The sequence below is a fragment of the Poecile atricapillus genome, chromosome 5, assembly GCF_030490865.1.
Source record: "Poecile atricapillus isolate bPoeAtr1 chromosome 5, bPoeAtr1.hap1, whole genome shotgun sequence".
NCBI lineage: Eukaryota > Metazoa > Chordata > Aves > Passeriformes > Paridae > Poecile > Poecile atricapillus.
Window position 1 is genome coordinate 14,156,346 of NC_081253.1, and position 144,179 is coordinate 14,300,524.

At 38.7% G+C, this 144,179-nt stretch overlaps 5 protein-coding genes across 10 annotated transcripts; 1 reads left to right on the top strand and 4 right to left on the bottom strand.

Moving 5' to 3' along the window:
* Nucleotides 1-571: 571 nt before the first annotated feature.
* LOC131579770 (cytochrome P450 27C1) lies at nucleotides 572-17,713 on the bottom strand. The gene is made up of 9 exons (XM_058840161.1): nucleotides 17,390-17,713; nucleotides 12,622-12,812; nucleotides 10,761-10,960; nucleotides 8,858-9,067; nucleotides 7,428-7,591; nucleotides 4,726-4,892; nucleotides 3,872-3,950; nucleotides 2,991-3,194; nucleotides 572-688 (listed from the first exon to the last, which is right to left on the bottom strand). The coding sequence occupies exons 1-9, from the start codon at nucleotides 17,711-17,713 to the stop codon at nucleotides 572-574; spliced, it is 1,656 nt and encodes a 551-aa protein (XP_058696144.1).
* A 7,038-nt stretch (nucleotides 17,714-24,751) lies between these two features.
* ERCC3 (ERCC excision repair 3, TFIIH core complex helicase subunit) lies at nucleotides 24,752-44,681 on the bottom strand. The gene is made up of 15 exons (XM_058840084.1): nucleotides 44,580-44,681; nucleotides 44,286-44,491; nucleotides 43,018-43,254; nucleotides 42,345-42,394; nucleotides 41,299-41,434; nucleotides 40,957-41,124; nucleotides 39,757-39,961; nucleotides 38,626-38,940; nucleotides 37,287-37,471; nucleotides 34,452-34,654; nucleotides 30,976-31,072; nucleotides 30,675-30,792; nucleotides 29,386-29,504; nucleotides 26,033-26,185; nucleotides 24,752-25,678 (listed from the first exon to the last, which is right to left on the bottom strand). The coding sequence occupies exons 1-15, from the start codon at nucleotides 44,596-44,598 to the stop codon at nucleotides 25,544-25,546; spliced, it is 2,346 nt and encodes a 781-aa protein (XP_058696067.1). The 5' UTR covers nucleotides 44,599-44,681; the 3' UTR covers nucleotides 24,752-25,543.
* A 201-nt stretch (nucleotides 44,682-44,882) lies between these two features.
* Nucleotides 44,883-96,979, bottom strand: MAP3K2 (mitogen-activated protein kinase kinase kinase 2). 3 transcript variants are annotated; one of them, XM_058839787.1, is made up of 17 exons: nucleotides 96,852-96,979; nucleotides 78,949-79,018; nucleotides 76,528-76,646; nucleotides 74,897-74,937; nucleotides 72,335-72,434; nucleotides 70,407-70,520; nucleotides 69,697-69,796; nucleotides 68,639-68,769; nucleotides 66,508-66,587; nucleotides 64,549-64,616; nucleotides 61,373-61,465; nucleotides 58,658-58,864; nucleotides 57,799-57,947; nucleotides 55,856-55,987; nucleotides 54,589-54,718; nucleotides 53,487-53,664; nucleotides 44,883-51,742 (listed from the first exon to the last, which is right to left on the bottom strand). In XM_058839787.1, the coding sequence occupies exons 2-17, from the start codon at nucleotides 78,950-78,952 to the stop codon at nucleotides 51,517-51,519; spliced, it is 1,872 nt and encodes a 623-aa protein (XP_058695770.1). In that variant the 5' UTR covers nucleotides 78,953-79,018; nucleotides 96,852-96,979; the 3' UTR covers nucleotides 44,883-51,516. The 3 variants fall into 3 exon arrangements, with proteins under 3 accessions (XP_058695770.1, XP_058695769.1, XP_058695772.1); XM_058839786.1 differs by having other exon boundaries at nucleotides 61,373-61,468; XM_058839789.1 differs by lacking the exons at nucleotides 74,897-74,937; nucleotides 76,528-76,646; nucleotides 78,949-79,018; nucleotides 96,852-96,979 and adding an exon at nucleotides 72,829-72,923 and having other exon boundaries at nucleotides 61,373-61,468.
* A 2,574-nt stretch (nucleotides 96,980-99,553) lies between these two features.
* Nucleotides 99,554-120,137, bottom strand: PECR (peroxisomal trans-2-enoyl-CoA reductase). The gene is made up of 8 exons (XM_058839574.1): nucleotides 119,983-120,137; nucleotides 116,828-116,961; nucleotides 109,247-109,412; nucleotides 108,492-108,573; nucleotides 106,863-106,959; nucleotides 104,606-104,716; nucleotides 103,913-104,024; nucleotides 99,554-103,790 (listed from the first exon to the last, which is right to left on the bottom strand). Exons 1-8 carry the CDS (start codon nucleotides 120,098-120,100, stop codon nucleotides 103,702-103,704), a joined length of 909 nt encoding a protein of 302 aa, XP_058695557.1. The 5' UTR covers nucleotides 120,101-120,137; the 3' UTR covers nucleotides 99,554-103,701.
* Nucleotides 120,138-120,158: 21 nt separating this feature from the next.
* On the top strand, nucleotides 120,159-137,146 carry TMEM169 (transmembrane protein 169). Of its 4 annotated transcripts, XM_058839572.1 has the most exons (4): nucleotides 120,168-120,260; nucleotides 131,310-131,748; nucleotides 133,220-133,508; nucleotides 133,625-137,146. In XM_058839572.1, the coding sequence occupies exons 2-4, from the start codon at nucleotides 131,445-131,447 to the stop codon at nucleotides 133,770-133,772; spliced, it is 741 nt and encodes a 246-aa protein (XP_058695555.1). In that variant the 5' UTR covers nucleotides 120,168-120,260; nucleotides 131,310-131,444; the 3' UTR covers nucleotides 133,773-137,146. The 4 variants fall into 4 exon arrangements, 2 of the variants coding, with proteins under 2 accessions (XP_058695555.1, XP_058695554.1); XR_009277722.1 differs by lacking the exons at nucleotides 131,310-131,748; nucleotides 133,220-133,508; nucleotides 133,625-137,146 and adding exons at nucleotides 120,494-120,633; nucleotides 120,824-122,415 and having other exon boundaries at nucleotides 120,159-120,260; XR_009277721.1 differs by lacking the exons at nucleotides 131,310-131,748; nucleotides 133,220-133,508; nucleotides 133,625-137,146 and adding exons at nucleotides 120,412-120,633; nucleotides 120,824-122,415 and having other exon boundaries at nucleotides 120,165-120,260.
* Nucleotides 137,147-144,179: the final 7,033 nt, after the last annotated feature.

Genomic DNA, 144,179 nt, shown 5'->3' on the forward strand with positions numbered 1-144,179 from the left:
CATGACATAAGTTGTATTTTTTCTATCTTTACTTTTTATATTACTGGATTTTTTTTTCATACATGCAGAGTAAATGTTTTTACATATAAAAAATGATCTCATAATTTCATTGTTACATGGAAACTTCTAAAAAAACCCACTGGAGGACAAGAAACAGGAAAATACAAACTTACAGATGCAGCTAATTTCCACATATTATATAATAATCCCCTTGTTCTCAAATACACTCACTGAATAGCAGCGTGACAAAACTACTGAATGATATTGACATGTCCAAATTTACTTTGGGTTGATTTTTTTCAATGCATGTCTTGTTATTACTAGGAATTCTTCTAAATAAAAGGAGATTCCCAGTGCAAGAAGGAATTTTTTGGTATATATTTTCATATGTGTAATTAACTGTTACAGGAGAGGTAATTGCTCTTATGTACTGCTAGAACTAAGGCAGAACATAATACTTCATTATATTGTCAAATACCTACAAACCAGAGAACAAGCGTGATTTAAACTTCCACAAAATGCAAACCTGTTTCCATGAAAATTGTACAAGTATTTCCGAAACATTTGAGTTTCACTTCCTGTCAGAAAATCTGACATTGATGGAGTTTGCAGGAGTCAAAAGTCCATGAGTTTTGGCATGAACTGGTTCAGTTTTGGGAGAAATTTTGATTTCAAAATTCTGAAGTAACTGTGAACGTAAACAGGACAAGTATTAGAAAAACTGCAGAATTACCAGTGAAGAGTAGCCTTTAAACAAGAGAGCATAACAGACTGTCACAAGCAAAATATGTGTTGCCAGTTGGGCAGCGTTTAAGTACTATGATTCCCATCCAGGAAAAAAAAAAGAAGGTGTTATAAGATAAAGATTATAGTTCAAAATCTTCCTCCACTGAAGGAGGGAGGACCGAGCAAGTCCTTCCTGAAGAACTTCTACATAACCAGATTAAACAGTCTGAAGTATCAGAGAAACTGTTCAAAATCTCAAAGGTCTCTTAAAAACTTTGTGAGGTTCCTCTCTATGTGTTTTTTATTTCACTTCCTTTAGTAGCAATCAATGTGTGAAATTATTAAGAAAGCTATAGGAATCCCAATCCCATCAGACACATTTTTCTGAAAGAAGAATACCTCAGCTATCTACTTTTACACTTTCAGGCAGAAAATACTGCAACATCCTCAACTTTTCCTAATAATAAATCTCAAACACTTTTTTCTATAAATTAAGTAATGATCTCTTATCCTTGTTATTATCTTTGTCTTCCAAATATTGTTGAATTTGGCTATATTGTCTTTAAAATGCAGTGTATGGGGATAGCAGTTTATAGTTGCCTAGTGAGAATTCATCAGTTTGGTGAGACTGAGTAATTTAGCTTCTCTTTCTGACATACAAAATGCCTGCTAATGCTGCTGATATTATCTAGAATCACATAGCCTTGTCAGAATTGACCAACTTTTTACTATATCCCTCCAGTCTGTTCCTATGATACTAATATTATCCAGACAGTTGGTTATAAATTTGTATTTATGCATTTATTTCTTCTCACGGGCACTAACTTGTAACTCTTACTAGTGAATAATTTTGTGTTGCTTCTGGAACATTTCTCCTTTTTTGTCAAAATTCTATATTCACATCCCCTGATTATAACTTAATTCACAACAGCTTGGTATCCCATGAAAACTGTAAAAGTATTCTCTAATCCATCACTTGCTCTGTTAATGGAAATAACAGCCTAAATCAAATGCAGGACAGACTTTTATAGAATTTTAATTAAATGCTTTCACAGTTCAACAGCAAATATTTGATAGCCACTGCCTCCAGCTATTTCCTTTTTCCAACCAGCTGTGCATGTATTTTATGGGCACTTCCATCTGGAACAAATTTTATTAATTTAATTGAGAGAAAAACATACAGGACATGTGAACATACTTCCTGAAGTCAGAATACAAGACTTACTTTATACCCCCACATGAGGTGATCAAGTCAAAGAAAGAAATCAGACTGGTCTGAAACAATTTCTTTTTGATGAGCTCCATGTGTTTCTAATTTTAACTCACTTAAATATCATCTCTATGTTTGTAAATAGCTTGTGTGCTATTTTATTCTAGTTTCTTTCCAGAAAACAAAGCAGGTTCTCCATTTCTTCCTTGAGTGTCTTTTTCAGAAAGATGGAAGCATGTTTGTTTTACCAAGCCCCCTGGGAGAGCTCTCACTCGCAGTTCCAAAAGACAGGCACTAATTGTTCAGAGATTGCTCTAGAAGTTTACTGAAGGAAATTCAAAGAAAAATTCAATCAAACTTTCCTTTGACTACCTAAAATGGATCTAAATATTTTTATAGTTAAGTAACTATAGTTACCAAATCTTCATTATTTGATTGCACAGTCTGGACTCATTATTTGAGCTATAGGCTGTCTTGTAAATGACAAAAAATGTAGCAGCTGTTGGGAACATTTTCTTTATGATATGAACCAATCAAAAACAATGTATCTCAATATGTACTATTTATATGACTATAAATTATGTATATCTAAAATGATAATGAGTTTGAAGAAAGAACAAGAGACAGAAAAGCCCAGAACACAGAAAAATTACACTGTTTGTCGTGACATTGTGATCAATATAAGGATATAAAATCTATTTTATGTCTTTGTAAGTTCTGAATTCTTTTAACTAAAACACAGAAACTGAGCAGGTAACCATTCTAATATACATTAAGAAAGATTTCTGATTTGCTTAAAAAAACCTTCTATGTAAGCCTACTACCAAATCTATGTATTTCCTTAACAAACTTACCTTTAGTTTTACATCATGTGTACCATACCATTTTAGATAGATGTAGTTTAGATAGTATGCTACATTTCAAGCATGATTATTTTCAATTTTTAAGTCCTTGCCCCATAAGTACATTAGATACTAGATACCCAGAAATGGCATACATAAAAAAATAATACCAATTCCCTTTTCTTCTTGTAATGCTGTCACATAGTTCTAACCTGAATCAGTGCAAGATGGATTTCCAGCTCTGCAATTCTTTTTCCTATACAACTTCGAATGCCATAACCAAAGGGGATGGAGCCAAAGTTGTCCACTCTGTCCAAATTATCTTTCCTCAGCCAGCGCTCTGGTCGGAACTCATTTGCCACTGAGAAATTTTCTTCACTGTATGAAGTAGCATAATGACAAAGTGCCAGCTGTGTCTGAGGAAAAAAATTATATTTATATTTAGCTAGTTCCAATGCACATAACAAAATTTAAAAGAATTTGCAATTACTGTAATTCTGCAATAAGGGGTGATAAAAATTAGGCAACTCTGAGTAATTCTAAAGACAAAGGGATACTTCAAAAATCAAATCCCTTTCTCAATTGGTCAAAGGAAATAGTCTTCAAATTGTTTTCAGTGTTGCTGGATATATTAGAGAAGATGCAGTGGGGAAGGAAATGGCAACAAATCACAAGTACTGGGAATTGTTTCATGAAGCTGCTATGAGAAAAAGAGAGAAACTTTCTACAAAGGGAGTTAACAGACAAAGAATTAGAAAACTGCAAGAATAATGGAATTCATGCTTTTTTTATTGAATTATACCATTACACAAGTATGTTATTAATAGACCTCACCCTCAAAAATATTAAGAAGAAGTCACGATGATAAATTTCATTTGCCTGTGAGGACCCAAATAAAAAATCTCAAAACAACAACAACAAGTCATAAAATCTGTTTGTGGCATATAAATGGGTATTACTGAAATACTTTCCTCTTAATGTTCTAGCATGGTGAAATCTTTTAAAATCAATGAAGTGTATATATATTGTAGCAGATCATATTTGATTAGCAAAAATTAAACTGTTCTCTGCAGTGGACTGCAACATAACCTACCCCTTTTGGTATCAAGTATCCTCCAATGATCAAGTCTTTTTGGGTTACTCTTCCATTTCCCGGCAGTACTGGATATAACCTAGTGAGAAATATTTATTTGGAGTTCAACAGTAATAACTAATACAATTTAAAAATTTAGATTCCAATTTGCATTCGTAAATATGCTGGATGAATGCTACATTCATTTACACCAAAAATGTTTTTCAGGAGTACAGAACACCTTGGAGCTTCGAAGACTATGAATCATCTGTGAGAATATGACCATCATCTGAGAAAAGTTATTTATTAGTAACTGAAGATTGAGCTATTTGGTCTATGTATTTATTTGCTTTACACATGTGCAAGCATGAAGGTAAGTGGTCAAGCTGGCGACATTTTAGCACTGCTGCTAAAGCTGAAAAAGCTTTATTGATGCCTTCTTTAAAATCCTCTTACTCCCCTCCCCTCATCTCATGATGGACATTTAGTATAAACATATTAAAGGAAAGTATGTCACATGCCTTTAATTTAAATCAAAAAGCTTAAAATCATTGAAGTGGCACTGAAAAGTACCAGTGTGGGGAAGGAAGTTCCTACATTTTGTCACAGACTAAAGGGAAAAATCAAGCTTTTGATTCCTTACCTTAACAGACACGTCCTACATATGTGATACCACTTCTACCATACTTAGAAACATTAAATATTACATAATCTATCTTATTCATTGCTTAAGCATGCTTGGACACAATACTGCTGAAATAAATAAAAGTAGAAGAAGCAAATTGCAATAGCAACAATAAACTAAAAATGCTAAAATGGACTCAAAATCCATTAGAATAACATGGAATTAAATATTTTAATTGTCTGCTACTTACCTCAAGGTTTCTTTCAGGACAGCTCTAATCAGAGGCAATTTTGGGACATCATGGGCAACTGGAACTTGATCTTTCCTCAGCTTATTGACTATTTCCTCATAAACACGTTGCTGCACCTCTGGGTGCTTTGCCAGCAAGTATATTGCCCAGGACAAAGTAAAAGAAGTCTAAGGAAAAAAACCACAATCATCAAGCCCAACAAGATTACATTAAAAATAATCTCAAGCCAAGAAAAACAATCAGCTTTCAACTATGTGTTTTATATGTTTAAAGTTATGAAACAGGCTGGCAATGATTCACATATGGATTCAGTGGGAGTTGCCAGACTTTGCCATCTCCTCCTTCATCCCTTTTCCAGCTAAAAGTCCACCGCATATCAAAACAATCCATGTTGATATTTTCCCAGTGAAATATAAAAAGCAACAGACAAACCAAATGCAAACCCAACTATGTAAACAATATTGAAACATAAACACTCTAAACAGCAATGGATTAAGTTAGCCCTTAGTTTTCAATACACATTTCACCTTTCCTTCCAACAAAAACACTTCACAGGAAACAAAATAAGAAAATACTACTCAGAACACTTCCAACCCTTTTTAAGCATATGTGGTCCCCTCATAGCATCCATATGACAGAATAGATATCATCACTGCTATTATACTTTATCCTTTTTGGTAAGAAATGCTACACCACTACCATTTAGAATATTTTTATTTTGTGTGAAAAAGAAACAGAACACTAGGCAAGAGACAATCCAACTTAGAACACAAGAGTATTTAAAGAAACCCATCATCTAATATTTTTTCACCACAGCTGGAAAAAAAAAATAAAATATCAGCTTGTGGAAATGTCTTATTTTGGTCTTAAGATCAATTTAGAATGCAAATTCATCATAGTGATGACCTTTTACGTCATGTCTTCAAACTGGGGTATAGTGCTAGAAGTACCATTCTCATAGGCTTGTCTTGTTTTTCTTGCAATATTGAATGGCTGTGCCTTCTACAATGCAACCCAGTTCTATTCTACAGAGCTCTGTACACAGCTTCTCTGATATAAACAGTGTTCCTTCCCAGCTTCCCAGTTTCTTCATAACTTCTTATAAATTAGGACTGTTCCAGCAACAGACAAAATGCTTTGTAGCCAATAACTGCCTCACAATTCTGTTGAAAGCTTTTATAAACTAAACCTCTTTCAGTTTCTATGATAAAATGAGACCTGAATTGACAGCAGTAGGGAAAAAAAAAAAAAAGATTCCTTCAATTTTTGTTTTGTACTTGAAAATGAAGAGATCAGAAGTATTGTCCTCTCAGAAAAAGACTGCTGCCAGCTGAGAAAGCTGAGTCAAATGGAAAGGGAAATTCTTGTTGGCATGAGCATTGTCCTTTTATTTTAATGAAAAATGTCACACACTAAAAATGGAAAATTCATGCTCTGAAAGATTAGAAAATGAATGGGATTAATAACTGCGTTTTATTCAAGAACAAAACATCAAAAATGTCTGCAAACTCATAAGCCCTTGGGACATTTAACTAATGGAGTCATATTCAGCACATAAAGAAGTTTTACATATGCTCCTTATTTTGGAATTCAAAAGTGATTGCTGTTGGGGTTTTTTTGTTTTCTTTAGAAACCTTACAAACTTTCTTAAGAAAAAAAAATCTGAATTCAATTATCCAGAGAGTTTTTATTTTCTTTAAGACCATTTTACTCTTTTACTTATTTCAAACTTTTCTACTCTAAGACTATTCAAGTCCTACATACCACTTCTTTATCAAATTAATAAAATTTCTTTTAAAAATTTGTTCAGTAACAATCATCTATAGTAATAGAGTTCATTGATATTCTAAATAACTCTGTATACATTGTACATACAATATCTCATCTTTCTTTTTTGTTATTCTTCCAATTGTCATGCTGCAGTCAGTACTGAGCCACACTGATTTCATATGACAGGAATGAGCAGGGAAGATACATGCACAGCATTAATGTTACTTCAAATGGTCTGTATGGCAAATCAGAAGAATGAAGAATGAGAGACACTTGAAACACATTCCTAGGCGTTCACATACTGAATACACCAGCCCCATTAGTCCTGAGCCTTTACACAGCTCTTTGCCTCAGCCTGACTCTGTGTTGCCACCACAAGCAGGGGTAGAGTGAACTTATGCCTTATCCACATCATTGCTGGCCTAACTTCTCCCTCTTAATGCATGCCAGCAGAAAGCAGGTATCTGATCCATAATGTGTGTTCCAGTTGGTTTAACTAGCCATACATGAAAATCCTTTACCAAACTCCTCACATGAGTTTATTGATCTATTTTTTTCACATTAACTTTCAGCTGACTTTTCTACTGTGGTTTATCTCAAGTAGCACCAACACCAACCTGATAAGTAAACTATGAAAAGAAAATGCTTGAAATACAAGCTGAATGCAAAGACAATTGCTATTTTATCTGTTCAATAAACTGTGGAACAGACTCTCAAGTGGTGGATTCCTGTAAAACACAGCTAGAGCAGTGATTTCATTGCAGTGGAGAGATTACACAGTACAGGAAGTATTTTGTATCACTTTAAAGGTGTCATGGCTTCAATGTGTTAAAATTACATCCTTACAAACAACGTAACCCCTGTGAAGAGATCTGCCAGTGATACTGGTTTACAAAAATACCTATGCACGAGAAAAAAGGTTACAAGCTTACTGTGTCCACTCCTGCCAGCAGCATTTCAGTCATGTTGGCATAGATCTCTTCCAAAGTAAGTTCCTTACTCACTAGGAGGTGTGTAAGTAGCCCACCATTCACTACTTCTCCTTGGTCCAGCTGAGACTGAATAGCCTTCAATTTGTTGTCAACATGGATTTGACCTTTGGGATTCAAAAAAATTGTTAAGCCTCCATTTTTATTTTTCTGCTGGTTCCATTCAGTAACCACATTTCTCACACTATACTGCACATCCAGGGGGAAAAAAAAAAAACCCTTAAGTAAAAATCTTAGAGTGGTGGTGGAGGTCCTTGGGTACTCATGGAAAGGGAAGACTGAGCTGTCAGGAGCCTTGGTAGCTCACAGCATGAGAATGCTGAGAATAAAGAAATGACACAAGAGACTTCAGTTCCCTTCCTCTAGAGAAGCTCGAGGACAAGTTTTTATGCCCACCTGGCTTGTCTCCTGATGACTCTGCAAGAAGATGCTAGCAAGCATCTCTACAAGATGCTAGCAGCAACCAGAAGGTCAAAGCCACAGAACTTAATTACTCTGAAGACAAAGATGAGGAGCATCTTTTGTTTTGAAAAACAAAAAGTCAAAAACTTCAGTGAATGACACACTGAGCAATTTCACCTACAGTTCCATGTATACTCTAGTGACTGCAAACAGCATCTTTAGTCAAGCAAGGGATTTAAGAAGATAAAAACTCCTCAGAAAGTTAATGGTTCACAGAATGAACTTAGAAAAAAATGAAAATCCAGCTCTCAATATCTGAGAGAGAAAAGGGTTCAAATTTTTTTAACACTCAAGAACATTAAAAAAATAAAATTGCAAAGACAACTCCTTCTTCCTCCTTCCTTCTTACATGAACTTATATGAAAACTGATTCACAAAGTAGCCTGGAATGTTTTATTTACCAAAGAAACACATAATGGAGTACATCAATGTATTTCAATGTCACCTTATACACTTATGTATATATATAAATCAACTTTATGAAGTATTTAATTAATTTCCAGAGCCCAGTTTATTAACTTTCTAGTTAGATTTACTGGTGATTATTTGTCAGGGTGCTTAATTAAAATTTTGCTGAAGTCAACAAAACTGCCCTCATTAAAATTGAAGTGGTTTAAGATAAAACCTTGGCAAAGCACTTGGATCTGGAGTGGCAAATGGGTGCTGAAACAGATGAAGATACATAAAGAAAGAACAGTATAAAATAGGAGAGTTTTGAAATTTACTGGTAAAGTTGGTTTTCAGCAGAATATTTTTAAAAATAATTCCCCTGGCCAGTCTGTATTTAATATGAAACTTACTTCTGCCACAAAGTCTTCTTAAAATTTTAGAAGAGAAATGCAGCTTGTCCCGTTCAAACACACACAGAACCTGCAGAAATACAGCTGAACTTTTCTACTACTAAATCTTACTAAATTTGAAGAGTCCATCCCAGGATCTGCAGAACTCTCTCCAGGGTTTTGGAATAAGTGGGCGAAGCCATTTGGGAATAGCACCTGCATACATAGTGGTCTTAAACATGCTAAACATCAATTCCAGAGCCTCAATATATTCAACAGTCTGCTGTGGAATGTTGTTTTCCAGGCAGCCCAACCGGCATTCATACAGAATAGTTGCCACACCTGCACATAAAAAAATGAAAGAATTGTCTATACACATGCATTAATACATATTAATAATTTAAGGAATTAAATAACATAAAATGAAATTCAAAACACAGTAAAACAGCCCAGCTAAACACTGCAGCAAGAGAGTAGTTGCTATGTCAATAATGCTCAGCATGAGAAGAGACAGGAATTCCACCAGAAGTAGAGCAGCCTCCAGCCTGTTCACTGTGTTTTACACTGCACTACAAATCCTGAGCCTGCCCTGTTGGCCTCTGAACACACAGGGACACACAAGTCCAAAGACATTTCTGATAACTGGTGACAACGCAGGAGTTTCTACCAGTGGCTGTGTCTGTCATCAGCAAATGGATATTGAGTCTGTGCAAATGGATAAAAAGCTTGCACTCCAGAGTGCTTTACTGCACACACCATTCTCCACACAGCCCTAAAAAACAGAAAGTGTGACACTGTTGCAAGTGACAATGTTGACTGTCTCTTGTTCTGACTTGTAATTTTCACAGATCTTTTTCTGCAGTACTGTGGGCATCCCCACTAGAAATTATCTTTGCTTACAAAAATAATTTTAAAATTTGATTATTTTCAACTTGCTCTTCCTTTCCTAATTTTCCTCCATGGGAAGATTTTTTCTGTGCCTTTTCTTTCTTGTGTGCCTCTTTCAGAAACTGCTAGTTCTTCTACAGCCTCTTGCTGCTTACTAGGTCCTTTCAAAGAAATCTTATGTATTGGTTCCCTGAACAGTTACGGGGTAAGTTAAATAAACAGCAAGTCATGTGGAAAATAAGTGTGTGCCAAGCACAATTATAAAAGAAAAAATAAAAGAATGCTAAGAATTTAAACTAACCCATCAGTTATAGTGAATCTGTAAGCTCATAGTTTGAAATTCCATAAACTGGTAGTTAAATGCCATTTTTAGACACTATTAATGTGAAACAGACCAAGCAGGCAGCCAGCAATTTGACACATCTTCATAAGTGAGCAATTTGGAAATTCTTCAAATCCCAAATTACTCAGCTGCCTGTCAGAAAAGAGTACCAATGATTTTAAAAGACATTACATTCAACAAGATTAGAAAAGAAAGTTAAAGAAATACATGAAGTATGTATCACTGAGATTTCTGTAAGAACAAAGGAAATGCCATACAGGCTCAGTCCAGGGCTTCATTCAGCATTCCTCTCATTAATGGTAGCCAGTGGCACATGATCTTAAGGCAAGCATAACAATCCCACACTTGGCATCTGTAGGCAGGGAAAGGCAGTGTCTTTTCCCACATTAAGCTACGAACTCAATTTAGATGCATCACATGGGGATTCCTCATTGGAATTTGGCTGGTGTACTGTGAAATTAACATGTCTTAGAAGCCATCTGTTAGAAGGTCAGCACCCTTATTCTTGAGAAATAAATAGAGAAATATGGAATACTGAGACTGTTCAAGTCCCTGATTGAACATTTTACCTATACATCAGCATTTCCATAGGAATTGCTCCTTCATACAATGTATCAGGTCTTTGAACTTTGCAAAGAAATTCTACTGATACCCACTGCACTAACTAGAAGGACACATGAATACAGACTATCAAACTTCCCTTTTCAGATTAATCACAACAGGGCACAGTCATTTGACAGACATGCCTAACCACAACCACACTGCTTTACATCCATTTTCTTTACAGATCCAGCCTGGGCTTACCTTCCATTGAATACTTGAAGAAAAGGTTGTTAACATTGGTCACTGTTTCCCCATCCTCCTCTTGACTTCTGAGGGTGTGGATTCTTTTAATTAAGTCTGTGATAACTTCATTGACTCCTTCAGAGTAAATAGCCACGTCTTTGGGTTTCAGAATTTTTTGCCTTAGTACACTTCTCATTTTTAGCCATTGCTCCCCCTCCCTAGAAGAAATTATTAATAATGTCCGTATGTAGTTTTCCTTAACAATCATCAGCCGGGTAAGAGCTCTGCAACCATACTGTTTGTGATTTTTCATGTCAAATGAAAACAAATGGTAAAATGAAAATTATGATAATGTATGTTTTGTATTATGCTCCTACAACTTTATTCTGCATTTATTGCATGTCCACATTAAATTTCAGTGTCACAACATGTATGTTAAGGTGTAAATCAATCTCTGGGGTGAGTGACAGAACTTGCCCACTCAGTATTCTGAATTTGACAAGTGTCCCTAGTCGCTACTAGTCTGCTAGTAGCGGCTAATGCAAGAAATTAGTAAAATAGTCTATTAAAATTACTTTTAAATAAATATCTGAATAGATAGTCTGCAAAATTGCTTTTACACAGAACCAGTACTTAATTACCAAGCAAAAATATCACATTCATATCTGACAAATCAACAGCTTGAGCTGGTACCACAATTTCCATTACTGATAAATCACTTTCAGCTACCCCAGTTCTAAACCTACAAAGTAATGAGAACAGACCTACCTGTAGAGAAACAGCTTTCAGCTACAGATTCTGCTTTAGCTGATCCATGCATGGAAACCTTTTTGCTGAAGACTAAAAATCTGGAATTTAGTATCTACATGCTCCATATCAACGGAGTACTTGGGAAAAGTGGTTCCAGGAATACCTTTCCATTCCTTATGAAAATGGGCAATTATGTTTTATGTGTTTATTTTAAATTGTTGTATTTCCCATTACTTTTTTTTTTTTTTTTTTTACCAGGAGCAATGCCATTGCAAGGCACAGAAACTTATTGGCCAGCAGAAGAATTTGATGTCTTTAACAAATATTTCCTGAGTCTTCTGATTTAAGATCTCTTTTCACTAAGTATCAAGAAACTGTTAGTTAGAGTCTCAACTGCAGCTTAAGATTTGAGTCTGCAGTGCAATACATAAAGCCTTTTGCTACCATGAAAAAACAGACTGCCCATGACTCAGGAAATTAATTTCCCTCTAAATAAACATCCTATGTCAGTGGGGACTGTGAGTAGTTCCCAGTGGCAATTAACCACACCCACATGCGCTGCCAGGTTATGCAAGCTGTACAGACAGATAACTCCTCTGGAATCAGCCAGATTCAAAAATATCTGTGTGGGGATGCACTACAGTGTGAACTGACCATTCTCTATGTTAGTCTATGGAGGGGGCATTTCAGTGAACCGTAAAGCTAAAACAAAAATTTGAGCCAACAATTCCACACACACACTGCCAACCAGATGGAAGAGTCTAGAACTGATGCAATAAAGCCACATTCATGCAGTGCAATGCCAAAGCTAGTAAGCTCTATTCTGTAAAACTGTTTGCAGGTAAGTGAGTCAGCTCAGACAACTCCAGTTGATACACATTCCCAAAGAATGTCTTCACGTAAAGTAGCTCACTGCACATTCAACTACACATCATTACCATCCCTTTGAAACTTCACAGCAGAACAAATGCACAGCATTCACCACAGATACCTGCTCTCTTCCCCCCACTAGACGCACAAATTTCCCCACACAGAAAAGCCTGCTTTCCCAGATGACTTGTACAGTCTTTCAGAAAACCACTAAACTTGCACAAGAAAACAAGGAAAGTGAAGGACTAACAACACTTACGCAGAAATGAGCCCTGTGGCTCTCCCCCGTAAATCTCTGTACTCTTGCCAGGATTCCATGTTGGCTCTTTGTGGTGCTCTGCCTTCTGCTCGGAGGACTTGAGCAACCATATCTCGATCTGCAATGGATACAACAAACTGGGGACCAAAGTGGGACTTGAAGATCTTTCCATATTCCTGAGTGTGTTTTTGCTACAGCATCACCAACAAAGAGAAACAGAAGCCAAGTATTACTAAGGAAAACTACCACAAAAGGAAACTGACAATTTGTCATACACAATCTCTCACATCTAAAATTTGATCCCCAGCATTCTAGTCAAGGAACAGTTTGAAATGTCAGGAGAAGCATCTAAGCATTACTGTGAAATATTCACAAAGAAAACAGAGAGGTCACAGGGTTCAGGACCCTGACTGAAAAGACCCAAAGCTCTAAGGCAGAGCGTAAGTGAAACCAAACACTGAGAAGATGAAAGGACCTGGTGCACTTTAAAACACATCCCTTCAGATCAAACAGGTTAGAAAGAATGTCTGCAAAAATGAAAAACGTGGAAGCATATAGGGTTAAATTACAAGCATAATACAAAGATATAATTTAATATCGTGTGTAATAGCTACTTATTCTATTTAATTGCTTATTAAAAACTTTGTATGAGTTTATCACACCTAACCAAGAATAATGACAGCACAACAGCCTAGTGAAAAGCTGCATTTTGGAACAGATTTGTCAGCAGTGAACTTGAGAGAGACATATGCTAATTCTGCAAAAGAAAGGAAGAAATGGGGTCTTATTCTTGCAGTAGAGTTTATTGGGTGGTTGATCCACAAATCATGTGATTCAGGCTGGAGGCAAACAAGAAGATTGGAAATTAATAAAGAGGATGGGAAAACATTGAACTGTGTATATATATTAAACCAAACAAACAAAACCAACCCAAAAAGTTTACCAGTAAGATTGCACTATCCCTGTCCCATGAAATGTTACTGATTATTTAAATTAATTTTCATTCTGACATGGTCATGAAGTGAAACTCTCAATTTTTACTAATTCACTTGGAGTTGAGGTACATTCTCATTTCAGAGGGAAAAAACCCCAGCAAAACTGCAAAGCAGTTATTAAAAAGATAATCAATTTTAAAGCCTTTATTTCTGGTTAAACTATTAAGACAAGTTAAACTGACCAAAGTTTAACTTTGACACACTACCTACATTCTAATCTAAAGACATCTGCACAGAGAATTATGCTGATTGTAAACCAAAGATGGTTGACACCAACTACACTTGTGAAAGTCTAGTATTGACCCAAGATTAACTTAGGTGAAATATATTTTATTCAATCTTAGTTACAGAAATGAATTGTTTAATTGCCAACAATAAGTTTAAGACACATGAATCACTCTTCAGAATATGATACCAAGTGCACATAAAATTGTAATTCTTTTTGTCTAGTTTCCAAATAAAACATGAGTTGTGCAATTGTGGTCTCTGCCAGTCACCTCTTAACTACTTTTGGAACACAATGGCCAACTTCAGTCTAAGTTCTAAAGGTCTCCCAAAATTATATACTTACCATTTTCAAAAATCAGCTTCTGGATTCATATGAGACACATGTATTAGTCATCCTGATGCGTGAAATGCTACAGCAGAAAGTCAGTTGTCATTTCTGCTTGGTCTGCTCCTAACCAGCACCACAGATGGAGCAATGTATGAACAAGCACTCCCAAAACCCAATTTCTTGCCTCAAAAATAGTTCAGGGATACTGAATTTGGAGGTCGTAACTTCAAGAGTATGTGTGTCGAAAGGAAAGCATGTGTTGGGAAAGGAGTACAGCAAGGAAAAATCAGTGGAGTGAGTGGGATACAGGCCACCAGTCACAGAAAAATGGTTCAACAAATTTTTGGTATTTATGGAGCAGTTTATGATTTTCACTGATGGTGAGGTTTAAATGGGACAACAAATTTCAAAAGAAAATAAATCAAGTGACAAGCTATCCAATCAAATAAATTAAATACTAGTCTTAAACCAGAAATGAACAAGGACAAAGTATTTGGACATCCCTTTCTTTCAATAGATGGAACATCATTCTATCAACTTGATGTATAAAACAATGCCCAGGATTTCTATTTCCGTGTTTTCTATCACATTGTAGGTTTTTCTTTCCCTTGTTCCAAACCTTGAAAATGTTCTGCTCTAATGCCTCACATACCACTCTCACATCAGTCATTCTTTCACACATCATAAATTCAAACTGCCAGCATCCTAAGCCCTCCCTCCTCACCTTTCTTTTCTTTAGCCTTGCATAGCACTGATGAGACAAAGGAGATCCAACCCCATCAAATTTAGAATACTTTCCCTTTGTCATAATTGCTGTAGGCATTACTACTTTGGCCAGGACTAACTGGAATCATGTTACTGAGAACAGAACCTCCTTTGTGAAAAAGCACTCAGCTTCCCCACCCCTTCTGCATATAGCGCGCAAATATTTGTGTGCACCAAAGGACATCGTTTAAGTAGCTGTGCTGGTTCCCAAAGCGTTTGGGATTAATTCATTCCTCATGTTCACTGTATTGTTAAATTTAACAGACTTAAATTTAATGCCTACTTGCATTCTACATGTAGGCAAACAGGGCATCCTGTGATTCTTGAGACTCTAAGCAGAATGAAAACTAATATTATATTGCGACTTCTTCTTATCCTTCCTCACACTTTCCTTTCTAGGAATAGTATTCACTAAAGAAGAAAACACCCATATCAGTTAATGGCAGTGAAAAGGATATACTATTTAGTATGTCTTATATTCTTTTTAATATTTTGAATAATTTTCACCGTTCTGACAGTGAAAGAACTTGAATCCAGTGGTAGCATCTTTTTTAGTGTTAGGAAACTATGATGAGTACCTCTCAAATTCTGTACACCACCACAGAGTCAGAGGAAAAAAAGAAACGGAATGAAACAAAAAGCTTTAGTTTTCTTCAGGTTTCATCTGCTTGTGTCTCGGTTAGCAAGCAATCAAGCTGAGCAATTCATCATTAGCAATCTGATCTGGCTGCCATGGAATCTAGCATAGATCCTAACATTTCTTCTTAAAAATCTAAATCGTAAATATAAGAAAGCTGGACAAAACTAAGCAACTTATGTGATTCTCTTTTTTTCTGTCACCTGCCTCTTTCTGGTGTTTTTAGGCCCTTTGTAAATCTTAACTTTCAGGTTTTGGTTCTCAAATAATTTAAAATTCTATTTTCTTTCGTTTCCCTTTTCTACTATTATTTCCCTTTCTCGCTCTTCTTCCTGAAATTTCAGTAATTTTCAGGCAGCAAACCTCTTGGGGCTGACTGTGAATTTATTCCTAGCGATTTGGGAAAGGTCACTAAGAAAAACAAAATAACAAAATAACCCCATTTGAGGTATTCCCAACGGTGTACTGCCGATGGAAAGCTTATGGATCCACAGCTGCAAAAGAGTGGAAAACACAGCTTTCCTCCCTTCTACACAAAGTGCTTCCTTTAGAATCGCTTGGACTACACGGGGAAAGGGCCCCAGGAGATGCACTGTGACTTTTCAGGAATGAAACCCACATGTTTGGCCAAGCAACCAGAAGAATTTATCTCTGGATAGCGACAGCCTTACGGTAAGAGCGCTGCCCGTGCCAGCATCCCCGAGACGCTGCGCAGAGGAGGAGGATCCTGGTCCACGCAGCTCCCGCAGGAGTAACGCGCCTCACCCGCCCTCACCAGGTGCGACCGACCGAGGGGACCCGCCGCGGTCCGCGGGACGCCACAGCACTGCAGGTGCCCAGGCCAGAGGACGCTTCTCAAGCCCCACCCGGTCTCTGGTTGGCTTGACCGCCTCCCCCCGCTCCAGCTCCGCCACACGCCAGGTGACAGGAGCGGCTCTCGCCCGCCTCCCTCCGTCCCTCCCCTCAGGCCGCCATCCGGCCCCGCTTCCCGCCACCCTCTCCCCTCCCCCGCTCCAATGTGGCGGCCGGGGAGGGGGTGGCAGGGCCGCGGGGCCTGTGGCCGCTCCCGGGCCGGAGCCTCGCCCCCCCGGCAGGGTTCAAACCGCCCGCCTCCCGCCGAAGGGACGGGGGCGGCCGCCGGGGGCCGGCCAGCGCTGACGGCAGCGGGGCCAGGCGCATCTACCGCCCCCTCAGGGCACCGATATAGGCAAAGTGTATTTACGTAAGGGGAGGCCGGGGTAGGAGAGACAAAATGGTCCCTGAACGCGGCGGAGCAGCGCCGGGCCGGGCTGAGGGAAGGGCAGCGGCCGAGGCGCCTCAGCCGCGGCAGGGCTGGGCGGCCCCGGCTGCCGGCACAACCTCGCCGCACGGGTGGGTGCTGCGCTCTAAGAGTCCGGGTAAACTTCCCAGCCCTGCCCGCCAAAAATAAGCCATCTGCAAGCTTGTGAAACAGCCCAGTTAAAAAAAAAAAAAAAAAAAAAAAAAAAAAGGTACTTTTTTTTCAGCTTGAGGCGCCTCCCCGGTGGTTCAGAACGCGCACAAAGATGCGCGGGGAGCGCTGGCAGCGCTGGCAGGGGCCGGAGCACGGGGAACCGGGATCCCCTGGGAAACAAAACTGCCGGAGCCTCCGGTGCTGCGGGAATTGGAGTGGGGAATCCCCCGAAAGCCGGCTGTCCCCAGCGGGGAGGCGGCGCCGCGATGCCCAGCTGCGGTGCTGCTGACCCGGCGATTCACCAGCGCTTTATGAGGGGAGGAAAGGAAAGGTTTAAGTAATCGTGGCGTGATTAAAGCATTATATACCCGAGGGAGCTGTACCTGGATTTCATGAATGCGGCCGAAGCCGTCCTTCCAGAAGAACTCGTAGAGGTTGTAGAGGGTGTTGGGTCCGGGCATTTCGTGCAGGCTCTTCACCCTGCCCAGGCGGCGCGGGGGGGGCTCCAGCAGCTCCGCTCCGCGCCCCTCGCCTTTGTTCCCCGCCGCCGCCCGCGGGCTGCTCCGCACCTCCAGGGACTGGCTGCTGCACAGCCGGGGCTGCCCGGGAAACCTGCAGCTGGCAAAAAGCGCCTGGTAAAAGTAAGTCCTCTCACATTCAAGTGTCTGCTTGCATTTCATCGTCAAAACTCTGGTGAAGAAAGACATGTCTTTTAATTTCAGAAGGGTCCACTTTGCTCCTGCAGCTGCTTTTTATTTGGTTGCTCTTTCTTCAGTGCCTGCTTTAACTTGTACAAGCAGCACTTCTCCAAACTCTTACTGCATGAGCATCAGTTTACACAGACCATTATTTAACGCTCCCTCCCCTAGGGCTGGAAAAGGGGGGTGGGTCTGGGATGAGACTTGAATAGAACGAACCTATTATTTTGTATAATTCAAATCAGATAAATTTACCCATTATACATGCAGCCAAATTTCATTTTTTGCCTGTTTCACCCATTAGTTTGGTGAAAAGCTTACCCCATCTTTCTCCTATTTTAAAAAGGCAGGATTAGGCCTATTTTTTCCTGTGGCATTAATTCATTCCCTTGTGTTAGAAAATAGTGTATTTTTTGTAAAAAATTCTCCTAGAGCCGTTCATTATGCTGTAACATATATGCAAATCATTTCTGCATCCACATGTAAGTAGCACAGTAACCTTACAAAAAATTCCTGTAAATTACAATATTCAGAGATGTTATTTGTATTTCAGAATGATTTATCTTTTGGTCAGGATATACTCCATAAGCAGCTTGTGTCAACTTTTGTAGAAATCTACACCATTTAGAAAGTATTTGTGTTATTTTCATATGTATTTCTGTATAATTCCAAAGGTGTTAATGATTATTTGTAAAATGTTGATTAATTTCAGAAATTTTGTGGAAGAGACTATCTTGGTGTTTAAGTGAATCAGACACTCAGATAAAATTTGAGGACAGAGGAAAGTCTCAAGGAAGATCCACATTTCTAGAACAGAATTATGAATAAACTGCTGGAAAAGTAAATCTACTAAGCGTCAAAATTACTAGCTTTTGTTTTCCTTATTTACATTCACTTTGAATTTGAGGCTGTTAAGCTCTGTGCTGCTTAAGCTCTGTGTACATGCTTACTCTGAGCACTGATAACTCCACTGAAACAAATTACTCTGAGGTTAGACAAGCCCATCAGTCTTTATGGATACAGCTGTAAATATTAAAGGAATAAAATCTATCAAAGTATTTGCTGGTTTAAGCTAAAATAATGTCTTTGAAATGGACTTCATCATACTTGAAAGGGTCCAGAGAAGAGCAACAGGAAAAAGAAATGAAAAGGTTTTTAAAAACTACATAAGAAGGTTGAGAGACATTTCATCTGGGAAAGATGACTACTACAACCATAACAACAGCCTACAGATGTGTACATCATTTGTTTAAAAAAAAAGGTGTGCATCAGAGAGAGAAGAAAGAAAATAATTGGCTTAGTTTGCAGCTACAGATTTCTTGATTACTTTTTCAGGTAGCCTTGGTACATCACATTTCAGGTAGCCAAGGCATCACAGGACATTATGTACTTGCTATCACTGAGCTTTGCAAGAACATCACCAGGGAACCTCTGAAGTTTTCCTTTATACATTTCTATGTAGTGTAGCTACATTATTTCTTTGATACTTATCTAAAGATAGAGAATTCTCCCTCTGGAGAGAAACAGTTACACAGATTTTTAAATTATGTTAACATTGTAATTTCTAGATTGATGGAAGGAATATGTGAACCCTTCCTAGAAAATCCTGCTCACAGCTATCAGTGTGGTTGTTTTTGTTTTTTTTTTTAATTTGGAGTCATACATGATTAAGGTAAAGCATCTGCTGCTATTAATGTGCTAATGAGATAAACTTAGATACATTATGCTGTAAAGGTTACAGTTTTTCAACTGGGTAGTAGCTTTCTCTGTATCTTTTTCTGGTTTCCCTACCTGGAATAGTCCACTATTTTCCCCTGCTACCCCTTTTCCATGAACATCATTGTAGGACATTGTTTCTAGCCAGGATACTTGAAAAAGCTTCTGAAGCTTTATCCTTTAAGTACTTCGTCAGAACAGTACCTGATTTCCTTCTGATGAATTTCTGGAGGTGGCAGTAGTCCCAGCATAGGAACTATATTGTATAACCCTATCTGCACTCAGTTTACTTATTGTTAGATTTCTGTTTGTTTGCAGTAAAAATGGTCTGAAACACAGACCCCATTTAAAAAACTCAACATGCAAACACTCAGACAATCTGTGATTTCAGTGGAACAGGGAGCTCACCTGGCACAGCCCGTAAAGCAGCTCCAGACATACAGATCTCATTACTGGAAAACCTCAGCAAATTTTCAATACCAGTCACACATTTTGTGATTACCAACTATTAAGTTTATATGTGCAGCTTATACAATTACAGTAGAGCGAAATTAATGAAAATATTCTAGCAATCCATTGTGCTACATCTCCTGAGGAATTGGATGCATTCTCTGCTGTCTATATAGACTGCTGTTGGGTTTTAAAACGACACTCAGAAGTATGAGGTCTGAAACAGTTTATTTCATTAGTCACGTGCAGATGTTTATTACAGTAAAAAAAAAAATCACCTAAAATTACAGAAAACCTGAAAGAAAAATCCCAACCCCCACCAAAATACAAGCCCAATGTATAAAATTAATGTTGAATAGGCTTTTATACTTGCTCTAGTTTTAAAGAAGGAGTAGAATGTGCCATTTGAGAAGAGTCCTGACCCAGGAACTTTCTGTGAGACACCTCCATTACTGCTTACCATCTTGTAATTTTGTTACAAGGAGACATCAGTGTTTGATAAACAAAGCCAAAACCACACCATCCCGAAGAATTTCCAGAGTACATTATTGGCAATGGCAGAGTGTAACAAAGAACAAAATTAGAGTAGAAAGTGGCAATGCATTAATGATTAAAATTGCCAGATTTCTTTGATATAACAGAAGGATTTAAAGGGGTGTAAAGGTGCCATTATGCAAATCTGTATAGAGCACCTTCCTTGCACAAAAGGAGATGAATGGATTGACATCCACAGAAACAATTTTTTTGTAATGCAGGTGGTGGCCCAAAGGTAGGTGTTTTTTGGCCAATGGGCCAAAAATATTTATAAATAATAGATATTCATAGGCAGCTTGCCAGAGGGAGTAGAAATTCAGAGCCACTAAAAGATGCAGCTCTGATGCACTATCAAAACATTACAATAATTATCAGTAATACCATGGCAACCCATCAGTGCAGATACAAGTTTCCTTTTCTTTGTAAACTGTACAAAAAGAGTACTCCAGACAACAAGAGCCAAATTGTAAGGTGGTTCAATAGCTGAATACAGGAAAGGAATGTTTATGAATGTGGTGTGGGCTACCACAACATGGAATGTGTAATTAAATCATTCACTTCTCTTTGCTCTGCCAGATCATAATTATGTGGTTCTGTTTGACTTTCACATTAGAGTTTTAGTGTACATAAGTGCCACTAGTGTTCCTTCTTTACCGACACACTTCGCATCCTTACTACTGCAGAATCTGAGTTAGAGGTCAAACTTGCAAACTGCAGAATGTTCAGTAGTCAACATTATGAGTAAACACCAAAATTTACGTGACAAGAGACAATGAAACTGAAATAAGTTTCCTAGTATAGACCTGAAAAAGAGAAAGGAAGAATAAAGGAAAGGAGCCAACAAATATTTGAAAGAGCCGAAGAGGGTGAAAGGTTTAGAGGATAACCTGAAGTGGTGGAGGGGCTTGGCTTTGTCTGGTCCCATTTTCCTCCCAAATATGAACACAGACTTGTTTCAGGTAACAGAAGTCCAGTAGTAGTGACACAGAGTTCCCAGGAATAATGGTGACTATAGTGCCCATTCTACAAAACCTCCTTGCAATCCACATAAAACCACCAAACCATAAAGAAGGGAGGAGTTATGCCATCAGCATAGGCCAGCCAAAACACATTTATGTGACTTAAAAGATAAATATTTTCTCCTACTTTTACAACCTACCAGTATATATATTTATCAGATATCTTAACACCAACTTGGAAACACACGCAGAGTTCTTTAAATTTAAACAATGACGTTTGTCCTAGCCTGTTGGTCCTTGGAGTCTGAAAATATGTTTTATGTAACAAGTCAGTTGGGACTTATGTTATTTCAAACAAGTTGGAGCACATGCCTCTTCACAGCAGACATGCTTCAGTTTTAGTTGACTTTTGCTATGTAACGGGATCACAGTATAAACTAAACTTGGCTTATTGATAATTTAGATTATGTATTATTTTTGGATAATTTGTCTTCAAAACCGCAGTCCTGCTGTTCTCTCAGTCTAGACCCCCTAATGGTCTGATTAACTGTACTTTGTTACCTTCGTTTAGTTATTCCTAAATCCAATTTAAACTTGCCCTCCTCTTTGCATGAACTCTCACAAAGTTCAGCCGAAGCTCTTTATTACAATAACATTGGTATTCAGAGGCAATGGTTACATTATCATCTTACCAGGAATTCTGTTTTCTTAGAATTATTCTCACCTTTTAACAGTCTTGGCTATATCTGATTTGTAATTATTTGAACATACTTTTATTATATCCAGTATAATAAATATGGTACTGTATGTTTTACATAACTGTTGAAATAGCTACAAGTATAAATCATTTACAATTTATGGACATAAAAGAGATTTCATGGGAGGTATTTAACTTTGCCCAAGTAACACCTTCAGCTAAGACTACACAGATATGTTCTTCAGAACATTTGCAAAGAAAATCTGAAAAGGGGCTGCAATGTCAAAAATGTAAGCAAAAATTTTCAGTGTAGTTTAAAACCTTTTTACTGAAAAAGCCAGTAAGTCATAATTTTTGCCTTTTCTGACTGTCCTCAAACCCATTTTCTGAAAGATTCTTTCAAGTTGTTAAGTTACTTCTTTGTAATTTTACATGCTTTCTAAATTCCTGTTTTTTCCTGAAAACAAGACAAATTTAAACTTCACAGGCTAAATACTGATTGAATGTTGTACAAAAAGAAGGAATTTACATCAGAACAAGCAAGCCAATGCCACTGTGACTTACTGTTCAGCCATTAATAAAACCCCCCATGAATCAACTGTAAAGAATTCAGTTCTACTTGCAGACTTCTTATAGATTTAGATCCTTGCCCTGTGCCTCCTAGGGCATACACCACTAAGTTATACTGAGAACCACTTGCCTTGAAGTCCAGAGTTTTTAAACACATAGAGGAAAGTATGGCATTATGAAAAATGACCATCAGGATGGCATAGGGAGATAAAAAACTGGCTGTAGTTGAGTGCTTTGTGAGCTGTAAGTCTGTGAAATTGCCACCCCATCATCACTGTGCCCTTTTAGTCTAGAATGCCATTTTAATGAGTAACAGCAGCATCCTTCAAGCATTAACATCTTCATATGGACACTTGCTGGTTTGCCACAAGAAGGAAGCGCATATAAACACAAGCTTCAGTATTGTAGCCTATCAGAAATACAAACAGCAAATATTAAACAAATTCCTGAAGAAGATTAAGTCTCCAAAGAATGGAATTCAGACCAAGGAGGGGGCTGGGGAGCAGAGAAAAAGCTTTTCTTCCAGCAAGGAAACCCGAGTTACATCCAAGAAAATCACACCTCCTCTATTCACAGACTTCCAAGAAATCATTTACTTACCCCTGAGTTCACCTGCCTCTGGCATCACTCATAATCTGAATCACAATTCTGCCACACTATCTGTTCTTTTGTAGACAATTTAGTTTCCTAGAGGACTGGGATTACAGATCTGGAGCTGTCTACTGTGACCCTTGGGTGCCTTGCCAGAGCGCAGGGGTAGTGAGGGGCCAGCAGGACAGAAGAAGCCAGCAGCTCCTCTGTGACCAACCTGGCCCACCCTCTTATGGTACAGGTGCTGCCGCGTGCAGCAGCACCAACTCAGCCATAGTGAGTAAATGCACAGTCTGCCACTTGCTGCTACAGCCTGCAGTAACAGCGGGCAGTAATTACCACTTCATCTTACCAACATAATGAATTTAAAAGTTTGAATGCCAAGATGCTATCACTGATGCATGGAGTCATTCATACCTCGTAAAACTATTATGCTTGATGCTGAATGTACTGCATCCCACACACACATTACTTGGAGGAGTGATATCATTAGTCACGATTTACTACACATGACCTACAGCGGTACTAAATCCAGCTACTACTAGTGATACCACAATTACAGGGACCAGTATTAAGCCATTTGCTTTTAGTAGGTGGTTGTGGTTTTTTCCAAGTTTATGAAGGGTGGAGAGTAATTTCAAAGCAATTCATAAAGCTTTTAAGAGAGAATTATGCAGAGGGACACTGTCTGATTTGCTCAACTAAACCCCTGTCACAGGCCCCTCCCATTATACTAAATTGCCATTTTGCAGCTGTTGCCATTAGAGCTGGTCCAAAACACTATCAGAAGAGTGCTTTATACCAGGAAGAGGAGATCAGCACCAGAATACTAAACAATTATCTCTTCTGTATAAGCCACTCAAGCACTACTATGGCTGGTTCCAGGTTGTGAGGCAGAAGACTCAGCATAAGAGAAAGAATCAAGTGTTACAGGGTAGGGCTCAGAGCCTAAACAAAGTTTAAACTGAAGCAGATCAGTTCCCTTTTCAAATATTACCTGAGACCAAAACCAAGCACCATCTGTTCTCAATTATTAAACGCTTCCAATATTTCTACATTCTCAATTTGTGAATTCATGCTAATAAGAAACAGAATTCAGTATTCTTCTGAAGCTCATTTGTTGTAAAACCAGAATAGCTGTACCATGCATGCTCCTGCCAGTATAGTAAACCTTTATACCAGCCTATTTTCAACCAACAGAGGTTGTTCCTAAAGCCCTACAAACAACCAGTGGAATAACACCTCTTAATACAACACCAAGTAGCATGTTACATTATTAAGCAGATGTTACTTAAAAAGCACTCTTCTGCCACAAACCACCACCATTTCTCCTATCATTTTCTAGAATTATAATGCAATCTTTATTAAAAAAACCCCAAAAAACTCAGGAATATTTCTTTCACATATTCTTCCAGCTCACCTTGTCAGAAATCAAAATGCTTTTTGTATCAGTAACAACTTCTGTGGTGACAGTGCACTGTTTAGCAGCTACAATGGTTTTTATTGCATGGTTAATAAATAGAATATAAATAACAAGAGAAACAGTTTTTATTTGAGCAACTTCTCAACAGTAGCAAGAAAAATTAGGAAAATGAGCACAGAATTCATTTGCATTTACTCCTAATGCTTTCCTTGAGTTTCCTTTGGAGATAGAGTCCCTCTTTCTTCTTGTCTTCAAACTCTGAAGTATTTCTGACCAATTTGTTAGAATTTTAATACAGGTAATCTCACAAGTATAAGTTAGCCTCTCAGTTTAAAAATATAATGTAAAGTGCTCCTCTCAGGATTTGTTCAGTTTACTGAATGACTTTATTTAAGCATTTTGAAAAACAGTATGTTGTTGAGCAGACACAAGAATCAGATAAATAATATTTCAAACACCAGTACAAACTTCATTTACAAAACCTTTTCAGGACTCTTCTGAAAAAGGATCTTCAGCTGATAAAAATAAAATCTATTAATTACCCTGAAAACCAGACAAGTATTTCTCTTGAATGAAGTGGCCCGTATCCTTCTGCCCTCTGGTCATGAGGAAATGAGGGCATAAGACAAGGAGCACAGTGCCACACATAAAAAAAGTATGTGCTCTGACATATTGGTATCTGAAAGTTCCTAAAAATATTTTCATGGTAAGATTTAGTTCCTTCCTTGCTTTTCCATTCACCTATGAGAGCACATACATTGGTAAGTAAATATGTGGCTATACAGATGCATATAAAAGAGCCTTTTAAATGACCTGTCATAAATTACAACTCCATCTTTTCAGTTCCAGGAACAAGTACATGCATCCACAGTTTCAACAAGATGCCCATGTGAAGGATGTCACTTCCGGAAGCGTTTGAACAGGGGGTGGATGTGTTTGTTAGAAGAAGCCTTGCTCCGTGAGGAGTGGTATTCCATGTAAACCGTGTCATCTGCTCCAGACATGGAGCTCATGGTGCCTGTACGACGGGACACCTGCAAGTACAAGCACAGGCACGTGCTTAGTGTGTGATCAGAGGTTTAAAAATATTTTCATTGCATGTGACTTAAAAGATTTACTTAAAAATCTCTAACAATAGATCTGTTACCTTCTCCTCCAAATATGATAGAGAAGGACATAAATTCCATGTCTAATTTCTTCTGAGTCCCCAACAAGTGAATTATTCCAATAGCTAAAGGCTAATGCAGATTAAAAAATGAATCCATTCTTTAATGTTTCACAAAGATACCAGGCCAACAATGGGAACATTACATTTAAAATTGGATGGAAATAAAATGGCCCAGTCCTGTCCCACCTGTGGTCATCCTTTTCAAAGAATTCTTCATTACCTGAGCTGACTTTGAACCATATTCTCCAGCAACTACTTCCTCCTCAGCATCCAGGTCAGATGCTTGCAGGACTTTCTGGAGAAGCTGCTGTTGCTCTTCTTTGGTTGAAAATGAAAGTTCTTCTTCTTCCATGCCTGCCAGCTTTGTGATTACCTAAGAAACAGAGCACACTACAAGGTGAGGGCTCTTCCTCCTCACTGTTAGCTGTTTAAAACCAAGAGAAGTATGTCTGATTCCATATCCTGTTGGAACTGCCTTCAACTTTTATTAATGGCTGGAAAAACCTCACACTATAGATAGCACAGATACATATAAAATCTTGGTAAGTGATGTACATATACATATACACATGTCTCTTGTTATATTCTATCTGGAAATGCAAAAGACAAATCTTTGGGGGAAAAAAAAAAGGAAAAGAAGAAAAGCTCTGAGCAGAGCATGTCAGCTAAACACTGACCAAGAACCTGACCAAGCACATATAACTCACGTATATATTCAACTTAGTGCAAGGTTAGTGTCATGCTGTAGGCTCTAGATTTATCTAGTTTAAGAACCAGTATTTTATATTTAACAACAACAATCCACTAGCTCTGCAGAGACTTAGAATTGTAGCAAGAAACATTCAGGACAATGGGGAAAAAACCCTAACAAATTGAGATGTACAGCTGTTGTGAAACAGTGCAGCAACCTGCAACAGAGCATCATCCACAGAGCAAAAGGACTCTTCCAGCCTTTAAGTACTTAAACACTTAGGTTTGTTCTCCTTGGAATTCTCAGTACCTCTGGTATCTGGTAACTGTGGGTACAGGGCACATGTGACCTACTGGCAATGCAGTGCCATGGGCTCCATCAGCTGACAAACCTCCTCTTCTGAAGAACTGAAAAGATCTCAAGCTTCTGTTATAAAGCTTTGCAACAGGCAACTTACTTTAACCAGAGGTATTTTGAAAATTTTACAAGAATTTTCACTGTAGTTAAATGCTTTTTGTAAGTGTATGTTTATAGGTAACAATCAGTTTTCCCACTGTTCCCAACTTGACAAGTTTTTGAGAAAGACATTCTAATTCAACCACTGATTATGCAGTGTTTTCCCTCCTCATCTTTTCCGCTTACCTCTTGAGTTAATACAATTAGAAACTAATTAACTCAGAAGTTCTAACCTCTGGGTTAGAACAGATCACAAAAACACTGTAAATAAAGGTAAAAGAAATCCATATTAACTGCCAAGTACCATTTTTTAAAAATGGGGTAGGGAAACACTGGAACAAATAATCAGTGCTGTGGGCTGTTATTTGTGGGAATCTCTAGTTTGAAAAAAGATGCTTTCCTGAGAAAATATCCAAGCCTGAAGAATCCATTCATGGAAAGAATCAGTTCTACAAGGCTAAAGGAACTCTATGGTAACTCCTTGTTTCTTTAGGAGGCTATGTGCTATGGTCATCCCAAAAATAAAGAAAAAGGAGTCACAAAAATCCATTTAAAATTGCATTTGCCTGTTTCCAGCTCTGGTTGCAAAACAGTGCTAGCATGATTCATAGAATGGAAAGAATTCTCACTGCATCATCTTTTAAGCTGTCCAACTGATGCTCTGTTCAAAAGTTACCTCAAATTCTTTAACATACAGAGTTCTTCTGCTACTGGTTTAAAATTTAGTATATCCTACATTTGGTCTCTAAATAAAAACACAATGCAATAGCAAAGGCAACCGGTTAGCTAACCAGAACAAAACAGCTTGCAGTACACTCCAAGCAGTAAATTGTAATAAGGCTGATATTTAAGGAGCAAAGACAAGTTACATGGATTTAGCAAAAACATATTACTCTAGTTCTCTTTGATGAAAGGCAGAGAATGAAGCTATTGAGAGATGACAAGAAGAAAATCCTAAACAAAAAGTGAAAACTGTTACCATTTTTAACTAGTAATGAATTTTTAGTTATTGAGGAACACAAATTCTGAAGGACAGGATATTAGCATTGAAATCATTACCTAAAGATGAGATAGAGTCTCCATATTTGTAATACTAAGAAGGCAGACATCTACTGAGAATGGCATACACGCAGTTCATCCTTGCTTGGAATGAAGAAACACAATAGATGTTTTTTTGGAAGTTTCTTTCAGCCCTATTATTCTTTGATGCCAGCTATGACTAAGTTTGGCAAACAGAAGAAAATAGATATTCTAATGTTTTGTTTCTAATCTGCAAATAAAGAACATGCCAGTACTGGTCAGCAAAAATGTTGCTCCAGATACTAAGCTGGCCACTTGCACTGCTTTTGTCCCACATTACACCAAAGCTCCAAGGACTAAGAGCTCCTTCTTTGCAAAATGAGATCCCTCTATTTTAACCTCTTTCTTACTTCTAGAATCCAGGGCATTCAAATATAAGTAAAGGGATTGCTTTAATCTTCCTGGCTATAGCCACAGAGATGCATTTGATGTAATTAGTTGCAGCTTAGTACTGACCAACAACTTTGTTGAAACACAATCACTACAAAGGGAAACAAAGTTTTCACCTATAAAGACCAGGACACCTCTGTTTCTAAAGAGCTCTTTAAGGGGCTGCTCTTTACAGAGCAGGAATTTGCTCCAGCCCAGCAGTTCAGGGGGATGTCCCGTACTGGTGCCTCATACAGACAAGCTCTTGCACAGCCAGATGTGGGAGCCTTATTTTTCATTCTCCCCAGTACTGCTTCTTGTTGGGAAGGCGTCTAATCAGAGCAGTAAGCTGCAGCTTTTTGAAAGAATAATTTACCTAAACCCAAGAGCTATCATGATACTCTGCTGCCTTTACAGCCTAACAGATGAGCATACAGGGAAATCCATGCATTAACAGAAAAATAAATGAGATACACCATGAAATCTATAATATAGAGGAGCTTTGGTTATGTTTAGAAGAAGATGACATAGTGAAATACTGGTCTGAGACTGGAGTTCTTTGGAAATTGTCACTTCCTAAGTTTTGGAAGTTGTCTAAATTGCTGCTGCCCACTCTGACAACACCCAACACTGCTTTATGCAACACCAGTGCGATATAATGGGAGGCCTGCACAGATGGACAACTGAAGAGCACAAACAAAACAACCAGGAAGGAACATGCACTGCACTCTGCAGGGTGCCTGGTTTGAAGCTACAACACTTATCTTTCTAAAAGCTGTACAAAAAGCTACTTGTATCTGCCCTCACAACAATATAGATGGTAAAACAACACTGGAGCGGTTCTCACTTGCAAGAAAAACCTTCATTAATGCATTCCACAACCAGAATTCTCAAGTACTGGACCAAATGCTAACATTAAACAATATGAAAACTACATTCTTAGGCCTCAAGCATAATAAATAGAAGGGATGAGTTACCTTGAAGCTATAACCTTGATCTACAAGAAACCGTTGCCGTTTTGTTGAATATGCCATTTCCTGAGTGTCTTGGGATACAAGGGAATAAAAAAAGGCATTGTATTCCTCTGCAACCATGCCTAGGAGACAAAAGCACTCAGTGATCAGTTTCATTTGGAACACTGCAACAATGAACAACCAAGGAATAAATACTGAAAACAGGTACTTAAGTAACTTGTCCCCACAAAAACTATTTGCATTGTTTAGCTGCACCCAGACCTTGCATAAACTGATTGACACAGCATGGAAACTCCTACTTTGTTCTTAATAACTTCAGGATAGGTGACAAGACAAAAACAGAAAAGGAAATGTAGACTAACACAATCACACAGGCGCTCTAAGAAGAATCTGCTGCTTTATTCTGCTAGGCAAGGTGAAAGTTAAAATTTAAGTCTATTATGTCAAGAAGAAGTGAAAAGTCAAGAGCAGTGCATGTCAAAAAAGTTCAACAGAAAAAGACAAAGGAAAAGTTTTATCCATGTGAACTAGAGTTTGCTGTGGTTTTGAATTAAAAAAGTGAAACAAAGATACTTAGCTAAGAATTCATAGCACTACCTGAAGACCAGCATATACCAGGCTGTGTAAAAATTTTTTTTTTTACATTTACATCCTTTTTTACATTTTACATCCTTAAAGTCTGTTACTCTGGTAATAGGGTTCTCTTTTAAAACCCAGGGTTTCACTAAGACTTTGTCAATTCACTAACATGGGTTTCGTTTGCATTTTCTAACAAAGCCTTACCTGTAACAAGCACAAACTGCACATAAAATAAGTGTGCAGAGCTTAAGTCTGAGTAGAAAGTCTTTTAATAGTAATTGTTCAAAACAAAAAAATTCCTTTGCCCATGTTTTACAAAAACACACTAGTCAAAAAACAAATCCAATTTTTAAAAGCAAGTAATCTACAGTATCAAAAATGTGATTTCTAGAGGCTTGCTTCTTAGAATAATATTATGATTCCTCACAAACAATTTCATGTTGAAGAAAACATCAAGGAATGAAAACGTAAGAGAACCGCCAAAGAAAAGAAAGTCAGATTTCTTTCAGCTTTTTTTGTCCTTTAGAAATTTTCTCATCACTAAGTTTACTGACCCAGAAAATGCTTCATTTTCATTCCCAGGTATATAGGTATATTCTCTTTGACTAAAACATAATGCAAGGACAGTATAAAGAAACCTCATGAACATCTTGTTTCTCCTGCTCTAGGGTGCTGTGATCCAAGGCCCAGAGCCCAACCACCACCTTCTTTACCTTTTTTGGCTCTCAGCACTCGTCCCAGTCTTTGAGCCTCCTGCCTTCGTGACCCACCATGGGATGAGATCTGAATGAGAACATTGGCTTCCGGCAGATCGAAGGATGTGTCCCCTACCTGCAACAGAGCAGCAGCCTGTCAGCAGTCCCTTATTTCCACATTTCCTAGCCAACACTAGATGAAAAGGACAGCCTTCTTTGTGAGCTATGATACGAAGATGTCAAATCACACCACACTTGTGCAGCTGACAAAGTTCACTCCAAAGACAGGCACAAGGATACGGTGAATGTACTCCCTCACCTTGGAGATGAAAATAGTGTTGATTTTTGGATTGTGCTTGAAGTTCTGTAGAATTTGCATTCTTTCTCCTTGTGCAGTAGGACCATAGATATAGGGTCTGAAAAGAACACAACATATACAAATGAAATAAATTCAACGTTTCTCATGCATTTCTTATGAGGTACCATAGCAGGGAGGGTAGGACACATTTGAGCAGATATGAAAACAAACCAGATTTTGGTACAGATTTCAGTTTACTTTTAGCTTGTTTGGTTCCTCATGGCAGCTGCCCAGGGGTTTGTGGAACCCTCTGCAGCAACCCAGTCAGCCAGAAAGAAATTCTGACAGTTACAAATGTTTTGCAATTATGTGCACCAATGAAGCTGTATATCAACAGACTGAATATATTTGCTAAGTCCACATGAAAGACTGAAGGCAGCTGTTAAAGAGATTTTTTTCCTCAAATGTACTGAGTTAGCACATTTACAGCTGCAACCTTTGCTTCCTATTTAAACACTTGAAAATACAAGCTTCTCTATCAAGGATATACTGGGTGTCACAAACGGGCTGTTGGGTGTTTTCCTGGGAAAATAATTTTTGCTTTGAAAGCTAACCTCTTGCCCCTTCTAATACCTTCTGGGCCTACTGAAATAAGAAAAAGGCCTCAAACATTTCATGAGCAGCTCACACTGGCATTCCACGTATGATGTCTAATGTTTGACAATGAATTACATGGAACATTTAATGTCTCAATCCCAAAGGCTCAAACAAACTCTCAGTCAACTCACAGACTTCATGAGTAATTTGGACTGCTACGAAGTTTCCGGTGTCTGGCTGTTTTATTTCTGCCTAAGCAGAGTTAAAAACACCATAAAGCTAAAAAGAGCAAAGCCCCTGCAAAAACAGTGAGCTGCATGCAGGACAGCACTGCTGCTGCTTTATCATCTGTTGCACTACTTTTCCAAACGCTGGTTACCAAGCATCTCCAAACAAATGGAGTTAAGTTTCCCAATTACTCTTTTGTTCACATTTCCACAAATTATTTCTAACACAAAGAACCAAGCTGAAATTTTCTACTTAGTATTGCACATACATGAGTGGTAGCTGAACATAAACACAGCAGTGCATAGGACTGAGTTTTTCTATTCTTACCAACTAATCCCTGTGCACTGGCTCCTCTTGCTTTCTTTATTACAAACTTTATCCTAGGTTTTTTTAGCAAACAATCCTAGTCTTCTCTAATCTAATTCTTCTATACAGTGTGTTTAAGCAGACTTTTAGAAAAAAACAGCTAAAAAATGAAAGTGGCAAATGAGTCAACTCTGAAAAAATACCTTCATTATTCAAATAGTAGCATTCAGTAATATCTTAAAGTCTTATTCTAAATTTCATGTAGTATTTAAATTGTGAAGTTAAATGGCAGATTTAAACTGAAACTAAAGCATTTTTGAGCCTTCCTTTTCTTAAGAATTCCAAGAAAGCATTCAAACGCATTTTGTATTAAAAACAGAATAATCCTGAAGCCCTGGCTATCAATCTCTCATTTTAACTTGCCCAGATCCTACCTGACAGTGATTCATTGGCATTCCTGAATACTTTGCTGAATCTAGAACATTAAGTGCTAATTGGGTTCTTTTTTAATGATTCATTTTCCTCACTGCAAAAAGACATTTAAGGGATTTGCAAAGATAGATTCCTCTCCCATTAACTGACATAACTGACAAAACCAAAGAGGCACGGTCTTTCAGAAACAGCGATTTAAACATATTCCTAACACCAGTAAAGTCAGCACATGAGCTACGCTATACTGGATGACAGACTCATAACAGAGGGAAAGCTGGCTAAGCAAATTTGGATTCTCTGGCCCCAAAAATTGCATTCAAAGTAATTCCTGCCATGTGCATGGTCTTTCCCTGATATTTCCCCACTACCAAGGGCAAGGGGGTTAAGGGAGGAGCCAGCAGAGGCAGCCAGACCGTGGCCACCTCTCCCGCCATGTGGGAGCCCACCCAGCCCGAATGCTTCCGTCAGGCCATGAGAAGGGCAGTGAGAGCTGTGCTCCTGCTGGGCACACAGCCACAGCACTCCTGCTGCACCCACTGGGCTGCTCTCTCCTTCACACACAGAATTCCTGCCCTGCACAAACTAACAGCTCCCTTTGGTTTAGCCTGCTCACAGCAAACTGATACAAAGCCTGATTAAAACAAAGGCTCCCTCACCTTCGTCCAGCACTGCAAGCCTCCTTTCTTTCTAGGAGTGACAACCTGGAACTCCATAAATGATGTGAGAAACACAGAATTCACTCCAGAATATAAAAAGGGGCCACCTACTATTGTAGTTTTCCTGCCACGCTTCTACAGCATATACCCCACTTACAACTGCTGTGCTCCGTAGCATTCCCCCCTCCCAGCACTGCCTGTGCTAAAGGCTTTGTCTATGGTGCGTTGAACACTGCTAGAGACATTCCAGAGGCATCATTACAGCTAATCTCTGTCCAGACAGATTAAAAAAATGATGAAAGAGACCACGGGTGTTGGAATTTCTCCAGCACCATTAGCACTGCTTGCTATTTGATGTCACAGCATGCCAGCACAACACGGTCCCTTAAACTGTAGTCAGAACTGATCATGAATTTTGGAAAGTGTAAGGCTTGTTTGTGGTTTTGCTAAGGAGTACTGATGAAATTCCTAGACATGCAATCATACACCATCAAAATGCCCCACAGCTTCTAGCAAGCAAGGCTGCACATTATTTGTGCTTGTCAAAGAAAGTATGAGGCCAGCTTATATGGTTGTTTCCCAGTAATTGCTCCATGCCTGATCCTGACAAACTCTGCCTGACCATCCCTCCCCAAATCCTACCAACAAACAGACTGATGCTGATCCCTCATTAAACCTTGTTTGCACAACCTTCTGTAACTGCATGCATGTTACAGTCATTTAAGGTAACCAAGGAGCTCTAGGGAGAAACGTCCTTTAGTTTATTAAACAATTACTGCAGTTCTAGGTAGTGCACTTGTACAGCACAGATCCCAAAAAAGCTTGTCTTAGTTTTTTTAGACAAGGGTAAGAACTCTTGGGAACCTGAAGAGGAAGACCCTGAGTCTCAGAACATCTTGAAAGATCCAGAGATTATATATTTGAAAACCTTTGTCTCAGAGAGACAGGGGAAGCTACCATCCATTAAAGAAACAGTTCTAGTGATATTTCTAAAAGCCTCTCATTTTCCACTGGCTTTTACTAATTACAATAAAATAAAAATACTAAATTTTTCACAGAAACCCTGGATGTAAACTTTTCTGAAACAAAAGCAAAACAGAAACAAAAATACCTTCCTAAGCTTTTTATACAGGAAGACTGGAGTTACAGCACTACAGAAAATATTTTACTATTAACTATTACTATAATAGTTAAAGATTACTGAAAGCTATGAGATTGCAAGGAAATTGTCGTGGGAGGAAGAAAACAACAGTGCCATCATTTATTGTGAACACTTACTTCCCAAGTCTGACTGCATATTCCTTCAGTGCAAACACATTGTCAGCAAAGACGATGATTTTATCATTCCGTCGCTCATGAAACTTAATCAGAAACTGACAGGCTCTGAATTTATTTGGGTTCATGGTGTAGAGCAGTATCCTTTTCTTGGTTTTAATTGCTACATATTCTCTGTAAAATTCAGGTGACATTGGGCACCAGACCTACAATCAGAAAACACACACACAAACAAAATAGCACTCTGTTATTTACTGACTTAATTCCAGTGGGAATTGAAAAAATATTGGGGGATGGTAATGCATTACGACTCTGTCTAGTGCAGGTCAGATTTTAACACAGTCATCTCTGTACCAAAATGAAAGCTACCAGTCAGTGAAGTCTCCTGCACCACTAAAATCTGTTTTTCCAAAATGCTTTGGCATTGAGATCTATGACAGAAATAGGCAGTGGGACAGGAACAAGACTGAAAGATAGTTACTTTATATTCACTCTTTAATAATTTACTGAATGCTACTACTTTTTAAAAGCAGTAATTAAGGGAATGAACTCGTCTCTGTAGTCTCTCACAGCAGTCAAAGCTTTTCCCATGAAGACTAATTTTCATCCATATTCTGAAAGCTGAGACGTATTTTGTGTGTATTTCTTGTGTGACCCATCTTTCTTCATATATCCACAAAGGAGTGACCTTTATTTTAACAGCTATTGAGTCTAGAACTTCCAAAACACTAGGATTGATTGGAAGTTTGCAACAGACAATAACATCACCCCAGGATACCTAAGCAATTCTTCTATTATGTAAATAACAACCATAGTACTTCAGTAAGTCTAGGCTTATTTTTTCTACTGTAGCATGAAAAAAGAAGAAATGATGAAGTTTAAGCCAATGAAGTGACAGTATTGATAACATCTGACACTATCCATAGGGCATATAATTTAGGAAACATTCACTCTGCTATACATGGGTTATTCCCTCATATCCATTGCGCAATGGAAATTAACAAACTACCACCTCTTTCATACCCACCATTCTGCTAAGGAAGTTAATGACAATTTACAGGCATTTATTTAAACAACATGAATAGTTCTGTACTGATAAGACCTAATTTTTTGTTTCAAAATATTTTTTCCAGTGAGTTAAATGCCAGATGATGCTTTTATTATCCTTTGGCTACATGAAAAATAAACTCACGCACTGAATAGGCTCTATTGTTATTGTGTATTGTTCACATGAAAGACTTAAAACTCTTGAACCAGAAGACAATTACATCAAAGTGACAATGAGATACAAATACTGAATATTTGACTACAGTAAAAGATTTCATCTATTGCTCAATGCCTCTGAGTACACAGCAAACACATGTATTTTGTATCTGCAGGATTAGGAAATGAGTAAGATCTACTTCTTACTCCAATGATATTCTCATTTTAACATTTTGCAAACAGGCACGCCAAAAACTTAGTATGGCTGCTCAGAAAAGGGATTATTTGTAAATTACAAAACTCTGAAAGAACAGGAAAAGAACAGGCTTGTTGTCTTTTTTAAACTTTGCATAACTTTTTAGACTGGGCTGCTCATTCTCTTTTAGAGCAGTGAAAGAGCAACACCTGCAACAACCATGATCTGCCCTATGAGACATCAGCACTGCCCTCTCCAGCCACCTGGGAAGAACTGCACCTACAGAGTGAGCCAGACACCTTTCCTGGCTGAGGGCAATAAACCAAACTGATTAATGATCCTACTCCTCAAGGAAATCCAAACAAATACGCAAAGCACTTGTGCACGTATTGGACTCAACACTGGGCTTCTTTATTCTTTGCTTTTGGTAGAGTCGTCATATGTTAGTTCAAAACATTGGCCTAAGGAATAGAAACTTGCAGAATTTCCCCATCATTCAGAACAAAAGGTAGCCCATGTTTCCTTTTTCAATGACTAAAGGGCAGTTCAAGGACTGAGAATTTTGCTTGCACAGCAGAACTAACTGAAGTGCCTAAATGCAAGTCTGAATTTGAGGACTGGTTACTCTCCCTTCAGCAATTATTTTCTAGGCGCCTTTCACTTGCATTCTATGAGTTCAAAACAGCGGGTTTTTTTCCTTATACAACCTCCAGTTTGCACAGCGTTCAAAAGAAGAACAGCTGACTGCATCTGCATCTTTTATTCCAGTACCACAGCTAGGGAGAATTGCATGAAATTAGCAAGACAGGTTTAAAATAAACCACCACAACAATAACAACAACAAGAAGACAAAAAAAAACCCCAACAAACCCCAAACCAGCAAGCAAAGACTGAAAATCCTCACAAACAATGGAGAAAAAAACACCAAGAAACCAAATAGACAAGAAACCTTTGTAGAACTCTACCATAACACATTGCAGCTGCCAAAATTTTACTTCCATTCAACGGGAGACCAGATAAATCCATGAAAAAGCAGCCCTGTAATGGTTACGCTGAAACCTTATAAATAACACAGAGCTTGGAGAAAGTTATACTCTTCCCCAAGTACCTTCCATGTCAATTATCAGAGCAATACATTGAATTAGGCTTTCCAGAAGGATTACTTTAACATTCTAATGCGACTATGTGAAAGATTTTTACTTCTTTTGATACCAGATTAATCTCTCATCCATATGCTGGAAAGACCAGAGGTAACACCTTTATACTGGAAAAAAGGGTGAGATTTCACCCACTTATGTTCAGGCTTGAAATATGCAGGTGTTTTCTTATGTTCTTTAAAATTTCTACTACCCTTCTTTGTTACAAGAGCTGCAAGTATTTTTCTCAACTCTATAAACATACTAAATGAACACTAAAAATACCAAAAAGCAGAGCATCACCTCAGCACACTGGACTTTAGCAATGTAGCCACTGTTCTGCAGCTCCATCCAGTTGGCTTCATAGAGCTTTGGTCCAATCAGGAAGTTCAGGTCAACAATTTTATCATCTTCTCTGACCAGGGTAGCAGTCAGCCCCAGTTTACAGTGAGCTTGTACAATAGTGAGCACACGTCTGAACATTTTTGCTAAGAAATCCAAGACAAATTTTTTGTTAACTTTCCTTAATGGTTTTAGAAGATAAATACTGCAATTTTAAAAGACATTTTCATCAACCCCTGAACATAAGGCAAGCACAGCATTGGGAAATAGTACCCCTTTTACACACACACTCCTAACAAATCTGTGTTACAGCAAAACTTCACAGTTATTGCAGTTTTACTTTGCATTGTCAAGTGTACTCTGAAAATCGAGTAAACCTTCTGGCATCTTTATTATTTCCCATTCCCCAGGAGAAAATTAATATGTTCAGAGGTTACATGGCTTGGTTTAGGTCTCTATTATTTCTTAGCAAGAACTATGACACAAGGACTCTTGGCTGACTACCACATTCAGGACTTTCAGGATATGGTAGAATTACTCATCTTTAGTACTGCCAGAGATCACAGAGGAGTTGCTATACCTTCATTGCTATGAAGCCAAGCAAGAACAAAAGTGACAGAACAGTGCCAGCACTATGCTACTTTGATAAAAAGGCAATTAATCACCAAGGTCTACTTCTGAAATCCATTACTTCAGTAGACACCGAAATAGATTCAAATAAGAATAAGGAAGAATAGCTAACAGGATCTTGGGTGGGGTTTTTTTAGCCAGGATTATTCCACAGACACTTTAATAGTACATTATTGCTTTCCAGTAGTACAGATCTCAATTACATGGCAATTTCAAAGACAACAGTTATTTCTGTGTGTTAATCACTATGGTTACTCAGGGAAATTAAAAGCTGGCCTGCAGTGCCATTGCATCGAAGAGAATAAGGCAGATGAATTCTTCTCCTGTTCAAATATGTCTACAGCAAAATTATGCAAATGTAATTCAGGTATTTTAAGAGCACTTTATCAACCTACACAGAGGAACTTGTACTTTTCACTGCTATTACACAAAACAGTGCCTAATTTGAAGGGTTTCAGAAAACTAGTGGTCAGCTAAACTATGTAGTATCAGGAGGTAAAAAAGAAAAAAAAAAGGTAGAACAAGGCAGTTTGCTTGTCTCAAAACCCTGAGCCATGGATTTACTCACTAATTAATTGTTAGAAGAACAGCAAAAAAACACCACTTCTACAAGAGCAGAAGGCCATCAACAATGTGTGCAACACAGAAGGTTTGCACACCTTTTCCTTACCAGGGATGGTATGGACTTCATCCAGTATCATAAGGCCCCACTCTTGACTTTTAAGCCACTCCATTACTCTTTCTGCTTCCCAAGACCTTTTTGTCGTGTGCCCCAACATGGAGTATGTGCTGATGGCAACAGAACAGCCAATGGGCTTGTCTTTGGCATCAGATGTGAAGCGACAGATCTGGCTGTCATCAATGGTGGACCACATCTTGAACTGGGCCTTCCACTGCTCCACAGACACGGCGGAATTCCCGAGCACCAGGCACCGCTTGCGCACAGTGCATGCAGCTGTCACTCCCACCAGAGACTTGCCAGCACCTGCAGGGCAGGAGGAGTGACACTCATTAATCTCTCAGACACCACTGGAGTAGGAGGAAAACAAAACAAAAGAGCAAAGGAAAACCATGAGAGGATATGAAATCATGCAAAGGCAAATTTCTTTGCTTACAGGTGACTACAGAAAGCTTCCCTAAGGGTGCTTTATTGCTCTGTCTCTGCCAGTGATCACATTCCCCCAAAAAGCAAGTCCTTAAATCTTCCCATCCTTCACTCTCCTCCCAGCACCCCTTACACACACTCAGGCCCTCATGACATGTCCTATGCATTGCCTCCTCTCCCAATACTGGTACTGGCACAGTCTCCTGTTTGCTTCTTTTTCCTGTTTTCTGTAGGCTGTCTCAGTCAGCATGTTTCTCATTTCTTTCTCAAAGTCCCCTGCCCAGAACTTGTGCACACAAGCTCTTTACTTCCTTGGATGCCCCTTTATGCCACCTCTGTATTCCCAGCTCCCCCCAGTTTCCCTACTCTCTATCAAGGAACAAATTCCAATGCCAACAGCTTTACATTTCCCAGGAAGATGAGCAGAGGTGGCAGAGGGCACAGCGGAAGCATGACTGGCAGTGTGAAGGTGCCACAGCTGCTCCCCAGCCCCTGTCAGGACACTGACAGCTCTGTGACCCAGCTCTCCCTCAGCACAGCCTCATCACCAGCTCAATAAAAACCACCAGGACTCTTCACACTGGGACCAGAACAGTCCCTGCTGACATCTGAAATCCAGGTAGCTGTCATCTTTGGATTTCTCTTTACTACAGGCAAATAAAGAACAAATTGTCTAAGTACAACACAGAAACTTACCACATGGCAAGACAATAACTCCAGACCTGGCTCGTCCATTCCCAAACATCTTCCTTAGGCTTTTCTCTTGATAGGGTCTGAGAACTGCAGTAGGTTTCAGATCTATATTGATATCAGGATTCACAGAATCATTTCTGAAATCATATTCTGCCAGTAAGGGGTACTCCAAATGGATACAACGCTTCTGAAGTTCTTCAATCATCTCCTGAAGAGGAAACAAAACTTCAGCTGATAAAGTCTCCACAAGAATTAATTTTTTTTTCCCTAAAAACAACTAGGTTACATAGTACCAAGTGAAGTTACATTTATTTTTGATGATTATGAAGTCTACAAGAGCTAGGGTTTATTCCGGAAACTTTACTTGTCATTGCCCCAGCCCCCTAAAACTGTCATTTTGAACGACAGTTAATATTAGAGAGGGCTCTTTAGGCAGGTGGAAGAACACAACACATTCAGCTCAGATTGCTGCTTACCTGGCAATGATTAAACTACACCCTGAAGTTCTGCAATGAAGAGTTCAGTAACAGACACAAAAGGTTCTCCATGTTACACAAAGCTGCACAACTGTTACCCTGAAAACCTCCATACCCCGTATGGAAGTTACTCCAACACAACGATGGTCTCAATCAGTCACCAAGAGGTTGTTGGTTTGAGCTGGCTTTTTTCAAATAAACAAAACAGCTAACAAGTTATCCTTCTCTAAATTCCTTCTGCCCCCACTAAGGCAACATTAGAATCACCAAATCCAAAAACAACTCGAGAAGGTCTACAGAGGCTCTCTGAAGGTCAAGCAAGGACTGTGCCCCAACCTCCAGCTTCCCTTCTCAAGTGATGAAATTGGAACCACCAAGAAAGAGTTCCTTCTGCAACCATGAGTTACAAAACAAAAGCAGGAGGGAAAAAAAGGGAAAAAAAAAAAAGCTCTCTGAAAGCAGCCCTCCACTGAATTCTAGTCTTGCAGGAAGTAATACTCAGCCACATGTGACAGGAACCTCCCTGAGACCCTGGAGCCTCTCTGGCCTGTGAGCACTGCGCTCTGCGTGCTGGGAAGGAAAAACATCTAGACTGCCACCCTCTAAGATTCTAAACTTTGCAAGGTCAAAGCAAAGAAATTTTAATGACTTCCAATGATCACCTCTACCCAACAAGGAGCCACTGTACTTTCTAGAAAGTTCTCATGCTTCTGTGCAATATTCATACCTGCTTGACTTCAAAAGACACTGTCTGCGTTTCCTCCTCCTCCTCCTCCTCATCTTTGTCCATCTGTTCATAAAACTCAAATAAGTCAGCTGGGACGTCTGGCTTATTCTGAGCATCCGTTCCCTGTGAAGTTGATGGACCAAGGCCAGCTTCACTGGATTTGGAAATCTGAAATAGAGGAACATGAATTTTCACCAAAGGTTTCATTAGAGACGGCTCCTCTCTTCCCCCCAAATTTCATTAAAGAGACAGAGTTTGTTGCTGGCAGAATGAAGCTGATACAACAAACAAACAATAGCAACTCCAATCACTGCAGTAATTTTAGAATATGGCTGGACATACCGCTGATTTACTTGTGAATGTCTCTGTAATGAGCTCTGTCTCTTCACCTTCAGCATTTCTCAGACGACATTCTTTAATTACATGGTCTTGCAGAAGCTGCTGAATGACATCAGGGTGGGTACTTTCCACAAAATACCTAAAATTAAAGGCATTTTTATGAACTCATTAACTGAGTAATTCACAGGAAAAGCAGCATAGAGGATTAAATGCATAGCTGTCCCAGATGCACTCTCAAGCATCCAATCTTGGGGTACTAATTTAAAAATAAAGACATGGCAACCAAAACTTTTAAAAGATGACTCACACCAAAAGCATCATGTACTGTGCAGTCATCCTTCCATCTTTCTCAAATGTTCTCTAACCTGAGTGGCAAACTCCAGCAGAAATACCCACACAGACCTCTGACTTATATGTCTTATTTGTGACACGCAAGTGAAGTAAATTGTTTTGAGACTGAACTGAGGTGAGTTTGTGAGAACACCAGATATGGTGTTTTCAAGTCCTGTCCACAGCACCAGAAAAGCCCAAAAGACAAACCCCCAAACTTCCAAAACAAAAACCACCTAAAAATCTAAAACAAATGCATCCTGGAGATTCCTCAATGATGACGCTGGTTGGAGATCACAGTTAAAATATGTGCTGACCTCTCCAGGCCCCTTCCAGCATTATCCTCTTGCTTTAAAACAAATCAGATTCAACACAGACACAAGCACCCACCTCTTGCCATTGGATTTGCTTATCTTTCCCAAATGATTTGAAAACCTCAAAGACATATTGCAAGTCCAAACAATAAACAAACAAGCTACAATATAAAATTTGCAACCTACTTTTAAGAATGTGACAACAACCAGCGCTAGCTCAGGATAACCGAACACAATTCATCAGCTGATGTATTAATACTTCCAAAAGCTGTAAAAGTGATACCTGAGAACTGTTACACTCAGCTGGCAGCTGTGAGACTCCAGAGCTCCTGAGAGCACTCACTCACACACAGGTGTGCCTTTGGAGGGCTTCCTGCCACAAGAGCTAAGGAAGAAGCCACTTACCTGTTATGTTTCAGAACCAACTTCACCTTCCCATAGCTGACGGTGCACAGCTACAAAGAGAGCAGTCATTAGTAACATGCAAAAGAGAGACTCTAGGTTTAGGACCAAACATTGCAATGGCTTTAGCTCTTTGTGGGGAAGCACCTTACCACAAAATATTTATTTGCACTACTGTTATGCTCATGGAATAAACTTGAAAATGTATTTTCAGAAGATGCTCACATCATCTCATGCAGGAGATCAGGCACAGATACTCACTTTTTATATCTAATTTCAAACTGTTTCCAAGACTGTGAGAACACACTTGCAGGATAAGACAGGATGTCTTACAGTGCCCCACTACTACAGACTGCTTCCCGTAGTCTCATTTTTCCTTCAGAGCAAATCTGAGGAAACTCTCCCCATGTACAAGTCATACCGGCTGAAATGATCTACAGAGACACTTAAGCGTACCTTTTATAAATCCCACAAAGGATATATTATGAAAATAGTACGTGTGCAGCAATGTCATATGCAAAAAGACAGAAAAAAAATGTTCTCTTGAAACAATGACAGAAGAATAAGACAGGTAAAAGTGATGAATGATTAAAAAATAAATCAATTAGGCAGAGGCAGCAGGAAAGGAATTCCTTAGTAGAAACATGTATTCTCAATGCCAGCAAAATAGCCTTACCTTGATAAACTGAATTATTCCATCTGGGACACCAGTCTTGCTGAGTTTCTGCAAATACTCAGTGATGTCACTTGTCTGTAAGCCCACACTCACAGCAGCATATAGGGAGTAAGCAGTCAGCTTGTACTCGTGAATATGGGTGGGTCTGCACACAGGCTCAGCAATGGCAACCAGAAAGTCCTGGGCATATTTGTAAACTGGAGAAAAGGCTTCCAAAAATATATGGCCATCAGGAGCCTACAGAAATAAAAACAAATGCTGAAGGCACAACTGTGTTATTAGTTGAACCGAATCTCATAATGAAATTATAGAAAAAGAATAAACATGTAACTTTTGTCTTATGAAAATGGTCCAGGCATTGACTTGTCCATGTTCCTTCCATGGCACTATGAATAAACCACACCCAGATTGATAAAAATTTTTCAAGACTGACATGCTGGGGTATTCCTTCTTTTTTAATACTACAGAAATTGCTTGAGTAGAGGCGAGCTTCCAGTCCCATTCCCCTGGAACAACAAAACTTCTTGCTTGTTTTATGCAAAATTAATAAATGAATAAACGAATGAATGAATGAATGAATGAATGAATGAATGAATGAATGAATGAATGAATGAATGAAAGAAAGACAGCACTTGGGTGTCAGGGTGTCACAGCACTCGGTGACAGGCACCCTGCAGAAGCTGGCTGGGAAACCACCTCTTCCCTAGATGTTGCACCACTAGCCAGACTTTGGGCAAGTTCACTGATGTCCCTTTCAAAGGGCAGAAAAAACAAATGGCACCAGCTACAGTAGATGAAGCCAGCCTGTCTTAAAGCTTTTTCATTCCAACGTAAAAACCCTGCTGCTGTGTCACTGCAGTGACAAATCCCTCTCGTGTCTCAGCCAAGGCGCTCCTCTACAGCCCTCCCCGAGACGCCTGGCTGAAGTGCTGCTGTGCCCTGCCCGGTCCGCAGCACAGCCGCGACACCGGGGACCCCGCCTGGAGGCTGCCGGGGCTCCCGTCCCGGCTGTCCCCAATCACGGCGCTGCAGGGGACAAGCCCGCCCCGAACCGCATCAAACCCCGCTCCCAGACGCGCCCGAGGCTCTCTCCACCCGCACGCTCCGGCCCGCCCCGGGCTCCCGGCCTGACCGCACAGCAGTGCCAGGGGAACAGGCCCTCCCCTCCCCTCCCCGGGCCCGTCCGGGTCCCGCAGCGATCCCGGCCCCGGCGCGTCCCCGCCTCGGGCACACGGTGACAGCGGCCCCGCCGCCCCCCGCGCACGCACCACCCAGAGGGGCCGCGAGCTGTGGTCGGCCTTCAGGGGCATCTGCAGCCGGTAGTCCTTGGCTCCGTACTCGTCCACCTTGGTGCCGCTCTCCTCCACCTGCTTCCCCGCCGCTGACGGCACCGCCTCCTGCGGCTCCTTCCCGGCACCTTCGTCCTCATCGTCTTCGTCGTCATCGTAATGGCGCTTCTTGGACTTCTTCTTATCTGAGAGCAGAGCGGGATCTGTGAGGAGCCCCGCCAGGGCCCCCTGCCCTGCCCGGCCCGGCCCGCGCCGCTCCCCGGCCCCGCTCACCCCGCTCCTTCCTGCCCATGGCCGCCGCCGCGCGCTGCTCCCGCCCGCGCGTCACTTCCGCCGCGATGGGGGAGAAGGCAGCGTCGGCTCTCTGTTCCCGGGGCCGCCCCGCCGCGGGGAGACGCGCGGGAGGGCACGGGGCGGGGCCTCCCATACGGGAGGCAGCCACACCCCGGGCCACGCCCGGAACAGAGAAAATGAGGAAAAACAATTTGAAAAATTAATAAAAGAAATTGAACTTCCGGAAAACGCACCGTAATTAATAAAAAAGCCGACTCGGAACTGAGATACATGACATTGCGCAGTGTTCTGAAGTACAGAATTCTTAAAAGAGAAATCACACTGTTGTCCCTACAGAGTGTTTTAATATATTTCTAAGTACAATTCGTGTCTGATTTTGGAAATACAAATACATTTCGAATGGTTAAAAACAAAAATTAAAAAAATATTTTGAACATCAGCCAGCTGAAAATATATTTATCTAGTAAATCATCTCTCAAAGCTTTTATATATTTAATTATTCTAACTAAACATAGTACCCTTAAAAAACAAGTTCATAAAAATGTAGAAATGAAATTGTGGAATAAGATTACTGGAATATATACACACACACATTCAATGCATACACAGAATTACAAGGCGGGGTTGGTTGGTTGTTTTTAAGTTTGGAAGGTTGTTAACGGAACTAGCAAGCAATGCTCAACTCCTGAGTTCCTCAACCACGATAACCATAAGCTGATTTTTAAATTGTTTTTATCCTTTTTTTATACACAAGATATTCCATGTAAAGCAGCAACAGCAGTGCAGTTACTGGTAGCAACATCTCAAAAGTAATAAAAAAACCCCATACACCCAGACAGTAGTACATTGCACACACACGTGATTCTCATACATCCATCGACAATTGGTCAGAGTATTAAATCAGTGTACAAATTAAATATTTCCAAAAATGTGCAAAAAAGTCAACGTTGATAGAAAAAAACACCTTTGTGTACATACATTACAAACTGTGCCCAGCATTCAACTGAGAGTAAAAACATTTACAGTGAGAAACTGATAGATTAAATAGAGAATTTAATGGCTACATAAAAATGTACATTAGATCAAGAGTAAATTTACAAATTTTTATTCATAGCTTCATGAAAACTAAAAGTCTACTTTCCAATTAATCTAAGTCTCCTCCACATATTTACAGTGATACTCCATTATACAACTCCTGTGAGGTCTGAGATGACAGACACTATGCTTTAATAAACCATTCCAATTTTAGGGTGACACCACCTTTTTTTACTGGTATTAACAAGAAACAAACACTAGGGAACTGACAATCTAATGGCTGTTCAGAAAAGAAAATGCAATCCTTGTTTTTATATCCACATTATATAAACCTCTGGGGAAAAAGGATCATCTAGTTTTCAGGTAAAAAGCATAAAAAAGCTCTGATGTATTTCCTATGACTATCCACTCGTGAGCTGGAGTATCCTTTTCCTTATCTCTCAACACAAGACCCAGACCTCCAATCCTTACCTGTGGACTCAACATAAGGGCTGAACTATGAGATACAATTTTTATGCTCTTTAATCCAGGTCCTCTCCCTTTAAAATGTTTCTGAAAACTAAGTCCTAGTCAAGGTGTGACTGCTCTGAAACACGAGAAATAATTTCCTCTACCCCATCTATCCCTCAACTTCTATATTGCTAGAGGAAACCCAAGGATTGTGACAGCAAACTGGGAGCTGCATCCTGGGTTCAAGTGGTGGACTCCATGGTCTAAAGCTGGACACACACCTTATTCAGGAGCTATCACGGGCCACCACCTATGCAGGACTTCAGCTTTGCCAGCTAGAAAGAAAAATAAATGGTGTGGGCCAAGTGGAGGATACCAAATGAGAAAGGAGCTCCTTTGTTTCTGATCACAGATTTTGATTCAGAAACCCTGGGTTGATAGCAAACCTGTCTGACCCCCCAGTGAACATTAGTGGCTCCTCCTGAAGGCAGCACCCACACCCAGGTAACTGTGGGTGACATCTGGCTGTCACAGAAAGAGGACTGGCTGCTTCCCAGAGCTTTGGAACATTCTCACTATGGCACACAGAACAGATCAGGTCACAATTTCATCTTCACGGTAGTTCCTGAAATGTCCCAAGGCTCAAACCCAGCTACAGAAGTCACCAGGTTTTAGTCACCAAGCTTATGCAGTAATTTTAGAATGACAACAGTAAGATCAAATTAGAAAGAGCTTTTAAAAAGAAAACTTTTCATTTTAATACAAGCATGAATTTTGCATATCAGAACAGCAACTATAAACACCCACATGTCTGAAATATGGGCAGTGTCTATCACTTTTTACTAGTACCTGCTTTACTCAGCAACAGTTTACTGGTGGATATAAGCTATCTATAAGTGACATGAAACATCACTTTTGGCTATATGTATATGGGATAGAAAAGCTTTGGTAATTGTATGTGATTCTACACTGCAGACTTGTCATTGCCACAAGATAGCAAGTTACCAGCAAGAAGAAATGACACTGGCGGCAATACTTCCGCTTTTTCAGAAACACCATAGGGACTTACATTCAAGCACACAAATTATACTTTTCTATATGCATGACACAGTCTTTCAGGATTAAAAAAGTAAGAAATTGGTTATAAATAACTGTAGATCTGACCAATTTGCTCGAGTCTCTGAAGCTGCAGTTAGACATAGCTCTATGCTGTCCAAAAGAATGGCTTGCTATACTGCACTGTACCTACTGGTTCTATGAGGCTTTCAGTCAAGACAATGGCAGGATTAGGACTATCCAAAAGGCACAGGAAAGAAATCTGTTAGTTTGCTTGGACAGATCATATTCCTGTGCACTGAAAGTAAACAGCTTTTAATACAGTACCATGCTTACTAATGTACCAACTTTGCTTTCAAGCCCAGTAAGAAACTCTGCTGCAGAGTCTGGTGCCCAGAGCCAGGAAGTCAAATCGTGACAATCCAGTTACTTCTGTGCATGCAGACAAATCTCTTTATGGCATGTGCATCAGTGTACAATCTCCAGAATACAAATACAAAACGTGTATTAGCACAGGAAGCCAAAAATCACTTTAAAGTTCTAAATTTGAATGTCTGCTGAAGATTATAACACAAGCACACTTTTCAATGCAGTCAGGCAAACTCTGCTTTGGGCACTTTGAAAAAACCCATTCTCTAAGACTGCTTTGGTGACATGGAATTGTATGACTAATTTCAATATGGTGTTCTAACATGAACAAAATTAAGGCATACAGAGAAAAAGGCACTAGCTAAAAACCAAAACTTTTCATTTTATTTGACTGAATGGACTGTTTAGCTACAAATCGAATTGGAAATCAAGTTAGAAGTTTTGAGACTATATTTAAACTGTCAAGAAAAGACAACTAGATTTAACTTTGCACTTATTAGATCCATACCTTTTTGGGTTCGTCCATGGATATTTCTATCACCCAAACAAAAAATAAACAACTTTCTCTAAAACAACACAACTGAAACCATGAATCATACTCTAACAGGACTGTTATGTTACACCATTAAAACCATACCACAAAGTAGCTCTTGTTACTTAATATGTGCAACAGAGAGAATGCTAAAAATCATTAGATAAGTAAGACTTTTGAAAATAGACATACTCACCGTGAACTTTTTCTTATTTTTTGAGAGTATAGCTTCATTGTGGCATTTACAGAAAAGCAACCCAACCCTACAGCAGTATTGCTTTCACTGGCATTTCTTTATAATTGGATTCAACAATTAAGGCCAATTCACGATTCCAAAATGCTGGTGGCTTTTAAAGTGACATACAAGAAGGTGTGAGCAGGGATCTTGGCCCTGCAATCCTCCTCCAATGGAGTTTAAAGCATGAAATCCATGCACCCTCACAAATTCTAGAATGAGGGGTAATTCACCATCATCACAGGAGTCCCTGTAAGTGTTTAACAAACCCTGTATACAGCTCATTTTACTACATTACCCCACTAGGGGTAAGTAATAGCCAACCTCTTGGTAAAAGTCTGATTTAGCTTTATAATTATTTCTAGCTCAAAATATTTGCGTTAATAACCTACTAGTTTACTGTAAGTTATTTAAGTCAGCAGAGATTCTCCTTAGGGCGAAAAAAAAACTAGCTTAAGCCTAACCTTGGTTAAATTTGTAAAATTTTACTAGAATCACTCAAACTGGAAAATGTCAACTTCATTTAAGAAGCACAGTTTTTACATTGGCAGCTTTCTGACATGCCAAAGACATGATGAAAAATGTATTTTGAAAGCTGCTTTTTTCCTGGCTCGAAAACACTGACCGTTGTCATGACTGAATGCCATTTTTTTTTTAGAAAAGGCACAAAAGCAGCAAACTTGATTGTTCAGTAATTAAAAATCACAACAAGAAAGTGATATTGCAATATACATGATCCAGCACTGTCTCACAAAAAGGTCACATTATAAGAAAACTAGATTCTGAAAATGTTCAAGCTTCAGAGAGTGCAGTTTCTCTTTAGAATAGTATATTTAAATGTTATGAATGCTACAGATAAACCTGGTTACATTTTCCCTTTAATGTCCTTTTTTGGTAATATAAAATTTCCTTACCTTTTCAGGTATCACTGACCACTACTGATTTTTATATACATTTTCACCTTGGTTTTGGTACCTGTTTAGTCTAAAATCAATCATTTCAATTACACGATCTTGAAAATTACCTACATAAACTATTAGGTTCTACATTAAACTTCCCATCCCTACTGTCACTGTATTTTGCTTATAAAGCAAAGGTCCCTTACAGCAGAGTATATACCAATTCTTCTTAAAGGCTGCTTTATAGCTTTTATCTAGTGACAGAGAAACAAGAAAAAAAGTCAGCTCCCTTTCCTTTCAGCCTTTTATACTTTTCCTGGTCTGACTACTACTTCCTGTGCTCAGGAAACCCTGCACAGTTGTCTACCCTGACCAAGAAAATTCTAAGTTGGGTAAAATACTCACATAAGCTGAAGAAGTCACCACTCTCAGTCTCTGGAGAGATGGCCACAAAAAGGTCATTCTTACTCCACTACAAGTAAAGTGATTAGGATAGATCCATACTCCTGCTTATGCTCTGATAAAATATATGGAATTCAGAAGAATAAATTCAGAAATCTCATACGTGAGTGACTGTGAGAATAGGTAAGCTTATTGTTCTGTCTCCATGCATTTTGTAAACCTGACAGACGTCTAAAGATACAGAACAGGTAGAGCCTTGTCAGACTAGACAAGGGTCACAGTACCAGCCTGCTCTGCCTTTAAAAAACAAAAAAAAGCAAGCAATGAATCATCCAAAACAGTAAACATAATTTCAGTTCTGTTGTCCAATAGTTTATTTCCAAATGCCCCTTTAAATTATTTATGTTCTGTTCTTCTACAAAAATATGAGTCTGACTTTTCTGTTGTGAAAAGTCAGTTATTCAGTACACCTGATTAGTACCTGGGCTTCTCAGCTGAGAAGCAATATTTCAGATTTTTACTTCTTTTATTATGTTCTTTCAGAAATAGAAAAAGTAAGTAACGTACACTTTATGACAGTTGGAAATCAGACAAACACCAATCTGGATTATCAGGCTGGAATAATCACACTGATGTTATTTAATTGCTGGCTCTCTGCACTTTTGGCCTGTTCTTTTTACAGTTTTCTGGGCTGTGCCTCCATCTTCATAGGATTCATCAGTGCAACTTTATTAAAAATACAGCTGGAGTCCTAGCTTTCTCAGTGACTCATTCCTGATGTTAAGAGATGTTTGACTTTATTTCAGGAATTATCAACACATCCTAGATGACTGACCAGCATTACTAAACCATTTTTTTTTTGGTGCAGAATGGGAAGAATTTTGTATTATTCAGGCACTTGATGTTGACATACATTCCATCCTAGCGCCTCTCAACAGCTTTGAAAATATTTCTTATAGCTCATTCTGAATCCAGTAACTCGTATACTGCACAAGGATTAGTTACTCCCTTTCCCCTGCAGCCATTCATGGGACTGTGGAGGAGAACTGACCCTCAACATCAGTATCTTTTATCAGCTAAGATAACTGTCTCCCTTGAAGCTTATGCAACAGAGGTTCTCTTTGGCAGATAGAGCAGGAGGCGTTCTCCTAACTATTTACATCCAATAGCTGACCCTTGTCTAGCATGGAAAATTCCCCCTTTGCAGTATAGTAGTTTCTAGGAGTCTGGGCCCATAATCTGTTTACCTGTAATTATTTTCCTATTAAGATAATACAATAATTCTACACCAAAACCTCTAATTAGTACATCAGTTTTGAGCTCATTTTTGTTCTTTTCTTTTGGTCACATAGAAGTACCAGCTAGACATGCTGCTGTACAAAGAGTTCCAAGTTCTTCAGCTCCATTAATTAACTCTCAGAACTGCATGTTCCTGTAAATTCCAAACTGTAAATTCCAGAAACTGATTAAATGCTAAAATAAAATAAGAACTTAGAACTCTCTGCTGCAAGTACCTACAATATAGATAAGAATCACATAGAAGTAACCTTCTCGTCATTTAGCTGCATGTCTATTTTTCCCTGCACCCTGAGTCAGTCAGCGGTGTCAGAAAAAGTCACACAGTTCCTGACTGTCCAAGCATTTTAAATTTTTTTCCTCTTTAAATAAGGAACAAATATGTACTAAAGTGCTTTATCTACATCAACCACATCAGTACATTATAGAAACAAAAAGTTCTAGTCCTGTTGGGAGGAGGGGAGAGAAGATTCTCATTATAGATACAAAATTTAGATTGTTTACAATCTAAGTGAAACAAAGATTCAAGAGAATATTCTCTCTCTTGTCTTTTTTCTCCTTTTTCTTTGTAAAAAATAAAAAAGAAAAGTGCAGTCAAATAGAAAATAAATGCAGTAGATGCAAGCTGAGTTGAGGCAGGTGTTAGTGATAGTGTGCAAACGTGTGTCTTAGCAGTTCATCTGCAAACGGTCGCAGCTTGGCCTCGATAAAAATCCGTTTCAAGAAATCCCGAGCGTGGTCGGAGACGTGAGGAGGGAGCTGGGGGTTGGTTGGCTGAGTGGCAATTTTAAAGATGGCAGCCATGGCTTCAAACTCTGCCCACGGGGGCTTCTCAGTGAGCATTTCTACCACTGTGCAACCTACACTCCTGAAACAGAGGCAGAAGTGAAACAGAAGGTTACAATAGAGTCATGCCCTTCCAGGAAAACAAGAAATAGCAGAGAAGGACTAAAATACCACAAATAAGCAGTGTCCACTGAACACTACAGAGTAGCTTCAGCATGAAACAGGCATAGGAGAAAAACAGCATGTACTGCTCTACCTTTATCTCAAAGTTACACAAATCACTACCTATGTCTCCACTTTATTACTTCCCTGAGCTGAAATCTACTACCTCAGTGAAGGGATAATTACATATTTTTCCAGGCAATACCAATTGTGGTAGGGCACTGCCAGGATCCAGTGCTCAGCGGGCTGACAAAGGCCACACACTCAGCATTGCACTTGGAAGCTTTCCTGCTCCTCGAGGCTGAACAGAAATGCAAAGCATCATGAATGCTCTGTGCATGCCATGTGTGTTGCCAACTCATCAGAAATGCACAAGTTATCACCAGTGAATAGTGTGCAAACATAATATGGCAGCTGAAGAACAAAAGCCCTACCTCATGATATCTTCTCTTTTACTTCTGGATTCTACAAATATACTTAGATTGACAAACAAAAGTTTAAGTTCCTAAACAATCTTTGTTTAGGAACACTGTTTAAAGAATTTAGGAAGGCAGAAGGGCATACATGGCCAGAGAAACTTTGTTCCAGACATCCTTAAAGATCAGCATCTCCCAATAACAAGTGAATGATACTGCAAAAAGGATAGGCTGAAATGATTTCCCAATTCCAAAAGTTTGAATTTTCCAATTCTTCAAAGTTTTTCAAGATGCTTGCAAGAAATTTTGTGCTTTAACAGAGGTACAGTGCTTTACACAATAAGGATTTACTGACTGACAGTTCAACTTCAGTATTTTTTCTTAAGCTTCCACCAAAACCACACAATAACCTCGGTACCAATGCTTCAAATTTGAACAAGTCAGCTACTTGATGCTAAGGATTGACCAATTAGTCACACATATCAGAGTAGTTACTAAGTAACTGATGTAGCCAAAGTTAATTTCCCTGAGGTTAAAAGTATTGCCATTGCTTGGATATAATGTAGTTCCTCTCTAAACACACAGTGTTACTACTCCTGCCTGTCTACTCCGGCCTGCTCATTACTGCATATTCACAGGTCAGCTCAGCGCAAAGCAGGTCTCATTGCCAAAGTCATCCGTCCACTGGGCTGGAGCCATGTTAGACTGTAGCATATACAATGTTTCATCAACCCTCATTTTCAAAAATTACCTCTCCCTCTTAGTTCTTAAGTATTTGATAACAAACCAAATTATTTTTTATACTCTTTTTTAAATCTTACAAATTCACTCTTAAGTGTTCAACTTTTGAGGTTAGAGGAGTAGCATTTTATTTTATGCCTTGCAGCAAAGGTATTTTGGTGTTGAAGCTCCATTACAAGATATCGACTGAACTGATGTTTCAAAGCTTCACATATTGCTTTCAGTCAGTACCTCTCTCCACAACTAACAGTCTGGTAAATCTAACTTCATGCAAGGTCAGTTGAAAGGATTCTCTTATGATCTCTAAACTGATGGGTTGAGAAATTGCCACATGAAAAATTAAATTTCAGTGTTAAGACTCTCCAAATATGACTGTCGATGCTAACATTTGCCACCCTCTTCAGCTTAAATCCCAGGATGAAACACTGCAGTGTCAGATAACAAACACCTACTCTCTGTTGAAAATGAACTGACACTTTTCAGTAGAAAAGGGGTTTTTTAACATACCAGATGTCTGCTTTTCTGCCGTACCCTTCTCCACTAATAACTTCAGGACTCATCCAGTATGGAGTTCCTGTGACAGACTTCATTCCTGTACCAGAGAGACAGATAGTCTGCAGTCGTTTGCTGGCACCAAAGTCACCAAGCTTCACATTGCCTGCTGAATCCCGCAGAATATTTGCTCCTGGAAGGAAGGGAAAACAGCATTACCTTCACAAAAGACTCAAGGTTTTGGTACAGGAAAGAGTAACAGAAGTTTGGATTCAGTGATACAATTCAACATCAACCTAGAATTTCTAGCCAGAGAATTTACTTTCTCTGCTCATTCCTACTCTATTCTGGAGCTCAGAAAATAATGAATTGCATACACTGGTTTGCATTCTAGGCCTTTTATAGGAAGGGGTAGTCCCTTTGTAAAGTCCTCCTGAAAAAATAAGGAATGTGCCATACATGGGAAATTAAAAAAAAAAAAGGGAGTTTCCACGCAACTGAAAATGTCTCCATACTATTTTATAGCAAAATTTCAAACTGTGTTATAGAATTATTCAAAGAAGTTATCTGCACAAGATAGATGTACAAATTGACTGTGATATCTCAACCTTCTTTGGAACAAAACATTGTTGATATAAAGCAACAGAAAAATGGTAAAAATATTAGGGAATACAACAGCATTGTGTTCAACACACCTAATCTGCATGCCACTATCTTCCTACATATTCACACCTTGCTTATGGAACACTTGCAAGTCACCTGTACCTGTCTGCAAAAAGTAAATGTTTCACCAGGCTTCCTAGCAGTACAATGGAAGAAGTCTGATCAGGCAAGTCACCTCTGCCAGTCATTTCTTGTAAAGGAAGGAATTCATCCTGATTGTTTTGCAGATGGAGACTAAAGAAACATTGTCAGAACTCTACTAGAACATCCCAAAGTTGCTTATTTTTCCCTCCCCAGGTTAAAAGAGTGACAAGATTAAAAGATGGAAAGCAATCACACTAATTTTAAGTCAGTATTTTGGTATTTCAAACTTAATTGCATTTTAGTGCTTCACATAAGATTGGAAAAGGATCAGTAATAAAGAGCACTGAAGTGTGCACAGATCTATCATTACCTTTAATATCTCGATGGACAATCATATTACTGTGCAAATAGTGAACTCCTTCCAAAATCTGCCGTGTGTATTTACGAGTCACATTCTCTGTGAGTGCTCCATATGATTTCAATTGGTCTTTGATGGAACCCTATGGCACAGAAGTATAAAGCACTAACACTTCTAGAATTCAACTGAAATTCAATTAAATTTATGCCTGAAATGTAGACATTGAAAATTACAACTTTTCTTGATTTAACCTTGAAACTCACAAGCAGCTGAATAGTTACAGTCCAATGTACAGAAATAGGAACAGCACCCTCAAACTTTTTGATGGGTAAGTGATGATACGCAGGATGGACATAACACATGCCCTTTGTGTTAGGTTATACTCAGAAGAAAACTCTGTCAAGAAAAAAACCACCATGTGCTAAAGCACCATAGAATGGTGCTTTAGGTAAAAAATAAGAGGTAAGCAAGTCTTAGATTATCCTTGGGCTTTTGCAACTATGTTTGTAAAACCTGTCTTTGTCACATGGAGTTACAAACTGCCAAGATTACTTCTGTCTCACTGCCCTCCAAATTTCAGAAAAATTCAAGAAGTCCCACAAAACAAGGCCCAGAACTCAAAAAAATGAAGCAGCAAACAAAAAATCCACCACCAAAAACAGTGCCCAGACACTGCTTTTCCCCTCTGGATTCTCATAGTAAGTAGACTGCTGTAACTTTTCAGAAATACAGAGCCTCTGTTTTTATAGGATCACATTTTATTTAGCTCTGCTGACCCCACTTGGTGAGAAAATGAAAATCTGCAGTTTTCTGACCTTATAGTATATCCTAACAAAGCAGAAGAACAGCAGTTCAGCATGTATTAGGTGCCACACAAGAAGCAAGCACCAAGATTATTTTCTGTATGCACTTATTCCCACCCCCATCTCAGCTACTTTTTATTTTCTAGAAATACTTCAAGCGTGGCACAACAAAACAATAAAATTCAGGGAGATTTAAGAGTTTACTAATGATAATATTGTCTTTTCAAAGACATTGCTAGGTACCACTTATGCCAAAAACAAACACAAAGAGCTTTTGTATGAACCACTGAAATTCTGAAAACCCAAGCAAGCAATGGAGAAGACAGGAGGCCGCACACACTTGTCAGTACCCATCTTTGGTGTTTTTAACTTGGACAGTTTTAAATATCTGTGTGTACTTATACAAAGCTGAATGCCTGGGTGCTCATCACACTGCACACAATCGATGGCTGAAATGGATGAGCTCTCTTGCTTACCCCAGGCATATACTCCATGAATATTGAGAGTGTCCTTTCGGGTGGATCTCTCAAGAAGCCGTAATACTGAACAATTCTTTCATGCAGCAGATTTTTCAGCAACTGAATCTCACATTCAAGTGCATTTACTTCCTGAAAGGACAGAACAGGACAGATTTACCATGCTTGATGTAGTAAAACTAAGATTTTGAATTTTTTCAAGCAGAGCAGTGTGTACATATCGAAGTGTTATGCAAAGTAAGTAACAAAATGCTACAGCTAATGTAAAGCTTTTGCATTTTATAACAAGAAAATACCGATGTTAACTTGAGGTAATTAAAAGCAACCAAAACTATGTATTTTCTATACATTATCTTTGGGATGATTTTGCTGGTTTTTCATTGTTTCTCCTCCTTGAAGTTATGTTTGTTTCAGAGCACAGCAGATATCAATAAATGCATGAGGTCAGTGATCATTTTACAACATGTCATAAGCCTCCAGTTGGGCAAAAAAAAGCAACTAACAAAACACAGAACCCACCCCTCTGCATTTTAACCTTTGTGGTGGAATAATTAACATTAATTCTTAACTCTTCTAGGATGATAGATTATACTTTAAAAATGCTTTTGAATAGCACTTCATATTGTAATAATGAAATATAACAGAGGAAAACACTAGCAACTGGTCTTTTCTCCGGAGCCATCCAAAATACTACAAATTTTGCAAACAGGAAGCAAGATAATTTAAAATGGACTGTACAATTAGATGCTGGAAAAATACTAACCCACAAATTCAAACTTGACTAGATTCCAAATTTCACCTTGAAGTTTTTCATCAAAACCTGAACTTTTATCTGTCATAGAGTATTATGGATACCCTCATACTTCTGAGACTAGAAAGGATAGAGATTTTTTTTTCACACAGAGACACATCATACTACAAAATGCTATGGTAAGTGAGCTCACAAAACTGTTGCTTCAGGAGAGATACTACCATAGTTTAACATTTCCAAAATATAATGAGTTGTTTTGTTACACGTTTTTAAAAAGTAGCAACAACAACTACACTAGGAATCTACAGCACAAATGATTCTTGACTTTTTCTTTGATCCTACACCACTAATAGCAGCAACTATAACTGGCAGCCACTCAATACTGCAACCATGCTTACACCCATTATTTCCCTGGCCTTGCTCCCCACAATGCAGAATGCAGCCATAATGTAGGGAAAGTAATAATTCTCTTCGCATCCTGTAAAAAGCAGCAAGTATGGTTTGGGAAAAGAAGAAATAGTGAATTGGTGCTACTTTTGAATTGTTTATCTCCTTCAGCATCCAGTATTTAAAGATGGACAAGTTTAATTTTAGAGAGAGAATAAACTAACAAAGAAACTTATGCTCCTTAGGGAGAAGCAGTGTGCAACAGTGCTGCTGTAAGACAGCAGCTAGTCTTGATGCACAAAGTTAAAAGAAACAAAACAAACAAACAAACAAACCCCAAACACAGAAATACCCCCAAAAAAGATGAAAAAACATGTAAAAATCTCAAACTGTCTTCACAGCCAAAACCAATTTGTTTTCAGGAATACTTATATTCATACAGCTTTTTCTGTTTATAAATGTAACTTCTTCGAATTCCAGTTAGTACAAAAAATTATCTATTTCAGAGCACACTTCGTAATAGATTGTTTAATTTTAGAAATCAAGACTGGACCAAATCAAATTATGCATCTTCACAGCATAAGGATGTGTCTGAAAATCAAAAAATGTGATGTAAAGTTAAAATCAGGTAAGCAGGTGAATTATCTATGGTACTAACAAAACAGAATTCCTAACAAGGCAATGGTTTCCTAAAACAAGACAGTTCAAAACATGTTCAAAACATGTTCATCCTGTTCAAGGAAAGGAATGTGAGTCTGGTCTAGTTCACACCACTCCAGCAGAAGCCTTTTCTCTTTTCACTTACCTTGCTGGTTTCTGGACTATCGGGATCAAACTGAACTTGTTTAACAGCCAGTTCTCTTCCAGTATCAGCATCGTAACACAGATACACTCTGCCAAATGCACCTTGACCCAGCAGCTTACCAAGTCTCCAGTTAGTTGGAGCTCGTGGTGCTGAAAATAGAAGTATGTTTTGGTTTTCAAATGAGCTTGTTATTCAGCTGATAGAGAAAAACTGGAATACACAGAAAATAATTTTTTAAAAGACTACTTTTTCAACAACAGAGACTGTGCGTCCTAAGCCTTACCGTATAAATTACAAAGATCAATAAAACTCCCTGGAAGATGGAGAATATGAGCTACTTAAATTTATTCACAAAGTAAGTTGTGGTAGAACTAGACTTACTTAAAACAACTAGCAATAGCTAATCTGAAAAACAGAATAAGCATGTTAAACAACTTTCTTTTAAAAAAATCAAGGCATAATTACAAGGTATGAGCTACTGAAGTCATCACAAAGTATATTTGCTCTTGAAATTCCACCACAAGTATGAAGCAGTACCACTAAAAATGTAGTTTAACTCAAAATATGACCAACATCTGTAAAAATAAATAGTAACTGCAACCTACAAAACCCTTCTCAGGTTCTAAAGAGTGTAAGAAATCACTTATACAATGTTTTGTTATCATAGATGTAAATTCTAACTAAAAGTCTACATGAAGGTTAGCAAGGTAAACAATGAAAATACTGATAACCTTTGCCTATTAGAGAGATAAAACCAGGTTGTTTAATGGTATGTGTTTGGATGACATGCTAGGTTTTAACATGATATACTTGAAGAGTAAGAGTTTTACAGGAGGGTTCACAAAATGCCAGAGCTTACAGCGGCTGGGTGGGCTGATGTCCATGACTGACAAGGTAGGATTGTCTATGTCACTGCCCCTCCTCCTCATTCGGTTATCTTCGTATTCCGGTGTAAAGACGCTGCTCCCACTGCTGGTGCTCAGCGAGTGATCAGTGGGACTGAAACTAACTGGTGATCGGAAGTTGTTCCCCTGAGTCCTTCTGGCTCTTGGAAAAGTTTTACGACCTTCAATGGTATACACAGAACACAAATATTACAGTACAAAAAGATACTGCAATGCAATGTGCGCATGCAAATACTTTATGAATTCTACATCATCTAGTTCGGATCTGCCACAGTGGGGGACAGGACACAATCATCATGAAATGTACTGCTTTAACCTTCCACTTAGAAGAAAACAAACATTCATCACAGATGTATATAAAGACTAGACAGAATCAAAAACTTGTGTTTAAGAGATGAAAACTGGGACCAAATTCTGGAGCTGTTCTGAAATATAATCATGCTTGAAAAATCTGGAGACCTGTAAGAGGAGAAAAGGAAACACCATGCCTCTGCTTTTATTGCTCTATTAATATACAAATACCAAATTTCTGATATTTAGTAGAACAAAATACATGTTTACAATCCTGTAGTGCCCAAGCCAGCCTCTTCGTTCTGTAAACTAGAAAGAATTGAATGCAGAGAAAGACTGACACATGGAATCAACAGGAAGACCACAGAAGTGTTTTAGAAATCAAAACACAAGCAACACAAAATTTGGAGATGGCTACAGCATCAGAATAAAAAACCAGAGCACCAATCTTCAACATGTTAATTTAATTACAACCAGATGACTAATACAATTTATGTTAATCTATTTAGATAACACAACTATTTTTAGGATAGCGTCTCTTGATTAAGTTTCATCCTACAGAACTCAGCAATAACTGAAGGAGTCTCTGATTCATTAGGTATTACACTGGAGGACGTATTCCCAGAGGACTAAAGAAAGCAGATAAAATATCTTTGAAATGGTAGACTCAGACTTATATACCAGTCTGAACAATTTAAATTCCAAGAAAGATATGCAAGCAAGTAATTAAGCAGTTTTATTCACCATTGAGAAGATGTGATAAACCAGTCATAATTGGTTTGTCTTATGGAGCTAATCCAATTTTCCCATTCCAATGGGACATTCTCACAAGCCAACTCATGAAGTGTTGCAGACCAGCTTACTATGCAAATTATATTCAAGACAGATTCAGATCCATTATCAGTGATTTCTCATCAAAGGGGAGGATAATTTAAGTGGACATCCCCAGCAGTTTATCTTCAGTCCACTTCCATACACTATTTTAATTCATGATGTACATATGATGGAACTTAACACACTGCAGTATTGCAGAGGACATCATGTTAAGTGTGGCTGAAAGTCCATTTAAAGATGAAAATCAAAATTCACAGTGATACTGGAAGCTAGAGATGATTCAAAAATCAGTAAGATGAAATTCAGTAAGGAAGTACTATACACATAATTAAAAGAGAAATCTACTGCAGAAACTACAAAGCGTGAAGCAATTGGTTGGCCTGAAGTCATGAAGAAAGTTATATAGGAAATGTAAGCAAAGACTGAAGAGCAGTCAGAATGTAGGTCAGTACCAGAAAGTAGGGTCATTCTGCAATGTATTAATGTGACTGCTACACACCAAGTTCTGCTTATATCCTGTGTTACATAAATATATAAAGTGGCCATGAGAAAAGCCTCAGCCTGGGGAGAAGAAACTAAGGTGAGATAAGGTATGAGTGTGATGTAGTGACATATGGAGCAATGTGTTAAAATAGAGTAACTAGTTACTACTTTCACTTGCAGGAAAAATGTTTTGGGAGACAGAGAAGTTAAGTTATAAGATAAGCTATTCTGGAAGCTGGTAACATAAAGAATGTCTTCTGTTGAAGCCAATTTACAGTTCACTTGAAAGTAAGTGTGTCAGATCTTTGCCTCTTTAAATCTTGCCTTAGAGCAAGGGACTGGACTTTGCAGTGCCTCAGTTTGGTATTTCTGTGATTCCTGTAACATAACTCCATTTATTGCTGTGCTCATTCCACACTGCAAGTGACACCATCTGGTCTTGGGAGACATTTCTTCTTAACACTTCTTAACTAGTGCTTGACACACCCTTAAGTATGAAAATCCTAAAGCTACTCCTCTCTACTTCCTTTAGAAATTTAACATATGTTAAATTTATATCAATGGTATTACTGTCCAAACCAGTTTTGTGGACACATTAGCAGGTGCTGCTTTGCATTCCAACAATTTATTTCACCTGCTAATTCTCAGTTTACATCACTGCTCTTAAATTTTATTTACTCTTTTAATCTAAGAAACTCTTAACAGGAACTCCATTGTACTTGAGATTTCTTAAAGCAAACCAAGACATTACAAACCGACGTACCTAGTTTAGCTATAAAAGGGTCTCAAAGGTCAAAAACTTACAGTGCATGACTTGTGTATGGCCAAAGATAGCAAACATTTCCACAGTTGTGCATATGAGTCAGAAATTCTGAAATCCATAATTTTGCCAGAAGATAAAACTGCTCAGAGGTTCTATCAATCATTAGAAGCTTAGCAAATGAGTTTGGGGAAAGCACATAAGCTTTCAGTTTCTTCAATATTTTAAGATCTTACAATTTTATTCACATTTTCAGATAAGAAAAACAGATAATTAAAACTGTTGCAGTGTTCATACTTACCATCACTGTAGTCTTGCTGATGATATGAAATATGGTATCGTCTGGGATAAGTCCCCCCCTTTCCAAATTTCTCAAATATTGGGATATCATACTCTACTAGAAAATAAAAGGATTCATTTCAAAATTTAAAATGTGACAAAACAATGTTAAATTAATCACTTTGGTAATACAAACTTAAAATACAAACATATCAGAGGATATGAAGTGTTGAAGCACCAGAGCAAAAATAGATTTATAAAACAAAATCACACAACTCACAAGAACTGAAAGGACTTCAGTCAAAAGTCCCAAAGGACCAAAAACTCAATAGCTCAAGTGGTTTGTAACCTCTTGCTTAAAAAGAATGTTGGTGGACTGCAGTATGCCTGATTACTCCCGTTTTAAAACTACTTTCTAGAGGAGAAACTATTCCAAAGAACATAATTTAAAGTTGTATAAATAAGAAAAACTGGTGAATGAGTCAACACAGCTTCAATTACTAAAACACATTCCATAGATCCTCTTTTAAAAGTTATTGAGGGGTAAAAGTATAAGATAAGGGGAAAAGTCCCTCATGCATAAATAATTGGTTAGAAGATAAGTACATAAAAAGGGAGGAAACAGTCAACAGTCCACAGGAATCTGGGCTAAAACCCATGAGTTTAATTATCCATGAATTCTCTGTACAGAGCAAGGAACAGTGAGGTGACAAAAACCACTTTGAGAAATAAAAACAGAATAATTAGAGAAGGCCCTTATGAGTCTACGTGACCGCATATTAAAGTTGCAGATGAAATTCAGTGTAGGCTTCTGTAAAGGTTTGCGATAGAGACTTCCTAAAAAGCAGCAGCTGAACTCTTTGTATTAGCTGAGAAGAAAATTAAATGCTGCAAGATACACTGAACAAAATTTTTGGTCTACTCCATTTCAAAGAATTTAGTAAAACTGAAAAATATTCCGAAGGACAGAGATGATCAGAGATACAAAATTGCTTTTCCATAAGGAATGGAGGCCTCTGTATACTAGAAAAATAACAGCTCAAAGGGAGCAAAGAGGTCCATTAAAAAACCAAACCAAAAAAATCCACCAGAAAAACAGTAACAAAAAAAAAAACAAAGCAAGCATTAAAAAAAGTCACAAAGCACATACTTCTTCATAAAACACAATAAATTGCATAACTTTCTGTTGCAACCTACAGCTGATGCTGAGAAAGTTTATACAAGTTGAAGTAGGGACAAGAAAAATTTGTGGAAGGAAAAAAAAAATAATCTATTGAATCACAGAAGAACATCTTGCATTTACAGAACCCTCGAGCAATACCTGACTAAGAATATATTCTGAGAGAGAAACACTACACACTCTCTGTAGAAGCCCAGTACTGGTTGTGGCAGGAGGAAAGACTAGGCCAGATGAACATTTTTTCTGCTTGTGCTACACATCAAAACATGGTAACAAATACTGAATATGGAATTAATGATTACTGTCCATCCCACTGTCAACATGCCAGAATATGCCATGGGAAAAAAACCCCAACAAATCCCCATTAAAAATATTGCAATATGATCTTATTAGAAAAGTAACTGTAATGAACACAATGTAAAATAAACTAGATTAGGATTAAAATAAACTAGATTAGGATTATACAAAAGGAAAAGTAATTTCTGATATTTTCAAGTCTTTTGGTATTTATCTCTGCCACCTAAATGCTTCTTACACACAATTTTAGTTTTATTTAAAACTAAAGTTTTAAAGTTTTTTAGTTTTATTAAAAACTTTAGTTTTATTTAGTTTTATTTTGTTTAGTTTTATTTTTATTTAAAACAAAATCTTGTGCAGTCTGTTAAGCATTCCAGAATTCTAAAAATAAAAAACTCACCATCACACATTTATCTTGATAAAACTTCAGAATCAAAATAAAAAAAAGCCCCAAAATATGTAACAGACTGAAGAAACATAAAACCTTTTTGATTTACTGGAAACTAAGTATTGTTCAACAGCAAAGTATTGTAGTGAGACATGACTGTGAGAAGACACTTCAGAGCACTTTCAAGGTTACCCACTGCACTTCACAGTCTGAACCCTGCACAACAACTTGGATTTGAGCCAGAGTATTGTATAAAAAAAAAAACCATTAGTAGTGATGATTAATTTATAGGCACAGCACACAGCTCTCCATCCTTTCACTTTGCAGTGCTTTCAATTACAGAAGTCATAAGCACTTCAAAGTGATTCTTATTTCACATGGAAGAAAACAAAGGCTCCATGTACTGGTTTTGGCTGGGATAGAGTTAATTTTCTTCATAGCAGCTCTTATGGTGCTACATTTTAGATCTGTGGCCAAAACACTGTTGATAACATATTTTAGTTATTGCTGAAGCACATTTACACAGAATCAAGGAGCTTTTGTGCTTCACACACTGCCCTACCAGCTGATAGAGTGGGCTGGGAGGCACAAGAAGTTGGGAAGGAACACATCTGGGACAGCTGGCACCCACTGACTCAAGGGATATCCCATACTATCTGAGGTGTTGCTCTGCAACAAAAGCTGGGAGGAAGACAGAGGGAGGACGCTCGTAGTGATGGTGTTTGTCTTCCCAGGTAACCACTAAGAGTGATGAAGCCTTGCTTTCCTGGAAATGGCTGAACACCTACCTGTTGATGGGAAATAGTGAATGGAATCATTGTTTTGTTCTGCATGTGTGTGCAGGTTTTGCTGTACTATTTAACTCCCTTTATTTTAACTCATGGGTTTTCTTACTTTTCCCCTTGGATTCTCTCCCCGATCTCATATGGGGGAGTGAGCAAGCAGCTGTGTGGGGCTTAGCTACCTACTGGGGTTAAACCACACCACCTCCAAATTAAATAAACTGACTACAGTTATACACCAACTTAGATATTACAGTCCAATTTAACTAAGTGTTGTGTGTCCCCATACATTGCAACATCTGTTCTTTTTATGGAGGCAGACAGTTATACTACACCCACTAGGAGTGGTGTCACACACAATCATCTGGAGAAATGTGAAAATTCTTGTAATTCCGTGCTATCTTTCACTGTGTGCATTTAGTGTTGCTTTCTTCTACCATACTGTTTGTGTAATAAAATACTTCTCCGATGTGAAAATCCATTCTTAGTCCTGTTATTTGCACGAGGAGCAGTTCTGGAAAGCTAGTGTGTCTCCAGTGATTTTTGCCTACCTGAGAATTCCTGATGATTATCTGGATAGCTCTGTGCTCTTGGCATCCGAGACTTGGGATAGTTGTCCCTGGAAGTGCAAAAATACACAGAATCTAGAATCTGTTAATCTAGACTTAAGCTTAGTGTCGTCTTATTGATGAAAAGCCACTGTTTTTTTACAGGTTGCTGCACTGGTTTACAAATGTGGAACCCAATTCTGAAACTTAATTCTAGTAGGTAACTGTAACAACTGAGGATCAGTAACAATGGGAAAGCTTGCTTATTGAGCTTAATGTAGGTAAGAAAGCAACAGACTGTTAATGAGCAATGATATTAGTAAAAACATGAATGATCACAAGTACAGCCACAAAGGAACACTGTTATGTTTAACACCTTTATGGCTAAACACAAAGGTTTACAGACTGGCAAAATCAGTTATACAGACTACAGAAACTCTTGAGGAAATTTAACCAAAGAAATGTAGAACCTTTTAATGAGGAAAAACATTTCCTCTTCTCTCCATGAAAGCCATAGGATTAAGAGAGTGATTTTATTGAGTTATAGAATGATGAAGAATTTCTTGGTTCTTACATGATCACATTGTTTCTTACCTACAGTTGGTATGTAACTCCCAGCCACCAAAAGGAATGGATGGGATTGCCAGTCAGAGCAATCGATAACAGTTTATTTCCATAAACATACCAAAACAGTGTCCTCCTTTTTCTGGTAAGAATTTCTCTAATGGGTAACAGAAGCTAAATGGAGACACAAAACCTACATCTTTGTAGGAAATATTAAAATGAAAAAAAAAAAAAAAAAAAAGGAAAACAAACTAAGTAGAGGTGATAAATTAAGTAAATAAAAATAACGAAAAGAAGTTTTGAAGAAGAAATATGAATTGCATTAAGTTTGCTTTGTTTCCCCTTCTTCCACTCTTACCCCACAAAAACCCTAAATCTGGCAGTTAGGTAAATTTTTTTTTCTATGGAGTCACATTAAACACTGTGTATGTATAACCTACCACACTAAAACCACAAAATACTTTTCACATCTACTGTCTTCTTGCTAGTGAAATGCAGATTTTTTAAACTCAAAACTGTATTTGTTAGACCAAATCTATTTGTGTCCTCAAACCACATATTCTCAACTGAAATAGTACTACTGAGTAATACAGCTCTAATTAAATGCGACAGACAGTGACCTCCAACTTTTCACCTTTCTACCAATTAAATAAAATATTTAATTAGCAGTTTTATTTGTTTGGCAGTTTGAAATAAACAAAGAGCAAATCTGCACATTAAACCCAAGGTTATTTGCCTGACCACCATAAACCAAACAGGAATATGTTTGTACTTGACTTGTGGACAGTGGACAGTGACCCCCTCAAAACACAAGTCTCCTCAGAGGTCAATCCAAAAAGACTCCCCACAGCACACACTGCCCCTTGCTGACTGGTGGGCTTTAATAAAGAAAAGTAAGTTCAAAGCTTGCAACAGGGATAAGGGAAAAGAAACAGACAGTAATTGCAAAGGAAAGGATGGGATTGTCTGTTGAAGCCTCTAAACGATTCTACCCTCCTTTTTGAATTGGGTACCCCCTGCTTTGGCAAAGGAAAGCCTACTTCATACAGCAGTGCCTAAGAACTGTAAATTTATTGGAGTGGCTCACTGCCAAGCAATATATACTACACATATGAATGACCTAGCAACATTTAGTAAAAACCTTCAGTACATTTTTTTACAACCTTAAAACTAAATGTTTGTGGTTTAAATACAAAGTATTGAAGGAAAAAAAAAGTGTTACAGTATTTTCTATGTATTAGTAAGCAATTAAGTTTCAGTAAGTTTTTATAAACATTTCAGAACTTAGAAAGAAATTTCTGGAAGAAATACTGTCACTCGAGAGGAGCTGTATTTTACAACTGAGACATTATTCAAGCTAATAAAGATAATTTATTAATTAATGTAAATAAGTTTTACCCATCTAACGGGCTGTCAAGCGAGGGACAACTTCCTGAGCCAGAGTTTTCAGGGCTGCTCAAAGACAATGGATCCAGCATCTAATAAATAATAAACAGAGGAAGATCAACAAGTTCAAGGGGATTTTTCTTCAATTTTTTTTTCTAAATAGTTAAGAGTTTTGCTATAAAATAGCTAATAAGAAACAAATCCAAATCAGATAAGAACTGGTAAAAACAGAGTGGAAAGCTCGTCTGTTGCCTTAAAATGAGCTCCTTCCTAAAATGAAGTTTGCTTTGGCATATTATATAACATCTGTTATTCCCTCTGAATTAGACACCAAGCTTTTGCTGTAAATTAAGCAGTTATCCCTCCAATTTTTATGGTCTACACTGCTTCTTAAAGGTCCTGGGCACATACTTTGCCATACACCAATCAAGGAGTTATTAAAGAAATAATGTCCAGAAAGTGAGTTTGCACTATACAAACTCAAAACACTTAAATGAACTCTGCATTAGGGAGGACAACATTTACTACAGGTTCAGCATTTCTACTCCTCTTGTCTCATGCTGAACCATATTGATTACCTCTCTAACCCAATGCACTATGGCCCAACTGGCAGCCCATGGGTTCTATCCAACCCCTCATCTCTTACAGTAAGTATGGGGTCTGCTGCCAGAGTGCAAATAGCTGTGCTCAGGCAGATCAACAGCAGAGCAGAGGAAAACCCTCCACTCTAAATTCCCTTCTTGTCTCTGTTGGGCAGGCTGTGACAGATAAAGACAGCATGGCCAACACTTGCCAAGGTGATGCGACAATGTGGGAGGGGGGTGGGGAGGGAGAGAACGGAATTTGTGAGCCTACTACCCCAAACTGGCCCTTGAGGCTGCTTAGGTTGAACTAACCTGACTTCTTATAGAATTAAGATTCATTAATTTAAACCTGCTGACAGCTCACACAGCTATGCATACCTGACAGTTTATATATTTCTGGAATACTTAGGAGTGAATGGACATCCCAGGCTTCAGGGATCATCCATCTGTCTGACCAGTCAGTGACCAGAAATAGCTTTGCCCTGGCCAAAAGTAACAATTTCACTGGAATGAATCCAGACCTGGGGCGGATCTAATCACATGGCTATGATAATGAATAGCCCTGATCTGGAAATTAGGAGATTCAGTCTCTATTCTCAGCTCAGTCATTAAAATTGTGCAACAAGTTGCACTATCCCTTTGCCTTTATTTTATCATCTGTCTCTCATTTAGTCAGCTCATAAAACCCATTGCCTCTTGCCATTTGTAAATACACTGCCAATGTCAACAACAACTTGAACTGATTTGTGTATGCAGCATTATTTTTCTTTCCTCCTTGAAACATCTCTTTCTCCATTGCCAATTCTGTAAACAGTTACATTCCTGCTTCTTTCCCTGCTGTTTTGAAGGGCAATTTTTATATTCAGAGAGCAGGATTTTTATTTTTGCTTAGTGTGTTGATATCCTACACTAATGCAGGTGAGAAAGAAGAAAAAAATAACATACATTTGTGATCTTTACACACCAAAAAAGTGAATTTGGGAAGTATTTCAGAGCTTATTTATGCCAGGCCTACCGCCATCCCTTTGCCTCTACCCCAACACAGTATCTACCACACAGAATCACAGAATGTTCTGAGTTGGAAAGAACCCACAAAGATCATTGAGTCCAACTCTTTAAGTATCAACTGAGTAGAAATAATTCTGGCAGATCCAAACTCTTTCTAAAAAATCTCTTTTTAATTACCTGGAAAAGTTGTAAAGCAGGTCTTGCTTACGTATCATTCTCAGTAAAATAAAGGGGCTTGTGCTTTCTAATGTAGACATCTCAGCTGTTATTTGTATCTATTACTATCTCACTCAACTATTGTGGCAATCAAGAACATTCTCTTTCTCCTTGTGACAGCATATTTAAAAATTGAAGAGACAAAGGATAAAAACCAACCACGTTCTGCAAGACTAAACAGCACAATTATTTCAACCTTATGTCACTAATCAAGTTTTATAGATTTATCATCAAATTTTTTGCTGTTCTTTCTAATAAATCCATATCCTTCTTGAACGGCAGTATTTCATAAATAAACTTAACAAAAACTTTAATTTCAATAATCACAGATGTACCTGATCCATACTTTCTGGAATGAATTCACCCTCACTGTTGATACTGGTGAAGGACCCATTTCGAGCCACCTGATGCAGCTCATCTGGAATGTATCCTGGGGGAGGTGAACTCCTATCACGAGTATTAGAACCTTTTGAAAGAAAAGGACCAGTCAGAATCTCTCCACTAACCCAGAATTCAAGGGCTTTATTCAAATGCTTCATAGGCACTGAACCTGCCTGGACCACTTCTTGCTTGAGGAATCCCCCAAATGCCCATGCAAAACAAGACTTAAGTATAGCATTTAAAATCTGCAATCCAGAAATTATGATAAATTTGGGGCAGAGTTGTCTCAATGACATGAAAGAGAATTTTCATTATACAGGAAGAGAAATATAATTTGCCCACACATCCAGAAGGGTAAATTCCTTCTTTTGAATAAAATCAAAACCCAAACCCTTCTACACATGTCAACTAATCCTTTCCAGCTCCTGAGAATTTCATTATTTCTTTGTTTAATATTACATCTGTAAGAACATAAATACATATATTCATAATAAATGCATAATGATTTAATTAAATTGTCTGGAAAATTATTCATTAAGCTCTCCACAGTTTCATAATTAAATCTGGAAGTTAACATCACCCAACTTTAAAACATGATTAAGCGAAAAGGTTATACCAATCCCAAAATCAGTATCTTAAACAAATGCTCACAAAGTAAAAAAATATTGGGGTTCTAAACTGAGCAAGGAAACATATTGCCATATAAGCAGATTTTTCAGTAGCTCACTCCTGTATCAGAAAATAAAGGGGAGTACTTGCATCAGCTTTTTAGGTTACCCTGAAATAACTCTACATACACTTATTTACTTGTGAGCTGTTTTTGATAATTTTCTGTATCATATATATTTAAAACACTTTTGTCTTAATAGTCAAAATCCACTCCCCCAAATGCAAATTCTATAGTAGTCATTTATGATTTGTAGAGACAGTCTGTGTTGAGAGCAAAATTTTCATTGAGAGAATACTACAAAAGACATGTTTACAACTAAAGCTATTGAAATGTGCAGCTTACCTATTACAGACAGTCGTCTTTTTCTGTCTGTCACACCAAACACTGTATTATCTAAATCTTCCACTGAGGGCAAGGGTTCCACGTTATTTACACTGGGAGACTGAAAATGCATAAGTATTATAACCGGCAGTTATTACTTTACATTCCTGACAATGAAAATACTTTGCAAACTTTATAGCTTTTGTGCAGTACATTCCATTTTTTAAGCAGTCAAAAAAGTAGCTTGCCAATTTACATCAGAATTCATCTATTTAAGTAGCTCATTTGTAGTCTTTAAATTTCATTTTCAATATGCACCAGTATATAAATCCTATGAATATCAATGCCGTGATTTGTTAGATAATACCAAAATATCTCAGCATTAGTCTACAGTCCACTAGTCTTTGCTGCAACAAATATTGAACTTACCACATATGACTTAAAGAACAGTTTCAAATCACTACCATTACTTGAATTCTGTATGCTTTTTTAGTAACATTTTACTAAGCCTCACTTTTCTACCACTGTAGGGTAGACAAACAAAAGCACAGGAACAGGATCTAGGAAAGAGTTAAAACTGAGTAAGAACAAAATGCTATTGGATGCTTAAAGTGAAATGAAGAAGCAATCAGATTATATTCAATTCAGAAAATGCCATCTTTAAGAAAAGATACAAATTATAATTCATTATGACAACCGAGGTAAAAGATATTTAGCATGTCTACTCATACCTGTGTATTTCCATGTATTACAAGCAGTATCTTGAGACTCTTCATATGTACACTACGGTCAAGTAGCTCAACAGCTTTGTCCAGGTCATCCTGTGTGGTTAATGGAATTACAAGCTACAAAAAAGGGGCAGGGGGAGAAAAGTCTTAAACAGGACACAAGAAAAAAATGAGGAATTCAAGTGCAGAGAAGCCAACAATCTTTCCTTTCATAGCAAATAACTTGAAAATAAACATTATTAAATGATCCCTTAAGTAAGTATTAAAAGGTCTGGAGATCAACCTTAACTCTTCCTTCAGATTCCTCTATTAAGTGGAACAAGTCTTCACAAGAACCAACATTTTGAATATATAGGACTTAAATATCTGAAAGTTACAGCAAAACTGATGCAACTGGATCAATGCCTAAATTAACACAAGTCTGTAAGATAAACAAAAGTCCTATTTCATAGAGTATAAGGCAGATTTTTGTATTTCAAATATTACAAATATACTTCTTTAAAGCTGCATCACTAACAGAATTTCTCCACTGAAAACCAGCATTTATTAAGGAAGATGTGATCCATGTGCAACAACTCTAGTCCTCACTAGAATCTTACCTGGATCTAATTAACTAGAATTAACTTGACATAAACACATCTTTATAACAGAAAACTATGCCATTAATGTGCAGCTGAGGTCTGAATTCCGTAACAATTAAAATTTGGCTCGTGTTTCAGAAGTGTAAATTACAGCTTCTCCTTTTAACAAAGCAAAAACTATATAGATTTTTAAATCTATTCTACTTGTAGAATAAATCTATTCTACTATTTTAAATCTATTCTACTGAGTCAATGATACTTAAATACAACACCAGTCCAAATACAGTACTTTTATACAAAAAAGATAGGATTGAGGAAGATCTTGATAAAATGAAGAGTATGCTTATTTGTTAAACTGCACTTTTAATGCTAGTGACACATTATTACCATCACATTTCTGACAGGTGATGGGATGAAGTGCCAACTAGTGCAGAAGGTAATAAGCAGAAACATACTCATATCCCTAAAAATCTACCAGTGGAAGGAGTTGAGGCTAAAGCATTATGAAGGGCCATTTCACCTGACATTCCTAACTGCCAAAAACCTTCTGATGGAATTCTTAATTTTGAGGATCAGTTTCACAGAAGCGCCTGGTAGTGAGTAACCAACAGCAATCACTGGCATTTTCTTCTGCAAAGATGCAGGGTAGATACAGCAGTTACATTGTGCTTAACCAAGCAGATGAATAAGCCTTTAGGCACTTTGCTGACTCAAGGCAAAAGCCAGATGTAACCCCTAAGAATGGATCCTGCATCTGTAAATACGTTTGCTATTAATAATTCCATTGCTTCTTCTAAAGGAAAGCCAGAAGTAATATTGATCAGGTGTAAGTGGCTTGACAGTGCTGGCACTGTTACCAAGAAATCTTTGGGAACCAGACACTTTAGAGAAGCAACAGTTAAGCCTAGTTCTCCAATCTACACATCATCTAAATGCAGCATTATAGCAATTATCTAACAAGATTAATCCTTAAAGAAAATTATGTACAAGAAAGGATAAATGCTACTTCAAGTTTACAAACATGACAAAGCTCAAAGAGGTGAAGAATTTCCCAAGGTCCCACAACAGGACTGTGGTAGATCAGGAAGACAGTTTATCCATTCCTCAACAATTTGGAGGCATCATTATGATATAACACTACTCATGAAACACTTCATGCATTTCCTGCCTATCCTAACTTGGACAAGACCTACATGTTTGAGAAAACACATATACACACATTCGGAATCTGGGGTTTTGTTACAGGAGTAAGTTGGGTCATAGAAGTTGTTCCCACTTCTTACAAGATCAAATTTCAGCCTTAAAACGATCCATGTCCAAGGCAAGAATTTAGAGGACACAGAGTATTACCTCATTATTGCTGTAATGTAAATCCATAGTCTGTCCAAAAGCAACTTTAGCTTTAGCTGCAAGATCTTCAAGTTTAACAGGCCTTGGTAATTGCAGGATCCTGAAACACAATTTAAGTTATAAAGAATTTCTGTCTGTTACTTATGAAAATCTGACAACTCATTACTTAAGAACTATCTCAGAACTAAATTTATTACTAAAAGTACTGTTAAGAGGCTATACTTTATTCCCTGTCCTCCATATTTTGAGACTTTCAAAAAAGAAAGCAGTGAAAAATCTAAAAGGGATAATCAGATACAGAATTAGATTTCATTGAACTATTTTACACACTTAATGCTTAAGCCTCCATTTCAGAGGGAAATTCTTAGAAACTTCTACATTTTTCCACTTCAGAAAACTAAGACAATGGAGTACCATAGGCTGACAAGCATAAGCATCAGAAAGGAATTGCTCCTGTAGTCCCCATTTTTTGGAAATCCAAAAGACTATCTTACCTGAGGAAGGTAACTAAATGTCACCATCTTTACCATAATGAACTACACACTCAAACTGCCCAGTCCATCACTAACTGTGCTTCAAGTGTGTTCCTGTAAGAACGGTGCAGTTGTAGGTCAACAACTTAGATTTTCTTTTAACTCAATGTCCCATCAAACCAGTTAGCCCAAACTGCCTATAACTAATCTTTTGCTATAGAAAACCATTTAATCTTTTGAGCTACAACACCATGAAACAAAAAAGAGCTTTTAATAGTGACAAAGCTATTACTGTACATTCAATTCACATTGAGAAAAGAAAGAGCACTCAAATTCTGTGATGTAGAAAAGTTAGCAAAGGGTACCTGTCCCTTTCATCAGTAGTTCAGTTAGTAGTATAGTGGTTTGGGGGACAATTTTTTTTCACTGACATGAGGCTAGAAAGGCCACTTCCAGTTAAAAACTACTTTTAAAAAATAAAGTCTTTTAAAAAACACCCTAGAAAAACAAACAAACCAACCCCCCCAAAAAACCAACAAACACCAATTCTCGCTGTAGTTAACAATTTGGGCAGCAAACCTGCAACTCTACCCATCAACTACATACTCCTTGGAACAAAGTGCCACATTCACCACTGAAAGCAAGTCTGGAATCACTTTTCTTTTTCACTTCCCTTTTTAAAAACTAGTGAGAAAGCCATTGCATAACTTTTTTTCCTGCATGATTTCTTTACTTGATTATTAGAGCTACATGCTCAGGCAAACAGAAGTATTACATTGAGCAATGAGCCTAGGCTGCCCAGTACCCCTGGGCAAGCAGGCTGAAGTCACTTGGGACAGTTCTTAACAGAGCTAGGACCGTGAGCATAAAAACTTGGGAAAGGTATCTTCCCACACACTTGATGCTTGTAATAATATTGAACTGGTTAACTTAGTCCACTGTGAAAGTGAAATATGATGAACTGCAAAATGCACCTCTGTGCAGACTGGAAGAAAGTAAACATTTCTCTGTTTTAAATTCATGCTTCCTCTTACTTCACAAGGAATTGTTAGGTAGACGAGACCTCAATTCTCAAAATCTTGAAAAAGACTTATTCCCTCCAAATCACTTAGAGAACTCAACCATTGCTAATGCAGTTTTACATGTGATGTTCAGAGAAGTGATAGGAAGAAGCTGAAGAATGTTGATACCTAGGGAACGCCGGTTTTTTACTGCTCCATGTGAAGAGAGGGCACATGCTATAATCAGTTGATACACAGCTGTTGCACGTGACACTAAGGGCTGCCCAGAACTAGTACAGGTTTTATTGAAGCTAATTTTACTTAAAGAATTTACTATTTCTCTTGAGAAATAGCATGCCCAGGATATTACTTCCTTTTTCCGTAAGTATTTTCAAAGATCTTATTCTATAATAATTTCTCTGTAGGTAGAATGAAATTTGATACTTTCAGAAAGAGACAGGCAAAATAAATTGTCAACAAACTGGTTCTGCATGGAATTATATATCAAATTCTGTAAAAGCTTTTAAACAGCCACCAGAAAAGAGATGATATAGACAGACGTTTGCATACTTTAAGCAAGTGCATCATCCACCTCTCATAAACAAAATGTAAATGAATGTAACTGATTAAATGAAAACAATCTAATACATTTTCCTCTTACAGTTGTCAGACTGGCACCCCTGAACAATCCAACCTCTTCCTCTGGGTATTACAGTAACAATAAATTATCACACATTTATTACACACACAATGAAGGACAAAAACTTATTTTCTGGCCTATTCAAACTTGAGATCTATTTTAAAAACTTAAGTAATTATTCATAGCTACAAATATCCATATAAAGCGTAACCAAATGAAGGATACTACATTGGATGTAGTTACAGTATGACATTTAAGTGTTTATGCATACTTAGAACCCACGTTTTAAATAGTTAATTCTCTTTAAATGGTGTTCATATAAAAACTAAATTTAAGCTCAAATAAAAAAAAACTTAGAGATCTGAAGCACTTCAAACCATTGATTTGAAACTTTATGACAAAAGCACAACAAAATTCTGTAAACAAAGAAACAAGACCATCTCCTTACCTTTTTTCACCTCGATGTTCAAATTTGACTCTAACATCATTCTGTAAGAAAAGAGATAAAGGAACCATTAGTTTGTTATTACCTCTTTTGATGAAGCCAATTAACTTCCATTCAATACTCCTACACTAGAACTAAGTTCCATATTAATTTTCTGTCCTTTCCAATATATCAAGTATTTTAACGAGCTATCTGCTGAGGTACATGATAGAGGCTTAAACAGTTAAAAAACAATTGTTAAAAATAACTTGAAGTGTTAAAATACAAAATACAAAAACGTATTCTGAAGTACAATGAATGCTTCTGTAAATAAAGATACTTTCTATCAATACACATTAATACTGTAACAGATTTATGACTTCAAATTTAATGTGGAATTGGTTACCAAAGAATTCTCTATCCTGAATAGGCAGATAGATTTAGCTACCAATAACATGTTTGTAAGTACACTTTGCAGCTGAATGTTCCAGGTCTAAAAAACATATCTTGTTTCATAAGCATTACCATAGAAACCCACACATGTAGTTAAGCCAGCAGTCATGCAGTAAATTTCTCAATAACCATCTCTGTATAAATTTGTAGTTACATGGAAATAATATTGCTTTGCAAAATCTTAATTTAAGAATCCAATTGTACTAGCAACTACTGCAGGAAAAACAATAATGCATTCAACCACAAAGTTTATCCAAGTAACAGTGTTTCATCTTCCAAAAAAACTGATTTTCAAAAGATGACTTTCAAATCCACAAATTGAAACAGTGATACACATTTTTTTTAACTTTCTAAACATACTCAAATCATTTTAGATTATATATGCATGTTAGCACAGTGTCTAAAGTCACAGCTTAGAAGTGAGTTTCATGACAGTAGCAAAGCACCACTGTTACACACTGAACTCGCACAACTTTTAAAGCACAAAATTATGTGGACATTCGGTTTTGACAGTTTAAGAGCCAAATATATCCAAATATTTTGATTTTTAAAAGGTTAAAAATAAGCACAAACTGAAGTTTATTGAACTGTAAATTAAGGATCAAATCAAATAAACATGAAGTTGACTCAATTTGGGAAGAAGTCTGCATCCTCTCCTAATCTCTCCATATAGTATCTCAAACCTGTCAACTAAGTATTTACTACTTTTCTATTTGGGTTCAGTATCTACAGAAAAGAAAATGCATCTGGAAAGAACTCTTATTTCCAGCACATGAACAAGAAATTGAGGCCAAGGATGTAGTGAAAGAGTTTAAGCATATTACTGCTGCTGTACTGACATTCTTTAGTATGATATAGGTGACAACTGTGTAATCTACTAAACCTATAAAATTATTCCTTGGTATTTTAAAATAGTATAATTCCAATATAATAACAATAACAAATATAAAATCACTTTACATATGGTGTAAATACCTCTATAATCTTCAATTTATTTATTTAAGCATACACTATGATCTGTTCTGAAATGCCACCATTTCATTTTGCTGCTAGTATAAGAATATGAACAAAGAAAATGGCAGCACACGTGGTAGACTAATAGCTCATTCTGGTATGCTCACTGGTCTGGCAAGAAAAATAATTACAGAAGTCACAGCAGGATATTCCATGTTCAGTACATTAGTGAGGATATTGAAGATTACCTGTTTTTTAGGTGAAGATGACTTTGGTTTTCCTGTTTCTTGCTGGGGCAATACAGGACGACTGGCCTTATGAAGCACAGCCAAATCCTGCATGATTGAATTCAAAGCTTGCTGCTCATCTGCTCAGAGAAAAAGATCAGACAAGTGTTACTTTTGAATGGCATTACTGTCTCATTTTACAATTATACAGGCATTAATCTAAGAGTCTGCATTACACTTCAATACATAATTGCCAAATTAAAAAAAAACAATCATTGCCACGTTGTAAACATTTTTATTTATCGTTAGGAGTGCTTAAGAAAATAAACAGCTTAATCAGTAATCCAAATTCAGTAACAGATTTTAAAAAATTGAAGTCATAACAGAGATTAAACTTTGCACAACTGCAGGCTGTATTAATAAGAGAAAGGAGATGCAGGGGAAAGCTTTGCCTACTTCGATTCAAACAATAAGCATAGATGAGATGTTGACTAGAGATCATACTTCCTGCCTCTTTCCAAAAAAAAAAGAACAAAAAGCAAATTTTTTGAGCTATTTCCCGTCTGTCCTGAACAGGTATGATTATGCCCATGAGAGGCATACACAAACTCCCACATGAACACCTCAACTGCCTGAGCATCTGCTGATAGTCCACAGAGCATTATAAAAATCCAAAACAAAAACCCCACCGCAACAAAAAAACAATAAACAAACCAAATATAAAACATCACAGAACTTTTCCAGAACTGAAAATAGAGAGGATTTTAGGGCTTAAAGGAAGAATTCACAAGAAGAATCAGAAGCAGTGAACCCAAGGGACAATTTGGGGGTAGGAATGCTATGTAACTTAGGTTTCAAAGAGACAAAAAAATCCTAAATCCTGACAATCTGCTGCAGCTGTGATGTCCTGATAGACAAGATTTGCCCTAGAACTGGGATGCTCCTTTACACAGGAATGTACTTACGAGCTCAAAAGCTTGTACATCCATCACAAAGAGTAACTTATTTCTAATATTTTATATTAATTCCTTGCCACAGCCATAGTACTGCACTCAGCATTTATCTAGAACACTGGATAACAGAATTTATCTCCAGATGTGTTGACTGTGTGCCCTCATGCTCCTTCACAATGGATATGCTTGTTGAAGAATTCATTGCTAAATGCTGTGATTTATAAAGAACCATATTTCTCAAACATGGACCTGAGAAAAACTCAGCATTAAAAGGAGCAAGCAAGCATCTCATGTATTCAGCAACAGTAAGAATTCCTTCACATTCTACTAAAATATAACCAAACATATTTATCATATAAGGAAATCTTGGGATTTCAGTGTTCTAATTTAACAGATTCCTTATAGAACAGAAATCTGGTCTGAAAAGTTAGTAGCTTTGATCATCACTCTTGCTGTCATTATTCATAACTCTACTAAGATACGCAAATCTATAAAATAAAGTTTTACCAGCAATATTTAATAGCAGAACTAAAGGCATTCTTGCAGGTCATTTATTCATTTCACACATGGCAAACTTTCCCATAATTAAAACAGTTGAACTGTTTTATTGTGTTATGGCCTATTCTAGTGCTCAGCAATGTAAAAAATAAAATAATGCTTCAGCAGTTGGTTGGAGTTTACAGCGGTTACTAGATTGTGTATTTTATACAAAGAAACCAAAGTACTGTGACAAAGCATCTAAAGCTACTAAATATCCAATATGACTCAACAATCGCCTCCCACACAAAATGTGGGAGAATATCAGAAATCTGAAGAGTGCTGTATTCCTACACTGAGCAACTTGATTATTAAGCATAAGGGTAGAAAATTGATTATTAAGCATAAGGTTAGAAAATTGATTATTAAGCATAAGGTTAGAAAAAATTGGCAAAACATTAAAAGATAAACAAAAGCAATACAAAAATGTGTGTGGTGTGGCTGGTTGGTTTGCTGGGATTTTTTTGGAGAGGGAGCACCAAGAAATGATTACAATAACAACACGGTTAACTCACTAAAAACATATGACCTGAAAAACTGACATACAATTTAAAATGTGCCATAAAACTAGAACAAGTCTGACCATCTGCACAGAAGTGGTTTTGCACTGTAGTAAGGCAATAAAGTAAAACTCTCATATGTAGATTTTTGTGGTTTGATTCCTTCTAACATCCATTACACCACTTAGAGCACAGTAAGTATTGCTCAGTATCCTAATACCTTGAATCTCAATTTCCTCAACTTGAATCTGTAAGTTATCACATGAGGGAAAAGTACTGTTATAAGGAAGGTAAACAAACAACCCCCAAAAAACCCAAAAGGAGTATTTTCAATACTAGTGAAGCTGCTGAACACTGCCTTTCACATATAGATGTTACACTGTGTTAAACAGAGAAAGCATGTTTCCCAGGAATTGTAGTAAATTTTAATGTAAGTTACACAGAATACTTACCCATTATAGCAGTGAGTCTGAAAACTCAAACTTCAGGGAAGTGGTTGCTTCATTAGCATTATTTTATTTCCTAAAATACAAAACAAAAAACCTTACGATTACTAAAGTTGTCAAATCCATGTAAAACAGTCAACTTATTGTTTATGGGCAGTTTTTCTAAGATTCTACATGGCAAACACACATAGAAACCACAAACAAGCTTGCATAGGACCATGATGTCTTATGATGTGTGGAGAAAGCAGACATTGCCCCCAAAGCCTCACCATCTCTGAGTAGCATATATAATTTCTGAAGATATCAAGCCTGAACTAAATATTCTAGACTAAAGCTGATTTTAATATCTACCTACACCCCTAAATGATGATTAGTAGCTTAACAGTAACACTCTACTACATGGGCTACCCACAGCTCCAGATTATTAAGATCCACTTCTTTTTCTACTGGTCCCTGTATCTGGTGTTCAAAGTTCTGTGTTCAGAACCACATACATGTAGTTCATATCTATAAATACATATGAAACTCACAGCACAAATCAAGAGCCAGCAATACCTACTGATTACATAAACTAGAAAATTTCTGCCTTTTACCTATATATCAGATGAGTCACCTACCACCACCTATTACAAGCTCCATAATAACCAAGAAGAGCTTCAGTTTCTAGGGAAGACCCAGAGCTCCCACTATGTAATCAGAAACCAGTTCAGCTAAAGAACACACAAAAAAGCACATGAGAACTAAAAGAAAGATGAAAATGCAATTGACATGTATTCTGAGTTACATACTCCCAAGTCTATGGACAGTGTCACAACAGTACCTGAAATATCCTACAAATGTTGGGGAAAAAAACCTCCCATTTAATGCTTTGTAAAGCATTAAAACCTGTAAGAGTCTGAAAAGTAAACCTGGCCTGGGCTGCCCACAGCCTCATGCACAACCCCAACTTTTACTACTAATGGGGTCTTCAGCCTCCTGATGCCACCACAGCAAGAGACAGAAAAATAATTTTTAAAAAAACCCCACCCAAAACAGACAGAAAACAAACAAACAAACAAAGGTTCTGCTGCTCTGTAAAAGAAAAGGAAACCCACGAAGACAAAAAAGCATGGGATTTACATTAATCCTCAGAGGAATATGGGCTGAATTTTCACTTGTTTGCTGATTGAGAGTGGCAAACATCGCTCAAAATAAGGATTGTATCTTTGAACCTTGCTCTCACACAAGATGCCAGGAGATCTGATTTACGTACTGAACTGGGATTACCTTTATGGCCTTAAATATCAAAACTAATATTTCTTCCCCATGAGTGATTCTTTGCATCTTTTACATCCCTGAGAGTCCAAAAAAGCAGAACATACATTAAATGATTCCCTATGCTATGTTTTTTGTATCAGCAGTTGTCTTCCATAATCTTCCAAAAAATTATTCACTAAAGTGCTTATAAAACTTCTTTTTAATTCTGTATTTGACCAACTGTCTTAAAACGAGAGCTAATGTCATTTTCATAAAATGTCTGTTTTAATTAGCTGTCTTAATACATTAAACATGACAAGGTATTTAATGACTTTGGATAAAGTACTTCTGCAATATTTCTTAGCAAGCATTTTTAAAGAAATACAATAGTTCTGTGAGGCATTTTAAATCTTCTACCACATCTGAAGAAAACAAAACCAACTTATATCTCCAAACAAAAACACCCCAGATGTTCTTCCTCAACCTAGATGAAAACACACAAACTTGGAAGCTGAAGATATTTGAGCTTAAGGGCTCACATAGGGCTGAAGAACAAAACATCTCCTCCAAGTTCCTCCAGCTACAACTCATTCTTTAGCATCAATCTGTGACATGTCTCACTAGAACATAAGCTAACAAGTGAGCATCCATTTATTTTCTCCTCCACTTCCCTCTTATTCCTCAAAAGAAAAAAAACTTTAGAAAATTAAATTTCTCTGAATAGCTTATGTTTCTTCCTTTATTTCCCCTTTTAACCAAAATTTTTGTTCAAATATGAAGTATTATCAGTCGCTTTAACAACCTTTGTGTTAGCATTTAATGCTACTTTAAAAATGACCTAACAACATTAAAATTTCAATTAAAAACTTGACTCAGACCAAATGTTAAGACCTTTATGAATTCACCTTGTAAAATGAAAAAAGACTTCTGTTTTTAACTGATCATTTTCACTATGGGTTATAACAACAGGGTGGTTGTAGAGAGTGAGTAAAAATAAGATAACAAAAACCAACATTTTTCAAACAAGAATATATAAATTCAGTAGAAAGGTAAAAAAGCATACCCTAATCCCTGGTTGCAAAGTAGCATTAGTATAGCATACACACAAGAGTAAATTAAAATCCAAGACTGAAAAATAGGAAGCGAAACAAAAAATTGAAACTTGGAGAAATACTCAGAAGAAGCAAAGGCTGCAAACACAAAGAGCAGATGCAAAGGTAGAATAAAATTATGTCAAGGTCTTGCAGAGAGACACAAGCAGCCTGAATTTGAATGTAATTAAAGAAGGGATGACTGAGTGAATTTCAAAAAGGTGTTTGCTACACTCTTATCACACCATCAAAGAAGAATATCCTAGCAACAGCATTTTGGATATAAGGATGGAGAGACGTTGATTTATATTCATGATTCACTTCCCACCAGCCACCTTCCAGAGTCTGGAAGTCTTTCTGAATCTGAGAAAGCTAAAAACAATTTCCAAGAATCACCTGGATATTTTCTTTCTTTAGTGGCTTTGTCAATGCAAATGAAACAAAGCCTGAGGACAAGTACGCCATGCAGACGATGTAGCTGTTTCGGACACCCTGAGCTAACTGCCCGTTCTCACACAGCTCTAGAATAACCACAACACGGTGCCTCTCAGCTACTATATCAAGAACAAAAAAAAACAACTCAGTGAAGCAAGCAATCTAGCTTAGCCTGATTTAGTAAGGAATTCAGACTTACACAGAAATACTTTACCTACATAGAAAGGAGTTTTATACTTTCAGAGTCCAAACCTGTTGCAGTAGTGGGGCAAAAATGTCAAGGATATCAATTCCCTCCACTAAATTTTCATTAAAATAAGTGAGTGCAAGGATAAAATGGTTTTCAACCCTGCCACCAGAGCAAAATGACATAATGTGAACTCAAAATAAGAAAGATGCACTGTAATTATTTCAATCACAGGTAAAGATTAAATTAGACTTACACTGTATTAGACACAAGCAAGTTAAACCAAGATAACACGAAAACAGTATCTGCTTGCATTGCTATTCAGAGACACTTGTCTATAATAGATGAAGCAAAAAGTGACAAGCAAAAATGAAGAGTGAGCATTCACAGCTGATTTTTCAGATTGCAGAATGGACAATCAGAATATAAAGTAAGACTATAAAATGTTATTTCATACCAAGAAGAATGAGCCAGATAAAATGGTTTTACTCTAAAAATGTTGTTCTTAAACAATCAGATTGCTTGGTCTCACACAACCGACCTCCTATAAATCACAGCAAGCAAGGCTGACAAAATCTAAAGTAATCACCTAGTCAAATATACCTACTTAACCTTTAACCAAAATAATGTGCAGCACTGCTTGTTAAGGTTTTTATTTTTTAAAAAAATAAACAGTATCTGTGAACAAGACGAAGAGTAATGCCTAAATCCAGACTTCTGTAGCATTTTTCATAACTCAAAGCAACTGCTGGCATAAATGACAATGACACTACATAGTGTGACATGCATAGAAGTCAGTATTGTTACAAGACATTAGAAAATACCTAAAAGAAAGTAACTCCATAGAAATGAACATAAAGAAGAGGATTGTATGTGGACATACACACAAATGAACACTGGATAAAAAGCCATCTTTTTCAAAGAGTATGAAAGCAGCAGCAGTAGCACAAAATCACGAATGACAGAAAAAAAGTGAATTAAAGAACAGTAATGAGAAAAAGCCTAACAGTAACACATCAGATGTGAGATCAGCTTTAGAAAAACTTGGATCTTTAACATATTGTAATAATACATAAAAAAGGTATTCACAGGGAAAGCAGAAAAGGGAGAAAAAGATTAAACTAATCCAAATCAAAAGCCAATGATAGATTGCTAAATTAAGGTAACATTTGAAAAACGAAACAAAAAATAGGACTCGGGTCAAATTCGAAGCGTTACAAATTATGCTTAACTGGATGAATTAAATAAAATAAAATAAATATAATTCCTGTCACAGTACTATGGGATCTTTTAAAATTAAAATATACTGCAAGGGAATGAAAGGATAAATTCTTCTTAGGAAACATCTGCTTGATTCCAACCTTCTTTGCATACCTTGAGGAATCTTTAGGTCTGAAAGCCACCAAGGAGCAATTCTTGGAGCACACCAGTAAGGGCATGGACCACAGAGCAGTAATATTCTCCTCAGTTCCTTCTCTCTCATGTGCCCTCTTCTATTCTGAAGCTTCTATTTTCTTCCCCCCTTAATTCACCCCAGTTGTGAAGTTAACTGGACTGGACCTAGCTGTGCTGTGCTAGGAGAGACTGGCAAAACAGCAGAACCAACCAAGCCCTGCCAGCTGACACCGCAGAGCAAGGAAGACAATCTAGAGAAGCATCTCTCATGACCAGGGAAGTAATTCAGGAATGATTTGAACCCTGTCCTGGACTCGAGTAGCATCAGACAGTACAAGTATTCCCCTCTATTTCTACCGTATAGAATCAAAGAATCTGTAAGGTTTAAAAAGACCTCCAAAAGCATCAAATCCACCACATCCAAAATCCACCAAATTCAGCAGGAGCATAAACACCACCACATCAACTAAAGCAGAGCACTAAGTGCCACATCCAGCCATTTCTTGAACACTTCCAGGGATGGTGACTCTCACTTCCCAGGGCAACCCATTCCAGGGCTTGACAACCCTTTTTGTGAAGAAATTCTTTCTGATATCCAACCTGACCCTCCCTGGGGAACAGCCTGAGGCCATTTCCTCTTGTCCTACTGCTACTTGCCTGGGAGAAGAGGATGACTCCCACCGTGCTACACACAGCACCTTATTACATGGCTTTCCATAGTTACCATCACTCAACAATTCTATCTTGAACAGCTGAGCTAAATCCTCCTACCCCAACTCAAATGACTGTTTGATAGGAGAAACATAAGCACATCAAATACATTTTTACAAAAGAAATATTTCTGGCGTATTTCCTGCAAAACTACTTAGATTTATTTAAAAATTATTTTAAGTCTTGTTCTGATTGTATGTAGCTTAGTCGATATCAAATTTTGCCCTGACTTTTCTCACTCTCTTTTAATTAAACCAGTCCGCACCCCAAGCTATTTTAACCTGTCGTACAGAGACCAAACAACCTTAAACAGTATAATGAGCCAGCAACCTCTATGAGCATGATGGGCTTCATAAAATAATAGTAATCAACTCACTCAAGGTTAGCACTTTTTAAAAATTATTAGTAAAAATATATTAAGGGGTAAACCCCCCCCCCCTTCAGTTGTGTTTACTACATTTAGGTAGTGAAATAGCAAGTGTGATAAAAGAACAGAAAGGAATAGCCAGCATTCATTTTTTGTTATAGTTTTGAGAAAAAACTCAAGAAGTTATGTCCAAACCACAGCATGGTGTTACTGGAATAAAAATTGCATTACCAACAAGAACAAAGATAAAATACAGTATGTAATATGCTTCAAATCAAACATTTAAAATTCATGATCCAGGGATTTTTAAGAGTCTAAGACTTCACAAAAGCAGTGGTTTCGTTTTCTGGATCATTTTTGCAAATATTTGTAGATACCTGGAAAAAATAAGATTCTAGTGGATTGTAAATATTGTACAAATAACTGAGAATGAGAAAGGAAAGGGTTCAAAAGCTGCCAATTACTCTTATTACAGCAATCAATAATAAAATACTGCAATACTTAGCTTGGTTTCTACCATAGTAATAAATGCAAAACACAGCAAATGCCTCAATTTCAAGGTTTATTATTACTGCCAAGGAAAATGTCTTCTTGAAATAACTACAGATTAGTTAACAGAAATAACTGCAGCAATCACCCTACTTAGGTTTTTTCAACATATTTGGCTAAGTATCATGTGATATTCTAGTTATTTGCTTTAAAACCTCAATTAACTAACAGTTAACCTAGCTGATGGGACTAAAATAAAAGAAATCCATATTCCTACTTAGCAGAAAACACCAATGAACATGATACACACTGCAAGTCCCTGGAGACCAACAATGATCAAGCAGGCACAAAGAGACAGACAAGTTAAGGCTTAAGGTAATTACCTGAATCATGTCTGAAAAGAGTTGCAGTCCCACAAAATGTATTTAAATACCATTAAGTTGTTTTAAATACATATCATGTGTTCATGTCGTTATTTATCTCCATTTATTATTAATCAAAAATAATACTAAACACTTTAAACATGAGAGGAACTGCATTTATGGAACTAAAATGACAGGACTGCTTTCTGAACTTCTATACTCCCTGCAACCAGGAGGGCACCACCCAAATTAGAAGCTGTATTTCACACAAGTCTAAATATTGTGGTTTATTGCATTTACTCAGTAATGTGTTTTTGCATTGAATACATTTTGACATAAAGACAATCATTTAGGAAACTGGAAAGAAAGTTCCAGCCACAAGATTGGACAGTCTTGGCAAGAAACAATTGAGAAGAATTATTAAATTACAATGTGTAATTATCTAACATAGGTGCAATACATATTAAAGAGGCATAGAGAAATCCTTGTGAGTATAAAAATGCAGCGTATGCAGAAGCCATCTTGCTTCTGTACGCAACCTGCAGGCACAGTGCTCCGTGCAGACTGCACACAGCAAGTGTGGGATGGCTGAAGCATCAGAATCTTTGAGCTGGTACAGACGTATCAGGTATCTCTACAACAAGCAGACTTGTGATTTCCTACACTGAAGAGTTTTAAAATCTTCCTGGCAAGCAAAAAAAAGGTTAGTTTATGTCTCATTGAGCCCACAGGAGCATGCAGACTTACCTCATCTATACTGCTACAGACATGATTTGGTATTTGTTTATTTTATTAAAAGAATAGTTACTAGCTGTACTCCTTCCAGAGTGCAATTCAATACACAGACAAACAAAAAAGTAATGAAAATCCCTAAACCAATAAAATAGACTAGACCTGAATATAAAAACAGTATGTATGGATGGTGCCCTCCCAGTTCCAGGAAGAATGAAACCTTGAAAACCAGTGCTGTCAGTACTAGCACCTTAAATGCAGCTCTCACTCAAATTACCTTGGGAACCAGGTTTCAGAATTAACTGAAGGATCCAACATGCTCAGTGATAATAGCAAAATTTCATTCAGATGAAATCTTTAGTTCCTCCTGCTCTATAAACTGTAATTTGACAGAGTTATGTAACATTTATCATCTTGATGAACTATGATGTTGACTTGAAAAACTTACAATGTACTGGAAGGTTTGAGAATGTAAGACCAAAGTTTTTAAAGACTGTTCTCATAAAAATGCAAAGCAGCAGTTCAATATGATTTTATAGCAAAATTAGGCTTTTGAGATAAATATCTTAACACTTACAGCAATATTCACAAAGAGTAACCATAGTCTACGAAAGCTAATCTCTTTCCACTTCCTTTACAGTTGACAGGGAGAGATAAGCATATTTAGAGAGTTTCAAGACACTTAAATGCAAGTTTCCTGCTTTGAATGAACCTCTTCTTTCCAGGCAGTATCAAGAGCCTCTATTAGCTAACCCTTCATAGGCCCACTCCATTTCAAGTACACCAAAAAGATAAGACTGTAATTGGCCTCAAACAGAAAAACATCTACTTCCCTCAACAAGATCTCTTTCCTCACCTAATTCGAGTTTTAAAGAACTTCTCTATTTCCTGTATTTGTCTTTGCCTTGGCAGCAGCCAAAGCACTTGACAGCTCATTTCTCAACCTAACTGAAAAATTACTTTGCAGAATACATCAAACAAATCTTTATTGAAAGTCATGATGCTTTCTTAAGATCTGTTCACAATTTTTAAACTTAAAAATTTTAAATTGAGGAAGGGTCACGGCAACTGAAACTTGCAGACAGGCACCACAGCGACACCTGGCAAAATATTTTAGTGCTGCCAATTTTGCAACAGAACATACTGGCTGCGAATTGACTGTTTGTCCTCCTCTCTTATGCAGGACCAGATTTTCTCAAAAAGGTATGTCAAAAAGTAACACACACAGCTCACTGGGCTACACGTAACTGCATCACTGCCTCCAGAGCACTTTGGCATCTTGGAAACTTATCACCACCATCATCGTGGAAAGCATGGCAACACGAACATTCCTTACCATTAGCTGGGCTATGTGCTAAACAAACTGCTTAGTGCTATTCACATAATAAAAATGTTTAAGGCTAACTCAATATATTAAGGTAACACTGGAGTGTCGGCAAACACACACAGTAAAACACTTCTCTGATGTTTGTAACTTTATCCTAATTTACTATCTTACGTGAAATGAGTAGCTGCATAGGTGTCTCAAACAAAACAGGTGTATGAAATTTTTAGACTCTAGAATCCCATGAAACATGCACTACAGCGTGTGTTATAATGAGATTTAGGTGCTTGTGTGCCTCCTTCCAAAAATCTCAAGTGGTGCTCTTGGCTCAGCACTTGTTGCTGTGATTTGGAGCCCTTGTGCTGAAGCTGTCGTGAGTGGCACCAATGTCAGTTTTACCCCGCACTTAAGACTAACAAGTCAAAATACTTGTGAAGAAGGGCTAAAGGTGTTAAACTGAAAACCATTCCTCACTACAAATGCAACTGCTTGTGCACTATCCAAGGTCCTACAGGACAATAACTGTTTGCAGGGGGTTTGTCCAACAGACAGTTCACAGCATATACCCTAAAAGAATACAGTTTAGCTCTCACCCTTGTGACAGCATTCAAGATCATCAGTTCAGCCAAAGAACTAACTGTACACAGTACAAACTTAATCCTATCAGCACTACCAGTACTGATAATTCCTGCAAACTTCACTACGCTAAGAACAGAAGGTCATGCTACAACCAGTGGCAAACGCATTCTAAGAGTAACCACTCACTAAAAGAGTAAACCTATCACAAACTACTTCTATCAACAATATTCTATGAGCAAAAATAAACTATCTTAGAAAAAATGCAATCTTCCAGCAGTTAATGAGCACTGCGAACAACTGGAGCATTTCAATTAATGTACAAGAGTAATTACATACAAATCAGCAGTCAGATACGGCTTTGGAGGACATACAGAAGAAAGCACCTTCTTCAATTCCAGTAACTAGTTCTATCCTTTTCACTTAACCTTCCAGTTTTGTGACTGTGATGGGTTGAAATACAAGCATTTTGAGAAATATGCCAGACGAATAAACTCACTCTTCATTTTTACACCTAGTTTTAATATCTACCTTCCGGTACTAAAATTGCAAAGCTTTGCTCTTCTTCAGAATAACAGTCATATTTGACAGAATCTCTCACCCAGAGCAAAACTCAACTATTTTGAATTTGCAGCAGTTGTGAATTTTAATCATGGCTGTAAATCACATCACCATTTCAAATCAAGTACCAAAAAAAATTAACACAAGGATACATATGAGTCTTTTGATTAATATGATCCACCTGGCATTTTGCTGTGACACCAGTAAGAACAGAATCTAAGTCCCCAAGGACATTTTTGTGTCTTCACCATGAAGACAGCTCAGTCTCAATTACTCTCCGTCTTCCAAATTTTTCAAGACATAAAGGAGAAATCATCCTCAGTGAACAGTCTTTGTTTTTATCTTACTCATTCCTCAAAGCACAGTTGTTCCTCAAAGCAGAGCTCTTTCTGCACACTACTCAAGGCAGTGATACATTGAGGAAATGAGGAGTACAGTAACACAACTATGATTTTTCTTCTGCTGCCTCGCTGTAACATTTTCCTACTCCAGTGATGTACCAGCACCTGGAGCTTCTGCCTAAAATGCATTTCCTGGCTCACACTCAACTCTTCCTCATTAAGTACCCCACGTGCTCTTCTCATCGTAATTCAAATTAGCTTTGTACATTCAGTCAGACAGTTCTTTCATTTTTTCTATCCTCAAAACATATAAAATGCAAAAGAAAAATCTCATCATATGCTAACACGGAATATTTAACTAGATAAGACATTCATGAGCCATAGAGATTTCCAACACAGCACAGAAAAAACACCCCTGAATGCATCTGCGATTCAAGAACAAAACATGCAACAACAAATAGCAATGAATTGAACCAGGAAACCCCAGGTATAGACAGACTCAGACCTCTTACACATGGAACTGTACAGAGCTCAATAATACCACCAAGAAGACAGGTAAGCGTGTAATTAATATACACTGATGGAAACTGAGAAAACCATGTGTACATGCACAGATAACACATAGTACGCAAAACCCAAGTATTCTTTTACATGATTGTGCAGCATTTTTGTAGCAAGTAGGTCTCAATGGACAAATTTTTAAGTTTATACCCATATGCAGTAGGCACTGTTTTAAACTGGATGACTTACAGAGTCTAAAACACTAAGACACTGCTAAGCTATCAAATGCACAAACTCTTCATTGCTTTACACTTTGGTAATAATCTTTAACTCCCTGTGAATAAAAAAAAAAGTCATAATTCAACCCAAACCCTCTTAATAATATTTAAACCAAAATGTAAAAGTAGAAACCTAGGTTTCTCAAAACACTCCAGAATTAAATGCAAAGACACAAAGACAATGTATTGTCACAAGGTTTCCTTCTTGCACCCACACTAGAACAGCCCTTAGCAGCAGGTACTAAATTATAAGGACATCTACAATACTTCATTATTATACCTTCCCTCAAGTGATATAAATGTAAAAACCCTCATAAATACAGCTAATAAGGAAAACTAACTACAGACTCAAAAGTTCCAGAGAAATTATTCCTATGTCTGTTCCCACTTCTAACCATCAACTTTAACACAACTGCTGCACTGCTAAGGTTGCATTTGTGTCAAGAGAGTAGTCCTGCTTGTCTACAGTAACTGCTGCTGTCCAGCTGAACCTTAATGACTAGCAGGAGATCTGAAGCCAACAGATGATCCAACTGTAAAGATTTTACATTTTAATTTATAATCAGCCTATGTAACTGGTCTCACATTTCTATAGTATCAATGTCAACACAAAGAAAGGAGTAAGAACACCTTCTGGAATCAACCCTCTTGGCCACTGCACAGATTCGTATCTGTTAAAAAACATGACATGCATAATGCAGGGATTTCAGGAAATTACATAACACTAATTATGACATATAAAAAATAAACTACAAATAATGGACATATGCCTAATTGTGATAGAGCTGGGACAGCAGATAAAGCTCTCCAAGAGGAGATCCTCACTTTCAAATCTTGGTGCACTGTGTGTATGTGTATAAAGAACTGATCTCACTCAGTATCATGGTCTGATTGGATTTATGGCGCTGAAGAAGTCTCACCAAAGGCCTTCTTGCAGTCACAGCATAAGAAAGAAGATCTACCCTTGCATGAATAAATTGGTTAAAATATTAAAGTCATAGGACATAGTTTTTTCACAAGGAAGGAGGATACCACTGGGCCTCCACAACAGCATGTTTTTCAATATATTCAAAATTATCCAAGAAACCAGAGCCTTCTGAAATCCCTATTATTTGGGAGAGTAAGGCGAGGACTGACTACAGTGGAGGTGGTGGCCAATCAAAGACATAGAATGGGTTCTACAGGAGAAAAGAAATAGGCAAGGTGTGACTCTGGTTTCAGTAACATTTGGGTGTGGGGAAAAGGTGATAAAGGACTACAGAATTGTACAAGGAACAGAGAGATGTATTCTTGTAATACACAGAGAATGTCCACTCTCCTGCAAAAGAAAGGTGGCACCAAAGGAATTCAGTACAAATGTTTAAAAAGTTTAAAAAAAGTATTTTTTACTAGAACAACTAACATACCTATAGAATTTCTTACAAAAGGGTATTTGGATGACAGACATTTATTTAGCGGTATGCAAAAAAAGTCTGAGAAAAAAAATCCAAACATTACTAGTTACAAAAAAACTGTACCAGATTTAGAATCAACCTTTACTAAAAATAATTAAGGACTGAAAGAATATTCAAGCTAAGAATGCTTACACTGTTCTCACTCCTCCATAAGCATTCATTCATGCTCCTAATTGAGGGAAGAACATTGGATTATCTTTTGTTTGATTCTATCACAAATTAAGACTTTACCTAAAACTTGCCAGACAGTTCACCAATAACATATAAATTTTTCTTTGAAAGTCTCATTCAGTATTCATGATAGTGCCAGTATCACAGACACAGAAGCACAAGAGATATTTCATGAAGGAACTTGCTGCAGCAAGGCATTCGTTAAGTCAGTCATTAAGAAGTCGTTATATTATCCACCTCATCCCTGCCTGAAGTTACTGTGCTCACTGCTACCAACAGCGCAAAAAATGCTTTTCTAAATCCAACTTTACACCAAGACAATTATCATCAAGCCATTATGGAAAAAACCCCCACAATTCCCATCAGGGTTTTCTATTCAAATTGATTTTTATTTTTAAAACAAAGTCTCATGCTGGAGTTAAAAAAATTGTGGAACTGCTAAAAACACACGTAGTGTGACAAAACAACAATTAAATACAGGTTGAACTTCACCAGTTTTCTGCTGCTGCATTAAAAAATGGTTTAGGGTGACAAATCTCTTGCTCTTCAATAAAAGGTTGTATTTTTTTTTTTAGATTTTCTTCAGAAGTTTAATTTCTGCTTGCGTCAGTTTCTTAGCTCTCTGATCTCTTTTTTTTTAATTATAAATTCAAACAGTTTGATCCAGATTTTTCCAGTTTTCAAATGTTTGTTCAAAGATGAGACTATAGTTACTTCTGGTAACATGGCATTTAAACTGTTGGCATTTACAGACTTCTTGTCTAAATTATTTTAAAATAATTTTAAGGACAGGTGAGATGCAATCAACACTGACTGCTTGAATACTTCTTCCTGCAAGAAACTAAAAAAGGTCTTCATCAGTAATCATTATTGGCATCCATTTAAATTTTTGTGAAGAACACGCTGCTGAAAGAATTGCAAAATTTGTCCCATCTGTGATCTAGCCTCAAAAAATATGGATAAAATAATTTACTTAAGTCTGATAAAATGGAGTAAAACCAGGGAACGTGCTGAACACATCTGTTCCATAGCTGACTCTGCAATTCTTCCAATAAAGCATGCCTATAGGATTAAAATTTCTTCGGCTACATCACTGGACCATATGACATCTCAAAATGGCAAAAGGCTTGCTCAGGTACAATTACACTGATAGACACTACCTCAGCAATATAATTTACTTCAAAAGACAGCACACGCATAAAGCAGGCCAGTAAGGGGACACTTATGCCAACAGAAGCTGCATCTAACCCTAGGAGAACTTGCCCTCAATCAAATTTCCTATTGTAGAGCATGCTTACGTTCAAAAGCCACAGGGATTGCACGTGCTGGGAAAGAGACATGAAGAGCAGCGAGAGCATACTCTGCTAAGTCTAAAAATGCTTAATAGGAGAAAACTAACCCAAAATAAAGATTGAATTCAATACAATGTAAGGTTATATTTCTTAGAAAGGTAACTCTAATTCATATATATGAAGAAAGAGATAGCTGATACAACAAACACTAGTATGAGCTCCTGTGTTAGTAAATGCCAAGAGCCAGGAATCTGATGTTGTTGGCAGAAAAAGAAAAAAGCCCCAACAATAAACCAAAACCAAACCAAAACCCAGCCATACCTGCATGCACACACCCTAGAATGATATTTTAATAAGGCTGTCATGTTACTTCTGCTTCTTGCTGAGTAACTTAATTACTCTGTTGCTCAAAAACTGTCTGTAGAAATTTGAAAAAGATATAGACAAATCAGTGCATACTGAGACTTAACAACAAAAATCCTGTTTGCACAGTTAGTAAAGAGAAGTCTAAAGTAAAAGGAGACAGAGGAAGACTCTTCATGTATGTAGACACTTGGTGAAAAGAGCACAGAAACCATTATCCTGAATGAGCAGTAAGAGTAGGATGAGAATTAACTGGCTTAACTAGTACCAACTATTTAACTAGAGTTAAATGTTATGAAAAGCCTGCTAACAATAATACCCATGTACCAGCTATAAATTGACCAGTGAAGATATGTGGTATTCCCCTCTTCTGAGTTTTTTAAGAGAAGATCAAATGTCTGTCACACATGATTTCAGAATATTTCATTCTGCCTCTGGTGAGGGCTGACCTCATGAAATCCCTTCCCTTCTTACACACCATCATTTCTTCCTTCATCCAAATGAGAAATGTTCTTCAGTGTTATCATACCTGAGCTTCAAAAGTACTGTCTTTCCAATACAAATATCTGAAGCATATGAATTTTATTACATTGTTGTTGTCAGATGTGTACTTGGCACAAATCATCTCAGGAAAACAAAAAAGCAGCATCTTTTATTGCTCCAGATAATCCACAAAAATGGACAAATGATGACTGGAAATACAGAAAGATAAGCAAGTAAGAAAGATATTGCGAAGGAGTCAAAGAAAAGAATGGCTGAAAACAAAGTTACAGCAAAAAAAATATACTTTAGCCTAAAGAAAACTATTATCCTCTCACATGAAAAACTGAGTTAAAGTTTGCTGGTATATCTTAAAAAATATGCAATAATTTGAGATACAGAAGTACCGGAAGTAAGACTTGACAAATGGATGGGACAAAGACACATCTACAGGCCTCCCTGCACTACCAATTCTCACCTGCCACTTTTTAAAGGACAATGCAGATACTTCTGCTTTGGCCTTGCTCAAGTAAGTCCAACTTCAAGTTCCTCATCAAGCTGGGCCCTAAATGATGCCACATATGTATTAGTGGGTGAAGTATCTCTAAAGCAGTGGTTCCCATTTCCCAGGGCAATCACTGCAATATCACAATATAGAACTCTATCTTTTCTTTTCTCATTGTCACCAATCTTCCTGCTGCTTCTAAAATATTATATTTAAGATGAATATATTTAAACATACCAGAAAACCCTGCAAATAAGCACAGTTAGTCTAAGAAAATGGGTTTACATAGAGCCATAAACTTCATTTGTCATACTATTAAATTAAGATGTCATGCCAAGATTCAGAAGTGAGAAGTGAATCACAAATAACACGCTGAATTCTGGACATGTTCCCATGTTTCCAATGTTATTCTGTAAGCTGTGTGCAATCATAGCATGCATGATCTATTTTGACCTCAGCACGACAAAATACCAAAATATTAAAATAGCAAAAGAAGTACTTCTTCCTAAAGAGATTTTTCTTTCTTTTCACAGAAAAATCAGTGTGCTTAACAGAATTCACAATTTTTTTTTTATTTTATTTTTATTAATACTGTGTCAGTTTTACTTCAGAATTTTAAAAGCTTGCATTTAGAAATTAAACCCTCAGGACAGCAAATCTATTAGTTAGCCTAATTAGATAAACCTAGGGTCACTAGGCAATATTTACGTTAGTTTGCTACGTATATGAAAATACATGACATTTTCTGCCAATTAAGATGTACTTAACTACAACAATCAAATTTTCATAATTAATTAATTTTTCTCCAAAAAGTCTAAACAAAGGATAATGTTAATAGTATGAAACATCTTTCAAGAAGATATTACTAGAAAATATGTTCATTAATCCAAACTAAATGGGTACCTCTCCATAGATCAGAACACCATTGGTTGTATTTTGTGGAAGAGGGGGAGCAAATGAAAGGAATTTTATTCAGGCAGCATTTTATAAGAAAACATTATTTTTAAGTTCGGAAGATGCCTAGTTAGAGAGCCACTGAAAAACCTGTCACAAAACCAGATTACTCATTACTTTTGACTTAGTCTGCTGAGGTAAAAAGTCAGCCTTCAGTTAACACAAAAGAAAAAAATATAAAACTTTAGACTTCCAAGATTTCAAAGCTTTTTTTCTCCACAGTTCTCCACAAGTACGTATTATCAATGGCAAGGTTTTGAAAAACAGTAATTCTGATTTGTACCTAAATATGAACAACTTCTAGGAAATGATCAGGAAAAAATAGGAAGTTAAAACTGTAACTGTGGACTAAAGTTACAGCTTGACCAACTTGCTCGCTTTCTCCAGAGAAAACTTTCTAATAAAACATCTCCTGCATTTAGCATCACTAAGCTTTAAATTCCACAAGACTGTGCACTGACTAGCTTTCCCAACATTCAGAGCAAAGAATCACTGACACATCTGTGACCAAAATCAAAAGACTATTCATTAGTTTTATCAACATAAAGGAAAAACAAAACAAAACTTGCCTACTGATATTAAACAATAACACAATGCTTATTTCACCACATTAATAAATTCTGTCACAGCTCTCTACCTAAAAACATTTACTATAAAGTCTCCTAAGATTACCGAACTGTCTTGAAAAAAAAAGGTTCCTCTGACAGTTTAGAAATCTCAGCAAGCCAAGGCAAACAATGCAAAAAATTTCTGTTTTCTTCACCTTAGTCCTCTATCAGTGCCAGGTAAACCACCTGTTCAAACACCAACACAGAGTTCATCAAGGCAAACTCTATACAGATTTTTTCTTCTCAAGCAATAAGCCAATCTGACAAATGTTATCTTCCTTTATCAAGATACACTAAAACCCTGGGGAAAAAAAACCAAATTAATTATATACATCTTTGCTACCTGAATCAAATCTGGGTTCAATACATATTACTGGCAGTCACGATAGAACGCAGCATAAAGGAAACAGGAATTATAGCAAGTTCTGATTTTTAAATAGATTTCTGAGGAAATTAGTTAATTACAAAGTCACTGTAAGGAAAGGTGTAGGTGAAAGCAGGAAAAAAAACAGCAACGAAAAATAATTATTCTAAGGTTTTTCAGTGTGGCATAAATACTAGCTCATCAATGTCCCTTCCCTTAAAAATATCCACAGGGAATTCCACAGGAAAGAACACTTTCTAGGGTATTTCGTTAGTAAGTGCTTTGCCACGAGAGAACCCAAGATGTTGTGCAAGACAAGCCTGCAGCCATTCACTCTACTAACACATCTCTGCCATATACACAGCAACACAATTCCAAAGGCCTCCAATGCTCTGCAACGTGCTGCATTGTTTAAACAAACGCTGTAGTTGAGAGACATTTTCTGCGCCGACTAGAAATCCCTCTTATTTCAAGGAAGGCTTCTATTATATTTTACCACCCTCTTAGAGGACGCTGCATGATACAATACAGCTTAGAAGTGCTCAGCTAATTTAGCGCTTTGATCTTCAGTAATGCCACAGCCAAAAACTAAAAGCAGATTTATGAAGCAAGAGAAACCAAGGGAAAACAAAACAAAACCAAACCAAAAAAGAAAAAAAACCACAAAACCCTAACCTCGTGGGTGCTGCAATGCACTTCAAAAGCAATACGGGAATAAATAATCCAACATTCACTTTTTCCCCTGACAAAAACATCTCGCAGAATCTGACCTACATACCCAATTCACAGCACTACCACTGCAGAGCAATTCAAAGACGAGAAACCACAGCATCAGCGCGCAATCACAGGAAGGTTTAAGATGACATAGAAATACTCGGCAGGCACATAAAACACTTAAGATACTGCAGCGGTAACGTAAGTAAGCAACATTAACGTGTGACTCCCGGCACCGCAAACAACTACACCGCCGCGTAGCCGCACCTGCACCGGGCCGGGTTCGTGCTGCCCCCCCAGCCCAGGCACCCCCGGGACGCCGGGGCCGCCCCAGGGCCCCCAAGGCGCCCGGGCAAACCCGCCCCGGGGTTCCCACGCACTCGGGCCGCCCCCGCCCGCCCCCTCCCCGCGCACCGACCTATGTCACGGCGGAGGCCGGGCGGCCGCCGGGGACCCCCCGCGCTTCCCGGCGGCGGCGGGCGCAGCCCCGGCTGGGCAGGCGGCGCGGAGGGAGCGGCCAGGATTCCGGAGCGGAGCCCACCCCCCCGGGGGAGGGGGGGAAGGGGCCTGGGGCCTGCCCGCGCCGGGGCACGGCGGGGACGGTGACAGGCGGCGCCGAGGCCGGCGCGGAAGGAGCGACGCGACTTGGCAGGCGGAGTGGAGCGCGGCAGGTGCCTCGGGGCGCTGCGGCCGCGGCGGGGCCGGGCCGGGCCGGGCCGGGGGTCCCGTCGGGCGTGAAGCGCCGCGGCCGCCGCTGCTGCCGCCCGCGAGCTCCGCCCCGCGTGCGCCGGGCCCCGTGACGGGGAGGGAGCGCGAGGCGTCACCGCGCGGCGGCGTCACGGCGAAGGGGCGGCGCGCGCCCGGGAACTGCGGGGACGCGTGCGCGCCGAGCCCGCGCCCGGGTTCGAGTCCTGCCCGGGACCCTCCGCGGCACCCCGGCCTAGCGCCGTTCCGCGGCTGCGGGATCGGCGCCGTGCGAGGGCAGGACGGGAAGGTGCACCGCGGTACAACCATTGCCATTGCTCACTGCAACAAATCCCCCGCCTCTGCCAGGCCTCGACCGCAGCCCAGCGCAGGACGCGCCGCCCTGACTTGCCTCTTACAGGGGCTGCGCAGGCTTTTAGGACAATTTAGAACGGCGTTCTGCCGCCTTCAGGTCGCCCATTTCTCCCGGCAGACTGACCGCTCTCTGCAGGAGCCACCTGCTTCCCACAGGAAGTCAATACATGCAAGGAAGAAGGATACTACCCTCAATTAATCAGCGAGGAAGCAGTCTCTGATACGTAGCAGAACAGCTATTACAGCTACCCTTGCAGTCTTAAGTAACCGATGACGGTAAATAATAGCAGGGCACTGTAATTAGTTTTGTAAAGATTTAACAGTAACCGTACAGGCACGAACCATTGTGTGTGAGATGCACAAATGAGCCGTGCGTGTTTAGCGGACGCCCTTTGAGACAATGCCAGGGCCCGTGTGTTCACACAGAGCTGTGCAGAGAGCAGTGACCTGTGCTGGGGCACCTGACTCCACAGCTCAGTAATCCCCGCTGAGCTGCTGCTCACATGCTGCTTTCTGGGCATGTGGTAAGAAGTATTTAATGTGTAAGACATCAAGAGGTTTGCAAGTCCTGGACAACCCCTCAAAATCTATCCAAAACAAGGGTTGGGGGCTACTTTGGTCACCCTTAACAAACCTGTGAAATAATACTTGAACAGAAGATTAAGATTTATGTGTCAGTTTCCAGCGGGAACCACATACGAAACTAAGTAATTGCCCATCATGGTCCATTACATGATTATTTTGAGAGTTTCAACCAAAATAGGCTGCAGAAAATGATAAAAGAAAATACTGTCATATTTTTAAAAAGGCACTGAAAAAGACAACCAACTGATAGAGCACATCCAAGAAAGGCACAAGGCACTGAATCACTGATGCCAGAGCCGTCATGCAGGAGACATAGTCATCTCAAAGCTACGACACTATGCTCCAGACTTGGGAAAATTATCAGTGGTGCTCACGAGACACTTTCCACGACCAAGAGTCTTTAATTAGGAAGTTAAAAAGGTGACCTTTTCTGCCAAACAATAGGGAAACAGCCAAGAAAATGCTGACGTAATGCTCCTACACCATCAAGCAAAATCAATGAGCCACGGCTGCTTACACAGCTTTCAAAACACATCCAATGTTTCCCTTGCCTTAATGTTCCATTTCACAGCCATTTGTCAGTTTAGCATCTTGTAACTGGATTTAACTGATGGAGGAGGGGTTAGTTTATAGTTGGTTTTGAAGTCAAAGTTCTTTCAGTATAGAAGCAGCCAGCAAGGATTGTGGAAAATCATCCCACATTCCTCTGCCCATGTGATGCTTTGTATTGCTGCACAAACCCTGCCCAGCACAGAGCACAATCGTGAGAGTGCGTTGCAGAGGTGATTGTACATCCTGACAGGCATCGGTGCTATCATGCTGTAATCCTGAACTCAGAGCATCTTCAGTAGCAGGATAAACAGCTAAATATTGACTTTGAGATAAAAAATACCTATCAACACACAGGACCAGCATTTATGACACTGGCTTACACTGAGCTCAGCCCAAACCCAGGGGCATGGTTCTGGGACCGTGTGTCAAGCTACCAGAGCAAAATAAATATTACAGGAACAGTGTAATTGCCGATATGAAAAATAACAGTAAGAAATATCTGGCAGGAGTTGAAATAAAGTATATTGGTTATTTATCCATTCAATTCAAACCCTGTACAGATGACAGGTTGGGAGGTGTGGGAGTAGAAATGATAGAATAGGCACATCGCAGGATAGTGTACTCAAGCAATTGACTGAAATCTGGGAGAATGGCTCTCCCTGAGTTCCAGAATCAATACATCATTGCAATGAGAGGTTCTCACCTCCTATGTGTATTGCTTGAGGCTAACAAGTGTCTGTGTTAGTTAACACTAGAGCCACAGCTTCTGAACCCTTCAAAAAGGAACAGACCAGCCCCTTTTCAGAGTCGTGCCATCATTCTCCTTTTTCTCCCAAGTTTGCCTCCCCACCACTCTTTCCTATAGATGGCACCGTATTACCACGCTTTGAATGACATCCAGAAAAGGGTAAGTTAGTGATTAATTTAGTATATATTTTAACAAAGGAGGGGTTAACTGACAAAGGAACAAGCTGCTGGAGACAGAGCAGGTAACAGAAGTCAAAATGGCTTCTTCTAGGAACTGCAGTAGGGTAAAGCGTGTGATGCCAGGATGTTATAACATGATCCAGAATCTTTCCTCATCAGTAGGAGGACCAACAGTCTGTTTATAAACTTAAAACCAGCTCACATGCATTGAGCAAACAGCAGTATTATTTCAAACCTTTGTCTGCTATGCTCTTCTGCCTTCCCATGACAGAAGGAAACAAGTGCCTGCATCTTAGTACTTCTACCCAATACAAATGCACTACCACTGTAAGGTTGGTGTGAAAAGAAAGGGAGAGCAGGTATCTTGGGGAGGAGAGTCCTAAACCACTGCTGGGAGATTCATAAAAATGTTATATACACTAAGTGATGTTGGGCAGTAGTCCTGATAGGTTTGTCTGCTCCAACCCCACCAGTGAAGTTTATGAAGTAACTCATTTACCTGTAAGTCTTGGCTGTATTCAGTAATGCAGAATACAGACACTGTTGCCTTTACTAATAAGACAACTCCCCTAACACCTGCAGCACTCAGCCATTTAACACAAGGTTGCTATTTGAGATGCCAAGGGGAAACTTGGAGATGCTCATTAGAAGTATATGTAATTATACTATCTTGCAAAGAGCACACTTTCTTAAAGATTATATGGGATATTTTGTGTGACTGCTCAGAAGACTAAACACAGCCATAAATGCTTATAACAAGCAATGGTTGCCTCATATTTGTTCATTTACATCTTAAAGCAGACAAGGGACCTTACTGCAGAATGACACTGCACAGACTGTTCTCCTTTTAGCAAACATAACAACTGTTAGTCTTTAAAAATGAAGATTTCTACAACACAGACTTCATTTTACACTAAAGTAAACCCACAGAATAATCAGACTTCCCCTTATGTTAAATAAATACCCTGAATGAACAAAATTCTGCTTAACACAAAGAGAAATCTGTAAAACATAACACCAGTGCAGTTGACAGATATTTACAGAAGTTCTCCTTCATTGAATTACACTGCTGTCACAAATGTAAAGTTCTATGACACATATTCAGATATAACACCAGACAGTAACAGTTGGTAAGCACCTATTCATCCATCAAATGAATATCTGATAAGAATTAGGCAGAATAGGCAAGGCTTAGCCAGGTGTAAACACTAAAGCAACCAAAAAGAGCTTTTCTAACAGAATGGTAAATGTAACTGTCATTCTAATAGTCTTCTCTTTGCTTATTACAATTATACAGTGCAGTAAATGTTTAAGGTTCAGTGTTTGGTCAGTAAATCTCTGATTCTTCATGAGGTTCCTTAGCCCTTTTCTCACAGTTGCTTTTACCTTCCTTGTAAAATAAATCAAATTCTCTGTTCTCTGAACTCCAGATACCCCAATCATAAGGTCAAGGATGTTTTTGCTACCACACCCATTTCTTTTAACCTCTCAATGTCCTTTGATCATGGGTTGTTGGCATAGGAAGAGCTTTACTACCGTTGATATTATCTGCAGCACTACAGCAGACACCTGAAACATTCTTGCTGCCAGCTGACACAATACTGGGTTTCTGCAATGTGCTGCAAAACTTTCAAAATAATTTTATATCTACATAAAAATGGACCAAAGAGCCAAGACCAAAATAAAAGCTCTGTTCTGAGAATTAAACACTTCATGTAATCCATGGTGCAAGATAAAAAACAGAAAAACAAAAACCCCTATGAAATACAAATAAAAACAAAACAAAAATCCAAATAAAAAAAAAGAAAGGCTGTGATTATTTTTTACATTACAGCAAGGGAGTTACTATCCTAATATCTAAAAAATTGTGATAAACATTTCAATATTATGTACAGTAATCCTCAACTCATGGGGGAACCTTTGTATTATTACTGAGGGAAAAAAAAGAAAAAGCAAAGAAAAGCAGACAACACTGATATTTCCCCTTCTCCTTCTGAGGATGTATTTTCTCTATTTTTAAACCAGATTTACCCTTAGAGTATTCTGAGTATATTCTCCTATTGCACTAAGCTGAGCACATTACAGCTCCATGAATGCTGCCTGCTTCAACCTCCTGCCAGTTTAAAAAAAAAAAAAAAGCACACACCCTCTTCTAAAGAACTAACATCTTAGTACATCCATTGCTTTGCTGAAATTTGAAGAAGGCAAGGTCAAACTATATTCAGCACAAGCAGAAAGGTTTGTTATAGTTTTACATGTGAAGGAATTTATTACTTGCAGACTGAACCTGTCTCCCACATGGGAGAATGCTCACCTTTCTAATGTTCTCGTAAGTTCCTGAGGTTAATGATGAATTTCACCATCATTACATATAAAATTCCCCTCTTTATGAATATTCACACTATAGCACAGTAAAGAGGAAATCTGCAAGATTAAAAATTTATGGTCTCCAAGTTTGTACTTGGAAATCTTTTCTTTTTTACATAATCTTTCAGTGAACATTCGGGGGATATAACAGAAGTCATCAATTCACTTCCACTTCACTTTAAATCCACACTGCACATGTACCGTAGAAACTCACAGTCAAACATCAAGTAAGTTCCACAAGTCATGTTTTATTCATGTTTAACCTTCTTTTCCAGAAAGATGTTAAGAATGTTGAAAGAATGTGTTAATAAACGGAATAATTTCACTTGAATGCAATGGGCTAGACTTCTAGAGTTAGTTATCTAACAGGTGCATTTGCTTCCAGGAATCCTCTTGCTGAGCACCTTAAACTAATATTTTCAATAAACAAAAGATACCTTACACAAGAGGTGTGAAAAAATTAGCTTTATCTCTGTACTAATTTCTCACAGTCACATAAATGACTGTCCAGTTACTAAGGAAAGAGCATAAAGCAGAAAGAACACACTTGGTTGTGTGCTCAAATTCCTCCTCTCCCCCCAGAACTGGCATTCATTTCGTTTTCATGAAAAAGCAATCTACATGTACCTATATGAGGACACGTATTTTAATGAAAGACACAAAAATCAAACATCCATCAGACTCCTACATTCAGTCCAAAATGAAGTATTTAAAGTTCCTTTCTATAGCAGCAACTAGATTCCAGGAATTTCAGTTTTTATAGCAAACAAACACAGTCTTTAATATTTTTTATATTTTCACTAAAGTTAGCAGACATGGGAACATTTGCCTTAAAATGAATGAAAAATTTACAAATATAGCTTCTTCAAGGGATGTATTACAAGATTTCCAGTTTCTAAATGGCATCTCTTCATTGTTCACAAAAATCACATCTAAAGGCAGTAATGAACAAAATTAACATTGTAAGACAACACAGTATGGATAAAAGGTGTTTTAGCTGGCAGATGAAGAATTCCAAAGTTCTCATTTACTAGTGTAGCATACTGCAGAGAGCACTACAATATACACCACAGATTTTACATGCTAAATTGTTGAATCTATACTGTTTCTATCACTGTATTTATTGTCTGCTTATTCTGTTATCAAGTTGCAGCCAGCTTAACACCATTATGTCATTATATCTGCAAACAATTCAAAACGCTCCAAATATGATATGCCATATTTGTCTGAAACATTAATAACAGTATACCATCTTATTTTTATTTATTTTCAGATAAATACTTACACTACTTGGTCTTTAAAACCATTGTTGAACACTCAGTATGTGGGTGAACAGAAATACAACTAACACTTACCCAAGGGCTACTGATGCAACTAATAGAAAAAGATTTAAATTACCTTCTCCGCAAATTCATCAAGAACAGAAGGATTCCTAAACATTCCCTCTTGGCTACCTTCATTGCAAAATCAGTATTCCTTTTATTCACTTCTGGCTGGGATCTGGGATTCTTCATTACTTGATACCCATGCAAATGGATAGTTTGTCTTTTTGATCTTTTCCCTTCCCAAAAGATTGAATGTTTTCAGGGTGAGTGTTTACAGAGACGTACAATGTAAAGCCTTTCAAAAGTTTTAAATATAAACCAACAAAAAAATCAAGGCACTTAATGCAGTTACATATGAGGAAAAAAAAAAAATTACTGAGAATAATAAGGCTAAATCACAAAGTGACATTATCAGCAAGGCTGCAACTGGGAACAAGGTAAAATATCTTCATTTTACAGCTTTGGTTTGAACTCGCCAGAAAGAAGCTTTTTCAGCATTTCTGAATTTTTTCCTTCTGGTGGTGAGGGCCATCTGTCATGATCTAAGGAAAACAAACAGAAGAATGTACTTAGTTGCTTGAGAAACTAGACATCTTACTTTTGTGTCCTCCCGCTGCACAACTTCAGTCACTTAAAGGGCATTATTTTGTAGCCCATTTCTTACCGGGTATTTCTAGGGTATTGCTGTACAGACTCTGGCCACCATCCACAACCATGGTTATCCCAGTTATGAATGATGCAGCTGGAGACAGCAGGAAACATACTGCAGGAGAGATCTAGCAAAAGAACAATTTTAATCTTTCTTAAACTGCTGGGAATTATTCATGTCAAAGAAACTTGTGAAAACTTTTACAGATATAGTATAATTTTCTACTTAGTAATGAAAACTGTAACAGCCTTAAAGCCATTTTTCCAGCTGCAAACATCAGCATTTAACAGAGGAAAACCACTAAAATGTCACAAAGCACCATCAGATACCAAAAAAAACCAAAAAAAGGTTGATCAGTTTATCAAAGATGCACATTCTTGGTGGAAGAGAGCTAATTGCTTTTAAGATAAACTTTTTTTTACCCTTAATATTAATTCTTTCAGTCCTTCCTGCCAAAGTCAACTTCTTCAAGAAATGTTTACTTTCAAACACTTCAGCTGTAAGAGGCAGCTGAATTAAATTCTCTGTATAACAGTGACTACTGGTTAAGTCTCTCACTTGGCACAACCACACACTGCTACAAGCTTACTTCTTTTTAAATAGTCCATCACAGTGCAAAATTAAATCTTTTTGTTCTCCATATAATAAAGTGGTTTCAAAATAGAGACACAGAAGTAGGCATATCAGAAGCATTCTGAAATACATTACCTCCTCAGGAACAGCTGACCTCTTGGCAGGAACCTTTGGTATGCTCTTTAACCACATCATTACACCTTGTTCTCCATAGTTTGCAACAGCAGTTTCCGAAAATACCAGTCCCTATTTAAAAACAGCACAGTAAAACTTAAGTTCTCTTGCATACATTTAAACTGATCATTCTAAAATTGTGAAGTTGTCATTACTGATTTCCTGTGGGACTGAACTATCTAAAGAGCACTTGAATACAAGTTTTTGAATGTAATAGCATAGTATCATTTATACAAGAAGGTAATTTGGCTGCTAGCCACATCTCTGTTCAAGCACAATAATTCTGATTATTCCAATTCTCCGCTGTCACTTCAATAACAAAAAAAGTGGAGTATAAAAAAAACTCATGTCTGCTTTGAAATTACAAGCATTTCATGTTAAATTACAGCAGGAAACTACAAAGCCTCAAGAACAAGTTCTCAAAAGTTTTTTGTCATCTGTAGGAGCACTAGCCCAATTTCTTGTGAATTACAGAAGCAGATTTCAGTCAGAATTCTGAGTCTCCCTACTTAGCTGCTGTAGAAGCAGAAAAAGATGACTGTGTTTGCTCTGGTGACCACACAGTCCAACTTAGTTTTGAGAAGGAAGATGGCAATGTGAACACAGAGTTACATCCACCAGTTAGGACAGAACTTTTGGGACTCAAGTTTAAGTAAAATAGCAAAATTTGAATTCACTCATGAAGCATATACTGAGATTTTTAAGATACCTGTGTAACATATGTGAAACTATTTTTTTCAGAATGTACACCTCCCTCTCTATGTATCCATTCCCACAGGTTACTCTCCTCTCATAAAGCAGTAACAATTTTGTATTGTTACCACAGTAACAATACAAAATTGTATTGTCCACAAAGTATATTATTGTAACTAAAACATTGACTTTTGTTACCAGCATAGTAACAAAGCTAGCAAATACTTCTGAAAGAGCTGAAGCCCTGAAGAGTTTGCTTGTCAAAAACTTCTGACATGTGCTATAATATCTAATCAGCATGATTCATTAGGTAATTAGCATGCCTGAAAAGTATATTCACATAATAATGCTGTCTTAATTACTTACTTCCCCAAGACTTGATAAATCAGAAAAAACAAATAAACAGGAAATACAAGTCAGTAGAACTTAATATTTAACATGTCTACAGATTAATTTGGTCGCACAAAGGTTACATAAAAGCCTTTACCTGAATGATTAACATGCATCTGTCATTAAGCATTCTATGCTTTGCCAAACAAAGCCAGATGTTTTAGGACAAGAGGCACAACAGAATATACAGACATTCTACAAAAATAGTAGCAAGATTTTCCAAGGGATCAATTAAAGAAAAATGACACTTCACTTATGACACTCATTGTGAGATAAGTTAAATTCTGGCCGTAGAAGTAGCTGGACAAAGTTTATGTTTCCTCTTTTAATTTCAAGGGAGTAAATGTGCAAAATAAATTGTGGTTAAGAGAAAATTACAAGAGATCACACATACTCTAAAGTCAAGACTAGAGCTTCTATATAACTTCTGTATCTGCAGCACTACAAAACATAGCTGCTCTTTCTATACAGTTATTTAAAACAACTCTACCTGCTGTCTAATTCCTCAGAAATGTGGCAGGCATATTTTAGCTGACCTGTATAGTGGTTTCCTGTCTGCACAAATTTGATAAAAAAAATTAAAACACATATTTTTACATATAATTTCTCCGAGAGAAGGTACACTCCAACTACAGTCTCTTCATATACCTAAAGCTAAACTAACTTAACATATAGGAGACAAAGTAAAAGGTCTTATGTGAGACATACAGAGATTTTCAAAATAAATTTGTAAACATACATGAAAACCACCAGCATACCTGAACCTCAAACAGAAAAAGTTTCCTGAACTCAGAAGTAATGTATCCATTATTGAAACAGTAATTTTATGTCAAGGCTTTATAAGACAGGTCACCAACTCCTACCAGTATCATTTCATTTAGCTATAAAAAACTAAAAACCAAGTGTGCCAAATCAAGGCAGAAAGCAGAAGCAATTTTATCCCACATCCTCTGACTCATCATCCAAAAGTACAAAACACTGTCAAATGGTCCAAAGAACACAGTAAGAGTATTATAAATAAACAAATATATAAATAATCCACAAACAGTCACTGGTAATAAATTTAAAAATCCAAAAGCTCTAACTATGAACACATTAAATAGATAATTTTAATCAGCTCATTGCTATTACGTACAGGAGCAACGCTGTTGATTCTCACTCCACTGTGAGCCCATTCTAAAGCTAAAGTCTTGGTTAGGTTATTCACTGCAGCTCTTGCAGCTCCTGTGTGCCTATGGAGAAAAGAAAGCAAAGGAAGCATCTGTTCCCTTAGCTAAGGGTGTCCAGTGTTAATTCTACTGCAGCCTCACTAGGGTATTCAGAGTGGTTTTCTGTGGCTGGACAAGCATCTGGAAGAGAGAGACTCTCTAGTTTCTAAGATTGACCATACCTTCACTTTTCAAACAATCTATGCGGTGATTTCCTTTCATTGCTTGGAATACTTAAAATCTCTTTTCCAATGCAACATGGGGTCAGCTACACTCTACTGAAGGAGGAGGCTTATAAAAAGAGAAACAACTGAAGTTCAAACTGTGTAAAACTACCTGTAGCCTGCACAGGTAAAGCAACACTTGGAAGAACAGTGGTCTGAAAGATATATTTAAGTCTTCTGACAAACATGATTAAAATAAGTCACTATTCAAAAATTAGTGTAGGTGGATGGAGATAGAACCATGAGAGTCAGAGTGAACTCCTAAGCCCTGCTGCTGTAGGTAACTAGTCTGAAATTATTACAAGCTTGAATAAATGCAAACAAAATTACTGCAGTAATGAATTGTAGACATTTGTTGTCAGAGAAAATGAACAAATTTAGCTGCTTTAGCCTAGTGAAACAGACTAAGAGGAGATAGATGCAATAGCTTCTCAAATAAAGGGACTGAATAAGAAAAGCAAAAGACAACATAACTTATTCATATGTTTAGACCAGAAATAGATAACCTCCAGGCACACTCTGAGGAAACACGACAACTTTTATGGTCAAAATTAATACTTATAAAGAAGTCCTATCAGATGACTTTTGGCATGAGCGCTGGCTGGACTTGTAAAGGCATATCTTTTTCAACAGTGCATTTCTGCAAGAAGTTTCAACTCAATTTAATTTGGAAGTAGTTTTGTCTATCCATCTACATACAACGGTTACTCAGGTAAATTTTTCCACTGTTATTCAGAACTAGCTTGTTTTTCGTCTTAGTTCAACTCAAATTGAAACATTTTCAGCCTATTTGCCATGACAGTTGAACCAGATACCACAGTGAAGATACTCAAATAACTGTAGCTTCAGCACCACCATGTGGATCTCTGTATTTATTCTGTATTGTGAAGAACAAGCTAGTGAGAAAATATTCTGCTGTTCCTTAAAAAATGTTGGTTTTGAAACCATTCAAGCCTGAATGAGGACAAAGTGAAATAATGCAACACTTGCTCAAAATATATTTTTATATTTCTTCAACAGAAACTCCATTTCAAAGTCCAAAAAAAAAAAAAAAAAGCCAAACAAAGAAGCTATTTTGAATTAAAGCTTCACTGGCAAGTCTTGCTTCATAGTTTCTTACAAACAAGCAGAGAGAGACCAGAAATGCCATCTACTGGATTAGTAAGAGATCCCCACACATAAAGCCAAGTGATATTCTTGCTCTCTCTTGACCTAACTACTATATTTCTATACTCTGCTGCTGCCCAGTACACACTTTCCTGAAGTGCTTAGGAACAGTTAGTACTTCTGGGGGAAAAATATAGGAAAGTGTGAAAAGAAAATATATATTACGACATTCCAGGAAAGCCATTTCTCACGGCAGCAGTAATGTTGACAATGGCTCCTCCATGTTCCTGCATCCAGGCATTGTACACTGTATGAAGGAGGAAGATAACCTATAAATATCAGAAGAAATACATACAAATGAACTTGCCAACTGGAAACCAAATTTGGAGTCTTAACTGCAATCACACTACACATTTGTCATACTGGTTTAGAAAAACAATCTGCTGTTTGTACCACAGCTTTGCCAATCCAGAGGCGAAGCAGCGATGCAACAGGCATGGTCCAGATAAGGCTCAATGTTTGTAAAGAAGCATTTGATAGAAATCAAGATTTCATGTTTCCATGTAAATTACTTTAGTTTCCACATTCCAAATGCTAAGTGAGAATGACATACCATACTTAAATTTAAGCCTAAATTTATATCCCAGAAGAAAGTATTTTCCTATGTTATACACAGTGAATACAGGCCATGAAAGTGAAACAATTTTCCTACAGTCTTTTAAATGAGTATCCAAGTCAACTGACTTCCAAACCTGGCATTAACCATAAGATCACACTTGCCTAAATGTATGTTTGTATTTAGGAACAAATGTAATACAGCATTTAATGCAAAGCTTTGCATGAGATTCAAGAAAACAAATATCCACTGTCAGATAAGTGCATGAAAAGAAGAAGCTAGGGAAACTTTTCACTTCTTATCTTCTGGTATTTCTGTAAAAAACAAAATCAAATAAACATTAAGTTTAATGTTCAGACCTTACCTGCTTTGCAACAATAGAAGGTCCCTGTCAGATTTGTGTCTATCACGGCATTCCAGCCTTTTGCACGGATGGCTTCAGAAGGACTTGCAAATTGGCCCCCTCCATTATTCACCAGGAAGTCAATCTTCCCATGCAGACTCAGTGTAGACCTCACCAAAGCTTCTACCTGAAACAGTATTTGTTAGTGTAGTATGCTGATCAAGGTCTACACCAAATTTTCTTCTCAAACAGTATTTTCTCCCTCATGCCCTTTGCACAGAAAAAGAGGAGGTCCAGCCTTCAGAAGGGCTGTAAGATCAGTATGAAAGGTTTAGCCAGCCAAGAAGGACCAGGCTGTATCCATGTTTACTTAGGAAATTTTGCTGGAATGATGCAGGTGCTGCATAAAATACCAGCACCCAAAGAAGGGGATTTAATCTGCCAAGATTTGTAAAATCAAACAGTCACAAAAGCCCACTACATAAGACCTACTAAGAATCTCCTGATGTTTTTGAGAAGAGTGGGGGCATTCACATGTGGTCTGCAAAGAGTTCTATATAAGGTAGCTACTGTTATTTTTATCTGACCATACACCTGACCATTTTAAATAGAAAATGTAACTCATCTTGTGGAGTTTTATCACCCTTATCTAGAAGTTTAGTACATTCACAGCAGCTCTGACCTATGAATTGGTAATAGCCAGTGTTCTTACACAGAGCAAGAAGTTAATTACCCTACAAAACATGAAGTCTAAAAAATGCTGGAAATACATGTTAAAATGAGTATCCAAGTCAACTATCTTCTTTAACAAAAATATTATTGCAAGATAGTAATAAGAGCTCCATAGCAACAACTTAATAATTATCTCAAGAAACAGGACAATATGACTGTTTCCTGCTTACATCATCAATCATAACTAAATGCCATGCATCAGTTATTCCTACTCAAGCATGTATAAAAAGAAAATTTAGCATCTGTGGTCAGAGAAAAACACAGAACAAAAAAAAGCCCAGAAAACCAAACAGGTGGAAAAGTGATGCCAATCAAACAGATTGGGTTAGGGGAAGGATATCAATCAGCCTTTCTCTGTATTGAGTTAGAAGTAGAAAACATCAGAAAGAAAAAAGAAAGTGCAAGCAATGCATTATCTGTACATCACAATGAGTGTTACCAACCCAGTCTCATAAATAGCTGCCTTACATCTTTTATTGATAACAGCACAGGATGGTTTAACAGAATAGTATGGATCCTGAAAGGAAGCACCTCTTGAAAGAAAAAAACCCAAACCAAACATATAATGACTGAAAAACTAGTGCCTGTTGAGAAAAAATGCCTTAAGAAAATAATGTTGATACCTAAACTGAATCTTCAAATTCTGAATGTCATCTTATTCTTCACTTATTAGTCACTGCAGGTTGTGGGATGTGAGGAAAAAACCCAGAAAACCAAAACATCTGTGACAGCAGTCCCAAACTCTTAGCTTGCAAGAACAGCCATGCCACATGGGCATTATGGCTTTTACTTTTCTCTTGTTGTAAGCAAAGGAAAGTTATGTCTGGCTAGGCAGCAAAAGTTATGTTTTGCTCAGCAATATCAAACTCTTCTCCCTGTCAGTCTGAGAATTTCTATGTCACTGAAATATGGGCTCATTTATGGAACAGAAATGGTTACAGTACAAAGAAGATTTGAACAGACTAAGGCTATTCAGACTGTGGAAAGATGAGAGAGAGAGAGACAGAAGGAATAGTGCTAAGAATGGTAAAAAGAAAAGACAGAAGACAAATTAACAAGAAAAATCTGCTGAGAAGAGACATTAAAGCAAGTTTTCGAGCTGGACAAAATGTTATATGCTATAGCCTAGCAATTCAAAATGGTTCATATGTTACACTTAAGGAGCTGTTGTTGCTCCTACGTGCTGCACTATATTCTAAGGAAAAAAAAATTAAAAACCTAACAAAACCAAACATATATCAATTCTGCTTTCTGAAAACCAGGAAAGGCCAGAAGGCTCTCCAGTGACAGCTCAGATGGCTCCAACTGTAGTAATCTTCACAGAGTCTTCCATGCTGTAGAAAAAGCATCACTGCAGCACTTCTCCCAGTTACAGTAAACATGGTGACAGCAGACAGCAGCTCAGGAAGAAGGAGGGTCTAGTAGAACATATTTAAAGCACACTGACCACTAAAGAAGATTATTTTCTATTGCTGTAATTAAAAAATCCACTTCGAAATAACTTCTTAGAAAAGCTATTAAAGACTCTCTTTGGAAGCAAAGTAAAGCTGCATGAGGTAGTTCTACTAGTTTAGGACATTCTTCTGAAAAAGACAGAAAAGAACAAAACCAGGCACTTCAGACATAACCAGAAGATTGGAGCTCTGCAATAAGGAACTTTTGTGTGTGACTGCAACTTGGATGTATTATGCAGTACCACATATTCACAGATAACTGAGATGACAGTAGTCACTGACTCAGGGAAAAGGGACAAATGTCCACATGCATTCACAGGTCACCCTGAGTGAGTAAAACACACAGGCAAACAACCCACTACAGAATGTTACAGATTTGTGATTTGGTGGCTAGAACAAATAGGCATTCTGGCACAGTGGTAACACACAGCAGTAAATTTTCCCTGTGTTACTGCTGTGTTATTTAAAAGTACAACAACAGGAATCTCTTATCCACAACTACCCACCAAGCCACAGTCCTTCACTACAGGCTTCACACAGATAGGCATTAAGTATTTATAAACCAACTGGGCCTATGCTAAGCTATAAAGTTTATTGGAAAAGGTACTAGTGAACTCAGACACAAGGTATGTGCTAAGTAGCACTGTATTGAGTCTGTCTGAAGTTGCCTTGTTGATGCCCAAGTGACAGATTTTACCCTTGGGGTCTGTTCCAGCAGCAGGTTATGTTGCTGGAGTTCAAGTATGGAAAGGAGACACCATGAACAGAATTCTGAATCGCTGATTTCAAGAACAGCTGTGGCCTACCAGAAGTACAAGGTTTTATCTTCCACTTATCTAGACATGTAAGCTTCTACTTATCTAGGTTCCAGTTATATAAATGATTGTCCACAGAGAATAGGAAAAAAAGCTTTACAAGTATAAGGATTTAAAGAGTACAGCTGCCTGTCTCAAAACACTGTCAAGGCCACAGAAGGAACTTACCGTAAGATGATAAGCCACCAAATCAGGAACTTGAGAGAAGCACAGAAGGGAGGAATTTGCGACAGGAAAGCATTAATTCCAGGCCTAGCAGAGGTAAGATTGGGCTACCACATCTTGGTTAATGCGTGTGGACAAATGTGTGGACACTGTGGCAAACAGTGGGAAAGGAAGTAAGTGCTCACACACATCACCCCAAGTTATGGGAAAGGCACCTGTGACCATCCCATGAATATTGGGAACTTGGCCTGTATGAAGGTGGTACCCCCAGAAGACTGACAGGACACTGCTGTATCCATGTATTGTGACTACCATCAGCTTGGTCTCTGTCTCTCTCAGTCTCTCTCCCTCCCCTCCTCCCCTTAATTCAGGCATTCATTCCTCATGTCTTGTCCTTGTCAACAGATTTTGCTGTAGCTCAAAATTTAACACACAAAAAGAGATAAATAAAGATAGACATGCACACAGAGTTGTCTGGTTTGCATCTCACCAAGAGCAAACTGATCTGCTCTCAATACATTATGAGGGCAGTGCCAGGAAATATGCAAACAGTAAAAATCACTTCAGCTTCATAATTGCTAAGAAGCAACATCTATCACTATATACACTCCAAAACACAGGAAAAGAGAAGAGGTGCACAATCATTGCTCCAGGATAAGGTCCCATGATAGACTATAGAAATATATTCTGATGACAGAATAGAGAAACATCAGGTCCTCTTATCCCAGAACCCTCTACTCTGCTATATTTAAAAATAAAACATGTTTTTTGTCCTTTACAGAACACTGAGTGGAAAACTAGTCAAAAGTAGCAGCAAACTCATGACAAAAATAAGCCTGACAGGTTACACAGTGGTTGAAAATCCTCCATCAAGCAGGATTATTTCTTGTACATTAAACAAAAACTAGGCTTTACTAGAAAGCAAAAGCGCTGCTGAAGATGAAGATTTACAGACTTAAAAATATGAATTCATTAAGCTATCCCCATGATATTTGCCATCAAGCTTCTGCAGCAATTAATTCACTGCATCTTCTCTGCCTCTTCCTAGGCCAGAAAGAGCTCTAACAAACATCATGGACTACATGATGAGGGATGAACCTTTTAATGCTTGAATTTCAGAGATCAAAACTACAGGCATGAACCATGTCATCTTCAAAGCAAAGTTACTTTAAGATTTGCTGTAGGAGGCAAAAAATAATCTTCTGGCAATTTGAAAGCACCTTCATCTTTCTTAAATTTTCCCTATTCAAAGTCCCTCCCTCCAATTTATAAAATTCAAACCTAGACAAGATTTATAGAGGCCTTCAGAAAAATGCAGAACAATTCATAGAGAAGGGGGGACAAAAAAAATGGCATTCCATAATAAGAACAAATGGGTTGTTCCTACAGGTGATCAGGGTGGCTTCCTTTAAAACAGAGATTTACTCTTAGAAATACTTCAGTGACGTGTCAGAAAGAATAATATATTAAATGAATTATGTAGTTCTTCAGGAAACTTCCTGGGCTTTGAAGTTTGTGATAGATCACTTCTGACATCTAGGGGAGCTTGAACTCCTAAGTTTTTTTCTCTTGTTGAAACATTTATGATGTTTTTCTCCTGCACATGTTCTTTGGTACCTGGTATAAGAGCTATAGTAGAAGGAGGATATAGACTCACACGGAATTCTTCCAGAGGCTGTTCCTCTCTACCCAACAATGTGCTCCCATGATTTCTGAGGTAAATACTCTTCACTCATACTAAGCTGAAAGCAAACAATGAGTTGCAATGTTACTAATGAGTAGCACACAAAGCCCACACAGTTGTAACCAGTCTCATTTCTTTTGTGAGGCAAGCCAAAAGTTTACATGCCCTTTCATCCCCTCTTCCACTGTAACAGGAAGCTCTTCCTGTATTTGTGAAAATACTGAAGTGAGTTATATTACTGTGTTACCTCTACTCAATATGTGCCTCCTAGGCTAGAAAAGTCTTTTACGACATCTTTTACTGATTCCTGTTCCTATGACTCCAAGTCCCAGGCACTATATTTTAAGTTAGGAATGGAGTAGGTTTTGAAAGTGGATGTACAATACTCTTTGAATTGTAGTAAAGTCCCCAAAAGTAATTTTCCTCTAGTTTCAACAAGGCAAGCAAGTGCAAATTAGGAAAAATGTACTTTTAACCATTGCTGCTCTAGGAAACATAACAAATAAGCAATAGTAAGCAGTGGGATGTGGAAAACCTGCCATACATCCCAGTTCTGATAGTTTTTAGCAGTGTAAGTTAACAATTGTTAATTTATCTAGTTTCAACTTGCAAACCAAAGTAGCTAAATGTAAGGAAGTGCTATCCTCACTACAAATTTAAGAGCTGAAATCACAAATTTCTGGTCCAACAGTAAATTTAGAAATTAAGTAACACATGGCTAGGACTTAGCAATCTTTGAGAATCTCAGCATTAACAGAAAAAACAGAGCCAGAACAGCACAAACTAAAGGGCAAAAATAACAGGATGTCTCTAACCAATAAAAAAATCAGGCCTTGGAGATGGGCATCTGCAATGGAGAAATATTTAACAGGTACACAAGTTCTTATGTTAACATGCAACAGAAATTGCATTCCTTATTCAGATCATCAGCCAAAAGCCCATGAAATCTTCACAGCAATTTTTTTCTAAATAGGACTTCAAGAGAAATAAGTAAGAGCAGTTGGAGAACTGAAGTGAGTCAAACTATAAGACTAAATCAATAACTGAAAAGTTCAAGACTAGAGTTTAATCTGCCTCTTTCCTCTGAAGCCTTTCTTCAATAGAAACATACTTGAAAGGATATTGTTTAAAGAGAACTTCCACTGACAGGAGACATCCAATAGAAATTTTACTAATATCATATAAAAAGTTCTAGGAAGGTTCTGGTGTGTCTGTAAATGGGTAGAGTTTAAAACTAAACTGGAAACAGGACAATTCTGTGATAAAACTGCAAGGTAATAGCAAAGACAGAAGTTTCTTCAAGTATCAGTATGACTACCCATAATACAGAATAATGCCTAAACACTTTACACAGCATTATAAAGAAGGCTTGAAAAGCACCTTCGAAAATTTCCAAAGCCTCTTAAGCCTGTTTTGTCAAATAGGTATTTAGCCACACTTAAAAAGGAAACAAAGAAAGAATGCAAGTTTTGTGGAGAGTACCTCATTTCTCCATCCAAGCAAGCCCCAAACCATCTCCCAGAATGCTGCAGTTCCCACTAATCAATTTCAGACTGATACAGATTCACCTGCAGAAGGTTATTAAGCATGCCAGAGCACTTTCTGTGAGAAACAGACCTGCAAAAAAGCTTAAACCCTTTTTCCCTCTTTACCTCATTTCCTTCCTGTAGCTTTAATCACGCAAGTAGCCCTCTGACATCTGCCATAACCTATTATGTTGCACTGCTAATGCCAGTAAACACACACCTAAAATTCACTGGTAGGTGAAGTGACATGCTGCACAGCCCCAGGGTTCACATCCTTTAGGAGAGAAATTCTGAGTAGATCACTATAAATATTTTATGGCACGAACTGTTCCACAAGGGAAGAATCTTTATTTTTATTTGTTTTATGGCTATGTAATAGGATATTTACAGAATCTTCATAGCTATTGAAGGTCATTAATATTTAGGTTAAGACAGACTTGGGGAGGTTTATAAAAATGTAGTAATCAGTGGTTAGTGGAAGATTTTCTAGCTGTCTTAAAAAAGTTCAAAATTCAACCTGAAGTTGGACTTTTAAATATTTAATTACAGAGATGAAAAAATTAGGAGTTGCATGCAGGCTTCTGAAGAACCTGGATTACGTATTTTTGCTCTTGATCTTCCATTTTTTGTAATATGAAGAAAAAATTTAAAAATCAACTTGAATAGTAAGAGAGTTCACAATGAGACATACCTTAAACTGTAACCAAAATTTCTGACATGGCTAAAATATTATATATCTGTGGGGTTTTTTGGCTTTACTACAAGCCAAACTGACAATGCAAGGTACTTGTGTCAAGTCACAGGCATTCAGATTCCATGCTATGCCTTCCTGTTTGAAGGAACTATTCTGAGATCTCCATCTTCACAAGTTAACACCCCCTCACTTCTGTCATAGCAATGTGACAAAGAATCATGTTAAGTGGGCTCTGGCTTGCTGTAGATCATGCCAGTTCCAAGACCTGTGTCTCCCAGAAATATCTGAAATATGTAAGCATGGTCAGAAAAATATTTGCCAATATTTACAAATGCTTTTTTGCTTAGATGGCTAACAAATGTCTTCCCTTGGGAAGCACATCTATCCAGATCAATTTAACCAAGCTTTTCTCCACCTCTTCCCTGATCTAAGCTACTTTTGAGAAGCCCAGAAATCTTTAGAGATCTGAACATTTATATACATGACATGCTTTTGATATGTTAAGAACAAGAACAAGATTGCTAATCTTTACCTCTTCTTCTTTGCGGATATTGCACTGTATGGGAGTCACTTGGGCAGGACTCATGGAAGCAAATCTATTATTCAGCTCTTCTGCAGCAGCTTTTAATCGGTCGAATTTACGAGAGGCAATAACAACACTGCAACCTGTAGAGACAAAATGAAACATCCATCAGCTAACACTATTATGCTATTTTTTTAGCAACATCATGGAGGTATCTTGTAGGATGTGCATTTATTAGTCACTGACTAGAAAATACAGTGTTGAAGTTCTTGCAAAAGAGAGAAATGACTGATGTCAGGTGCTTCTTAGCAATAAGATCCCTCTGTGCCAGGAAAAGAGCAATTAAAAAAAATGTCCCCAAGGTTTCCTTTCCTTCCTGCAAAAGGGAAGATAGCCTGTGAGTTGCAGAGTCAGCAAAGCAGCTTTCAGACATCACTTCTGCTGCTTCTGCTCACAGCTGCCTCATTTATCAATTAAGTGATTTAACGATGTTTCAGCAGGTCTTGATTACAAAAAATGCTTGCTCTTAAAACCACAAAAATAATCTTCCTGTACAACTGGCTGTAATTTTGACTAGCAGTGAGTAAATGTAATGGTCTGCTTTTTAACTCTGCAGAGGCTGAAGGAAAGGATAATAGCCTCACAAGATTAATCCCTATCTGCAGTCTACAGACAGTGGGAACAGAGCCCTCCCTGTGGCACTGCAGAATCCTAGCTGCAGAAATGAGAGAAAAAAAAATAAGGCAGTGCCTTTTTTTTTTCAGCGTTTGGAGGCAGAAGGACTCATTCTATGGAGAAAAAACAATGCAGTTGCCAAATTTAAGTCAAGCACTCACACTACAACCAGTCTAATTTCTTCTGTCACACCAATGGACTCAGGACAGCTTTGAGGCTTCAGCAATTGCTACTACATAGACTAAACCAAAGGACACCAAATTAATTCCTAGTGCAGATCCAGCAAGCGTGCAATTTCATGTAATGGATAAGCAAATTACTAGGCAAGGAGGTCTTGCTCCCAGTTTGCTCCTTCTATAATCTTAGCATTTCAGCAGAAGTAATCCTTTCTTCATTCAGGTCTACTGCTCATCTGCTTTAATTTAAACCATCCTCAACCAGCCAAAAAATGGAAAATGTTAACATCTTGCCAGGTGTGGGGGTATTTTCCACCCTCTGTTGCAGAGTGGAATTTGGCCTCTCATGTGATCAAGCAAACATCAGAATCAACTCAAAATAACTAGTGGGAGGAAAGAGCAGCAAGCTGTTCATTTGGCTCAGGCTGGCTTGTGGAACTATATATTTTAAAAAATATTAAAAAGAGAGGAGTTTCCTTCTTCCAAAGGGAAGCATTTCAGCTGCATATCCTTAGGAAAAGGAACTTCACCTTTTATTAGTTGCCATCTTAAAACAACATATATAAAGACAGTGGTCTCTGAGGTCTCCTAATTTTCTTAAAATTAAGAACTCCAGTCACTTCCACAACCACCTAACACAAAGTTTGTAAAATGCCACACACAATTGCCAAGTAACACAAAATATTGAATTACAGTAGCCCAGCTGCATTTACCAACTTAAGTGTTTATTAATACACACACTGATATAGAATAAGGTCCAGTAAAAGACTATCTTTTTGCTAAACATACTAATTGGGAGAGGGCGAGATTCTAATAATGGAAGAGCACTTGGTACATACTGTGCAAGCAGACACTACATCACTTAATTTTCTTCACAAAGAATGACCAGACCATTTCCTGATAGGGTCAGGGAAAAGGGCACAAGTTTGCAGATAAAAGGTTTAAATTTTCCTGGAAGACCTCAAAGGAGACTGGTTATATAAACAATGTATATCATGACTGCTATTATCTGTTACTGCTCCTATGCCTGTAAGAACCAGCCCCCCTTACCTGAAGTGCAGGATATACATGAAAACAGTTCCTGATCATTATCTTGTCAGGAGTAACCAGTAAATATACAGGCAATGAGGATTACTCAGTCAGTCTTAAGTCCTGTATAGGGCTTTCTTCATTTTTTCTCATGTGCTTTGTATAGATTTGTTTTCTATTGTGCTCTATTTAGGCTGTTACAGACACACTTTTGTTGTATTTTACTTGATAAAAACAGCAAAGATCAAATTAAGCACAATTTTAAGGTAATGGGTTAACATCACAAACCAACAGTGTGATGATGCTTAAAAAGCACCTCTTTAAAGCAGCATGTAAGGACACCTGAAAAAAAAATACTTAGCTCTCCAGTAATACAAAGGTAACCGACCTAATCCTCCATTCAGTTCCACAAAGCTAGTGGAAAGCTGCAGCACAAAGACCACGAGAGGCAGAGATGTCTCCCAGCACAGTCTTAACAAAGAAAGCTCTTTACTATGCAGTGCAGTAGTGCGCATTCCAACAATGCAAACCACGGCAGTGTGATACTGAGAGGGGTAACACGAGAGCTGGTATTCTGAAGGCGCTGAATCTAATCATGACAATAAACTAAAATAAACTAGCCAAACCCAGTCTGATGCCAATGATCCCCGGCACTGATGTTGAAATCTGCAGGAAAGGTGTTGCAAAGTGGATGTAGGAGCCATTTCTACCTCTCCTGGTCTCAGGCGAGAAAGTCAGGAGACTGCCTTTCACTCTAGGTTTTACCGCTTCTCTGTATTCAGCGTGGAAAGAAAACCTACGCCGTGCATCGTTAAGATGTTCTTCAATCTCCAGAAGCTCCTGAAATCGCAGACACTGTCTTTAACATGTTATTGTGCGGGCAGCAGTTCCAGGATACTGCTCTGTAAGGATCAAGGTTCAACAACCTCGTAAATTCTCCAGTTAAAGCAGTATGAGAACTCACTGAAGGGAGAGTCTGAGAGAAAGGGTCCTGGTTTAACGTAACCTCACTGACCTCTGTGTTTAAAATAGCGATTGTTTTGTGGGCCAAAAGGCACCGTCCCACATCAACCTCACCTCGAACCCCTTGCTATTCACCGACCCTATCACAATGTCCCACACACGGGCTCCTCGCACCCCGTCCCCGAGCGCCGTCAGCTCCCAAGACACAACACAAGCCCGCGGGCACTCCCTGACGGCCCCTCAAACTCCGTCCGCCCTCCCCACATCCTCCTCGCCTCGCTGCCCCACCGGGGCTTCCTGCGGAGCCCGCTCCGCGCCCACCTAGCGACAGCAGGTCGGCGGCGATGGCCTTGCCGATGCCGGTGCCGCCGCCGGTGACGATGGCGACCCGCCCGCGGAACAGCCCCGCCGCCAGCAGCCCGCGCCCCGCCGCCGCCATCTTCCCCCTCCCTGCCTCCTTCCCTGCCCGCCTCAGCCGCGCCCGCCCCGCCGCGTGACGCGCGGCCCCGCCCGCCCGGGGCTCGGCGCCGGGGACGGCGGAGCGGTGGCGGCGGTGCCAGGGTCCTGTGGCGCGGATAGCTCGGCACCGCGGGCGGCAGGTAAGGCACGGGGTGCGGCTGTCCGCTGTCGGTGTCGCCTGGGTCCAGCCCCGTCGGTAGAGACCGCTGAGCGCCCGGGAGGGGTCGGTGCCTCCGGCGGCGCCGCGGGGTCGCCGCTGCAGCCCCGCAGTGAGCGCCCACCTGCCCGCAGCCGCGGGCTCGTCTGCTTGCAAGGGATGGGTCGCCTTGGTTTTCTATTCCGCTTCGGTCACCTTCCCCGTGGACGCGGGCAGGCACCCTGAGGAGCAGCGGGAGCAGCCGGCGGAAAGCCCGGAGGGTGTCACGGAGCAGAGGAAGGTGCTGGTGTGCGCTTGCCGCGGGCAGTCCTCTCTCTGGGCACGGACTTTGTCGGGAAGAGGCCGTGAAGGCTGAGGTGATCGCGTTTACCATGTCCCCAGCAGAGTCATTTTGGGCTAAAATGCCTTTGTGGTGGTGGTGTCCGTCCCCCCTCTCCCGGCCCCCTTAAAATGGCCCTAACTAAGCTCAGTTGACACAGTGGACAGACAACATTATTTTCTTTTCTGTCCCACAGTGAAGTGACAAAGCATCTTTGTCCTTTCCAGGTGATTTTAACCAGCGCTGATGTGCCCAGCAGCATCTGTGTGCATGTTCAGTGTCTTTCCAGGCATCTCCTCTGTCCTTTTCAATAGAAGAGATGTTTGAAAATATATCTTAATTTTGTCTTGTTATTTTTGCCTTAGGAGAGTTGGCTAATGTGAGAAGAGAGTGACTTTGTTTTTGTTGGTTTTGTTGGGGTTTTTTTTTTGAGACATGTAAGTAAAGTGGTAGAATCATTGAGTCTGTTTTGGGATTCTCATTTATGAAACAAATGTACTTTTTATTATTTACTTTTCCAAAAGTATATTTCAAAGTTTAATACTTTAAATCGGGGACAATTTTAGCATAACATCTTTATTCTGAAGTTCGGTGTGTTTCTAGGGAAGCTGTATGCCTTCCTTTTAAGGGTATGGGAGGGAAGGCATGGAGAAGTTTTAACAGTGTGTCCAGATTCATTCACCAAAGGGTGACAAGACAGGGGTGGATTTCTGCATGGTGACTTAGGCCAATAAGGCAACTGTTAGACAAAATTGCCCTTTTCAGGTGGGTCAATGTTTGCAGAATACTTCAGTGTTTAAAGCATTTTAATTTCTTGAGGCAAAACATGAAGCATGTGAGTGACACTGCAAAAAATTTTTTCCCTCCCTTTAATTATCTTTCACAATCTGAGACTTCACAGATCCCCATTAACTGTCTCTGGGTGTTCTACATACCTTAGGCAGGCCGTATTAGAGCAATCATTAATTAATCCCAGGAGAAGTACTCATCTCTGCTAGTGAATTAGATCTTCATATTTCAGCCTGCCTGCCATCCCAACTGAGCTGCATGCTCCAAGGAAAATCCAGTGGGCCTTTCTACTCATGTGACTTCCTTTACTTCAGTGTTCTTCCTGGAGAGCACTATCAAAGAATTTTTTTCCCCTATCAGGATATATCTTGGTTTCTGGTATTTCCCAGTAGCTACAGAAATGCCATAAAAATGGGGCTGAACACATGCGTTAAGGTTCTGTGAGTGATGGGTGGGAGGAGAAAGGGGAAAGGCATAAAGACTGTAGAGGCAGGAGGAGGGAAAAGGAAACATCCATTCCTTGGAATTCAGTGGAGGGTAGCCCCTTCTGGTATAAAATGTATCCACAAGAAACAGAGCTGGGATAACCAATGCTCATGGACATTTTCAGCAAAGCAGTGGCTTCTGTTCACTGTTGTGTGTGTTGCCTTTGAACCGAGGATTCAAACTGTACCTTTATGTGAATCGATTTGACCCCCGTTGTTGAAATTCAAAATTATTTCAGCTGAAAGGAAGAAAATCTTATTAACTAAATCAATTTTAATCTCCTCATATGCTTGTACTTTCTTAATCACAAAGGAATGTTACTTCTATTGATAGCATTAAAACATGTTGGTCTGTCATTCCACACAGAGAGTGGTAAATTCAGTAAGCATAAAGCTTTTGCATATTGATGGTCCTCTATAAACTTAATGTTAAGATTATGAATTTTTATTTGTTAGAAAATAGTGTCTGATTATACAGCTTATTTTTTATTTGTTTTTTCAGTATGTGTCAGCTTGCATTTGGAAGAAAATAAATCTGCATTTAAAGCCTCAGAGTCTTAATTTTACTTTTTTTAAGTTTACCATCTGACTTTTTTTGCCTTGGTATAACTATCGCTTAAAACGTCAACCATTCAAAAGTCAAAATGACAAAAAAATCAATAGTTTTTTTCCAGTTGTCAGCTTCTTTGGAGTTGTAGGATTAGCATATGTCATTCTTGAACATCTACATTTTCATTTACATATTAAAGAGGAAAAACTAGATTTCCTGTTTTTACAGCCCCCAGATTGTGTCTTGGCTTTGAATGAAGTAGTTCAATTTATTGAGATGAATAGGAAATTCTGCGTTTTCAGAAAAGGCTACTTTTGTCCAAAGCTGACGTGCTTTGCCAGCCTATGGCTCAGCTGTTCAATTGATGACTCCTGCCAGTCCAGTATGCTGCCATACTTTAAAAATCCTGGCACTGATATGTACTGCCTTGAGAATTCATTATGGCATGCTATCCTTCAGGGTGTCTGTGCCCTCCTGTAGCTCAGAATACACGTTGGCAAGGGGAAGGGTTTCAAGAGTAGTTAAGTACCAACCTGATGTGAGAAAAGGGGTGGGTCCAGACAGGAGAGAAACCTCCACAGGATCCAAAGCCTGTGAGAGGTATCCCTGGGGTCAGCAGTCTCACAAGGAGGTGAGGGCAGAGGAGATTTAATGAAAAGCATCTTAGTGCCTGAAATAAAATTTTAAGGTTAGAGACAGCTTTTCATAGAGGATTTCTGCTAGTTAGCCTTCAGAAAAATGCAGGTAAGCACTCCAGTAGCCTCTGCTTTCCCAGACCCCACTCTTATAGGTGCTCCAGGTTCATATTTTTCTTCTCCTGGGATACCAAAAACCACAATTGTAATAACAATTATTTCTTCCCTTCCCATACCTGTTACAAGAAATGCTTGGATTGAGACAAAACCAAATGAAAGCTGGTGTGAGTTTGTCCTTACCTCTCTGGACCTTTCCATGGGATTATGCAACAGGCCTCTTTGGAAATCCCTGCTACTTTCACCTCCTGTCTGTACATTATCTCCTGAGGCTGCTTTTCCTTTCATCATCTCTCAACAGCAAGAGAGAGCCTTTCTGTTTTGTGGCTTCAGGTTTCCATGTCAGAACAGCCTCCTGGTCAGCCCCAGCTGATGTTCAGGCTTTCTAGTCAATTCATCTTTTTGGGGACTTCCTCTCTGAAAAGGCACTTTACTCTCAGCCATGTCTTGGGGGATTTCAGTCTAACTAGAACATAATCAGGATTATACAATCTTTTATCATTATCCCTAGCAATTTCATCCCAGTGATTAAAAAAAAAATAAAAAATGGAGGAGATAGCAAGACAGACATCCCACTCAGAGCAGAGCTCACAATGGTGCAAGATACAGAATATCAGCATCAAACAGTTTGAAACAGGTACGTATATAGATTTTCTAAGCAATCACACACCCTGCTAGTACCATACTAATGATACTGAAGCTTTCACTTGCCTGCAATTCAAAGTGCTGCATTTTTAATATCCTGGCATCACAGGTCTCTATCTGCACTTGTATCCAATCACAACTCCCCTGAGCCAAGTAATTCCTGCTGCTGGAGATACTGTCTAAATATCCTAGATTATATTTACTGTGCAATGCATTAAACAATCCTGAACCACTCCCAGGGGGATATTCCAGTTGTAACTCTGTGCAGTTGTGTTCTCCAGCAACTCCTGGGCTGCAGTCAGGTGTTACTCAGAAAAAGCTCTGATTTGAAGCCCCCAAATATCTTGCCTAAAGAAGAACCACAGGATGTATGTAGCTTGTTGTCGGTATTTTTCAGATAATGCTTTCCAGACTGGATTTACAGTTGACTGTATTTTCCATTAGGCTGTATGGCTGCATACATATGGCTGCACACTGCTTCCTCTCTAATTGCAGGTATTTCAATGTGTGGTTTCTCCTCATTTTGTCAGATTAAAGCACTGGGGTGGTTGATTTTGCCAGCACAGAGCAGGACAGGAAAGGGGACTGAGACTTGAGATAGTCAGGGATCTTCTGAGTAGGAAGGAAGGAAAAAGAGCCTGAGGTGTTAACCAGGGTTCTTCTAGTTATTGTAAAGGTCAGAGAAGACTCCAGCATGCATTAAAATCTGCTCTTGAGACTACTACATGATGCAGGTCTTGGAGCTCTTCACTGGCATTCCCTGCAAGTCAGGTCAGTAGCAGAAGTCCTGTGTTAGTACAGGTGCTTCACACCCACCACTGGTGCTTCATGGCTTTGGAGCAACTCCCAATGTTTCTTACTCCCACTTGTGTGTGTATAGGCTGTGTAGAAGGTATTTTCTCTGCACTTTGGTGTGGGAGGTGAGGGGCTCAAAGCTCTGTTTCCATGTACTTACTTGCTTTTTTCTGTTTTCTAGGCATCTGCTTGGATGCCTGGAGGGGAGGAGACACAACTCTGGTTTGTGTATGCAGCAAGTTCCTAGTGCATCTTCCAATCCCCAGCCGAGAAAGGCTGGGTCTTATAGCAATAAAAATAGATGCTACACTTGATCCCAGCCTAAAGGCACTGCTGTGGAGGCAGGATGTTTGACTAAAGATGGTGGGACTGATTTTGTTCAGGTGTTCCTATAGTACAGTGTAATCCAGCAGTGACCTGGGGGATGTGGCAGGGCTTGCAATGAGCACCTTCTTTTTCAAGGTGCAGGATGGCAAATCCAGGAGTGAGGGGTAGAGCAGGGGAACAAAGAAAATGTGCCTGTACAGTTGAAACCTAATTTTTCCTACAAAATTTAGGGACTTTTGAGTTTATTCAAGACTCATATCTAAATGCTTGGTTTGCTTTGAAGATTTCAAACCTTCCAGTTCCAAATCAGGCTCCTTTTAAAGCCGTTGTTCTCTTTAAAGGCTAATGTGCCTATGCCATTCCTTGACATTTTTAGCATAATATAATAAACGTAAACAGATATCATCCATGTGGAGGCAGTGGGAAGCTTTGTCTCTTTTATCTCAATTTCTCTTTCTTCTAGCAGTCTGTTTAAATAAGTGGGAAGACAAGGGCAAGATAGCATTTCAGGCTTTTGCTCCAAAAAAAGTAGACTAGTACAGTTGGGGGATTTTTAAAAAGTTGGCGTGCAAGAAAATTAATTGGGCATTCCATTTAATAGAAAATAAAACTGCTCAGCTATTCTTGTATGCTGTCCTCCAGTTTTCATTAATAAGTGATCTACACAGCAGTTATTGTTCTGTGACATTTGGAAAAGTTATGAAACAGCAAAGGAAAATAAAAAGAACTGATTCATAGAACAGATACTCTGTAAAATGTCCTTGACTTTTAAAAATATCCGTGGAAAATGTTATTCAGGAACAATATAGTGACACTGAAATGCATCTCTTTACTGCTTTTTTTTGGTGTTTTGTCTGTATCTGTAGAATGCTGTCAGCAAGAGTGTCTTGTGGAGGAATGGAAGGGAGAGCAAGGGTCCTGAGCTACCCAGCATGGCCCCAGGAACCAGGAAGCCCCTAATCCACACCCAAGCAAGTCCAGTCTTGCTGCAGCTCCACTGATGGTCAAACAGCTGAGCTGGCCACAGCAGGTTTGGCTCATGGTGTGGTGCAGGGCTGGCACTAGTGGCACCTGCAGGAGCTGTGTGCCTGTTATAAACTGGAGGGACTGAGCAAACTTGGGTCTGGCAGTGCTTGCCCACAGAAATCATGTTGCTTGCCCATGCCTCCCTTTGCTTTTAGCTTGAGCTTTTAGCACCCTCTGCTCCTGAGGGGAAGGCATGGAGCATGGGGGGGCTCCACTAGCAAACACCTGTAAAGTTTTTGGTGGCTTATGTCATCTTACTGTGTTATCCCCTCTGCTCAGGTGCTCAGTGCCATCCTCTGCTTTTGACAGTCCAGCTTGAAGTCTGCTTCTGCTTGGAAGTATGCCCAGAGCATAGTCATTTTTCTTGTTTCTCTTTCAAAGAAATTAAAGTGCTTGGAAGCCTGTGGATTAAGCAGGGAGAGAAAGATGGGTGTGAACTTTGAACTTTGGTGTTTGCTTTCTTTTACCTTGCTGGGGTCGCAGAGGTAGATGTTTTCCTGTGTGTTTTTTGCTGTTGTTACACAGACAATGCAGTCTAAAATGCCAGGAGGGGTACTTTTTCCCTCCTTTCTTAGACATTCATTCCTGTAGAAGGAGCTGCTTGGTGAAGAATCTGTATGGCTAAAAATAACATTTTATTATTTTCAGTGAGATAAATCCCCCTGTCAAGCTCACCACAAGCTGCACAGACCCTGGTACTGATAGGGAGGAGCTGTTCTTGCCTCACCATCTAATTCATTCATCACAGCCTTGATTATTTGCTAGTGTCAAGTAACTGTACAATCTAGTTTGAGCTATTTCACCATGAAATAAAGAGGAAACAGACATCCTCTGTTTTAGCAGGTGAGGATACATATGTGAAAGCTAATGTGGAGTCATTTAGGTATTTAAAACAGATCCAAAGCTGTGGAGAGAGCCCTACCATTTGGCCCTTTTACTACATAATATGTGAATTAAATGTGTTTTCTTATATATGTCTTGTCACATGTTTTTCTAGGGCCTAGGGGCCGCATGTTCTGCATTAGACCAATGCATTTTGTCATAACACGATTGCTTGGTGACAGACAGTTCTGTCCTGAACAGCTGGATGCATCTAATGCCACCTATTTTTCATGTGTACAGTTTGCCAGCAGATAACCCCTTTAAAAATACTAGGGATTGGAGAAGATCCTTTGGGTAACATGCATGCTCAAAACCACGCACATGCACAAAATCAGAGGTAAGGGTTGAGTGGAGATGGGATTGGGGATGCAGAGGTTATGGAGTAAAAGCCACAAGCAAAAGAAGATCTGTGGCTAGGAAGCTCTCAAGATGTGTCTCTGGGATAGATTTCCCTTCATCTCTTCCCCATCCTGCATAAATCATAGTGCTTCTAAAGCACAGGTTGTTTTTTTGTTTTTGCAGACAACCCCTGCATGATGTGAGTGAAGACGCTGTGCCAGTTCTTCTTATGTGTTGTACATTTTATGTGACTATAAAAATAAAAATTTATGCTCTTTGCTGCTTACTGTCTACATTTTTTCCTCTCATGTCTGCTCTGAGCAGTCATAAAAAGGTTACTTGTGCTGTAGCAGGGATTTAAGATCAAGGATTTTATTAGCTTGCAGGGAGGCTCTTCCTTCCCATCTGCATTCAAACCAGATAATTTCTCTTCTGTTAGCAGCAATATCAAACCCTGAAAACCAATGGAAGAAGCTTCCTTTGACCTAAATGGTGCAAGGCCAAGCTTTTAGGCTCCTGTTTTGTGTGTCAAAGACTATTACTGTCACAGGAAGCATAAGCAGCTGTAGCTTTCCTGCATAGTAACAGAAGACTCTGCTTCTAAAAATTGCTTGACAAAGTGTTTTTGCAGAGCAGCCTCCCCAGGGTTCTCCATCTGTTTTCATATGGAGATTAATAACAAATTGTTTGGCTAATAAACTGTTCCTTGCTGTCTCTGAAATATGACCATTTCTTTTCCTTCCCTCCCATGGTGGACAGTTATTAGATTCCTGTCTGCCCCTGAGTTCCCACGTGGGAGGCATTGCTGGTATGAGATGTACAGCAATTGTTAATGTTTCATCTCCACAGCAAGGCTTTTAAAGGGTGAAGATTTTCGTGTGTGGTTGAAGGAACTGGTACTATGGACAGCTGTGTAGTGCTGAGAGCTGGCCTTATCTTTAGAAGTTGTAAAGAAAAGAAAGAGAGGAAAATTAAGCTCTTTGTACACTACTGTGATTTCTGCAAGAGCACATTTCTTGTTTGCAGTTACAGAGAAAATATTCCCAAGAAAAATGGGACTGAAGCTTGAACCTGTTCAACTCAGCAGCGCTGCTGTGGGATGTAGGGCTGATGGTGGTATTTTGAAGTGCTGTGTTCAGAAGTTCTGGACCAGCTGGCAGGAGATATTCTAGCTGCTTCATGGGGAAACCAATGAGAGAAAATATGCATGTACTGTGAGAACAGGCATAAGATCAGGAGGGATCTTTGTGATTTTCAATCTGACTGCTCCCTTATACAAACCAGAGGACTTCCCCTCTTCTGGTCAAGTACAGGTGACCAAAATTCTGCTAATACAGGCAGTCCAGATTTGGAGGTTTCCCATGACAGTTTATCATGCAGTGATAGATACCATGGGACACCTACCCACTTTGTTAAAACACCTACCTAACATCTGCCCTGTATTTGCATCTTTCAGCTTTTTATCTTGCTGCATCCTCCTCTGCTGGGTCACAAGGACCTCCTACATGCTTCTGGTTTTGGTGTAGACAGACTGACATCAGATTTTACCTTCTTGTGCCTTAAACAGAATAATCTGGCCTCCTTCACTTCCTTATCCCAAGGGCTTTGACTGAGCCACAGCAACAGTGCTTCTTAGGGGCTTGTCCCCCATTCCTTCTCCTTTTATCAGCAAGAGGAGAAACTGAGCTGCCACTCTCAGATTACCCTGTTGTGGAGGTGTTTGCAGTCCTGGTGGTAACTCATAGAGGCGGTAGCTGCTATAGTGGGGTGGGAACATCAGACATAGCAAAATAACTTGGGTATAGGATCATAGGCATCTTCTGGACATTAATCAGCATTCTGCCTGCGTGGTGAGCACAAGAACAGGACACAGATTGCCAGTGCCCATCTGTGAGAGATTCAAAAGGGACATCACCTTGCTCCTTGCACAGTCAAGGCTGACATAGTCTTTTGGGCTTTGGCATCACACTGAGAACTGACATTAGCTTATCATCCACTGTGAGTTTAAGCAAGGCCCAGCTGGATCAACTTTAAAGAAAAAAAAAAAAAAAAAGCCCAACTACAGATATTTGCTTGTAGCTTTGTGTTATTTTTAAATGTTACTTGTAAGTCATTCCCTTCTCAAGTCAGTAGGGACTGAACATGCAACTACAGCCAGGAACTTTGGGAATCTAAAAAACTTCTGTTCTCCAGACTTTTAGTAGGTTATTACAGAAGTGATGCTTTTGGTTTCTCTGTTTCCAGGCCTGTTTTTCTCACTTTTGGAAGCAGAATCTGACTTTTGTCTCAGGGGCTCATTAGGCTCAATCAGTTAATTTTAGGGTTTTATAGATACAAACCATGAATTTTTACAGTTGATTTTCAGACAAAAATGTTAGAGCCTACTGTACTTTCTGAATGAATTCACTACAAAGAGACAGTTTATTCCATAGCATAAATTCATTCCATTTACTCGTGAAGACATTTTTTTAAAAAACAACAAACAAAAGCTTACATGAATTTCTGTTTTCCAGTATGGCTGCTAATTTAGGCATACATATTTTAAGGCAGGTGATGGCAATCTAAACAGACTCTTTCCAGCCATGCTGCAGAGCTAAAAATATTGTCTGCCCAGTGACTTACAAGTAGTCTAGCTTCTGGGGTATGCTGAATCTTGAGGGGTTTTTAAGTCCATTTTATGTCTAAATGAGAAGATTTATTTTCTCTCATGCACAAAAATAATCTGAATTGTTGAATTCTTCAAGCCTCCCTAGAGCCAAATGGGCACAGTCTTAGGTGTTAAAGTGATACAATTACAAGTTTTGTGTGGGTGTGGTATGTGTAAGTGTGAGCATAGGAGGCATAAATAGTTGATCTAAAGTTCTGCACAGAATTTAAAACACACCAGCAAAATCTTAGATCTGTGGGAAGACCAGGACCATACTGCTGAATTTAAAAATGCTCAACTTTTTTGTCATCCATTCAAAACTCTTTCCCCAGCATTATGTAGGCTATAAACTGTGATACCTGTGTCTTAGTTTCCTGTTAAAGGAAAGACTCAGTTACTAGGTAGAAGCATAATTGTTGGTCACATGCATTCTTTTAAATACAAATGTTCATGTAAATGTTCAACAGAGCTCTTCAGAATTGTTAAAATGTTATTCATTGTATTCAGATTTGTACCTAAGTGCTTCATGAATACTTGGCACAGTCAGTTTCCTTAAATGTTATGAAATCCAAGAACCATTAATTCTTTTTCCATATTCATGGAGCAGGATTTGTCTGCCTTGATGCATGTTTAATTATGTGTTTTTTACTTAGGCAGCTTTCCCATGGATGACAGTTTCACTTGATATCACTGTTAACTTTGCTTGAATGAGGAGCAAAAATTTATTTTTGCTAAAAAGATTTGTGAAGGCTTGTGTTATTTTCTCTGCGCAATCAGGAGAATTTACTGTGGTTCCCAATTCCCTCTCCAGCAAAGTCACCTTAATAATAATTTTGCTTTAAATCCACTGTATATTCTGTGTTTTTAAAGTATGGCAACACTACATTTTGCTAAACTGTTACAGTTTGAAACATCACTGATTTTGACATAATTTGATTATTTTTTGTAATATCCTTGCAAAGGGGAGTAAATCATTAGACAATCAAAATTAGAAAGGCTGGCACCAATATAGCTGTTGTAATGCTGGACAAGCACAGTGTTCCTGTTGCAGTTGTCTGTAGGCTAGCCCCTTAAATTAATCTCTTAATTAAGTCCCTTAAGTTAACTTCTTTCTCATCTATGGCTTCAATCTTTATTCTGATGCATTTAGGCCAAAACTATAGTCTTCTGTTTCCAGCATTACAGAGGAATGTTAAATTCATCCAGTAAGCTGGCTATGTTTAATCCCTTCCTGTAAATGTTAGTACTGTTTCCAGTAGCTTTGGTTTGTTATAGTGAAAACTGGACCCTAAGACTCAAGATAGATTAGATACCACAAAACATGTATCCATATAAGAGAACTGATGGTAAGGACAGTAATAGAGATCTTCAGATGACATTTAAACCACTTGGAAGTAACCCTTTTTAGTAAAATTCTGCCAATCATTTCTGTTTGGTAAGACAAAGACACTTTTTCAGCCTTCTCTCTCATTTTAGGCTGGGAATGGAGTGCATAGTTTGGATACCAGCAGTGGGACAACTAACCAAAACACAGCATCCATGGGACCATTGTTAATCAATGACTTCTAAGTGCAGGATTGGTGCTGTTGGATTGGAAACAGGTGCTACAAGATGCCAGGTGAGGTGCCTGAGACCAGCAGCGGGATGGAGGAGACTGTGCAGAAGGACAGCAAGTCTGGAGGCCAGAGCCCTCGCTGTGGCACAATGAGAAGGGCTGTGGCAACCACTGTGACCTTTGATGGGGAAGCCACTATGGACCGGAGGAAAAAGAAGAAGAAAGAGTCCCGCCCCGAGTCAATAATAGTGTATCGGTCTGAGAATGACAATAAGGTGGAAGAAGAACAGGTGGATGAAGAAGGAGGGGAGAGGAGCTCTGAGGAAGGCTCCAAGTTCCTGGGTCAGTCTATGACAGATGGTATGTAGTCCTCAGAACTCTCACTTCACATAAGCTTTTTTGATACCATCATGCTCTAAAGTGAAATAGAAGTGACTGTGGGACCAACCCTCTCCGAGACTGCAGGCAAGGAGAGCTTGAGTTCATACATGAAAGTGTTCTGAAACAGAAAGCATTACAGGCTGATTTGGGATGTCTCCTTCAGTTCTTTGCAAAGTTTGGTTGTTGCTACAGTCTTAGTTTGAATGTATGTGCTGGCTGGGGTTGATGTGCTGGTTATGGTGCTATGCATGCATTAAGCCAATGATGTCATTCTAAGCTGTGATCAAGCCACTGTCCATGCCTGAATAACTGCCTGTTAAGTGAAAGAATGGAAGCAGATGGAGTTAGTGGCTCTACCTTTGATAGGGAATTTAACTCATTATCTAGGATTTGTTGTTGCCTTCTGTTTGCATACACTCAGCACTGCTTCCTCTTAAAGGGTGATTATTTGGTAAGGTCATCATGGGGGATCTTGGAATCACTTTCACTTATGCTATCTGCCCTGAGTACCTTTTCAGGGAAGTGTGGAAGGCAGGTCCTGTGGCTAAATACTCTTGTGAGTCAGCAGTGCAGGCTGAGAGGGTCTTAAATGTCCTTGGTCCACCAGATACATTAGATTCCCCCATGATCCCAGACCCTATCCTCATTACTTACCTGCTGCATTCCTACTTTTGCGGAGCACTTCAAGCTGCTCAGCCTCTTTTTAAGAATTTCTGAAGACCTTCTTCCAAGCTAGTCAGAATTAAAACCAGGAGGAAATATACTGTAGCCCCAAAGAGGAGTTTATGGCCAGTACCACTGCATGACCCATCCTATACCAATGTCACTTGAAAGCTAAGGCAGTCCCTTTGTAGCTTTAACACATATACCAGCACTGTCCAGTTTGGTGCCTCTGCTGATCTCTCAGAATGCAAATATAATTTTATGACAGTTTGTTAAGTTTTTCTAATCTTCAAATATTAGTTTTGATTGAGATGCAATGCAAATGTAAAGTGAAATGTTAGCTATTCAGGTATAATTCCATGTGTGGATGTGCTTATTCCAAAACAAGTATCTCAGTGGCATTTATCTAATTAATCTCAAGTGTCCATGCTGTTCAGCAATAAATCTATGAAGTAAACAGAGAAAACAGGCATACCATTTTCAATTGACTCACTCTGTTGCAGCACTTTTCCTTCACATATCGTCCCTAGTGGAGATACTGGAGTTTTCTCCCTTGTGATTTCTATCATCTGGAATTCCTGCCTTTTTCCTCATTTGCTTTTCTTCCATTTTCTTCTGTGGTAATTTTCTTCATACTGCATTGCTTCTTGCCTTCCATCTTTTTAAATTTAGTTTTAACTGTAACTCCATATGCACTATCTAATTGTCTTTGGGGTCTTTGAGGATTTACACAAAATACTTTGTCCAGAAAATAAATCTGATGTAGATGAGTTTATCTGTGTTGTAGGTGTCTGGAACATGCCTTTAGACAGCCGATATGTCACCTTGACTGGAACAATCACCAGGGGAAAGAAGAAGGGTCAGATGGTGGATATCCACGTCACACTAACGGATAAAGAGCTGCAGGAACTGGCTAAGTCAAAGGAACCTCCTAAAGAAGATGTACCTGAGAAGAAGAAGAAGTGTGATATTGGGTTAGACAGAGGACCCCACATCGTCCTCTGGACCATCATTTGCCTCCCCATCATTTTTGTAGTGTCCTTCGTGGTTTCATTCTACTATGGAACCATTACATGGTACAACATCTTCTTGGTGTACAATGAAGAGAGGACCTTCTGGCACAAAATCACTTTTTGCCCCTTTTTGATTATCTTCTACCCAATAATAATTATGGTTGTTTCTTTCTCCCTAGGCCTGTATTCAGCTATAGCCCAGGTAGCATGGTCCTTTGGGTACTGGTGGCACGCTGTCAGGGATATGGAGAAAGGATTCTGTGGCTGGCTCTGCAGCAAGCTGGGCTTGGAAGATTGTTCTCCGTACAGCATTGTCGAGCTGCTTGATTCTGACAATATCTCAGGTAGTCTCTCTGGCAAGAGCTCTGCACAGGGGGTTGAGACCTCAGCAGTCTGAGCCTTTGTCCTGGATGACTATTTTGGTCACACGCGAGTGTTCTCACCTAGAAAATAATACACTGATTTTTAAAAAAAATATACATATATATTTAAACACAAACTTAATGAATAAAGTATTGGGCTGAGGGTCCTCTTTGAATGTCACAGAATGCAAGAATGCTAGCTTCACATGCTCTGGGTGGGGAGGTGCATGGCTTTCCAAGGATTTCTTATGTGTTGTAGCTAATTACAGCTTCTGGGAATCGTAAGAAAATCCAGGTCTGCAGGGCTCTGGCTGTTTGTTGAGTAGCAGAGATATAATGCAAAGTCCACTTCTGTCAAGGTAGACTTTACTTTTCAGCAATAGGACATAGTAGTGACCTATGACACAGTGAAAAGAAGTCTCTGCTTGGGGGATGAACTTCAAGAGATAGGAACCTATTCAGACGTGGAGGCCAAATTTCAAAATGTGTGATGTTCCTGCAGCTTTCTTCTTTCCCAGTCTTTCCAACAAAAGCAGCTAACTTAGGCAGGCTGACTGCTTAGACACTGTCAGAGTCCAGTGTCACAGACCACTGGAATAGTGGGAGAGGACAGCATAGCTGCCAACAAAGGCAAGTGAGTTCTGCGCTGACCTGAAACAGCCCCAGTGCACGACAGAAGAACAGGGCTTGCTTTGTAATGTGGTGTGTGAGGACCTGATGGGGGTGTCACCAAGATCCCTGAAGTGGCTGCAGGTGCTCATATAGGTGCTTGGAACACACCTGCAGTGGATCTCTTGATATGTGCACTGCTAAGAAGGAACCATCTACAGGAGTCATACGCGGTGTACAGTGCAATCAGTTGCATTATAGGGAGGAAACACCTAAGGAGGTGCCTGTCCCTAAGGAGGGGGCAATCCATTTACATCTCACTGCAATGCAGGTGTGGACTTGCAGCACCTGGATTTAGGGAGGTGGTGTTGAAGGCTCTTGGGATGCGAAGGGCTCTGAAACAATTATTGTGGTTTTCAAGTTGCTCTTATGGAAGAGCTGTTGGACCTCCCCTTTCAGAATTGGGAGTCCAGAAGTTCATGTCCATCTGTGCCTCAGCTCTGGAAATCTGTGTCGCCTTTCCCCACCTCATCCCTCTTCCTGCTTAATTATATGGAAGAGCAACAGATCATACATGATCATACATTCTCCCCCCTTCTTGTCTTATTTTCATAATGGGTTTCCCTCCTTTTTGGATTTTTCACAGCTTCACAGTGGGCTTCCTGACCAGGCTGAGGTAGCCACCATAGGCTAGAGAAATTTTAATTGTCTCTTTAAAAAATTACTAGCAGACAAGTTCTTTTTTCTTGATCAACTATTGGGGTTTTGGCCTAGGAAGGAGATCAGCAAAATTAAAGAGAGGTGTAGCAGATTCTAATGGGGGCTGAGTAACACATCTGAAACATGGTTAATTTTCTCAGTGCTCCAGTTCAGCTGGTGCTGCTGGAAAGTCGGTGATCCCTAAGCCAGAGGAGCCCACCATTTGCATATGTGTAGGTAGGTAAGTTGTGGCATACAGTCTGTCAGTTGCATGGTCACTCCTGTCTCTGAAGGTGTCTCACTTCCCTGGTCTCCCTGTCAGAGGGAACTGTTCTAGTGTTAGGATGGTAAAAAGAAGCATTCAGAAGCTGTATTTCACAGAAACTAATACTTTGTGTTGCATTTTAAGGTTGAGCTCATGACTACACTGACTGTCCTGGTTAGAACATCTGGGAACTGGTGATGTATAAACAAGTCCATCTGATCCTCTAGTCCAGACACTGAGAAATAAGTAGTTCTTGCTGCATCCTTGATCCCTGGGAGGTCAAAGGAGCCTCTTAGCATTGGCTGAAGGCTTAACAGTGAATAACGCACAAACCAAATATCAAGAGCAGTCTTGGCCCCCCACTTAACTGAGAAGCTGTGGTGCTCTCTGGGCACAGGTAGAGCCAGGCTGTTTGTTGCTTCCTACTTTCATTTTTTACTAGTGAGGTCTTTCAAAGCAATTACCAACTTCCAGAAAAAAAAGTAAAAAATAGACCCCAACGTGTGAGACAATGTCAGGTAGTTTAGTGGGCTTTAAAGGGCTGACATACGCCTGGGACTGGGTCAAGCAGTGGAATGCCTTTCACAGGCCTGTTTGAATCAGGCAGGATGATTTGCCTCTGAATTAATGGAGATGCTGAGGATGAGTCATGCCAGAGCTGGCAGTCTGTAGTGACCTAGTGCAGCCACTCTGCTTAATACTGCTCCACATGGCAATTGCAGGTTCCCACATGGCTAGAGGGTGGGAATAAGTGATGCTTAACAAGCATTAAGGAAAAGGAAGGTCCACTGGCAAGTGTTCTCACGCTTTGCCTAAAGGGACACTGCTGGCATGAAAGGGATGGATTGTGTATCTTGGCCCTAACATGCAGCAGACAAGTTTGGGGAAAGGATGGCTGGCAAGTGTGCATTGCTGCAGAGGGAGAAAACCCAATTCAGCTGTCACTGCCAAACAGCAGCTGTTCAAGACTAGACCAAAGGCTGGGGTCAGTAGCACAAAGAGCCTTCAGCTTACAGAGGGCTTGAATGATAAATACCAGCTCATTACAGAATACATCCGTGTAAAATGTCTGCTGTGCTGGAGGATTTGCTTTCATGATTGCTAATAGCCCTCTGGAGTGGAGACAAAACCAAATCTGTGCCTCTTACTGCTACGAAGACACAAAGGAGTGTCAGAGGAGTCACAGTACCCTCCCTCTGCAGTGGCAGGTATGCTTCTGGGTTTGGAGGCCACCTTTTTGGAGAATATTCTGGGACAATCCATCCTGTGTTTTCTACTTCTTTACACTTAACTAAGCTTGCATTGGCTCCTGCTAAATTCAAGGTGTTCTGTCATTGATTTTGGTGGGTGCTATTTTAAGCTTGGGATTAGTTCTGGTGCTTGGGATTAGTTCTGGTGCTATTTGTAAAAGTTTAATTCAGACTTTTCTCTAAACAACTGGATAGATTTGTCACTTGCCCATTATCTTCTGTAGCGGTTTCCTTGTTGCAAAATATATAATCATTATCAATTGTTGTAAAAGAAAAAAAGCACAAGTTTTTTTCTTGTTCTACCCCGCTTGCAGAAACTCCCAAGTAACTTCTGCTTATGTGCTACTGTCAGAATGCAGGGAATTCCAGTTACTCTGATTGTTGAGTGTGTTTCTGGCTGCTCTAGTCTGGATGTTTTTTAGGTAAAGGTACTGTTTGCTGATTGTTATTTTTAATTGCATTCCCTTTTCCCATCCTTGCTGGCCTGGGTGGAGAATAAAGATATATGTGGCTTTACAGGAGTGTTGTTCTCATGCTTCTGTTTGACTTTGTGTTAAAATCAGTGCTGTGGGGCAGACATAGTCATTCTATGCTGATAAATGATTAGAATTCATTGTATCTGAAGTTCCACCTTTATGTGTGTCTGAAATTGGTCTAAGTTCTACCCCTTGTTAAACTGTGCCTATCCAGAATTGTCATATATCTCTGGGGCCTGGGTTGTTTTTACTTCATAGCTCACAAATGAAAACTTTTGATTTCATTTTACTCATTTGGTATCTGTTTAGCTTTAGCCACAAGGATCTATAGGGGGGCACACACTCCCATACCAAAACAGGAAGTACTTTTAATTCTACAGACATGGTTTGTGTGTCTGTGACTTGGAGCTGCTATTTACAGCTGTGCTGGGAAGATTCTTACAACCCCTGGGTACTTCAGGGATGTCTCTCATAAGTCAAAAGAGAATCCACCAGTACAGTTCTTCAAGGTGTCTAAATATTAAATGACACCTCTGGATCTCTCCCACATAGTCTTGTTACACTTATTTGAAGTCTTCTTTCTTCTAAGGAGAGATAGATCTTCAGAAAACCCAAACAAAATTCCTAGCTGAGGGTTTGCAGTTTCAGTAAAACAGCTCTTTGAGCCAAAAAGCTACCTGCAGGTGATTCCCTCAAACAGGAAGTGCAACAGTTGGAAATAACAGGAAGATGCTCTTGGTTTGATGCCTGTTGCAAACAGAGCCAAGGGAACAGAATTCCTAAATGTGGCAGATGTGTGTTGAGGACTTCCCACCTCCAGTGAAGAACATAATGAAGGACACTCAGCTTCCTGCTGTGACAGGGTGAGATGGAGATTGTGGGCCCAGAGAATTAGCTCATTAGCCTTTGCAGTTTTCACTTCTGAGGTGCAAGGTATTAATTTTATAAGATAACGGTTATCAGTGAGAGACTTCTCTTGAAGATCTTTCCACCAGGCAAAGCACACCTGTGTGACTGCCCATGTATCTCAGGAGGGGGAGAGGAGGTGCTAATTCTGCCTGCCGACTTAACCACCCCATTCAGTTTCTTTGAGGACTGAAACAACAGCATGAATGTGCTTTTATCCACAGCAAGTCCCTTGAATTCACCCTTCTAGTCCCTCTGGCCAGTGCTTTGAATCCTAAGGCCAGGATCCTGCAATTTCTTGCTGGATTATCAGTAGAAGTTGCACCATGGATCCTTGTAACCACCCCCCACAGGTACCTTTTAGAAACTGCAACCACTAGCTAAGAAAAGCCACTCCAATGTGCCCTTGCACACTGAAGCATACAATTACATTGCATTACAGAGAGAAAATAAGTATGCACACCCCACTGTGATGGACACAATTTGTCTCAACATTTATGCAACCCCTTTTTGTCCCAGGCAGTGAATTATCTATGGGATCAGTGCCCTCCCTGCTTCTTTCCAAGCACTTGGCAATGCGGAGGCAGTTACATTAATGTGTTTTCATCCCTAGATTAGTCCATGCACATTTATATCCTGAATGGAAAAGGGAACTCAGAAAACAAAGAAAAAGAAAAAAGAGGGGTTGAATCAAATTCAGGAGGCTAATCCACCTGGAAACACAAATTTTCAATTAATTTGGTGAATTAGAATAGACATAGTGTTTTCTTGTCTTAACTACTAAAGCATGATTTCTCTTCCAACAGGCAGCCACTTAATGATGACAGAAGGTTTGTGGTTGTGTGTTAGGTCCAGGTAAATTATCAGGGGGGTCAAAAAGCCCCCTTAAGCATCCTTCCACATAACAGGTGAAGTGTGTTTGCATGCAAACAAGCAGTCCAAAGAAACAAGGCTTGAGGGTCTCTCATGTATCCCCCTTGGTCACCCAGTTCCATTAACTTTCACTTCTCCTAATTTCATGTCATTATACAGTAACTGAGGTCTGTCAGAATGCATTAAAATACAGAGAATGCCTGAGTCAGGCCAACAATGCATTTTTCCCTGTGTTAAAAAATGTCCTTGCTTTTAGTGTGCTAAAACCTAAAACCTTACTCCCAGAGTGTAGCAGCTAAAATCTCATGTGGTTTGTATCCATTGAAATTAGATATGCCATGGATGAATTTGACCTGGAGCCTGTTAAGATACAAATCTTAGATGTGATGTCCTTGTCTTAGGGCTCCTTTTCCCAGCCATTTCTTCCAGGTGGAAACTTAGCTTCATAAGATAAAAAAGAATTAACTGCTGATTTTGATAGTATGTTCTGCCTGCAAATAGGATAAACCCTCCACCTCCCAAGCAACATGTTCCCCCAGAGCATGGTTTATTACAAGTTCCTCCAGCAGTAAGGTATATTAAGACCAATATATTTGAAGGTGCCTTTGACTGTCTTCATACATATGCCGAATACTTTCTGTTCCTACACTGATAAGGTAAGAAAATAAATTATTTCTACTACAAAATACCAGCAAACTGGCTCATTAGGATATAACACAAATATAGCTTAATTTATTCTAGCCTGATTATCTGAATAACCTGCAGTTGTGATCTGATCACCCCAAATATCATAAATAAATTGAATGGCTTTTATAGTGTCAGTGCTGGGCATGAATCCAACAGCTCCTGGGGTAGTCAGCCTAAGGAGAACATGCCTTTTATTCAGTCCTTCTTTCTAAAATACATTCTTGTCCTGAAGTATGGAAGTGTCAGTTTCTAATGATGCACTTAAATTGTATTTGTAGTGAAGTACCCTTATAATTACAGGCAATTACTAGAATATCCTTCCATGATATTGGAGATTTTCCTTAACACTTTATCCATGTAAAAATGGCATACAGAATTAATAAACACAAGCAATTTTAACCTTCATTAATTTATTCAAATGAGCTTCTCTGTGACTTAAGAAAGGAGCAGAAATAATTTGTAGTATCTGCATGTAGTAAAGAAAAAAGTGAAATGTTTAATACAATGAGCAGTATCATCCCAAGGCACACATAGTGTCATTGCTAAATGGTATCTCAGTTCTCCCCAAATATGTGTTGGTAGAGCTGCCTTCAGTGACTCACAGTGATTATAGCACCGGCTTCTCTCTAATGTGATTAAACACCACTGGAGTGATGGGCTCTAATATCAAAACAGGCTCCAAGGAAAAAGTTTCATGTCATGATGGTGACTTCAGCCAGCCCCATGATTACAGCAGGATTGCTCTGAGGCTCCAGTTTCACCCTAAAACCAAGTGTGTTTTGATGGCTAAATTTGCCATTTATTTCAATAGAAGGTTTTAAAAAATGTAATGTCTGTCTTGAGTGTCTAGGACAAAAAAACCTGCAGAAATCATTGTCATCTTGATGACTCCCTTCCAAGGAATTTCTGCATAAAATAACTGACAGAAAATTTGAAATTATTCTTCCCCTACCTCTACATCTGACACTGTCATGTATCTGCTAGTGTAATGGGTTAGCATCCATTAACACAAATAGAAACCAAACATAATCCCTTCTTTCCTCTCAAGTATAAGCTCCATCTTTCATATTGCTGCTTTGTCCCCCAAAGCTGTACAAGCTGGAAACTCACAAGAATTAAAATATTTAAAACATGACGTCCCCTCCTCAATGCTAAAATGCTTCATTTTGAAAGTGCAATTAAAGCAAATATTTTTCAAAAGATCTGAAATTTTATTCTTTCAGTCTGATTTCAATCTGCTTCCAGGTGCAGGCAAACAGAAATTTAAAATGGGATCCACTCAGCTCAGAAAGAGCCTTGTTTGGTAGCTGAAGACTCCTCACCCCTTCCCACAGCTGAATGGATAAGGAACAAAATCCTGTGCTGTGAGGATTAAATTAGATTATTAGCCAGTGCATGTGCGTGTGTGCATGCAAACATACACGATGCTGGTGAGGGCAGGATGAAACTGAAGGGGAGGATACTAAAGGCTTATCCTTGTGCATCTGCTAAGCAAATCCTTCATGAAGTAAATTATCCCAGCTAGCTGGTCCTGAACAATCTGCTGCATGAAAGCGCTTTCCAGAGACCCTGCAAACACAGCTGGATTGCCAATGGCTGCCAACAAAGACACTGCACAGGCAGCAGTGTGATAAAGACTGCGAAACAAAGGGCACGTGGAGAACAAGATGGATGAGATTCTGCTTCTGCGACAACCCCTTCTGAAACAGCAGCAACCACTTGGCACTTACTACCTCTTAATAAAAAACTGGCTTTCAGTTTTATCCAAACACTATTGGATACTCTTTTGCTGGGCTGTTGCTTTCCCCAAAGCAAGTAAAACAGACATGATCTCTCTGGTCTTCTCTAGGAACCCAGGTGCTCTGGAGCTCAGTTGAGCCCAACTATTTGTTTGAAAGAGAATCAGTCTCTCCATGGCAGATAGTCCTATAAAATGTAATAAACAAATAATTTGTTGTAACAGATTTAACAACTAATCTAGAAAGGTCTGCTGAAGGTCTGTTTCCAGTGATGTCTGGGGCTTTTCACTTACTTAGCAATAGGAAATTTTCACCTCTCCTGATACCAGGCTGAGTGGCCCTTGCCTCACTGCCTGCAGAAATCCTTTGGCTAATCCATGGGTTTAGAACACGTGAAGCAATCCTAAACAGAAATATAGATTTTACATGTAGGAAGAAACTTTTAACATCTATCTCCCCAAAAGGGAAAATGTAAGAGCATATGTTTCTTTGCTGCTGTTATTGCCTAGTTTCTGCCAGACTCGTGCAGAAATTCCCCTGCAGTTCGGCAGTGCTTGCTGGGTGACGCTCCCTACGCCTGCGGGATGCAGAGCTGCCTCCGCCTGGTGTCCGGGGTCACGTTGCCCTCCAGTGGCTGAACTGAAAAACGGGGATAAAAAACCACTCCAGTACTTTTCTCTGCTTTAGAAATGCATCCAGAGAGGTCTCCGCACCAAGAAATTGCAATGGAAATACTAAGAGTTTAGTCATGCTAATTATTAATATATGAATGTAAAACTAATCCTGTCCTCCCTTCCTTATCCTTGTAGGTATGCAATCTGGAACAATCTTCATCCTCACGAGTTCATGCTGCTCTTTCTCTGGCTTGCCAGGCTTATATAGTGGGCCATGGGAGGATGTTTAATGATAATCAAATACAGCATTTTGGTTTGTCCTTATATAGTGTGGTCAAACCCTATTTTCACAAATTGCACAAAGCAATCTCTCAATAATACCTGTCACTGTAACATATCTTCTCAAAAAATACTTATGGGGTATTTTTTTTCCAATAGCATGGGACGTAAATGTGGCAACAAAGGCACAATATTTTAAAAGATACAAAAATCTAAGAAGGCTCAGTGCCCCTCTGAGCTGTCCCTTGCAGCTGATTTTTTTTAACATTTAGCAAAATGAGGCATTTTCTGTTTAGAAAGTGAAGCTCCATTCACAACCACCTGTGAGTGCTCAACATTTAAGCAGATCTGACTTATCTCAAACTGAGCACTAAGAAAATGTGATTCACACAGCCAGTGCTTACTGGTGAGAGACTTGGTTCAAGTGATATGTAAATCAGATTACAGACAATCTGCTGAACAGAACCAGAGTTTAATTCTTAAAGTGCCATTTAGTTACCATAATCATAAGAATTTCCTCTTTCACACTCTGTCTTCCAATTTTTGTAACAAATGAGACAAAAGTCTCGTGACTCCTTCAGTGCACAGCCCTAACTTTATCGCAATACGCATTGAAATAGACTGTGACATTGCCGGACAAAAAGTACCTGGTCCTGTAGTTGAATCTGTATCACAGTGTAGAGAAATACTTGGTTAAGTTTGGAAAAGAAACTTTAATGTCAGAAATTCCTGTAATTTTGGAGCTGGACTTTTGCAACTTTATTGTTCTCTTTACTTCTTACAGAAAAACAAATAAAGAAAATGAAATTACACTGAATGGACTCCTCCTGTCTGTTACATGAGATTCAGCTGGGATGAAACCTTTGGACCCACAGCATATGCTTCTGCCTTTTGAGCTAATTAAATAATTGACAGCTGTGGAAGACTGCCCATTTACAAAGGTCATCTGCAATCAGGCAGCAACACAATTAACATCAGCAGCAAAAAGTGATTAGAGATAAAACAGGAAATGTCAGAGTGTGTTTAAACAGTGGAGATGTTTTCAAACCAGCTGAGCCAGGTGAATTCCATCCAAGGCAAATATACAACTGGGCAAAGCAAGTTTTACTGATTTCCCTTGAAAATCATGTGTGAGATTACAAATATAGCATCTACTTTGAAAGGGGATGAGAGAGGGCAAAGATGTCAGGGAGCTAGAGATTCTTTGTGTTCAGATAGTGGAAAGCAGTATAGCAAATAATTAAACCTTTAGTAAGTTCTCAGTACATAATAAGTAAAAGGAAAACCAGGGAGGGGGGGAGTTAAGGACAAATGTTGTTAAATTGTCCTCCCACCTTCTCTATTTTCTTTTTCCTTTAGTAAGGCTTTGATGTTGTTTTAAATGACATTCTCCTGTGCAAGCGTGGAAGTGTTGTACATTTTGGTGTATGACAAAATAGCTGCAAAAGCAGGTAGAGTGATCTATCTTAAGCTGTGCCTTAAGAAGTGGTTATTCCCATGACTGGCTACCTTGGGATGTGCAGTGTCCTTTCATGACCTGGATCAAGACAAAATAGTTCTTATGAAATCTGTAATTTCACCAAAATGAGGGGGATGTAAAGCACCATAGCTGAGAAGATTAGAGCTAAAAAAAAAATATCACTGCAATTTCATAAATGGATTGAAAGAGGAAAGAAACTAGGATTCAACTTGTTAGACATATGTGCTGTTCAGTTCATTTGGAATAAAAAACAGCAAGTGGAAGAACTACTGGATGGGCAGCAATTCTGCAGGACAGTACATGCAGGCTACAGAAGAGTGTGATTCTCAAGTGTGACTCCATGATAGTGTGGAAAAGGTAAAAAACACACGGGGGGAAATGGGCTGTAAACACTGTTGACCTGTGATTTTATGCTTTCCCTCTCTGTGGCATTTGATAAGGCCTCTGCTAGTGTATGACAGCCAGTGGAAGGGGTGTTTTTTCTGCCTGAGAAAT

What these genes read in the sequence shown, in the direction of transcription:
- LOC131579770 (XM_058840161.1), bottom strand. Translation starts at nt 17,713, where the DNA reads ATGTCTTTCTTCACCAGAGTTTTGACGATGAAATGCAAGCAGACACTT. An exon ending in GGATGGACTCTTCAAATTTA is followed by an intron (nt 7,592 to 8,857) that starts GTAAGATTTAGT and finishes TGAATCCCAAAG; the next exon opens with GTCAAATCCATGTTGACAAC. An exon ending in TCCATCTTGCACTGATTCAG is followed by an intron (nt 689 to 2,990) that starts GTTAGAACTATG and finishes TTACGTTCACAG; the next exon opens with TTACTTCAGAATTTTGAAAT.
- ERCC3 (XM_058840084.1), bottom strand. An exon ending in TGTCTTTTGAAGTCAAGCAG is followed by an intron (nt 39,962 to 40,956) that starts GTATGAATATTG and finishes TTTCCTCTTCAG; the next exon opens with GAGATGATTGAAGAACTTCA. An exon ending in AGTTATTGTCTTGCCATGTG is followed by an intron (nt 38,941 to 39,756) that starts GTAAGTTTCTGT and finishes CCTGCCCTGCAG; the next exon opens with GTGCTGGCAAGTCTCTGGTG.
- MAP3K2 (XM_058839786.1), bottom strand. An exon ending in TTCCAGAAAGTATGGATCAG is followed by an intron (nt 66,588 to 68,638) that starts GTACATCTGTGA and finishes ATTATTTATTAG; the next exon opens with ATGCTGGATCCATTGTCTTT. An exon ending in CATCAGCCCACCCAGCCGCT is followed by an intron (nt 57,948 to 58,657) that starts GTAAGCTCTGGC and finishes TTCTATTTTCAG; the next exon opens with CACCACGAGCTCCAACTAAC.
- PECR (XM_058839574.1), bottom strand. Translation starts at nt 120,100, where the DNA reads ATGGCGGCGGCGGGGCGCGGGCTGCTGGCGGCGGGGCTGTTCCGCGGG. An exon ending in CGCCGACCTGCTGTCGCTAG is followed by an intron (nt 116,962 to 119,982) that starts GTGGGCGCGGAG and finishes TTGTCTCTACAG; the next exon opens with GTTGCAGTGTTGTTATTGCC. An exon ending in GGTCAGCTGTTCCTGAGGAG is followed by an intron (nt 104,025 to 104,605) that starts GTAATGTATTTC and finishes TTCTTTTGCTAG; the next exon opens with ATCTCTCCTGCAGTATGTTT.
- TMEM169 (XM_058839571.1), top strand. Translation starts at nt 131,445, where the DNA reads ATGCCAGGTGAGGTGCCTGAGACCAGCAGCGGGATGGAGGAGACTGTG. An exon ending in GGGTCAGTCTATGACAGATG is followed by an intron (nt 131,749 to 133,219) that starts GTATGTAGTCCT and finishes TCTGTGTTGTAG; the next exon opens with GTGTCTGGAACATGCCTTTA.